The sequence below is a fragment of the Trichomycterus rosablanca genome, chromosome 3 (genome assembly GCF_030014385.1).
Source record: "Trichomycterus rosablanca isolate fTriRos1 chromosome 3, fTriRos1.hap1, whole genome shotgun sequence".
In the NCBI taxonomy this organism is placed as follows: Eukaryota; Metazoa; Chordata; class Actinopteri; order Siluriformes; family Trichomycteridae; genus Trichomycterus; species Trichomycterus rosablanca.
This window is the reverse complement of record NC_085990.1, coordinates 13074182-13189427: the sequence shown is the minus strand read 5'-3', so window position 1 is coordinate 13189427 and position 115246 is coordinate 13074182. Positions and strand designations below refer to the sequence as shown.

General features: G+C 40.9%; 4 protein-coding genes across 4 annotated transcripts; 3 read left to right on the top strand and 1 right to left on the bottom strand.

Annotated features, from left to right (window-relative positions):
* The first annotated feature begins 12512 nt into the window (after nt 1-12512).
* On the top strand, nt 12513-16651 carry LOC134310090 (C-X-C chemokine receptor type 3-2-like). Its single transcript, XM_062991607.1, has 2 exons — nt 12513-12539; nt 15551-16651. The coding sequence occupies exons 1-2, from the start codon at nt 12513-12515 to the stop codon at nt 16649-16651; spliced, it is 1128 nt and encodes a 375-aa protein (XP_062847677.1).
* Nucleotides 16652-30691: 14040 nt separating this feature from the next.
* On the top strand, nt 30692-36849 carry LOC134310089 (C-X-C chemokine receptor type 3-2-like). Its single transcript, XM_062991606.1, has 2 exons — nt 30692-30810; nt 35787-36849. The coding sequence occupies exons 1-2, from the start codon at nt 30692-30694 to the stop codon at nt 36847-36849; spliced, it is 1182 nt and encodes a 393-aa protein (XP_062847676.1).
* Nucleotides 36850-48642: 11793 nt separating this feature from the next.
* On the top strand, nt 48643-56555 carry LOC134310307 (C-X-C chemokine receptor type 3-like). Its single transcript, XM_062991861.1, has 2 exons — nt 48643-48984; nt 55641-56555. The coding sequence occupies exons 1-2, from the start codon at nt 48643-48645 to the stop codon at nt 56421-56423; spliced, it is 1125 nt and encodes a 374-aa protein (XP_062847931.1). The 3' UTR covers nt 56424-56555.
* An 11709-nt stretch (nt 56556-68264) lies between these two features.
* Nucleotides 68265-71011, bottom strand: cxcr3.1 (chemokine (C-X-C motif) receptor 3, tandem duplicate 1). Its single transcript, XM_062991860.1, has 2 exons — nt 70745-71011; nt 68265-69027 (listed from the first exon to the last, which is right to left on the bottom strand). Exons 1-2 carry the CDS (start codon nt 70994-70996, stop codon nt 68320-68322), a joined length of 960 nt encoding a protein of 319 aa, XP_062847930.1. The 5' UTR covers nt 70997-71011; the 3' UTR covers nt 68265-68319.
* Nucleotides 71012-115246: the final 44235 nt, after the last annotated feature.

Below are 115246 nucleotides of genomic sequence, written 5' to 3'. Positions count from 1 at the left end.
ATTCATAAGCTGCGAATCGTAAGTTTCTTTTCACAGTTATCTCTTTTACTGTTATAATGAATGTTGCGGTTTTAAATAAACACCAGCTACTGGAACATTTTGTGTGACTCGCTTACCTTATAAAGCTCAGGCTTAATTACACTGGCTATCACCACAGAGCGGTAACCAAGTCAGACCCGTTCTGCCTGTGAAGCTAAATGTTTAGTCAGTCGAAGCAGAGGATCCTGAACTAACCAACTTAGTCATTGATGAACTTTTGCCTCTGCTTGGCTCTGTAACGTTTTCTGCTCTTATCTACATCAAAAGCAAGAACCGCTTACGATTTACCAAAGTGAACCACGAATTTATACCATGTGTTCATAGAATCGGCTCAGATGGGATCGGAATGTATTATCTATATGAAGTAATACGTATTTTAATCATCAAAATTGCATCGTGTGTATAATGTGCACAACGTTAATTATTGTGGCTTGTCGGGAGCTTCGCAATGTTTTTTGTGCTATTGGTGTTGTCGGGGGGGCGGATGGCGAGTTTGAGCGTGCATGCATACGGGTGTGTGTACGTGTGTGTGCAAGTTCGCGGTCGGCAAACGGAGCAGGCCACATGTCCAAAAAGGATGAAAACCCCTGGTTTAGACCACGATATGGGCCAAATGTGTGTCTGTTGTTGAACCACATGGAGACTTTCAGAGTCGCAGACATTTTTTTCCCTCAAACCGGTGCGACCTCAGATTTTTTTTTGTCGCACCATTGAGAAATTAGGTCGCACATGCGACCAAATTGGTCGCACTCTAGAGCCCTGGGTGTGTCTGACCCATCAGAGCTGGCATCATTATTCTTGTTCTATGTATTTTTGTGGTAATCATGAAGCACCATGAAGGCTGTTATGAAAGTTTTGTTGAGAGAAATGGGATAAGATGTACAGTTGTAGTCAAGTTTAGTGTGTACATACCATAAACAAGTCTTTAATAAACAAAAAAACTATTACAGATTTATCATTTACATTTTCGGCAGTTAGCAGACACTTTTATCCAAAGCGACTTACAATATAGTGACAGTATACAGTCTAAACAATTGAGGCCTTGCTCAAGGGCCCAACAGCAGCAACCTGGCAGTGGTGGGTCTTGAACCAGCAACCTTCTACTTCTAAAGTTCTACTACTACTACCTTCTGATTACTAGGCCAGTACCTTAGTCGCTAGGCTACAACTGCCCCAATCGTTGATCCTTCAGACGGCACTACACCAAGAACCCCCACTCAACAATAGCTGATATAACCACATGGGTGAGGGATTACTTTGGCAAACCTTTGTCAAGCACTACAATACAGAGTCACATGCACAATGCCACTTAAAACTGTACTGTGCAAAAAAGAAGCCTTATGTTAACCATGTCCAGAAGCGGCGTCGACTTCTCTGGACTCGGAGGTGGGCCATCACACAGTAAAAACGTGTATTGTGGTCAGATGAATCAGCATTCCAGGTCTTTTTTGGAAAAAATGGACGTTGTGTGCTCCGGACCAAAGACGAAACCAAAAGCCAGGGTCTGTCATGGTATGGGGTTGTGTCAGTGCCCTTGGCAAAGGCCATTTACACGTTTGTGATGGCAGCATTAATGCAGAAAAGTACATTGAGCTCTTAGAGAAACATGCGCTGCCTTGAAGACGTCATCTTTTCCAGGGACGTCCGTGCATTTTTTAACAAGACGATGCAAAACCACATGCTGCACACATTACAAAGGCATGGCTGCAGAAAAAGAGGGTACGGGTACTGGACTGGCCTGCCTGCAGTCCTGACCTGTCCCCAGTCGAAAATGTGTGGAGAATTTAGAAACGAAAAATGTGACAATGACAACCCCGTACTGTTGAATGGGACAAAATAAAAGCTGAAACACTAAATCACTTGGTATCATCGGTGCCAAAGTGTCTTTTAAGTGTGGTGAAAAGGAATGGTAACATTACAAAGTGGTAAACGCTTTACTGTCCCAACTTCTTTGGAATGTGTTGCAGACCTGAAATTCAAGAATGGATGTTTATTAATAAATTAAATGAAGTTAAGCAGATAAAACATGGAATATCTCAGGTTCATCCTGTCTGCAATCAATTAGAAGTCAAAGTAAATGTAAGTAACAATGTGTTTACACTGCTTATACTGGGTATAGTCCACTTGCATCTACACAAATACTACATTGAATGTTATACACAGAAATGTTAAATATTTTAATGGCATGCCACTGATATTAACAAAGAAATGTACAAACCCAAACTAGGATTAGAACAGTTTTGTGAAAGAGTAGAAATAAATGCTGCTATCAGTAACATACATCTGTGGGAATGTTTAACTTCACAGTTGACTCACCAGGGCTTGGCTGTTACTAACGTCGTATATACCCAGCACTGTGTTAAGCACTCAGTATAACGGTGACTATGTCTTTCTGTTAATATTCATAAAGTAGTTTCATTCTCGTAAACTGTTTCAGAGCTAAAGCTTATATAAAATCCTTACAAGCATATTTAGTTCAATCTCAAAGAAGTGAAGAAACTATTAAACCAGGTCCACACTGCTTAGGTCAAAGTGTCCTTCTACACTTATGAATTCCAGACATCAAAAGTCACCATTTTAAATAGCTACTGCAAGACCAATCACACTACTTTGAGACCAATCCAAGGTGTGACATTAAAATGCCCTTGTTCACAAACTTTTTTTAAAAGATCTGTTGGCCATCTTGTAGTCTGATGAGACAAACTAAACAGCAAGTGTGAAATAAATATATCACACATCTTTGCTAAAAGCTACCCTGCTACCCTTTGTCAGATTATTCTTTCAGAAAATCATTGACTCAAAGCGTTTCTAGAGTGGGTTGAAATGAAAGAAATTGATGTCCAATGCCCCAGTAAGGTTTCCAGTTGAACTCCAAGTGGCCCTTGAGCAAGGTCATTAATCCTAAATCATTTGGACTGTATAACCCTTTAATGGTCTGCTCAACTAAAAACTTGTTTATAAATAAGCTGTATTTAAATAATCTTGTTTGGGCTGTATCTACTCCTTGGTTGACGTGTTAAACTCCAAAATATTGGTAGATGGTTTTAAAGAAACGTCCCTTAAAGCTAGCAGTTTAAAAATCATCCATGAAAATTGCATCATTTTTGTGATCATCTTAATCGTTTGGTAGAGGCTCATTAAAAAATACTGTGTGCACTAGTAAAATATTAATTGTTTGTTGTAAGTATAATCACAAGAAACTAAGAAATGCAAAGAAATCAACATTATTTTCTTGGTGAGACCATGTAAGGAATAAGGTCACAATCAGTGGCAGCTCCTGCCAAATCTCTCAGGGGGGCAATTGTTGCGATGATGGCCAAGGTGACCCATTCAATGGGTAAATTAAAGCTTAAATAATTAACATTTTAAGTCATCTGTCAGTTTGCCCTCACAAATAACTTTGAACATGGAGAGAGACCAGCTTTACCATTAATCATAAAATTAAGTAAAGCCTTCACATTAACAATTTAATTCAGTCTTCATCAGATAGCATTTTATTTTAGGTGCAGCAGATCCAGAATAAAGATTGGCATTGGGGCTGATGTGCAATGAATAAAGAAGTACAATTAAACAATTGGGGAGATACAATAAGTGCAATCACAATTCACAATTTAAAAATTACATTACTTACTTGTAATTTACTTGTAACTTATATGATTTCCCCCCTTTGTAGATACTTGATGTTTAAATTTGGTCTGGGTGGCCCTAATTCTTAAGTTGCTAATTTATCCTGATTACACGATGGAGTTGCTCCGAACTGAGGTGATGGTAGTCATGGTGACGATATCGCGACACCAGGTTACGTGTGACGCAAGCACATAAGTGCGAGCCCTCCCGGAACCCATTCAGAATGTATTGCAGCGCCTGCAGTTTGAAAAAAAGAGCCTTAACATGAAAGTCTATGAGAGCAATCCGGGCGATTTTCAGTCAGACTGAAATCGCCCCAAAAGGGGTGGTACTGTACGGAACACAACTTGACGCTGATTGGACTACGATATTCAGAGGCAAGACAGACTCCAGAACAGTCACGGCTGTGATAGAAAAATTTCTTCCCTTTGTGGTGAGTCGCCATTGTAAATTGCTTTGGATAAAAGCTTCTGCTAATGTTAGTCCTGATCAAACATCATGACCTGTAGTCAACTGTTCCACCTGGCAGTACTATGTACAGAATAACAACATACCAAAACTGGTCCATCATGTGCAAAATGAACATATCCACTTATCTAAAAAATACGCTTAGCTACCAAAGGTGGCTTAACCAAGAAATACACCAGGGTGATGAATACTTGTCAATCATTAACATTTTAGATTCTTTTTTAGAAGATATCTTTTCATTTTCTTTTATTCCTTAGAAAACGGTTCAATTCACTGTAAGTATCACATCATTACTAATTTATTAGCAGAACTACTACATTCTGTCTGGAGAATCTGTTCTGCTTTCACATCCCATTTGTCCTGTACCCTCTCATACTGGTTACAAAATATTTTCAGTAATGTTTCTGAAGAAGTTTTATTTCCATCCTGTGAGAAGTTTTGCTTCCATCATACTAAAGCTTTCAACAATATCAGTCATTGTACCTTTAGTATATACACCGATCAGCCATAACATTAAAACCACCTCCTTGTTTCTACACTCACTGCCCATTTTATCAGCCTCACTTACCATATAGAAGCACTTTGTAGTTCTACAATTACTGACTGTTGTCCATCTGTTTCTTTGCATGCTTTATTAGCCCCATTTCATGCTGTTCTTCAATGGTCAGGATCCCCACAGAACCACCACAGAGCAGGTATTATTTGAGTGGTGGATCGTGACATGGTGGTGGTGTGTTAGTGTGTGTTGTGCTGGTATGAGTGGATAAGACACAGCAGCGCTGATGGAGTTTTTAAACACTCACTGTCACTGCTGAACTGAGAATAGTCCACCAACCAAAAACATCCAGCCAACAGCGCCCTCGAGGGCAGTGTCCTGTTACCACTGATGAAGGTCTAGAAGATGACCAACTCAAACAGCAGCAATAGATGAGCGATCGTCTCTGACTTTACATCTACAAGGTGGACCAACTAGGTAGGAGTGTCTAATAGAGTGGACAGTGAGTGGACACAGTATTTAAAAACTCCAGCAGCACTGCTGTGTCTGATCCACTCATACTAGCACAACACACACTAACACACCACCACCATGTCATTGTCACTGCAGTGCTGAGAATGATCCACCTCCTAAATAATACCTGCTCTGTGGGGGTCCTGACCATTGAAGAACAGCATGAAAGGGGGCTAACAAAGCATGCAGAGAAACAGATGGACTACAGTCAGTAATTGTAGAACTTTAAAGTGATTCTATATGGTAAGTGGAGCTGATAAAATGGACAGTGAGTTATGTTATGACTGATCAGTGTTTAACTTTCAGATAACACCTTAAGGTTTTTCTAGGGTATTTATAAATTAAACGTGATTAAAAAAGTCTACTTTTTTCTTAATAAAACAAGAAAGGTAAAAGGCTTCACGCATTTCAACAGTATGGGTCAGTTGATTTAAAAAAATGTTAAGTTTCAAACATTTAAGTACCACCCATAAGTCTAAAACGTAAAGGAACAAATGCATTACCCGCACCATTTCACTGAGGCAGATGAGTTTATTTAAGATTAGGGTTTTAGATCTTCCCTTAGCCCAGTTTTACAGAACGTATTTAACTGCATTCTACCTTGTAGCAATACTATAGAACTTGTAAACACTAGCAGAGTAGTGCTATTTGTTTTGAGATTACTGTCAGATGTCACATGGTCATTTGACATGGATGTCACATTCATATTTTTACCAGGTGTATCTGAATTTTACTAGCTGCCATACTAGTTTACAGACATGACATTGTGAGATTTCAGTATAGCTCAACAGTGTGGATCATACAGAGATCTGGTTTTGCGGTATTTTTGCACTGGTTGTTTTAAGGTAGTTGTTAGGTTGTTGTAACAACGTATCATGAAAGTGTTCTTACCACGTGTCTGTCTTTACCTCTAAATCTATCACACATCAGAACAGCTTCACAGGACCACTACAGAGCAGGTATTATTTGGGTGGTGGATCATTCTCAGCACTGCAGTGACACTGACATGGTGGTGGTGTGTTAGTGTGTGTTGTGCTGGTATGAGTAGATCAGACACAGCAACGCTGATAGTTTTTTTAAACACATCACTGTCACTGCAAGACTGAGAATAGTCCACCAACCAAAAATATCCAGCCAACAGCTCCCTGTGGGCAGCGCCCTGTGACCACTGATGAAGGTCTAGAAGATGACCAACTCAAACAGCAGCAATAGATGAGCGATCGTCTCTGACTTTACATCTCCAAGGTGGACCAACTAGGTAGGAGTGTCTAATAGAGTGGACAGTGAGTGGACATGGTATTTAAAAACTCCAGCAGCGCTGCTATGTCTGATCCACTCATACCAGCTCAACACACACTAACACACCACCACCATGTCATTCTCACAGCAGTGCTGAGAATCATCCACCACCTAAATAATACCTGCTCTGTGGGGGTCCTGACCATTGAAGAACAGGGTGAAAGCAGGCTAAAACAGTATGTAGAGAAACAGATGGACTACAGTCAGTAATTGTAGAACTACAAAGTGCTTCTGTATGGTAAGTGGAGCTGATAAAATGGACAGTGAATGTAGAATCAAGGAGGTGGTTTTAATGTTATGGCTGATCAGTGTAAGGTAACAATTGTGAATCACTTTAGATAAAAGCGTCTGCGTTATGAAATAGTTTCTACCTCTGATCTGTCTGATTAGAAAGCCTTTAGATTTTTACATTTAATTTCAGGTGGAAATCATGTTAGTTGCATGCCTAATTCTTATTAAACTGGTAGCATTGTTTAATAAATTGTTGATTAAATGAATGAAATGATTGGAATGAAATTACTCCATTCAGAAATGGAAATGTTTTTGTGCTTTGGAATGCTGTTTTGCTGTATAACACAGCTTTGTGATCACTTCTGAGAAGACTGACCACATTCTCGTCAGATATAATGCCTCTATTAACCACTTGTCTTTGCTTCTCTATTCTTACATAATGACTCTTACTGTGGTTTTGTTGGAGTCTCAAAGCTTGTATACAAGCTGATACATTATGAAGCAAACTTCCTGTTTAATTTCTTCCAGAAATTACCAGAAGACATCAGGAAGTGGGCAAACGCTTTTTGATGTCACTGTATAATTTTGAACAATCAGCAATAAAGTGCACAGCAGTCTTCTCAGTTCACACACAAAATTTAAATGCTAAAAAGAAGCACAAGAATTTACATCTCATTTGCATGCAAGCATTTTTACAAATCAGACCAACAGTCAAACAACAAAAATAGAAAAATTTAAATAATTCAGCTCTTCATGTTTGAAGGGAAACTGGTGGGAAAGTATGAAGTTGGAACAGCCCCGGTTAAGCAAACGTTACTATGTGAAAGTGAGTTTAAACTCGAAGAAGTGTTTTAAATTGCCCTGATAATGTAATTGCCTCTCCTGTTCACACTGACAGAACCTGTCTGTGCTACAGAGCTGCTCGAAGCAGTCTGCCTGTTTTATATGACTCAAAGAGCCAATCAGAAATCAGCAAAGAAATAACTTCACACTTAACAGCAAAAGCCGGCCCTGAGGTGGAATAAAATGATACAGAGCTGCACCTATAAAAACGGTACTGAGGCATTACGTGTCATCAAAAAGAAACAAGAATAAATTAAACATAATGTGTACTAGGTCTTATTATAGAGGATTTTAATTTCATCAGTCAACAACACGAAAAATCCAACAAAAAACATAAAAGAACAATGTCAAGGCACGGTGGCTAGCACTGTCGCCTCACAGCAAGAAGGTTCTGGGTTCAAATCGCAGGTGGAGCAAACTGGGTTCATTCTGTTGTGAAGTTTGCATCTTCTCACTAGAGCTGGGTTAATGATTCGACCCGGGTTAATGATTTGAATCTTCGTACTGAATCAGGAATCACAAGTCCGAGGTCTCAATTAACCCGGATCCTATAAGTCCTCTGACTGGCTGCTGCCAAGGTCACAAGGCGAGTGAGCAGACTCACCGGAAACACCGTGCACTCAGATGATTTGGCTGAACCGACTTCACTCCAGTCTGTAAATCTAAGTAATAAGTTAAATATTCCAATAAACAAGCAGTTAAACACACTGGTGTTCGTTATGTGGCTGATTTTATACACATGCTATTATTATTATTATTAGTAGTAGTAGTGGTATGGATTAGTAATGTAGCATATTTTCTTGTAAGCAAAACAACAACCAAATATAGTTATATTATTATTAAAATGCAAATGCTTACAGGCTACTTTAGGACTGTACCAGTATCATAGCCCTTCCCCCATGGTAATTTATTGACTGTTTTGGTGCCACTGTGGCTGCCATGGCAATTTGTTGTTGACCATCCCCCTTGAACCCTTGACCCATTAATATACCCATCTGATTCGTAGGTAAGTCCACCCCCCTCTCCCCCCTTCTTGTCCCTATCCTCCATGATCAAGATTCCACTTGGAAAAAAGTGTCAACTTGTCACTGACAAGAGAAGTGTGAGGTGCCAAGAGAATTAAGAGAGAAGGATTTATTTACAGAAGATGAGTGCACAGAAGTGATATTTGGATGCATCTTCATTTAGTAAATCAATCGCAATCAAGATGTCAGTACAAGTGACTCAAGTGAACCAAATCAGATTACTGAGAGACACAGATTAACCCGAGTCCATAAAATGAACCAAATTTACCACCACTACTTCTCACCTTGTCTGTGTGGGTTTCCTCCAGATAATCCAGTTTCCTTGGACAGTCCAAAGACATTCAATCAGGCCAGTTTAAAGTACTAAATTGCTCTAGGTCTGTATGTGTGTGTGTGTGTGTGCTTGCCCTGTGATGGACTGATGACCTGTTCAGGGTGTTTCCTGCAAGAACAATTTCAATCTGGCTTATCATCCACAAGTAAGTAACCTTGGGAAATTGAAGACTACTTGCCAAGAGGATTCAGCCAAATTAAAACGCAGTGCTTCAAAAAAGATTTTGACATTACATTTATTACATTTAATTACAATTATATTTGACATTTACATTTTTATGCCTAAAATGCATACTTTTTTGTCTGCATTCATAAGTACATAGTAAAAAGCTTAATGTGTATACATTCATACACTAAATATCTAATATTAATACAGTGGTACCTTGTAACTCAACATCCCCTAAACTCAAAATCTTTGAAACTCAACGCCCTTCGTCGAGAAATTTGTACCCCTAGACTCAACGTTTCCCTTAAACTCAACATGTTCAGTTTGTCAGTTTGTGTCAAACAATCTCTTTGTTCAGCGCTCGGCTTGAGCAGTGTGGTAATATATCATCAAAGTGTGTATATGAGACGAAACTGCATTTGTGTGGAATAACCATCAGATTCACTCTGAAAGCGTCCACATGTATCTGTGTTTAGCTGAACTTTCCTCCTGTTTCACTTTTAAACTTGGGTTCTTAGAAATTGTAAGTATCAGCTTTGTATTTATATTTGTGTTATTTTCAGTGTATAAGTGTTAAAAACAACCCCATTATTTTACATAAGACTAAAGTATATGCAAGTCCACGGGACCATGGAACACATTAACAGGTTTCCCATACATCCTTATGGGAAAAAATACCCTGAAACTCAACGACTTTTAAACTTAACGCCACTCCCAGAACCAACTGACGTTGAGTTTCAGGGTATCACTGTACAATAAATATCTCCACTAAAAGTATTTCAATTAAGAAAACAAAAGTAGTTAAATTCTTTTTTTTCCACCACAGTAATAGTCTAATCTAGTAATCTCTTATTTCAATTTCTTATTGTAATTCCTCTGCCACTTGCAACATGGTTTTGTAGTTGAACTTTTATCCAAATATTTTTTAACATTTGTACATGAAAAAGGAAGTACTACACTTCTGAAATCTCTGGACATGGTATCCACACACCAGCAGAGAAAACCTGAAGTAAGAGTTCAGGAAGCACTGAAGTAATCCATTTTCTGGAACCATTTCATAATCAAGAGTGGAAGATCATCAAGACATTATATTAAAAATGTATATACATACAGGTTGCATACAATACAAATAAAGTTTCGGATATTAGATGTGCAAAATAGTTTAATTAAAACCTGGTTTCATTAATAAAAAATTATAAATGAATACAAAAAAGGTCTTACTATTGCTTGGAATAATTTCACACAAAGTTGCAACTGTGGTGAAGCTGAATAAGCTTCCTGTTCTCAAGGATAATATTTATTAACACAAATTTAAAAAAAACTACAAAGTATAATTAGTAAAATAATCTAAAGTCGCCAACCATTGCTAAAAAAGTTGCTGGACATCCTGAAAACAGCAGAAACTGCAGTTACAAAATAAAAAAGCAAATAAATGAACTGCAATTATAGCTGTTTTTACACCACAAGCAAAACGTCAATGCTAAACAAGAACCAGAAAGAAGCACTTCAAAATTTGCCCACAAGAACAAGACAAAACAGTTTGCTGAAGACAAGCAGTCCAAGAACATGGATTACTGGAATGCCCTGTGGTCTGACGAGACCAAGATAAACTTGTTTGGCTCAGATGGTGTCCAGCATGTGTGGCGGCGCCCTGGTGAGAAGTACCAAGACAACTGTATCTTGCCTACAGTCAAGTATGGTGGTGGTAGCATCATGGTCTTGGGCTGCATGAGTGTTGCTGGCACTGGGGAGCTGCAGTTCATTGAGGGAAACATTAATTCCAACATGTACTGTGACATTCTGAAACAGAGCATGATCCCCTCCCTTCGAAAACTGGGCCTCATGGCAGTTTTCCAACAGGATAACGACCCCAAACACAACCTCCAAGATGACAACTGCCTTGGTGAGGAAGCTGAAGGTAAAGGTGATGGACTAAACCTAATTGAGCACCTGTGGCGCATCCTCAAGTGGAAGGTGGAGGAGTTCAAGGTGTCTAACATCCACCAGCTCCGTGATGTCATCATTTAGGAGTGGAAGAGGATTCCAGTAGCAACCTGTGCAGCTCTGGTGAATTCCATGCCCAGGAGGGTTAAGGCAGTGCTGGATAATAATGGTGGTCACACAAAATATTGACACTTTGGGCACAATTTGGACATGTTCACTGTGGGGTGTACTCACTTATGTTGCCAGCCATTTAGAAATTAATGGCTGTGTGTTGAGTTATTTTCAGAAGACAGTAAATCTACACTGCTATACAAGTTGTACACTGACTACTCTAAGTTATATCCAAGTTTTATTTCTATAGTGTTGTGCCAAGAAAAGATATAATAAAATATTTGCAGAAATGTGAGGGGTGTACTCACTTTTGTGATACACTGTAGGAACACTTTGTAGTTCTACAATTACTGACTGTAGTTCATCTGTTTCTCTGCATGCTTTGTTAGCCCCCTTTCATGCTGTTCTTCAATGGTCAGGACTCTCCCAGGACCACTACAGAGCAGGTATTATTTGGGTGGTGGATCATTTTCAGCACTGCAGTGACACTGACATGGTGGTGGTGTGTTAGTGTGTGTTATGCTGGTATGAGTGGATCAGACACAGCAGTGCTGCTGGAGTTCACTGTCACTGCTGGACTGAGAATAGTCCACCAACCAAAAATATATCCAGCCAATAGCACCCCGTAGGCAGCGTCCTGTGACCACTTATGAAGGTCTAGAAGATGACCAACTCAAACAGCAGCAATAGATGAGCGATCGTCTCTGACTTTACATCTACAAGGTGGACCAACTAGGTAGAAGTGTGTAATAGAGTGGACAGTGAGTGGACACGGTATTTATAAACCCCAGCAGCATTGCTGTGTCTGATCCACTCATACCAGCTTCTTGTCATAACATCTTAACATTACACAATTATTACAATTTTTGGGAGATCTGAAATTGTATTTCTTCTTTATTGAGCTTTTCTTTGGGCTTTGTGGTTGATCTTTTTACAGCAGTTTTTAACTCACAAAAGCTGCTCAATTTGTTGGAGGTACCAAGTGCAGTTTTAGTTCACTGAATGTCAGACAGAATTTAAGTGTAGGTTAGAGTGGCAGATTTTTACTGCACCTTGGAACCTTCACACATCTAGTCCAGTATTTTAGAAAAGGTTACCTTGTACATTTAAAAAAAATACATTTGAATATGAGAATAGATGTTTTACAATTATTAAAATAGTTAATAAAAGTTACATTTGCTTTCCATTTGATCATTTTTTTGCCCAATTCTGTCCAAGTTCCTTTTAAACATAGTGACCACTTCCTGTAAAAATGTTTGTGCATGTTGCAGATTTCTAAAATTCTGTTTCTCTGGTTCTTACTTCACTTTTCTCTCAGCATTTTTCTTGTTCTCACTCTCTGTGGTCTGTTCTGTGCTAACAGTGAGAGACAGGTCTTGTGCTGACATTTTGATTTTGACCAGACTTCTTTGTAACGATGAGCTCTTACACGACTGCAGATTTTGTAAGTGTTAATTAATTTATTTAAGAAAAAATACATCCTTTTTGTTTTGCATTTGTTAGCATTGGTGAAAATACATAAACATAAATGTCATTAGTTTAAAACTGATATTTATGCTGTGGGGGAACTAGAGAGAATAATAAGCAGAATAGATTTCAAGCTGAATATTTCAAGTTCTTTTGTACAAAAGCATGACTTTTACTACATTAAAGTGTTAAAATGCATGTGTCTTTATCAAAAAGTGTTGCACAAATCAATTTTAGAATGTATATTTTATAAAAACACCAAATTTAGATAAAACATTTAACATTTCGTCTTTGGACAGTTTCTGTTTAAATAAAAGTAAACTTACAAATCACTGTTGTATTTGCATTTCACATGTTGTCCCAACTTTTATGAAATTGAGCTGAATAATACAGTTCACAAACTGAAAATATGCCGTATATATCCAAAAAAATATGCATATTGTTACACCTCCATCATCTAGGTAGAGATAGAGATAAACTTTATTGTCATTGTAGTTATACAACAAACTTTGTTTGGTAGCTCCTCAGTGAGACCAGCAGCTATAATAGAACAAAATAGGATACAAATATTAAAATATATATTTTTTGAAAGTACAAAAAAAGCTAAAATGATAAGAAATATGAGTATTTACATGGTGAAACAATATGGACATACACCGATCAGCCATAACATTAAAACCACCTCCTGGTTTCTACACTCACTGTCCATTTTCCAGCTCCACTTACAGTGGGGTCAAAAAGTATTTAGTCAGCCACTGATTGTGCAAGTTCTCCTACTTAGAAAGATGAGAGAGGTCTGTAATTTTCATCATAGGTACACTTCAACTATGAGAGACAAAATGAGAAAAAAAAATCCAGGAAATCACATTGTAGGATTTTTAAAGAATTTATTTGTAAATTATGGTGGAAAATAAGTATTTGGTCAATAACAAAAGTTCAACTCAATACTTTGTAACATAACCTTTGTTGGCAATGACAGAGGTCAAACGTTTCCTGTAAGTCTTCACCAGGTTTGCACACACTGTAGCTGGTATTTTGGCCCATTCCTCCATGCAGATCTCCTCTAGAGCAGTGATGTTTTGGGGCTGTCACTGGGCAACACGGACTCCACAAATTTTCTATGGGGTTGAGGTCTGGAGACTGGCTAGGCCACTCCAGGACCTTGAAATGCTTTTTACGGAGCCACTCCTTCGTTGCCCGAGCGGTGTGTTTGGGATCATTGTCATGCTGGAAGACCCAGCCACGTTCCATCTTCAATGCTCTCACTGATGGAAGGAGGTTTTGGCTTAAAATCTCACGATACATGGCCCCGTTCATTCTTCCCTTAACACGGATCAGTCGTCCTGTCCCCTTTGCAGAAAAACAGCCCCAAAGAATGATGTTTCCACCTTCATGCTTCACAGTAGGTATGGTCTTCTTGGGATGCAACTCAGCATTCTTCTTCCTCCAAACACGACGAGTTTAGTTTTTACCAAAAAGTTCCATTTTAGTTTCATCTGACCACATGATATTCTCCCAATCCTCTTCTGGATCATCCATATGCTCTCTGGCAAACTTCAGACGGGGCTGGACATGTACTGGCTTAAGCAGGGGGACACGCCTGGCACTGCAGGATTTGAGTCCCTCTCGGCGTAGTGTGTTACTGATGGTAGCCTTTGTTACTTTGGTCCCAGCTCTCTGCAGGTCATTCATCAGGTCCCTCCGTGTAGTTCTGGGATTTTTGCTCACCGTTCTCATGATTATTTTGACCCCACGGGATCAAGGGAGATTATCAATGGTCTTGTATGTCTTCCATTTTCTTACAATTGATTTATTCACACCAACCTGCTTGCCTATTGTAGATTCACTCTTCCCAGCCTGGTGCAGGTCTACAATTTTCTTCCTGGTGTCCTTCGACAGCTCTTTGGTCTTGGCCATGGTTGACTGTTTGAGGCTGTGGACAGGTGTCTTTTATACAGATAACGAGGTCAAACAGGTGCCATTAATACAGGTAATGAGTGGAGGACAGAAGAGCTTCTTAAAGAAGAAGTTACAGGTCTGTGAGAGCCAGAAATCTTGCTTGTTTGTGGGTGACCAAATACTTATTTTCCACCATAATTTACAAATAAATTCTTTAAAAATCCTACAATGTGATTTCCTGGATTTTTTTTCTCATTTTGTCTCTCATAGTTGAAGTGTACCTATGATGAAAATTACAGACCTCTCTCATCTTTCTAAGTAGGAGAACTTGCACAATGACTAAAATACTGGCTGACTAAATACTTTTTGGCCCCACTGTACCATACAGAATCTTTGTAGTTCTACAATTACTGACTGTAGTTCATCTGTTTCTCTACATACTTTTTTTTAGCCTGCTTTCACCCTGTTCTTCAGTGATCAGTACCCCCACAGGGCCACTACAGAGCAGGTATTATTTGGGTGGTGGGTCATTCTCAGCACTGCAGTGACAATGACAAGGTGGTGGTGTGTTAGTGTGTGTTGTGCTGGTATGAGTGGATAAGACACAGCAGGGCTGATGCAGTTTTTAAACACCTCACTGTCACCAACCAAAAATATCCAGCCAACAGCACCTCCTGTGACCACAGAAGATGTCTAGTCTAGAAGATGACCAAGTCAAACAGCAGCAATAGATGAGGGATCTTCTCTGACTTTACATCTACAAGGTGGACCAACACTAACACACCACCACCATGTCATTGTCACTTAAGTGCTGAGAATAATCCACCAACTAAATAATACCTGCCCTGTGGTGGTCCTGACCATTGAAGAACAGGGTCAAAGCAGGCTAAAACAGTATGCAGAGAAACAGATGGATTACAGTCAGTAATTGTAGAACTACAAAATGCTTCTATATGATAAGTGGAGCTGATAAAATGGACAGTGAGTGTAGAAACAAGGAGGTGGTTTTAATGTTATGGCTGATCAGTGTATGTTACTGTAGAAGATGGCACTAACCTTTTTTAATCTTTTCTAATCTTTTTCTCTTAGACCGACACAGCAAATTATTCCTACGAGGACGAACTAGATGGCAGTTACGCTTCCCCCTGCAATCTGGAGGATACTTTATCTTTTACCCACCGCTTTGCCCCCATAGCCTACATAATAGTCTTCATCCTGGCTCTGGTTGGAAACATTCTGGTTCTGTGTGTGGTGCGCCGCTACCGTAAGTCCTGTCACGGTCCCTGCTCCTTCTCTCTGACTGACACATTTCTGCTCCACTTGGCCATCTCTGACCTTCTGCTGGCCCTGACGTTACCCCTCTTTGCTGGCCAGTGGATTAATGGATGGGTATACGGCGTGGGTCTGTGTAAGATAGCGGGTGCGCTCTTCTCCCTGAATGTCTACTGCGGCGTGCTTTTCCTGGCATGCATCAGCTTCGACCGTTACTTGGCCATTGTTCATGCTGTCCACACCAGCTGGAGGCGTAACACATGCCTGGCTCAGCTGGCCTGCTCACTTATCTGGATCAGCTGCCTCGCCCTGGCCAGCTTCGACATATATTTCCGAAATGTGGAGCAATTAGAACAAGATAATAACCGGCTGGTGTGTCACTTAAAATTTACCGGTGACGGTGTTGAACATTGGCATCTTGCTCTGCAACTCCTCAGCATGCTGTTAGGCTTTGGACTCCCCCTGATGATGATGCTGTACTGTTACTTGTGCATCTTCCGTGCACTTTGCCACACAAGCACTAGCAGGCAGAAGCGCCGCTCACTCAGGCTCATTATTTCCCTGGTGGCAGCATTCGTAATTTGCTGGGCCCCGTACAATATTCTAAAGATGATCGACAGCCTGGTGGTACTAGATGTAATAAGCTCCAGCTGCACGTTGAACCACGCGCTTGACATCGGCATCCTGGTGACGGAAAGTCTAGGGCTGGCCCACTGCGCTCTCAACCCGCTGCTCTATGGCTTCGTAGGGGTGAGGTTTCGTCGCGAGCTGATCCGTATGTTTAAGGCAGTGTTGCATCCAGGTGGATGGCGTGGTGCGACTGGATGGGCACAAGGTCAAGGGTCAAGTCGCAGGCAAATGGGATCCCTTAGCTCTGCAGAGAGTGAAAATACCTCCTACTTTTCAGTTGTGGCCTGAGAAGATTGTTTTTGAGAACTGGGCAAGTACGACTGGATTAAATGATGATGTGTTGGACTAATAAGGCAGAATGATAAATGATAAAGGGTTAAATTACGATGTAAACAGAAGAGGTTGGCACATTTTTAAATAGTCTACTATCACTTTTAGCCATTTATTTGTATTCTGCATCCCATCGTTGCTTTGTGATGGTTGGCTGCACAGATGGGTCAGCTTTCTCCAATTCTTTCTGTCCCATGTAGCTTTCTGAGTCCACTTCACAGGTCCTTTCATAACACTGCCTTCAATGTTGCCATGTTGGTGCCTAATGACTTGCCCAAAGTAACATAACTTCATCTTCCGCCATGAGATTTTTTGCCGTTTTTAATGCACTTGTTCTCAAAAACCTGGATGCATCTTTCTTCCATTTTCCTGAATGTCCAGCCTTGACTTCTATATGTGACTACTGGCCAGACCAAGGCTTTCATCAATTGTAGCTTGGTGATGGACATAACTGACTTGACAATTTCACAATCACTGCCATGCCCAAAACACCTCTAGTTGTAAATAAATGAGTAAGTAGAATATGTTATGCTGCAATGGACTGATTCTGTCCAGGGTGTATTTCTGCCCTGCTCCTTCCTTTTAGACTAAACAACTAAAAATCGATACACCAATTGCAACCTCTCACAGAAGCATGTACATGTTCAAGGCAAATATAGACAATGTTTGAAATGTACTACTAAAACACAAGTATGTACTTTTTTTTTTTTTTTTACTGTAAACGGTTTGTAGACTATTTAAAAGTCTGAAGAGAATTCTATTACCTTAAAGAGGAACTGAAACTGTATTCAGACTGCACTTTTTCTTCTTTTTATGCAAAAACTTAGTAATCTGTTATGTGAAAAATACTTTTCTGTGATTTGATTTTCTGTGGTTTTTTTATTATATAAATGATGGCGTGCAAATGAATTAGATTAGATTTTTATTTCTGTGCTTTTTTTTGAGTATATTAGATTTGTATGGTGTGTAGAAACGCTTAAGGTGGTGTTCACTTGTTATATTTAATTTTGGTTTTTAACATAACATGGAAGTACAGTGCATCACAAAAGTGAGTACACCCCTCACATTTCTGCAGATATTTAAGTATATCTTTTCATGGGACAACACTGACAAAATGACACTTTGACACAATGAAAAGTAGTCTGTGTGCAGCTTATATAACAGTGTAAATTTATTCTTCCCTCAAAATAACTCAATATACAGCCATTAATGTCTAAACCACCAGCAACAAAAGTGAGTACACCCCTTAGTGAAAGTTCCTAAAGTGTCAATATTTTGTGTGGCCACCATTATTTCCCAGAACTGCCTTAACTCTCCTGGGCATGGAGTTTACCAGAGCTTCACAGGTTGCCACTGGAATGCTTTTCCACTCCTCCATGACGACATCACGGAGCTGGCGGATATTCGAGACTTTGCGCTCCTCCACCTTCCGCTTGAGGATGCCCCAAAGATGTTCTATTGGGTTTAGGTCTGGAGACATGCTTGGCCAGTCCATCACCTTTACCCTCAGCCTCTTCAGTAAAGCAGTGGTCGTCTTAGAGGTGTGTTTGGGGTCATTATCATGCTGGAACACTGCCCTGCGACCCAGTTTCCGGAGGGAGGGGATCATGCTCTGCTTCAGTATTTCACAGTACATATTGGAGTTCATGTGTCCCTCAATGAAATGTAACTCCCCAACACCTGCTGCACTCATGCAGCCCCAGACCATGGCATTCCCACCACCATGCTTGACTGTAGGCATGACACACTTATCTTTGTACTCCTCACCTGATTGCCGCCACACATGCTTGAGACCATCTGAACCAAACAAATTAATCTTGGTCTCATCAGACCATAGGACATGGTTCCAGTAATCCATGTCCTTTGTTGACATGTCTTCAGCAAACTGTTTGCAGGCTTTCTCGTGTAGAGACTTCAGAAGAGGCTTCCTTCTGGGGTGACAGCCATGCAGACCAATTTGATGTTGGATGTGACGCTGAGCACGTGCACTCAGCTTCTTTGGACGACCAATGCGAGGTCTGTTCTGAGTGGACCATGCTCGTTTAAAACGCTGGATGATCTTGGCCACTGTGCTGCAGCTCAGTTTCAGGGTGTTGGCAATCTTCTTGTAGCCTTGGCCATCTTCATGTAGCGCAACAATTCGTCTTTTAAGATCCTCAGAGAGTTCTTTGCCATGAGGTGCCATGTTGGAACTTTCAATGACCAGTATGAGAGAGTGTGAGAGCTGTACTACTAAATTGAACACACCTGCTCCCTATGCACACCTGAGACCTAGTAACACTAACAAATCACATGACATTTTGGAGGGAAAATGACAAGCAGTGCTCAATTTGGACATTTAGGGGTGTAGTCTCTTAGGGGTGTACTCACTTTTGTTGCCGGTGGTTTAGACATTAATGGCTGTATATTGAGTTATTTGAGGGAAGAATAAATTTACACTGTTATATAAGCTGCACACAGACTACTAAGTGTCATTTTGTCAGTGTTGTCCCATGAAAAGATATACTTAGGGGAGACACCCGTCCATCGCAAGACAGACACAGACACAGACACAGACACAGACACACGGCAATTCAGTATCTCCAGTTAACCTGACTGCATGTTTTTGGACTGTGGGAGGAAACCGGAGCTCCCGGAGGAAACCCACGCAGACACAGGGAGAACATGCAAACTCCGCACAGAAAGGACCTGGCCCAGGACCTTCTTGCTGTGAGTCAGCAGTGCTACCCACTAAGCCACCGTGTAAATAATACAAAATACAAATGTTGCCACTTATGTTCCAGTGATTTTTATAATAAAAATAAAATATCTGTATATTCTCATATGATTAGTTTGTACCAAGGGGCGGCACGGTGGCTTAGTGGGTAGCACTGTCGCCTCACAGCAAGAAGGTCCTGGGTTCGATCCCCAGGTGGAGGTGGGGCGTTCCGGGTCCTTTCTGTGCGGAGTTTGCATGTTCTCCCCGTGTCCGCGTGGGTTTCCTCCCACAGTCCAAAACATGCAGTCAGGTTAATTGGAAACACCTATAGGTACCTAGCCAGTCGATGCACAAACCAGTGCATTGTAGTGCTGGTCCCAAGCCCGGATAAAATAGGGAAGGTTCTTTTTATTAAGAGTGTAAGTCTTGCGTTACAGAGTAAATTTCATTGTATACACGAGGTAGCTTGGAGTTACTTCCCACAGCTGACAACAATGAGCAATGAGGAAAATGTATTTTCCTCAGAACTACACTCGAGTCTCACTCTGCTGGTCAAAGTAAGAACAGCGGACTGGGACGTTCTTAACGTCAGAAAAATAAGGGATGCAAACCAACAATCCTTTGAACGTTTTTCTCTAATCAAGGGACAAGCGCAACACAAGCAAAGGCTATTTTTTTTTTATTATCTCTGAACCTGTAACAGGACGAGTGGCTTTTGTTGCTACCGTGGGAATTAGAAAGCGTTTGGTTATTAATTTAAGTAGTATTCACTTTTAGTCTTAGTAAAATTGTGCTTTGGGCTATCAACTGGAAGACTGGCGGTTCAAATCCAGGCTCTGCTAAGCAGCCACTGTTGGGTCCTTGAGCAAGGCCCTTAACCCTGTCTGCTCCAGGGGCGCCATAAGTTGGCCGACACTGCGCTCTGACCCCAGCTTCCAAAAAAGCTGGGATACGTGAAGAAAGAATTTAATTGTACTGTACAACTGTATATGTATACATGACAAATAAAGTATATCTTGTTCTTCATAACAACCTGTTTAATACTCTGCTGTTTGTGTAGCGCAGGGGGCAGAGCTCGGCACGTGTATTTTTTCGCCCCAGGTTCGATCCGGCTTAGGGCGAAACTAAAGTAACACAAGCAGGGCCGATGCTATGGGGCGCTGGGATGGGCTCCACACCTGCATAAATCTGGCAGGTTTTATGTAAATGAACGTGAATTGGGATATGTGAGCTTTAAATGGTGTGTATGAGGCGGACTACTGTGGTATCACATAGTTGGTGTTCAAATCTTTGTTTACTTTTGAGCATCTTTGAATGATGAATGTGTAGAGTCTTTTAACTTGAATATGAACTAAAAAGATATGTATAAGCGTTAACAGAAAATTAATAAAGACAAAATATTAAGTCACTGTTTTTATATGTATATGTAAACGAGTCAAGTCAAATTTATTTGTATAGCACTTTTTACAATGGACATTGTCTTAAAGCAACTTTACAGAATCTACGACCAACAGACCAAAAACCCCTGTTGAGCAAGCCAAGGGCGAGACTAATAAGTTGTGTATATTAAACACAGCCGAATACAAGTGGTTTGGCAAATGCTAGTTTGGATTCTTTTTCAGCAAACAGACAACTATTTCATATACTTTTGGATAACTGTACAGATTATGTTTTAGACCTACAGTTGCATTGAAAGTGCCATTCCTGACCTACTGAAAATCTATGACCTGCTTTATGGAATCTGTATAAAACTTTGTAGACTTTTATACAGCAGTTATTGTGGCTTAGCCTAATAGGTTTAGGTAAACTTGCCCTTAAGGTTAAAATACATTAGCTTTTAAACCACCAAATAAATAATGTAAGTTCATTTGTCTTAACTTCAGAAAACCCTAAGTTGACATATAGCCTTAATTAACTCAAATTAAATACTTGGTCCAATTAATTAAACATTAAAATAACATGTAAAATGAATAATATGAACTAGGTGAAACTGGCTAGAAATTCTAGCTGTAGGTATGTACAGTATATACTGAGTGAATAGGTGAGTGTGTGTCGATCTGAGATGAGTCAGTGTCGATTTGCGATGAATATAAAGTAAAGGGGAATTGGGCTGATATTTAACTACAATGTTGCAGAAAGCTAACCACTTCTTTCGTGTTGACGCCTCAAAGCTGTAATTACCAGTAACAGCTTTGCAACAAAGTACACATACATTGTTATTCACATTTCATGTTTTAAAACATGTCGTTGTTTATGCTTATATAAGCCTTCTTTACATTCATCTTTTATATGTGTGTAAAAGGAAAGTAGATATGTGCATATATTTACAGTAAAGACCTTAATTTTATTTTTGCAAAGGTCTACAATTACTTCAGTTTTTTTTTTCTAGCCAAACAGAAGCTCTACCTGGTTACACCAATGTGCTGCTCATTGTTGTTAAATAACATTTGTTTTGTCTGACCAGAAATCCATCATCCAGCAAAGCTTTTTGTCCATGTGATTAACACCAAACTTTTTTTGAAACTTTATTGTGCCAAACTGGGAGCAGGAGCTTTTTTTGCAGGACAGTATTTAATTTGATGGCAACATAAAGCTAGTGGACAGTGACACCTGTGTTCCTGACACCTGTCTATTATGGGTGGTCAGATTAGCCCTTTTAATTTAGCCACAGAGACGACAAGCTGTAGTTAATCATAATTAGAAGGCCATGCCACGCAGATAAAAGACATTACAAAACTTTCCACACCACCAAATTAATGCACCAAGATGCTGTGTATGAATTTCTTACCCAGATTACAAAACACAGGACAAGATGTTACTATCCTTTGTGCAAGCACATGCAAGATTAAGTGAACAATGAATTGATGCTATGGGTTGGAAATTCTGGGATGCATCATCAGTAGTGTTCCTTTGGTTCATTGGGTGTTTCGGCCTTTCACACTATACACCCTCCCCAAAGGCGGCCAGCTACAGGGTGATCAGCCCTGAGCTTGCATCTCATGCCCAATTGATAAGGTTATGATGTTATTTTGGGGCCCAGCAGGGATCTTTCCTCTTCATCCAGAGCCACTGACTGCTCCTCTGTGCGACCTCGGGAGCTGCTTTGATGGCTGTTTTCGCTCACGTGCCTCTTCCATTAAATCCTCCAGGGTACAGTGAGCTCGATGATATACACCTTCTTGAGAGAGGGGGACCAGAGCACCATATCAGGTCTAAGGGTGGTGGTGGCAATCTCTAGGGGAAACACAAGCTGTCTGCCAATGTCCACCAGCAATTTCCGGTCGCTGGCTAAAGAGAACTGGCCTCTCTCCGATGTTGAAGTACTGTTCCTGTTTACTTTAGCCCCCTCACAGACAAAACAAGCCCATGGGGAGTTGGAAATTAGCAGTGGTACGGAATTGATGGCAACACGCTTGTTCTCCAATGAGGACGCAAGGCTCTTTAAAACTTGGTTATGACGCCAAGTATAACGACCTTGGTTGAGGCTGGTTTTGCACCCTGTGAGTATGTGCCAGAGGGAGGCTGGCCTGGAACAGAGGGCACACTCTGGATCTTTACCAAACCACTGATAGAGATTAGTTGGTGTTGACAGAGTATCATAAGTAGCTATAATTGTGAAGCTTAGGTGTCTTGTTTCCACAGTCCATAACTCCTTCCAGCTGTACTTCCTCTTCTCCACACTTTTCCACCGTATCCACTGTCCCTGTTTGCCAAGGGAAACTGCCTTGGCACACCTTGCAGCTTTCTCCTGACGGCACACCTCCTCCACTATCATCTTCCTTCGTTCTGGTGCAGTTGCCTTACACCAAGCCGGACGGACACCATCCCCATATAGGCCTATGTTGGTAAGGCATCGTGAAACCCCAAGCCACTTCTTGATGTATGCAGCGATTCCTCTCTCCAGCTTTTCCACTGTCGAGATTGACACCTCATACACTGCAAGGGGCCGCAACAGCCCAAACTGTAAGCACCAAGTCTAAGTTCCCAGGCAGTTGGGTTCTGTCAATGGATTGTAGGCTTTGTTGTATTTTCATATAGCAAAAAGCATCTGCTAAATGCCAAAAATGTAAATGTCATGTGACCATTTCTGAGAATACATAGAAAACTGTAAAACAAAAATCTATTACCACCCGCCTGTATATTGACTCCCATTAACAGACCTTATGTTACTTATATCTGGCGTCCTTCATCATGCAGGCAGTTACGTATTTAGAAAATAAAAATGAGTCCAAGGAACTCACTTCACCAACTCACTTTGCAAATTTTTCCAAAACAGTCAACCACAAAGTAACCCACTTTATTTACACTTAATGGTAAAAATTACAGTATACATGTGAACTCATTTTCTAACTAATAAGTTCAGGTGTTTTAGCAGCACCAATTACATACATTTGGAATGAATTGGAATGCTGATTGTGAGCCAGGCCTACTTGTTCAATACCAGCCTGTAAGGTGCTGATCTTACCAATCTTCTTTCCAGTGGTCCCCAACCACTGGAAAGAATGAATAATTAGAGATCACTAGAAAAGCAGTTTTCATTGCTTCTATTTCAGGTGCTATTGTCTTATAGCACCTGAAGCGTCTCATTGCAGCAAAAACGGCACATTTAACATAGTATGTGAGCAATATTATTAAATAATATTAAATCCTCCCTTCCCCACCGGTCCGTGAAATTATATCTTATATGAAACCGGTCCGCGGTGCAAAAAAGGTTGGGAAACGCTGCTCTATTCACTAAACGAGCACAGACATACTTCAGTCATGTGGAAAGCCTTTCTAAAAGAGGGGAGGCTGTTATAGCAGTAACCAACTATATATTGATGTCTATGGTTTTGAAATAGAATGTCCAACAATACTTTTGGCCATATCCTGAAAATGGCTTTTTGACATAACATCTTAACATCATTTTTTACAATTTTGGGAGACCTGAAAAGCAGCTCAATTTGTTGGAGGTACCAACTGCATATTTAGTTTACTGAATTTAGGTGTAGGAGTGGCAGTTTTTCACTACACCTTGGAATCTTCACACATCTAATCCCGAATTTTAGAAAGGGTTAGCTTATACATTTAAAAAATGCCAACATGTCCATGTTTAGTTTTCAAAATATTTAATAAAAAAGGTATGGTTGTTGCTTCACACATGTAATGTATCTGGCGAACCTTCTAATACCGTAGCGTAGCGCTGCCACCACCTTCGTTAACCCAGGAAGGTCTGGTAAATCACGATAATAACCAGGCGAATATATGGAATTATTCACACATTAAAAAATTTTATTAAGCCCAGAGATAAAAATGGAGTAAGAGGACAACCATCCAACACTAGACTTTACACTCTAACACCACAGTGAGCATAAAATTAATTTCAGAATACACGTATTAAAATAACACACTATCAGATCACTCATTAGCATATAATTCAACACGGCAAGAGAAACATGTAACACACTCTGAAGTGCACACAAACTTCATTGTACAGTCTAGCATTTCATGATTGATAATGTATTTCCGATCAAGTTATCCAAATATCTGGATTCTTAAAAGTTCGGAAGCCTTGGCACCGTAACCGCGACCAGCCTCAACACAGCGTCTCACGTGGTCCGGAAATCTCCCCGTGCCACCAACTCGCTCCGAGCAAGAGTTCTTCACCAGCGTCTCACAGTCTTTTCTTTTAACAGTTCTCACTGACCTGTCGTCAACACTGCGAATCTTCCTTCATCCAGCTCCGGCACTTTAAATCAGTCTTTTAGTCAGCCGCCATACCGCTCCAAACAAAGTCCCTTCATCCCCAAAGAGTCCGACCTTTTATAGTGTCCGTGTTGCTCACCTTCAATCAGCCCAGGTTCTGCCCCACCGTTCTACTCAGTCTCTTTTCATTTAATCAGTTCATTACACACATTTGCTTTCCATTTGATCTTTTTTTGCCCAATTCTGCCCAAGTTCCTTTTAAACATAGTGACCACTTCCTGTAAAAATGTTTGTGCATGTTGCAGATTTCAAAAATTCTGTTTCTCTGGTTCTTACTTCACTTTTCTCTCAGCATTTTTCTTGTTCTCACTCTCTATGTGGTCTGTCCTGCGCTAACAGTGAGAGACAGGTCTTGTGCTGACATTTCCATTTTGACCAGACATCTTTGTAAAACGATGAGCTCTTACACGACTGCAGATTTTGTAAGTGTTAATTACTTTATTTAGAAAAAAACAGATCCATTTTGTTTTTCATTTGTTGGCGTCGATGAAAATACATAAACATAAACGTCATTAGTTTAAGACTGATATTTAAACTGTGGAGGCACTAGAGTAAATTTCAAACTGAATATTTTTTATAATATAGTGTTCTATAATTTATTTCTGAATGCTTCTTTTGTTAAAGTGTTCAAATGTATGTCTTAATCAAAAAGTGTTGCAGGAATCAATTTTAGAATGTATACTTTAAAAAAAAAACCACCAAATTTATATGAAACATTTAACATTTCGTCTTTGGACAGTTTCTGTTTAAATAAAAATGACCAACTCAAACAGCAGCAATAGATGAGTGATCGTCTCTGACTTTACATCTACAAGGTGGACCAACTTGGTAGGAGTGTCTAATAGAGTGGACAGTGAGTGGACACGATATTTAAAAACTCCAGCAGCACTGCTGTGTCTGATCCACTCATACCAGCACAACACACACTAACACACCACCACCATGTCATTGTCACTTAAGTGCTGATCCACCACCCAAATAATACCTACTCTGTGGTGGTCCTCTGGAAGTCCTAACCATTGTAGAACAGGGTGAAAGCAGGCTAAAAAGAAGTATGTAGAGAAACAGATGGACTACAGTCAGTAATTGCAGAACTACAAAGTGCTTCTATATGATAAGTGGAGCTGATAAAATGGACAGTGAGTGTAGAAACAAGGAGGTGGTTTTAATGTTATGGCTGATCAGTGTATGTTACTGTAGAAGATGGCACTAACCTTTTTTAATCTTTTCTAATCTTTTTCTCTTAGACCGTGTTAGGTTTTTCGGAACATAAAAACGTACATTTAATATGGGAAGTATTACATCCAGACCACATGGTCTATTCAAAATGGCGGCTGCCATAATCTCTTGGCAGAAGGCGGAGCCCGGGGCTTTTTAGCACATTTCATTGGCTCCACCAGCAGTAAAGGAGGAGGAGCCTAGACTAGTTTAAAAACTGGCGGAAAGAGAGACGCGGTCTCTCTCTTACGTGGTGTGTCTAGACTGCAGGAGAAAAGGAGCGCCGGCCGGCTTAGCTCTGATATATATTCACAGATTATTTTTACACTTAATAAAGTGTTTTAAAGAGTACTTTCTGGACTTCCTTCGACTGCTTTCTTCAGGACCTTTTGAACAAAAGATTTATCCTAACAAATGGTAGCCAGAGGATGGTTCAAGAGGTCTGAGGATTGCATCAGAATTAATTCAGCTGACTGAGGTAAGACCAGGAATTCTGAAAATCTTTTGTGCTCAATACGAGGCGCGCGCCTACTACAAGGTAAACAGATGTTCTCTGAATATATTAGATGCATTTATTATTTAGCGTATTGAGTGTAAAATTGAATCTCAGAATCCGTAAGTGTCTGATTAAATTACTAAAGTATGTTAGATAGTTTAACACTGTGAATATATGCTGGAGCTAAAAATTGTGTGTTTCCTGATTGCTGAGTTCGAACCAGACCGGTTAAAATAAATGGTATTGTGTTCGGCTGCGGCTCCACCCGGAACATCATTGGGACGTAACGTGTCCGTTTGTTTGAAAAACAGGGGCGCGTGATTTGAATGATCTAAGTTTTAACGAGTCTGGGACTGGGTTAATTCTATAGATCCAAAAGTTTCGAGCGTTGGAGATCTAAGAGTTTGGCAGCTCATAGAGCGGAATTCTATGATTCGAGCGTTGGAAATAATAGGATCTGGCGGTTCAAAGAACGAGATTCTATATTCGAGCGTTGTAAAACTTAGGATCCGGCTGCTCATAGAGCGGGATTCTATGAATGAGCGAGCGTTGGAAATCTAGGAGTCTTGCGGTTCAAAGGACGGCACTCTATGATTTGAACGTGGAAATCTTAAGAAACTGGCAGTTCAAAGAACGAGGTTCTATAAATAAGATTATCCTGAAATTCTAACTTGTCTGTTAAGGAAGCGGAGTTCGGTTAATTAGACTAATTTAAATTCTATATTCGGTTCGTAAATAGCACATCAGGAGTTTGTGTGTCTGTGTTTCTGTGTGTATTCGTCTGCGAGCGGTTTTCTTTGTTTGTACCACGTGTGTTCTATCTATCCGCCATCTTGGCTCTATGAGTGCAGCATGGTTTCCTGTCTATCAGCCATTTTAATGTTGAGAAAACAGCGTGGTTTCCTTTTATGCGCCATCTTGGATCTGAGCACAGCGTGCGCTCTTGTCTCATCGGCCATTACGCATGGGGGGTGTGAGTAGCGGCAGATCATTCTATAATTTAATCTAATTTCATGATCTTAAGGATAACTATGAGTTGAGACGAAGTATATGATGGTACCTTATTAAGTGTGCTTTAAGGTAAGTAGCGTTTTTATACTATAAGGGTCGTAAACTAAGTGCCCCCGCACTTAGAGAATAATTCTTCCATGCGTGAAAAGTATTGTCCCTCTCAGCAGGGAAGAAAAGGGGAATTTTCACAAATAATTAAGGAAAATCTCCTTAATCAGGGTTGTTGTAGTGAATAAGATTAAATTTTTGAATAACACAACGCTTGTTTATCGTGATAGGAGCTGGGTTGTTGTGTGAGTACATGTTTGTTGAGAGATTGTTGTATTGTTTCTTTGCTTCAATGTGTGAGGTAGTGCTTGACAATATTTCAATATCGATATAACATAGCAGTGGAAAATGTTTCAATAACGGAGATATGAATTTTAAACGGATTTAACCGGTGCCCGGTGTTGCCGCTCGAATTACACTGATTACTGTAACAAAGTAGTTTTTTAAAGCTCATTTCACAGACTATAATTTTGCTTTTGCGAAAGTATGTTTTGTAGGGGTAGTTACTGCGTTTTGGATGATATAATAATCGCAAAATGAAAAAGCTGGGAGGCTGTTAAAGTGGGTTTTGCGACAGGGAGTCGAATCCTTTGTCTCGGTTCCCTTTGAAGAACCGTGTGTTTGCATGGCGACTCCCGGAAGAATCGATTCCTTTGTTCCAGTTTGGAGAGCCGTATCATGGATTCGAATCTTTTTGCGACACATCGCTAGTGGATACACAGTTCGGAAAAGTTTTATTTCATTTGAAATAACACGTTACACATACCTAACCGTTTTAAATGTTATATAAACATGTTTCTTCTACTACATTTGAATTAAAAACAACTATTGTGAGAATTATATCCACTCCTGCTTGCGTTACACCGAAGAGAACCCCTGCTGCTTACTGTGAGTACATTCTAAATTAAATACTCGCTACTTGAGTAGACTTTTAAAGTAATAACTTTACTCGTAGTTAAGTAAGGATTCATTAAAGTAATAGTACTTTTACTTCAATACAGTTTTTGATACTCTTTCCAACTATGATTAAGACCTATGTTAGTATATTGGATTATATTGTCAAGGCTTATGTTTATTTGGGAATGATGTATTTTTCTCTGTATGCAAATGCTGAATACAAGTAAAAGGTAAAAAAGCTAATTTATTATTACTGTTTCTAAGGTATTGTGTAGTTGTGAGGGGTGAGATTTCGTGGACTGTTGTAGGGTTCAGAGGTTTGCAGGTGAGGCCTTTCGGTGTTAATGTTTTTGGCAACTTTTCTGGGATTTGTGTTGTTCGTGTCGATGTCGGAGTTGTGTCGTGTCGACCGAAATTAGGAGTTGTATTGTGGTATGGATTTTGGCCGTGTCGTCCAGCCCTGGTGTGGGAGTTGTGGAGTTGGGAGACACGTGTCTGCGTGGTCCTGTGGGTGTGGGGCCTCCATTGTGGTGTTAATACTGTATGTGCTCCCCTCTGTAGTTGATAGTGAATTGGAGAAATCTCACTGGGGGTCCTGGACGACCCTCAAGGGGCGGAGTTAAAGGGACATCACGAGTGACTGACATTATCTGCGACCCCCAACTCTGTGTCTTTGAAAATGGGAAATCTAACAGCAGGAGAAATTAGATCAAGGGGGGCGACTGAAGGCATTGGCAAACAGGAGACAGCTGGTAAAGCTACAGGAAGAACTAGTTAGAACTAAGGTGGCTTTGCAACATATGAAAGTTGTAATAAACAAGACAGATAAAGAAATGAACAAAGGACTTGTGACTCCAGACGTTAACACACCACAACCCAAGTTACCAGTCCCTGATCCATCAGTTCATCCTTCTTCATATGGAAATGTAAGTAATATGTTGAAAGTTCTCCAGCAGAAGTCGCTAAGGGATGAGGAGCATTCAAATGCTACTAAACAGGAATGCTGAATTGGAAAGGACAATGCCAGAGTTGACACTACCGACAAAGCTGTGGAACACCATCCACTGCTCACTAACAACATTATTTGTTTACAGGTCCAGCTAACACCAGACTTTACTGGAACTAACTTTAAAATTCTGTCCTTTCTAACAGGATAAACACGTTTAGAAAGTTCTGATTGTGTGTCTCCTAATGCTTGGAGAGGTCCCGTGGGCAAACAATGCCTTCCTAAAATACCATACCATACCAAATTGACCCATGAGTAGAACTATATGTCAAACAGGGGGGACATAATAAAACAATCTATACAAAGCCAAGATAATAAAAACCTGCCAAATGCAACAAGGGCTCCTAGTGAAGGACATCCTGTCTCTTATAATCTTTTGAACTGAGACAACATTGTGTCTATTACCCAGCCACTGGAGGGGCTGTGAAGAGGGAAATTGGCACCAAGCACTGAAAATAAGACCCTTTTAATAATTCTCATACAGATGAGCATGAGAGAAACATCAAAAATTGCCTTTAGGTCGTTTGAAATTCCAATTGGACACAGGAAAAATGCAGATTTAATGCTTGGTTGCCGTCAATTTTTAAATTACTTTGTTTCAGTTGCCCACATCTGGTGGAAAGAGGTTAAGAGGAGTCGGTCTCTGCATATGTGGCGTCTCCACACTGATCTCATTTAGGTTTTATTTTCAAGATTTTATTGTAAAATTTGAAAACAGGGGGGAGTATATAAGATTTTTAATGGCAGGAATGAGATTTTGAGATTTTATGTTTAAATTGTGTTTATGTTCAATATTACTTAGTCAAGTAATATGCTGCTTTGTGCATTAAACCCTGTGATACATTGTGCTGGGGCAGCTGGACTGGCAGACCTATGGGTATGCATGCAGATCCAGGGACGCCTGGTGAAGGTAACCTTCAGCCTTACCTCCTGTTTAGAGAAAAGGGAGTTGTAGCAACCTGTAGTATCTCTCAGCGCTGCTGCTTGCACGGACTCAGGTGAGATTAACCTTTTGCGACCCTGCAGTCACATATGAGGACATTACATTTTGGTTTTGTTATGCCTTATTCCTTGACCTGCTAAACTTCGATCGATTGTCCCCATTAGTGGACACTTTTGTCTGCCAGCTAGTGGTAGCAAAAGTACTAGAACACTAATAAAGTTTGTTTGCTTCTTTATTGGGATTTTGACGTTATGTTTTGCACTTTGGTTACATTTATGACAGGAGCGGTGGTTGCTCATTGCACGGGATTCAGGTTGTATCGGGCACGGACATGGACGGTTCGGTGTCTCTGGTTCGCCTCGCTGGCATGTCTTTGGACTGTGGGAGGAAACCGGAGCACCCGGGGAAAACCCACATGCGGGCTCCGCGGAGGGGGGACCTTCTTGCTGTGACAGTGTGCGACGGTACTACCCACTGAGCCACCGTGTCGCCCAACTAAGGTTAAAAACATAAGGAATAGGAAAAATGCATTGAAAAAATCAAAGCTCGGGTCTCAGGAGATTAAATATAATTGCTTACACGAACTCCGGTAAGATTCAATTTAATTGGTAATATTTTTTGGAAATTGTTAATTGGCAATTGGTAATATTTGATGCTTGTGTTGTATCCGATGAATCTTTTCTAGCTAATTGATCAGGTCAACTCACTCATTTTATACTATATAGTTTATTGAAGAAGTTAGATTGGTTCAATGTGGTGCAGTAAACCTTGTGGCAATACTATGCATGATCATAGATGAGTGGCAGATGAGTGCAATTTAAAGATTGAGGAAACAGTGAAGAAAATAACTTGTTAGGAGAGAAGTACATGAAGGGGGGTGACTGGAGACCCAGGTCATAGGTTTCACAGACACACAGCAACCCAGCGGGGGGTTGAGGCCATAAAACTGCAGGCCCTGCATGAGTAAAGAGAAGTCTGATATTTAATCTACTGTGTATTGGCTGAGGATGGTGGACACTTATGCAGTACCAAAGATGATGTAAAAATTGTGAATACCAGATCTTGCAGATGTGTGTCAAGGCTGTTGTTGCATTCTGATGTTTGAGTAAAGCAGTGTTCAAGAGGCATATGGGGTGCTGAGGTACAGAATGCCAAAGTAATGACATCATCAGACAAGAGGAAGGGAAAGCTGATGTGAGGCTGGATGGAGACGTTATGCAGTGAAATCTCAAGACCGTGTGGGACAGTAGTGTGTTTTAATAGACATCCACCTGAAGATCTGGGTTCCATAATAAAAAGTGAGGGGTTCGGTAACATCTTATAGAGGTTTTGGATGTATTTTACAGTAAGGTATTAGAATAACAATAATACGTGTAGTAAGTTTAGATAATTCATATGAAGTGGATAAATTAGGTTTATGTATATTAATAATGAGATTTTGCAGACTAGAGAAAATATAAGTAGGCATATATTGCTGTTCTGTAGATTATGATGGAGAAACATGAGGAGTTTAATACAGAGAAGTGTCATGTGGTGGAAAGAGCAGATGCTCACAGAGTAGAGAGGGGTTTATTATTGTGATAGCAATAAACGCTAGTGAAGCATGAATGCTAGGTATGCAGACTAGGTTGGTAGTATTTTGCAGTGAGTTAACTAAATGGAACTGTTTAAGTAGAGTTTAATGTGATTCAAGATAGCCAAAGTGGATCAAAGTGCTGGTGATGATGAGCGTGAGGGATTGGCTGACTAGGAGCAGGAGATGGTCATGTGAGAGTGTTGGATTATGGGAAATGTAGTCTGTATTGTTAGAAGCAGGATGTGTGTTAGTACCAGTGACAAAGTTGGGGTAAAAATCTGAATGAATATATAATATAGGTCAGGGGTTTGTAGGACTGATGGAAGTTGATATAGCAGAGCTGTTGTTATTTTAAGTATGGCAGAGTAAATAATAAATAGTGGATTGGTGATTTGTATTGGGAAAAAGGTGATTTAGAAAATTTGAAGGCTCTCTAGCATGCGGCGATGATGAAGTAGAATAAGTGTAGAAAATGTTAGATGTAATGTGTATGCACCTTCTGCTCTGATCAGTTTGAACTGTTTGAAGGGGAATTTTATATAGCAGGAAGGGTTAATGCAGTATGAGAGACAAGTATTGAAGTATATGTTTGTTTCCATAGGGCCATTGTCGGTCGCTGTGAAGTAATTGTTTGTTTCCAGGGGATCACTGTCGATTGCCTTGAAGTATATGTTTGTTTCCATAGGACCATTGTCGGTCGCGGTGAAGTGATTGTTTGTTTCCATAGGGCCATTGTCGGTCGCGGTGAAGTAATTGTTTGTTTCCATAGGGCCATTGTCGGTCGCGGTGAAGTAATTGTTTGTTTCCAGGGGATCACTGTCGATTGCCCTGAACTATATGTTTGTTTCCATAGGGCCATTGTCGGTCGCGGTGAAGTAATTGTTTGTTTCCAGGGGATCACTGTCGATTGCCCTGAACTATATGTTTGTTTCCATAGGGCCATTGTCGGTCGCGGTGAAGTAATTGTTTGTTTCCAGTAGACACTGTTGTTGTACTGAGGTTTATGTTCTTTTGTCTGAGTTGTGTTTGGACAACCGAGTGAGTTGTGCCAGTGAATGTTAAAAGAATACTCGTATTCTTCGACTAGGCAGGAATCTTCTGTTCTAGGGTGTGTCTCGTTAAAACCAGTTTATCTTTGTCTTAATACGTGTTACAGATTTTGCTCGAAAGGTTGTTTAAAGCGGTCTAAAATGTCTAATTTAACACATAGAGAATTTATCCATGTCTCACCCACTAACTCAGGAACCAACCCCAACCAACATCAAAGCTTATGAAGACAATTACACCTGTTTCAGGAGCAACAAACCAGAACCGATAAACAGGGGACATTTTTCAGAAGGGATTTGTGTATGAATGGGTGTCTGTCGCTAAACACTGAATGAACTGCCAAAGGCAGCTCACTTGCGGCCCTGACGCTAACCTTCCTTACTCGCCGGCGCCACATTGGTGTCAGAAGTGGGATCGTGGTGTTTGGGTGGCTCTGATGGTTTGGTGAGCCAATATGCCCGGTCTGTGCGAGTGCGCTAGCCCAGGTGGCTGTAGGGGCAGGGTGCCCGGTCCAGCAGTGGGTGGAAGAGCGACTCGGCAGTTTAATGGGGTGCGGTCCAGACACAGAGCCACCCAGTGGACGCTGGTGAGTGGGTCACCGGGACGGTTGACCATTAGGGAGGAAACAGTGTAGCGTCGCCACTGGGTCTGGCACGGGCTTCATCCAGAAAGCCTTGCGACAGTGGTGTCTAAGCTCACCGTGGCCGTGTATCCTGTTGTTGGGAGTGGGGTGGCTACGGTGAGGGCTGGGTAAGTAGCTTATATGTTTGTCTGTTGTATGATTGTATGTGTGTATGAATGGGTTAAGTGGCTAGAAGGGATGTTTGGGCCATGGAAGGGAGTTATTGCAAATTTGGTGATGTCAGCATGCGTAGGATTGGTAATTTTAGTGATATGTTGTTGTTGTGGTATCCCGTGCATCAGGGTATTAATAGAAAGATTTTTAATAGATATAGTGAGTAGAGGAAGCAGAGGGGGGCAGGATCCACCAGTTATCCAGATGGTGTTGGCTGATTTGTCGAGATATCATGTAGATGATGATGAGGAGGATACCCTTGAAGGTGGGCCGGAAGACCCACTTCGAGCAGTATAAGTGCTACTAACTCTGCTTAATTAAAGGTAAAACCGACCAGACAAGATGAGGAGAGAGGACCAGCACTACTAATCACACACCGTGATGAAGGAAGGAGACTTGGAAGGACTGGCAGAGGCAGACACTGAGGGGACTGGAAGACCCACTCCAAGGGACAGAAGTGGCACTAACTGGACCTGCCTACAGGGAACAACCCACAGCAGAAAAGCCCGACAAAACCGACTATGTGGAAGAAGAGTCCAGCGGAATCAACGGAGCGGAACAAGACGAGGGGGGAGAATTTAGTTAGACTAGGAGGAAAAAAAAAAAAAACATAAACATATAGTTCGCAGACACATAGACCATCTTTGAAAACACTAGTTAAGTGCAACACACATAGTTTAGCTGCAAAACGCAAGGGGTTAGTTCAGGATTGTTTACAATGTATATATGTTTGGTACTCTGCTATTTTTAGGAAATGTTTGTGCTGCTGTGGAAACAGGTAAGGCCGACAGGGGAGAATCCATAAGACATTAGGAGTCATGCAGAGACACAGGAGCTATGGGCCCCTTCTGAATATCTGCAGCTCTGTCTGGTGGAGGACAACCTGAACGGACTTCCTGTAGAAGCCACGCACCCATTGTTTTTATTTTATTTTTCTTCTCTTTTTGATTTCCTATTTTTTAAATTACTTTATTTTGATTTCCTGTTTTTATTATTTTTTGTTTGTTTGTTTGTTTGTTTCAGGGTTAGGAGCTGTTGCGATAGGTACGGTTCCTTTAGTTTAACTGGTAGCCTTTTTATTTTTAGAAACGTTTTATTGTATAAAATTCAGCCCAGTGGCCATGTAGTCAGAAGGGGTTAAATTGGGGGGTTGCTGACGGCTATCCTTATCTCCTGGGATCTAGAAACACCTAACCTATAGTTAAAAGTTATTGTGAAAGCATTAAGATGCTTTCAAGGGGGGATTGTTAGGTTTTTCGGAACATAAAAACGTACATTTAATATGGGAAGTATTACATCCAGACCACATGGTCTATTCAAAATGGCGGCTGCCATAATCTCTTGGCAGAAGGCGGAGCCCGGGGCTTTTTAGCACATTTCATTGGCTCCACCAGCAGTAAAGGAGGAGGAGCCTAGACTAGTTTAAAAACTGGCGGAAAGAGAGACGCGGTCTCTCTCTTACGTGGTGTGTCTAGACTGCAGGAGAAAAGGAGCGCCGGCCGGCTTAGCTCTGATATATATTCACAGATTATTTTTACACTTAATAAAGTGTTTTAAAGAGTACTTTCTGGACTTCCTTCGACTGCTTTCTTCAGGACCTTTTGAACAAAAGATTTATCCTAACAACCGACACAGCAAATTATTCCTACGAGGACGAACTAGATGGCAGTTACGCTTCCCCCTGCAATCTGGAGGATACTTTATCTTTTACCCACCGCTTTGCCCCCATAGCCTACATAATAGTCTTCATCCTGGCTCTGGTTGGAAACATTCTGGTTCTGTGTGTGGTGCGCCGCTACCGTAAGTCCTGTCACGGTCCCTGCTCCTTCTCTCTGACTGACACATTTCTGCTCCACTTGGCCATCTCTGACCTTCTGCTGGCCCTGACGTTACCCTTCTTTGCTGGCCAGTGGATTAATGGATGGGTATACGGCATGGGTCTGTGTAAGATAGCGGGTGCGCTCTTCTCCCTGAATGTCTACTGCGGCGTGCTTTTCCTGGCATGCATCAGCTTCGACCGTTACTTGGCCATTGTTCATGCTGTCCACACCAGCTGGAGGCGCAACACATGCCTGGCTCAGCTGGCCTGCTTACTTATCTGGATCAGCTGCCTTGTCCTGACCAAAATCGACATTTATTTCCGAAATGTGGAGCAATTAGAACAAGATAATAACCGGCTGGTGTGTCACTTAAAATTTACCGGTGACGGTGTTGAACATTGGCATCTTGCTCTGCAACTCCTCAGCATGCTGTTAGGCTTTGGACTCCCCCTGATGATGATGCTGTACTGTTATTTGTGCATCTTCTGTGCACTTTGCCACACAAGCACTAGCAGGCAGAAGCGCCGCTCACTCAGGCTCATTATTTCCCTGGTGGCAGCATTCGTAATTTGCTGGGCACCGTACAATATTCTAAAGATGATCGACAGCCTGGTGGTACTAGGTTTAATAAGCTCCAGCTGCACGTTGAACCACGCGCTTGACATCGGCATCCTGGTGACGGAAAGTCTAGGGCTGGCCCACTGCGCTCTCAACCCACTGCTCTATGGCTTCGTGGGGGTGAGGTTTCGTCGCGAGCTGATCCGTATGTTTAAGTCAGTGTTGCATCCAGGTGAAATGGGATCCTTTAGCTCTGCAGAGAGTGAAAATACCTCCTACTTTTCAGTTGTGGCCTGAGAAGAGGGTTTTTGAGAACTGGGCAAGTACGACTGGATTAAATGATGTGTTGGACTAATAAGGCAGAATGATAAATGATAAAGGGTTAAATTACGATGTAAACAGAAGAGGTTGGCACATTTTTAAATAGTCTACTATCACTTTTAGCCATTTATTTGTATTCTGCATCCCATCGTTGCTTTGTGATGGTTGGCTGCACAGATGGGTCAGCTTTCTCCAATTCTTTCTGTCCAATGTAGCTTTCTGAGTCCACTTCACAGGTCCTTTCATAACACTGCCTTCAATGTTGCCATGTTGGTGCCTAATCACTTGCCCAAAGTAACATAACTTCATCTTCCGCCATGAGATTTTTAGCCGTTTTTAATGCACTTGTTCTCAAAAACCTGGATGCATCTTTCTTCCATTTTCCTGAATGTCCAGCCATGACATCTATATGTGACTACTGGCCAGACCAAGGCTTTCATCAATTGTAGCTTGGTGATGGACATAACTGACTTGTCAATTTCACAATCACTGCCATGCCCAAAACACCTCTAGTTGTAAATAAATGAGTAAGTAGAATATGTTAAGCTGCAATGGACTGATTCTGTCCAGTGTGTATTTCTGCCCTGCTCCTTCCTTTTAGACTAAACAACTAAAAATCGATACACCAATTGCAACCTCTCACAGAAGCATGTACATGTTCAAGGCAAATATAGACAATGTTTGAAATGTACTACTAAAACACAAGTATGTACTTTTTTTTTTTTACTGTAAACGGGTTGTAGACTATTTAAAAGTCTGAAGAAAATTCTATTACCTTAAAGAGGAACTGAAACTGTATTCAGACTGCACTTTTTTCTTCTTTTTATGCAAAAACTTAGTAATCTGTTATATGAAAAATACTTTTCTGTGATTAGATTTTCTGTGTTTTTTTTTTTATTATATAAATGATGGCGTGCAAATGGATTAGATTAGATTTTTATTTCTGTGCTTTTTTTGAGTATATTAGATTTGTGTGGTGTGTAGAAATGCTTAAGGTGGTGTTCACTTTTTATATTTAATTTTGTTTTTTAACATAACATGGAAGCATACTTTATTACATTTCTAAAAGATTAAAAACAAAAGTGGTTAAATATTTGTTTTGCCTTACTGCAACAATCCAATCTGTTTTTTAGCTCAGCATTGTTCAACCCTTTACAGTGGTTTCTATCTACATATAGCTTTGTATAGGTGATGACCCAAAGGAAAAGAGAAGCAGAGAACTTTTAATTTCTCATATGCACATTGTACATAAAAATATCTAAGCTTGGAGTGGAGTATACAATGTTAAATAAAAAGTGTAATTTTCTACACAGATAGCATCATTTGCTCAGCAAATACAAACACGGTTCACAGCCGCAGCAACACATTTTATTAATGCTACGTTACTTAAATTAATTGCCTTTATGTTAAGGTGACCAGCTTTATAAAATTAAAACTGGTGACATTTTATTTGGCAGGCATATATCATAAAAATAATTAATTTAAACATGTTAAGGGGGGTATAAAATTATTAGGTAGCAACAAAAACGATTAGCCTCACATTGAAGATTTAAGCTATGTACATTAGAGCTGGGTGGTTCCTGAATCACCCGGGTTAATAATTCAAATCTTTATACTGAATCAGGAATCACAAGTCTGAAATCTCAATTAATCCGGATCCTGTGAGTCCTCTGACTGGCTGCTGCTAAGTACATAGGGCGAGTGAGCAGACTCACTGGAAACACCAGGGACTCGGATGATTTGGCTGAACCGGCTTCACTCCAGTCCATGTATCTAATATGTTAAATATTCCAATAAACAAGTGGTTAAACACACTGGTGTTCGTTATGTGGCTGATTTTATGCACATTGTTATTATTATTAGTAGTAGTAGGGGTATAGATTAGTAATGTAGCATATTTTCTTGTAAGCAAAACAACAACAAAATATAGTTATATTATTATTAAAATGCAAATGCTTACAGGCTACTTTAGTACTGTACCGCTTAAGGAGTATCATAGATCTTCCCTCATTGTAATTTATTGACTGTTTGTTTTGGTGCCACTGGTGCCACTGTGGCTGCCTGACCGGGTCAAGATACTGTGGCAATTTGTTGTTGACCATCCCTTGAACCTTTGACCCATTAATATACCCATCTGATTGGTAGGTGGGTCCACCGATGATCAAGATTCCACAAGTGCCAACTTGTCCCCTTCATCACACCCATCATCAACAACTCCATGACATCAAGTGTTGTCCCTACTGCTTTTAAGAAGGCTCAAGTCATTCCCCTTCTTAAGAAACATACACTAGACACTACAGACATTAACAACTACAGACCTGTCTCACTCCTCTCTTTTCTATCCAAAATTCTTGAACGTGCTGTCTATAACCAACTATCTGCCTTTCTTACTCAGAATGACCTCCACGATCCGTACCAGTCTGGCTTCAAGGCAGCACATTCTACGGAAACAGTAGCTGTTACTGAGAAGCTTCATGCAGCCAAAGCAGCCAAACTGTCATCGGTCGTTATTCTTCTTTACCTCTCTGCAGCCTTTGACACAGTGAATCACAGCATTCTCCTGACCACTCTCTCCAACCTTGGAGTAACAGGTTCAGCATGGCAATGGATGGCCTCCTACCTCGAAGGACACTCCTACCAAGTGTCATGGAGGGGATCCATAACTCCCCCATGCACTTTCTCAACCGGTGTTCCTCAGGGCTCTGTACTTGGCCCACTTCATTTCTCTATCTACACCCGCTCTCTGGGTAAGGTCATAGCCTCCCATGGCTTCTCTTACCACTCCTATGCAGATGACACTCAGCTCGTTCTGTCATTTCCTCCTTCAGACACACAAGTCTCAGCTCGCATATCAGCTTGTCTGCGAGATATCTCACAATGGATGTCAGCTCATCATCTAAAATTCAATCCCAGCAAGACAGAGATGTTGCTCATTCCCGGAGATCAGTCTCCAACTCAGGACCTAGTCATTTTTCTTGATGACTCCCAGATCAGACCATCTGATAAGGTAAGAAGCCTTGGTGTTGTCCTGGATAACCAGCTGACCTTCTCTTCTTATATAGCCAACATGACAAGATCGTGCCGGTTCCTCCTGTACAACATCAGGAAGATTCGGCCATTTCTCTCCAGGGAAGCTACCCAGATTCTGGTCCAATTACTTGTAATCTCACGGTTGGACTACTGCAACTCCCTCCTGGCAGGAGCTCCCATGTCCACTATTAAACCGTTGCAGCTCATTCAAAATGTCTGTTTTTTAACCAGTCCAAACACTGCCACATCACCCCACTGCTTCGTTCTCTTCACTGGCTTCCTGTAGCTGCACGCATTCCGTTTTAAACACTGATGCTCGCCGACAAAGCCAAAAATGGACCAGCCCCAAGCTACATTCGTGGTCTAATCAAACCCCGCTCTGTACCACGCAACCTCCGAGCCACTAGTCTCGCTCGACTTGAGCCGCCACCCAGAACTAAAGGAAGACAAGCATCAAGGCTCTTCTCTGTGCTAGCACCCCAAGTGGTGGGATGAACTTTATCTGTCTGTCCAAACATCTGAGTCTCTTGCTGTCTTTAAAAAACGATTAAAAACCCACCTTTTTACTAAGCACTTAAGCTGACTTGTACTTATTTACTGAAAAAAATTTTCCATTTACAAAAAAAAAAAAAAACTGGTTCTAACAGGTTTCAGCATATTTGTGTTCTTCGACTGTTGTTTACTAAAACTTGAGAAATGAAATGTTCATTATGTAAGCACTTCTGTAAGTTGCTCTGGATAAGAGCGTCTGCTAAATGCAGAAAATGTAAATGTCACTGATAAGAGAGGTGTGAGGTGCCAAGAGAATTAAGAGAGAAGGATTTATTTAAAGAAGATAAGTGCACGGAAGACAAGTGATATTTGGATGCATTTTTATGCAGTAAATCAGTCACAATCAAAATGTCAGTACAAGTGACTCAAGTGAACCGGATCACATTACTGACTCAGATTAACCCATAAAATGAACCGAATTTACCACCACTAAAGATCATTGTTCTTCTATAGCGAACAGCTCCCTCTGTTGGATAAAGTGTTAATGACACCAAGGTGCGCGTCAACCTGAAAGCTCGGAAAACAAAAGCGCAAACGGAAGCGCAGCAGGGCGTACAAAAGTGCACAAAGGCGCATAAAGCCGCATAGAGACGCACCCAGTACGCACCGGGGCACTGTGTTTGTATTTTCATAGCTTAACCAAAAGAAAAACCAGCAAAAACATTGTTAACTGCAATTATTATTACGAACAGGTAACTGAAACTAAAGACATCACATTCAAGTGATCACACACAGTGCTAAATTGAGTTCGTTTCGTGCGTCTGTGTTTCATCTTTTTGCAACTCATCTTTTTTCATGTGCTTATTGTAATATATGAGTTTAAATGTTTTCCTATTAATAATAAAAAAAATACACAATTCTTTAATTTCGACCATTCCTTGTTGTCTGGCCCATCTTGTGTATACTCTAAAAAGACATGTGTTAAAAATGACACACACTGTGTGGAATTTCAACACATGTGATGAGTGTGCTCAGGGATGACACATACTGTGTTGATTTAAACACAGTAAATGTGTCATTCTGTTTTTGCACACCCACCGTGTCAGGATAATTAACACACACAATGTGTTGTTCAGCACACAATGTGTGTTGATTATGTGTAATCAAGAAAATGGGTAAAATAAAGACTAATACAAATGGAAACAGGTGTAAAAATTTGTAGCCATTTTATTTTACTGTATAATATTACAAATGTTGAAATAAAATTTTTTTGTGATAAGTAATACATTAAAACAAGATTACAAACAGTTTAACAGTAAAGGTACAAAAACGTATAAAAGTATTCAGTATTTTGTAATGAATTGATTAAGAATGTATTGAAAGTACAAATGGCTAAATAGTAAAGGCCCAAACACACTTTTAAATATTCAAATACAGTTTCTTGTGTTCTTTCCTATTCTTGAAGATGGTTGCAAGAACTCGTAAAACGTCTGTTTCTCTGTCCTAAAAGAAAGACAAAAAATGTCATTACAAGGTGCTGTGATTCTCTCTCAATCTTGTGTACACAATACAAAATATTAACTGAATTAAACATTTACAACATTTAATATTTTGAATAACATTCCGATTATTCAACCCACCAATGAGTAATCAGCTAACTACTAATATTCCTCCAAATTTGTCATCAGCTGTCTAATTATTCACTTAGGCTGTTTAACAAATTATTAAACAAGTCACCTGAAAACTACAGTTACAGCATACAAGCTAAAATGTTTCCTTTACCAGAATAAAGTAAATCGGATGATGAATTTTGGAGGAGTTTTATTATTTAATTAGTTGCTTTACCCTGAAATATATCCACCACTACCAGCTTTAATGCTAATGATGTTAGGCAATGTTGCTAACGATTCGATTCGATTTAAAGAACCGATTCTTCCGAACAACTCGTTTCAGTGAATACCTTTGCTTCCAGGGTGGATAAATAATAAAAATAACATTAGTTCTCTGAATTCATGCAAGTTATGACTGTGATATTTGAGTCAACTAATTATTTGAAGTTTTCGTTCCACCCAGGCATCCACTGTTGTACTGTTTAAGGGAGAATGTGAGCCAAATAAGCAGCTGTGATTAAGGAGTCAAACTTTCGATTCTTATGAATGCACTCAGCCTCTTATTCGTTTCGGATGATTTAAGAGAACCGATTCAGTAAAACGAACTGAGCTAAACCAAGCTAAAAATATTAAAATTATTAAAATTCGCTTCTCATAATGAGATTTAACTTAAATAATGTTACTTAATCACACAGTCTCAATAGGTCAGTTAAGTAAGTTACCTTAGAAGAACTGAAAACATAGAGGGTTGCTATGGTAACCTCATCCACAGTCATTCTGTTTTGACGCCATTTTGAGCAAACTAAAAGTCCAATTAACGGTTAGCCAGTTGGCTAACGATAAATAATACCAATAAAAAGAAAGACTAGTCAGGTTTAACAGAACATTTATTACTGAATAGGAACAGAAAAGCAAACTTAGGTTTATATTAATGTAATTCAGTGCCTCCTTTTTTACTTAACTAAGTCAATTGTCAATTAAAGTCGATTGTTAAAACAGGTCACAGGGTTAAAACCTACTTTTTATAGCTTTGCTTGACTTCATAAAACACACAACAAAACACTGATAAACATGAGCTACATAAACATTAATAAAACAAAGTCAATACTAGTTCCTTTTGCAACTTACCAGTAAGGTTATAAGGACGGATCCTGCTGCTCCTTTCCTTGCATGGTCCAGAAAGAGGGAATCAACCGTGAAACACAGATATACTTGATAGGAGAAATGTGATTGGTTAACGCATATTTTTATTTATTTATTTATTTTTAATCTTACATGTGAAATAATCTATGTTTTTAGTCATGAATCCAACAAATTTAAGTAAAATTGAATAAATATATATTTTTAAACAATGTATTTTCTCACAGTTCTACACATAAATGTGTAGACTAACTATTGGAGTTACTTTACACGTGTCTGTGTAAAAAGGGGCCAGAAATGACACAAAGTGTGTTACAGACCGCAGGACACAGTAGCTGTGTAGAAAAAATGACACATTACTTCTTAGAGTGTACAGATTATGTTTTAGACCTACAGTTGCATTGAAAGTGCTGCAAGTGCCATTCTGACCTACTAAAAATCTATGACCTGCTTTCTGGAATCTGTATAAAGCTTTGTAGACTTTTATACAGCAGTTATTGTGGCTTAGTTTAATAGGTTTAGTCAAACTTGCCCTTAAAGTTAAAATACATTAGCTTTTCCACCACCAAATTAATAATGTAAGTTCATTTGTCTTAACTTCAGAATACCCTAAGTTGACATATAGCCTTAATTAACTCTAATTAAATACGTGTTCCAATTAATTAGACATTAAAATAAAATAAAAATCCCAACTCATAAACTAGGTGAAACTGGCTACATCCAAATTCTAGCTGTAGGTATAAAGGCGAGTGAATGGGTGAGTCAGTGTCGATCTGCGATGAGTCAGTGTCAATTTTCGATGAGTCAGTATCGAACTTCCGAGTGCACCAGGACCCACTGCGACTGTAATTAGAATACGACGGTTAGTGGACATTAACGTATAAATGGTTAAACACCTAAATAAATGAATAAGTAATGTAACAACGTGTAGAGCCATTTTAGATCCAAAGTGTCGACTCTTAATGATGAGTCGGTTGGTTTAGTCTTTGTCAAAAACGACTCACACCGCTTGCGCAGTCGCAGTTCATTCTCCGCGCTGAACTGAGTGTGTAAGACGGGTTTGAGGATGGTCTCGAATGTTTTGCTTGTCGGATTTACATGAGTGAAAGAAAAAGCAAACGTCTATATAACGCCGTGACAGAAAACAAAAACATGGCGAATAAGGTGAGTTTCGTCCTCTTTTCTCACACAGCTGGTCAAACTTGTTTCTGAATCGCTCGCGCTTTGACGCGGCTTGTGTTTCGGTCTGGAGCTTCTTCATAGACTACAATACAACACAGAGCAAAACAATACAGTAGCTGGGCTTTGTTATTATACAACTACATTTGGTTAAAAAAAACTGTATTCAGTGATTGGAATAAAATAACTGAATTAGCACTAAAATCAGTTGTATAATTGCTTAAAGTTTTGTAAAAACAAGATACCCCTGGTAAACAGTTTGTAACAGCCCTGTTGTTAAGTATTTGATGAATGGTATGCACTTGTATTGTAGACTTTAAGTATGTGGACACCTGAACATAAACTGTTGGACATTTCAATTAAAATCCATAGTCAGTAATATAGAGTTGCCCAAATAACGTTCACTCTTGAGGCTTTACACAAAAGAAATTTCTGTCCTCGTTTAGTTTTGAGCACTACTGTATTCTCCTCCCAGCACTGACAGTGAGGTGTGTAAAAATCCCAACACTACTGCACCTGCAACACACTCTGCTATGTTATACAACACACACTGTCATGACATTTGTCATGACAAAATAATATCTAGTTTGTGGTGGTACTATGGGGAACTTTTCTGTTAATGAACAGGGTGAAGTGGGGTGACAAGTTGTACAGATCAACAGATGGACTACAGTCTGTAACTGTATACCCACACATTGCATCTACTTGGCAAAAAACGTTCACGCTTTTGGTAAGACTTTAGGCAAGGCAAGGCAATTTGTATAGCATCTTTCATACACATTGGCAATTCAAAGTGCTTTACGTAAGGGAAAAAAAAAATAATTAAAAGCATTAAACCATTCCTGAGATCTAGAACCTCAGAAAGACTTCTTGCAAACATTTAGTTACAATTAAGAGAACATGAAATTCAAACGAGATAAAAAATTAAGAACATGAAAAACTAAAAGAAAATATAGTAAAATATACCCTACAATTTAGAGAATATGAAATTAAAACAAGAGAGATACAAAAAGATAAAGGAATTTCTGTCCTCGTTTAGTTTTAGTTTCTTTGTTTCTTCTTGCGTCCTTGATGGAAGGAGCTAGAAATCAGGAATATGAATCAAGAAAAGAAAACTGGATGAACTCTACATGTGTGTCATTCGACCCCCAGCATTGGTTGTGCTATCAAGTGTTGTGTTAGCAATACAAATAATTTATTTACTAGGATTTTACATCATGTTTTACACACTTTGGTTACATTGATGGCAGAAACGGTAGTTACTCGTTACACAAGATTAACCAGTTCACAAGTTTAGTGTAAAACACAGTCATGGACAATTTTGTATGTCCAATTCACCTCACTTGCATGTCTTTGGACTGTGGGAGGAAACCGGATCTCCTGGAGGAACCCCCCACCTGGGGATCGAACCCAAGACCTTCTGGCGACAGTGATACTCACTGAGCCACCGTGCCGCCCTAAATACTAAGAAAAAAGAATAATGCATCATTCCCTACTGGCAGGAGTAATGAGTAAGTAAGAACGTAAAGCATGCTTTCATTCCTAGAGATCCAAATTGTGATTCATGAGCGAATCATTCATAAATAGCAACTACAGTCCATTTTTTTTACATAATATAAATCAAACTGTAATGTATTTGTCACATTGTGCAGTTATTCAGTAGACATTATTGCATCATACTGTTTGTGCGTTCATTTTCATTTCAACACCCATTTCAACATGGTTTAAAAGAAACAAAAACAAAACACATTTAGTGGGTGGAACAGCAGCATGGGTCCTTTCTTGCCTCTGGTCACACTCTGTTTGGTCATTTCTATGTAGACTTTGCAGCAGTTTATTAGGAACACCTGTATATACACACTCAGCACTTTATTAGGAGCGCCTGTGACAAACATAAATTCTTTGGCTAGTTTATGAGCTACACCTGCCAAGTAGATGCACTGTGTGGGTATACAGTTACAGACTGTGGTCCATCTGTTGATCTGTACAATTTGTTACCCCTCTCCACCCCGTCCATCAGTAGAAAAGTTCCCCACCACAAACCAGATATTATTTTGGTGATGCAATGATGCTGTTTATCCAGAGCTACTTACAGTAGTGAGACAGCATACTGTCTAAGCAATTGAGGGTTAAGGGCCTTGCTCATAGGCCCAACAGTAGCAACCTGGCAGTGGTGGGGCTTGAACCAGTGACCTTTTGATTACTAGTCCAGTACCGTAACCACTAGGCTATAACTGCCCTTATAGAAGGTATACAAGTATGCTAACATAGAAATGTCATGACAGTGTGTGTTGCACGTGCAGTAGTGCTGGGATTTTCTATACACCTTACTGTCAGTGCTGGGAGGAGAATACAGTAGTGCTTTAACCAAAAACAAAGTGTCATTTGCTGTCAGCATCAGTGTGTCCACTGATTAAAAGCTGGATGGAGAATAACACACATTGTGAATATCAACAAACAGTTTTAGTCTCTACCTGAGCACCCACAACAAGTTATGTTTTCATACTAAAGAAACCAATAAGTGTAAACAGTATTTGAAAATCCCAACAACGCTGCTGCCCTGATACATTTTTTTTCACTGCAACACACTCTACCAAATAACCCTGTTGATGTCATTGCTGTGGTGAGATTCGTCTTTCAAGCAAATACTATATGGTCTGTGGGGGCCCTTTCAGTTTATAGCTGCGGTTGACGTCTAGGTCTGCAGAGCAACAGATAGACTATAATCAATACTTGTACACTCACGCAATGTATCTATTTGGTAGGTGTAGCTCATAAAATGGCTAGAGAATATAGTACATTCAAGACAGGTGTTCCTAATAAAGTGCTCAGTACGTGTAGAATATTGCTATTGAAGGCAATTCTGACCATTACAATAGCAATATTTCTTCCATATTTGAGAGTTGGTGTCACACACTAAACTCAGAGGTGTACAAAACCCTGAGGGATGAACTGTAGATTTCAGTTTGGTCCCTGTTCTAGTTATCAGTAGTACATTTATTGTTTTGTTTTTTTTGTATTTAATTTCATCAATCACTGGTCAGGGTCGAGTGGAATCGGTTTCACCAGGAAACACTAGGCACCTGACAAAAACACCCTGGACAGGGTGGCAATACATTGCAAGGCTTTGGGCATCAATTTCCCCCTCAAAAACCCCTTCCTCCAATACACCCAATCATGTTAATGGCCAACTAGCCAATATTCCATCCCAGATTAAACAAAATGCAAATAAAATTCTGTATTATGATGAAGATCCAGCTGTAAAGTTATTCAATTATTAAATGTAATATTTTCAAGCTTGCCATGTAATATACTAAGTGTAGACTAGTGTCTTAATTAATTAGTTATTAATTAGTGATTAATTCATTTTTGGGGCGGCACAGTAACTAAGTGGGTAGCACTGTCGCCTCACAGCAAGAAGGTCCTCGGTTAGATCCCCAGATGGGGCGGTCCGGGTCCTTTCTTTGTGGGGTTTTCATGTTCTCCCCGTGTCCACGTGGGTTTCCTCCGGGTGCTCCAGTTTCCTCCCACAGTCCAAAGACATGCAAGTGAGGTGAACTGGAGACACTGAATTGTCCATGACTGTTTTCGATATAACCTTGTGATGAACCTTGTGTAATGAATAACTACCGTTCATGTCATGAATGTAACCGAAGTGTAAAACATGAAGTTAAAATCCTAATAAATAACCAAACATAATTAATTTTTGAAGTGTTAGGAGTTATGGGCCAATTTAAAAAAGTTATTTTAGCGGAGTTAGTATTAAATGGTTAAATGTTTAGCATAATATAGAATTAGTCGATACTTGTAGATCAGGTATAGCTCTCAGTGTCTCAAGAAATATTGATGGTATTGGTGTAGCCCTTATTAAAATAATGGAAATTATAATAATGATTAGTTTATTATGCAGTTTTAGATTTCAGTGTTGCACAAAATAATTTCAGTTTAAAGAAAGTGAAACGAACATTAACTTGTTTTAGTTTTGCAACAGTGCAGCTGCTAGCCAAAAATTCCTGTTAGACAAGCACAGTCTGTTTACTTTAGATATCATAAACACACTGTAGGATTCTTCCACGGTTATGCACATCAGCTGGAAGTGTGTCCACATGTACAGTATACTCTCATGCACACGTCTGATCTATGTACATAAGCGTGTTGTGGGTTTTTTTGACCATTCACCTCAGTGTTGCATCATAGTGGGGAAACCCGACCATGTGACCATGTGGTTCTTATTAAAGCACTCATCCTCATCCTATGACATTCTACAGAATCAGTTCTCTTGCTTGCACTTACAGCTGTGTTGTATTTTCAGACTAATATGCTACTGGAACTGCATGGAGTATTTGAAACCAACAGCACTTTTGAATATGAAGACTATGAGTATAAGGAAGATTGCATCACAAGAAGTTCCTCTCGCTCCATCGCTGTCTTCCTTTCAATCCTGTACGCTGTCGAACTGGTGCTGGGGCTGCTTGGTAACGTGTTGGTGCTGGTGGTTCTGGTCCAGAAAAGGAGGACATGGAGTGTATTGGAAAACTTTATGCTGCACCTGAGCTTGGCCAATTTGCTTCTTCTCATTACTGTGCCACTATGGGCTTTGGATGCTGTGAACAGCTGGAGGTTAACTGGACTTTGCAAGCTGGCTGGAGCGATATTTAAGGTAGGAAGTGTCTGTTTGAAGAGAGACTATAGAAATAGCTTCTGTACATAAAGTCTTAATATGGATATTAATACATACATTTGTAAGGGGCATGTACAGTATATTATTACAGTATATTATCTTGAGATTTCAGTTGTTTCAATGTTTTTGCGTGATTAAATGATGGTAGAGGAAAAGCAGTTTCCTCCCCAGTTTTTTATTAAAATTTTTTAAATTTCTTTTTTTTTTTTTGGTAAAAAATAAAAAAATCAAACTGTGTCAGAAATTAAAATATATTGAGATTATATTTCTCACTGCAAACCAACCACCACCATGCTTACCAGCAGGTAAAGTGGTTTGAATGCTCAGCGAATGTTATCAGTGTATATCTGCAAAACCGCAAAACTGTACAGCAACAAAATGTATTTCAAGCTTTTAGGTGACTATTTTGGAGCAGAAGTGTCTTATTTAGCAGTACATAGCAGTATCAAAGCTCAGGCTGATTTAAAGCATACTTGATTGTGGACAGTGACACTTGTGTTTCCAAAGCATATAATAAAGGTCACTGTTTTTGATGGATCTAAAAGTACAGCATTGAATTAAAACACCAAAACTGCCACGACTGACATGGATTTTTTATTTATGGCATTTAGCAGACGCCTTTATCCAAAAGGGCTTATAGTTGTGATTGTATACAATCCAAGCAATTGTTCAAGGGTCTATCAGTGGACACCCAGCAGATGTGGACCTTGAGCCAGGGACCTTCCAATCACTAGTCCAGTACCTTTACAGCTGAGCTACCACTGTAGTAGACATTTGACTTGAACACTGAACATGAAGATTTAAACAGATGCATTTTTACAAGGCTGTACTTCTGTTACATACTGTTTAATAGTGGCAGTCAGGTAGCGCAGCGGTCCATAATGCTAGATCGACCGGGTTTGAATCTCAGTAGTGCTATGGACTGGCTGGGAGTCAACACAGACATGATTGACTATGTTTTGCTAGAGTGGTTGAAGTCCTGTGATGGATTTGTGCCCTATCCACGATATTGCTGGAACCAGATCCACTAAGATACTGACCAGGACGAAGCAGTTAGTAGTGAAAATGAAATGAAAAATGTCAAATTGCAAAGTAATGAGGTAACTCCAAGCTGAAATCTGACCATGGGCCAAACTTTAGGCATATCTGGTTTATCTCATATACACCTGTATGCTGCTGTTCCACGTAAAGTTAAAATCAGCAGATAGATATTTTATCATACTTACTGGAAACTGGTCACACCTTGTACCGTGACCAGGCATGACATGACCACTAACAGGTGAAGTGAATAACACTGATTATCTCTTTATCACGGCACCTGTTAGTGGATGGGATATATTAGGCAGCAAGTGAACATTTCATCCTCAAAGCAGGAAATATGGGCAAGCGTAAGGATTTGAGCAGTTTGACAAGGGCCAAATTGTGATGGCTAGATGAGTGGGTCAGAGCATCTCCAAAACTGCAGCTCTTGTGGAGTGTTCCCGGTAGGGCTGGGCGATTTTGCAACAAAAAAAAATCTCGATTATTTTAAAATTATAACCAATTGTCGATTACGATTTCGATTTTTTTTTTTGTTCTTGTATAATGCAATTGAAATAAGACTCAAATTCCTTTTTTTTTGTGTTGTAATTTAAAAGAAAATAGTAACACCACCACCTATAATTATCCTTTCAAGGGACTCAAACGTTATAACAATAACAATATCACAATAATTAACAATAATTAAAACAAAATAGAAATCTGAATTATCTACATCCTTTATAAGAATAGCTCTTATTTTAAATATTGTGCAGCAGAACCACCTTACATTAGAAAAAGAACTACAAAAAGTTCTTTACAGGTTTCTTAAAAAGAACACGAGCCTGTACTGTGCTGTTTCCACCACTGAGTGAGTCTGTATCAGTATCTACACTGGGGGGGGGGTAATCACTCAGCTCAGCTTTGATTTTGTCCTCTTGTGATTGGGGGGTCGATGGAGGGGGCACGTTCTGCTTCTAACTATATGGACTACAAATCCCATGCTCTCACGGACTGTCACATGATCAGCCAATCCTGATCGCGCTCACCGGCTCCGGAGTTTTGATTCAGTTCGGCGGTGTTCGATTCTGTGAATCTTAATTAAACTCTTCTGTTTGTGTCTCGTTTTGCCGATTGTGTTTGCGCTCCTTATTTCTGAATCGAACCGTTACCGTGTATAATCCTTGTTGTCTTCCGTTTACTGTTTAGTTTATCCGCTGGTTTTGTACACTGTTTTGCCCTTTTGATATTAAACGTTCCCTGATTTATATTCAGCGAGCGTCTGGTCAGTTTCTGCCTCATGACATGTTGGTATTTTAATGAAAATATAAAGTATGTAAACAATCGCGATTGTCACATTTCTAACATCGGGTTAAAACGTTCATGCGAATTAACCGAATTAATCGTGAAAATCGCCCAGCCCTAGTTCCCGGTCTTCAGTGGTCAGTATCTATCAAAAGTGGTCCAAGGAAGGAAAAGTGGTAAACCGGCGACAGGGTCATGGGCGGCCAAGGCTCATTGATGCACAAGGGGAGCGAAGGCTGGCCCGTGTGGTCCCATCCAACAGATGAGAAGAAGTTAATGCTGGTTCTGATAGAAAGGTGTATCACTTTAGCAAAACTAAAGAACACCATAATGCTTGCTCCTGTTTTTTTGCCTAGTTTTTATGCAGTCTTGTATATATTTGATTTGCCTGGGTTGTCTACAATTGTGGAAATTCTAAGTGGCTTAGCATTAAGCTTTTTCTGCAAGCATGTTGAAAACGGAAATGTTCACTAGCTTATTTCCTCTTTGACTTCCTGTAAGGCAGTGTGACAAACACCTAAATAGTTATTGCCCAATTTTAACAAATACAGTCGAAGTCAAAAGGTTAACACTCACTTGTAAGAGACTTGTATTTCATGGCAGTCTTGGAATTAAAAATGCTATCATACAATTTTTTGTTTTCCTTTTTTAATGTGGTAAACCTGCTGGTCTAAAAATACACTGGTCAGCCATACCATTAAAACCACTTCCTTGTTTCTACACTCACTGTCCATTTTATCACCTCCACTTACCATATAGGAGCACTTTGTAGTTCTACAATTACTGACTGTAGTCCATCTATTTCTCTACATACTTTTTTAGCCTGCTTTCACCCTGTTCTTCAATGGTCAGGACCCCCACAGAGCAGGTATTATTTAGGTGGTGGATCATTCTCAGCACTGCAGTGACACTGACATGGTGGTGGTGTGTTAGTGTGTGTTGTGCTGGTATGAGTGGATCAGACACAGCAGCGCTGCTGGAGTTTTTAAATACCGTGTCCAATCACTGTCCACTCTGTTAGACACTCCTACCTAGTTGGTCACTCATCTATTTGCTGCTGTTTGAGTTGGTTATCTTCTAGACTTTCATCAGTGGTCACAGGACACTGCCCATTCCCCTGCTGTTGGCTGGATATTTTTGGTTAGTGAACTATTCTCAGTCCAGCAGTGACAGTGAAGTGTTTAAAAACTTTATCAGTGCTGCTGTGTCTTATCCACTCATACCAGCACAACACACACTAACACACCACCACCATGTCAAGAATGATCCACCACCCAAATAATACCTGCTCTGTGGTGGTCCTGATCATTGAAGAACAGCATGAAAGGGGGCTAACAAAGCTTGCAGAGAAACAGATTGACTACAGTCAGTAATTGTAGAACTACACAGTCAAGTCAAGTCAACTTTATTTATATAGCGCTTTTTACAATATACATTGTCTCAAAGCAACTTTACAAAATCCAGGACCAACAGATACAAAAACCCCTTCTACACAGTGCTTCTACATGGTAAGTGGAGCTGATAAAATGGACAGTGAGTGTAGAAACAAGGAGGTGGTTTTAATGTAATGGGCTGATCAGTGTATACATACAATATCTATGATTATTTTGTGGTTAAGATTGTTTTAAAATGTCAAATAAATTTGCAGCATGGCCACCTAGTTCCTTATTATTATTAGTGACAATAGCCAGTGACCTCTCTATGCCTGTATGAATAGAACTGGTTTGGCTGCGTCTGTTTAAAACCTGTACATAGAAGAACAGCCTTTTTGCCATGGTCAGAAACAAACAACTTGTCACTTGCAGAAACATGGCTCATATACAGATAAATACTTAAATATATGATTTTTCATCAGTGTTAAAGGGAGGATAAAAACCTAGTAATTTCCCAGTTGTTATTATTATAGTAACAGTATCATACCAATCCTTCTTAAAGTAAAACTTGAGAGTGCACATTAAGAGAGTAATCTATTATTATTATTATTATTTTATTTTTTTATGCATTTTCTCCCCTTGTTCTCCAGATTTTAGCACGTCCAATTTTTACCCAATTGCGTTATGCTTCCTTTCTACTGGAGCTGACCCCCGGCCCGATTGAGGAGAGCGAGACTGTCACACGCCCACTCCGACATGTGCGCAGTAGCCGACTGCATTTTTTTACCGGATGGCAGAGCTGAGATTTGATACGGTGTATTCGAAATCCCAGCTCTGGTGTGCTAGCGTGTTTTACCGCTGCGCCACCTGAGCAGCTTAGTAATCAATTATTTAATGAGGTGAATTTACAGAGATGAATAATTAATGTTTCTAAATAGTTTTACTTGTATCCACAAAGTTGAATCAGTTCATCTGGACACAAGTTTGTTGTAGAGATATGTTTCGTCACTCAATGAGAAGTCATTCGGATTGAGTGACGAAACGTATCTCTACAACAAACTTGTGTCCAGATGAACTGATTCAACTTTGTGGATTTGTGTACCTGGATTGTTGAGCATGCATCAACAGTTTTACTTGTAATTGATTCACAGCATCACTAGCCTAATTAGTAGGAACCAAATGTTGCATACACAACACACTGGGGGTCAGTTTCCAAACATACAGCACTAATTTACATTCAGCTATTTGACAGAGGTGTTTATTTAAAGTCACTTACAGTTAAGGAAAATGTGGTGTTTTAGGCCATGCTCCAAGGTCCAACAGAGGTGGTTTGGTAGTGGTGGGACTTAAACCCGTAGTTTTCTGGTAAATTGAGCTGTACCATTACCACTGTGCTATTACTACAGTCTGAGGCATTAGTACACTAATGTACACACATTTCACACTGTTTAATACAAAAGCATTTATTTACTTAATATATTAACTTAATATATTACAGAAGGGAATTCTACAATACTGTACTGTAGATATCTCTTTATCTAACCTGTCCTTGTACTCATGGCATTAAAGCAACACCTTGCTTAACAAGTTGTATTTGTTCATAGATTGTGCCTGTGGTAAGTGGTTGTTTTGTGGGTAATTCACTAAGAATAATATCAAATAACGATATGTGCAACGAACATGCAAAAACTATGCAAACAAAGATTTCCCCTCTTTATAAATTGCTCCTCATATCCAGGCCAAGTTGCAGCAGTACAGAGGGATCATATGCCACAAAAACCCAAATTGAATATGAATACTGTCAATTTGTTTTCTTAATTGTTACATTTATAAATACAGCAACTGTCAGTCATATTGTAAAGAAGAACAAAAAAAAAAATATAGGGAATCTTGCACACCAACACAGTCTCTAAATTCCTCGGTTCGAAACTTGGCGTTGCCACCGGTCGGCTGGGCGCCATATAACGGGCATAATTGGCATTGCCTGCAGGGAGGGATAACCAGATTATGTGGGTGGGGTCTTCAAACGCAGTGTAAGGACCCTGATTAGCAGATAGAGAGGCGCCTGTGCAGAATGCTAAGAGCTGCACGTGGGTCGGAGGAGGCTTGAGCAGCAATATACCCACCTCGACTGCAATCAGGGCAGGGATCCCCCAGCAGCGGAAGACAAATTCCGCCGCTAAAATTGGGAGAAAATGCATAAATAAAAATAGGGAAAAAAATATAGGAAATGTACTAGTTTTCAGTTACCTGAAGTTTTCCTGTTATTTTAAAGATCTGTTTCCATTATCATTTAAATAGACCTTTACAATAAAATATATATACTGTATATAAAAGTGTATTTCTTTAAAGAACTAAATTATAAAGTGAAGTTTGTGTAGTTTGTAGTGGAACTTTTTGGTCAGACAGCAAATGCAGACATAAGAGATTCTTCTTTATTAAAAGCACAATTGTGGATTCATACATGAGGCACAAGAGGCATAACGCAGTTAAAACACCTAAGCAAATCCACATAGGTCTTTTATAGCTCTCCCAGCCACAAATCACCAATCCCCCTCCCTTACTCATATTTTTTTATGATGCTAGTTACACAAGCATCCTGTGAGTTAACATCAGTGACCCTGGGTTTTTAATTTAACCACAAACATTGTATTAAGTATGTAGTTTGTGTAAATTCGCAGACATTACATTGTAAATATTCTTACAATAAAACTTACGAACATTAATGCAATTTTTATTTCTAGGAATTTATTAAATTACAAGAGACAACTTTTTTTTAATAAATAAAACTTTTTTTAAAGGTTACAATTACTCTGTATGGTAAATATGCAACATAAAGACAATCAGAAAGGGAACAGTTACTGTTTCAAAGCACATTTTTCTTTGCACTTAATGTAAATGAAGTCTTAGACTGAGATCTTTCTCATCTTTTCTTCACAGATTAGCCTCTACTCCAGCATTTTTCTGCTGGCCTGCTTCAGTCTGAATCTCTACCTTTCTGTCATTCACAACATAAAGATGTACTCACGACAGAAACTCAACCTGGTTAACCTCAGCATCCTGGCTGTCTGGACCCTCTCTCTTCTTCTCTCAGTCCCTGACTGGCTCTACCTGCAAGCTACAATCAACTCTGCTGGGGATAATACAGAATGTGTACACATGTATCCATCTGCAGCATCACGTGTGGCGTCGCGTGTGATTTATCACCTGCTGGGCTTTTTACTTCCAACCATCGTGCTGCTTTATAGCCACTCGTGCATACTGCTACATAGTGAGTCTGAGGGGGTCCAGAAGCAAAGGCGTGTTCAAAAAGGGAGGTTCATGTGCTTCATCCGCATCCTACTACTGGTCTTCTGTATCAGCTGGATACCCTACAATGTTGCTTTACTGGTGAACACCATCAGAGTGTCACCAAGTGATTCTACCAGTGATTGTGTGGAAGGCGTGTGGACTGCAGTAAAAATCACAGGGATTATGGGATGCCTCCACTCTTGTATTAACCCACTGATCTACTTCAGCTTTTCTGATAAATTTCGGCACTCTGTGTTGACCATTATAAGGTGTGGTGGTTGTGCTGTGGATAGTGAGGATTTGTTTCCATGTGAATCTAGAGAGATGAACAAAGATACTTCTGCACCAAAGGAAGAGAAAGAATCTCTGAATATCTGTCTGACTGACATTAACCAGACTGTTACAACACAGCAGAAAGATGAAGTTATCTGATCACGGAATACTGAAGTGGAATTGTAGGTCAAATGTAGGACAAATGATGCACTTTAAAAAATCCATTTTAGGATTGCAAATATTTTTGAACCCCGTTATGACTGGTTTAAAGCCGAACATTCACGTTATTGTGAAACAGAGAGCTTATTGTTACACATTTCTATTAATCTTTTTGGAGATCCCGAGTGGATTGTGGGAGCAGTCAAAGCAGGCAGTGAGCATGGAAAACGTTAGAACCTCTAAGCAAATAAAAAGCAGTGGTGTAATGTAACAAAGTCATAATACTTCCATTTTACTTGGGTTTTTACATTTTATCAACTTTCACTTTTACTCCACTACATTTCCTAAAGAAAATGTAAAATTTTACTTGGATGCATTTGCCCTATGTAGATTCGATACTCGTTATTACAAAATAAAACTACAAGAAATTTGATAGCTAAATGATGTAAGATGTGTGACAGACTGCAAGTAAGCAGGTGTGACAAATCTGCACTTGTAAGTTAGATCAGTGGTTAAACATATTAATGTGCAAGGCCGCGCCTGCTACTCTGGCAACTAGGGATGTAATGATACACTCTACCCACGACGCGATACGATTCACGATACTGGGACACGATACGATTTTTTTCCCGATTTGTTTTAAACAAAATGAAATTGAAGACAAATTATGACAAAGTTTCCTTTTATTATTTCTCTTTAAAAAAAAAAAAATATATATATATATATATATATATATATTTTATTTATCTAAATAATGAATGCCCTTTTATTTCTGAGGTAGGTACAAACTATGCCAAATAATGCTCATTGTGTTTAAAAAAACTGAAATGAAATTTTAAAACAAATCCAACATTATATAGATAAATGAATAGTACAAATAAATAAAGTATCCTTGCATAAATAAATTTGGCTGGAAAATCCCTTACCTGGCGACTTTGTAAAGTGCCGTCAACCAGGCGAGGTAAATAGCGCCAGTGCCCTCTGCTTTTTAAAGTGCATATCCATTCATCTTAAATGAATAACCGATTCGAATCGTGGCACATGTGCATCGATTTTTAACTGTTTTGTGGTGCATCGTTACATCCCTACCGGCAACTGAAACAAAGGTTTAGCTGTGAAGTAGGCTCCATCGTACTTCCACAGTACTTTTAATACTTAAGCACATAAAACATCAGATACTTTAAGACTTTTACTCAAGTAATATTCTAAGAGGTGACTAACATTTATCAAAGTAAATTTCTGCTAAGATATTTGTACTTTTACTCAAGTATGGCTTTCAGGTACTTTATCCACCACTGATAAAAAACATTTTTTAATTGCTAGTTAAAAGCAAATTAGATTTTAACACAGTAAGGTCTCTTATCATCTGTTACAACTATGGCCAAGAAGTGTGCTAAAATCAGAATAGTACAGGGCTACATTTTAAACCTACATACTACTGTACTGAATATAACGTTAAATAAGTTCACTATCAATAATAACAATAATATTTTAGCGTATTCTTTAGTTTAACTGTAAGGAATTTTGCTGCTCCTTATTTTGTTAACTAAACTACCAAAATGTATCAACCTTTAATAAACTATCACACAAAGATTATACAAACAAAAAACAATAAAAGTACATAATAAAATTAAAAAATTAGCATGAATTTATTTTCATTATAGTTTTTAACTGTAGTTTGGCTTGACATGAGAAATCTCTGGTGCCAAATTTATGTAAATAATTTAATTACTGTATTTTTATTTATTTTCACCCACAACTTTCTTTTTAGTTATCAAAAGTTATCAAAAAATAAAAAGGTAAAACGTATGTTTTTTATGAAATTTTTTTATGAATTTTGCATTAAAGTCTCGTCTTAAATATTTAGTTGGTATGATAGTGTAAAGCATGTAGCAGTTAAGGATTAACAATACATTTAACCTGTACTTTTGCTGGAGCTAAAACCAAACAACTAAATATGCACTTTATCCTGAGCAGCAAAACTCTCCTGCATATTATCTACATCACCCCACGGCAGCCAGCTGTTAGCAAATAAATCAATACTTTCTGCTGCACTGTGAACGTTCTGTAAACATCCTGAAATTCCAAAACCTCTCCCTGTGGGATTCTGGAGGAGCGCATGTGGTTTCTGCCTCACAGGAGAAAGGAGTTTCTTAATTATGTGTGCTAGGATGTATAACACAATAAGCTAGAAGTCTACTAGTTTTTAATCTGTTTTAATGCAAGATTTTATATTGTATTATATATTTTACCAGTGTAATAATGACAGCACAGACAACTATTGTTACAACTATTATTACACATTGTTCCACCCAGAAACTTGTGAATGTGTGACTTACATAGGGCTATTGTTTTGTCCTTACACTATTTCACTAGAGAATGTCTTTAGAAATGGTGCTAGTTTGTAGCAAAGCAATAAACAATGCAAAGAATATGTCATATTTGCCAATTAATATTACAAAAGCAGAACAAAGCCATTCTAGTTCCTAGAATGGCTTGTGATATCATCAGGCCTTAAACTCATGACTTTTCAATAATAGGTCAAGTGCTGTTCTGTTGTACCCCTTAGGAGCCAATATTGCAAAGCCCTTACCCCCCAGAAAGTGCCAAAAATATCTGAAGAACAAGGGCTGGTGGATCTTGAGAACACAGACTGGCACAGACAGAACAAATAGCTGTACATTTTATTTATGTAGCATAAACCCTGAAAGCGATGGATGGATGGATGGATGGATGGATTGGTTGGACAGGATGGGGTTGGATGAACTTTATTAATCCAGAGGGGAAATTGTTTTGGGAAATTGTTTTGTTAATTGTTTGTAACACATTTTTAAGTTCCTTAAGTTCCATCTAAGTTATGTAGAATGTGTAAAAAGCTATCTAATAACTCATTGTAACTTATTGTTATTACATTTTATTTCACTGTAAAATGTAACAGCATCTAACTCATGCTTATGATGACATCTTACTTCTGTAAAAGTGAAGCTGTGCTGTGCATGGACTTTGTTTGCATCTGGCCCAAACAGCATTTGTTGTGTGAGATCTGTGTGAGGCATATTTTTACATGTTTTAATATACACCTTAATGTTCTGTTTATGTGACAACAGTGTAACTGTGTATTTTGTGTCATATTAAAGGTTGCATATTTGTAAGGGGCATGTACAGTATGTCATGGCATACCATATGCAATATTTTTGCAAATCTGTGACTAAAAGATTAAAACATAATTATTTATACAAAACAAACTTTGAATAATTGTGTATCATTTCCTCAACTTTAATATAGGTTTTCTAAAAATATAGCAAAAGCTTCTTGGTTAGGAAATACACCGATGAGGCATAACATTAAAACCACCTCCTTGTTTCTACTTTCGCTGTCCATTTTATCAGCTCCACTTACCATATAGAAGCACTTTGTAGTTCTACGATTACTGACTGTAGTCCATCTGTTTCTCTACATACTTTTTAGCCTGCTTTCACTCTGTTCTTCAATGATCAGGACCACCACAGAGTAGGTATTATTTGGGTGGTGGGTCATCAGTGACAATGACATGGTGGTGGTGTGTTAGTGTGTGTTGTGCTGGTATGAGTGGATAAGACACAGCAGCGCTGCTGGAGTTTTTAAACACCTCATTCTCGCTGTCACTGCTGGACTGAGAATAGTCCACCAATCAAAATTATCCAGCCAACAGCGCCCCGTGGGCGGCGTCCTGTGACCACTGATGAAGGTCTAGAAGATGACCAACTCAAACAGCAGCAATAGATGAGCAATCGTCTCTGACTTTACATCTACAAGGTGGACCAACTAGGTAGGAGTGTCTAATAGAGTGGACAGTGAGTGGACACAGTATTTAAAAACACCAGCAGCGCTGCTGTGTCTGATCCACTCATACCAGCACAACACACACTAACACACCACCACCACCATGTCAGTGTCACTGCAGTGCCGAGAATGATCCACCACCTAAATAATACCTGCTCTGTGGTCCGTCCAGTGGGAGTCCTGACCATTGAAGAACAGGGAGAAAGCAGGCTAAAAAGGTATGTAGAGAAATACTGTAGATGGACTACAGTCAGTAATTGTACAACTACAAAGTGCTTCTCTATGGTAAGTGGAGCTGATAAAATGGACAGTAAGTGTAGAAACAAGGAGGTGGTTTTAATGTTATGGCTGATCGGTGTATATTGCATATCTAAAACACTATATGGCCAACTGAGCCAACTGGTATAAAAATAGAGTGACCTCTATGTGATCCTACAGCTATAACAACAGCCACTCTTCTGAGTAGGCTTCTCACCAGACTTTGATCTATATGTGTGGGAAATTGTAGCCATTCAGTCAAAAGAGTATTTGTATGGCTGGACACTGTTGTGACTCAAATGATGTTCCAGTTTATTCCAAAGCTGTTGAGTGGGGATGAGGTCAGGACACTAGAGAGAACAAAAACAAAGCTCTTCTGTGTCTTCATGTGGCACAGTCATCCTGGAACTGGAAGGGACCTTCCTTTAATTGTTGTTGCAAAGTGGGAAGCATATAATTACCTTTATACAACTGATTTATTACACATGTTAGCAATTGTTGTGGCTAAAATATGAATTTAATGATTATTAAGGGAGTCCCAATACTTTTGCCCATATAGTGTATGATCAATGCTTTTTGATAGACATCAGCAAGCTCCTGGCACAGTTCTGACATAATCTTTGGCGACTTTCTTTGCAGGAATTCATTTAGATTTGTTGGCTTTCTGAAATGAATGTGACTGACCCATACAGACCATATACTGTGTTCTCTATAGGGTTAAGGGTTAGGGGGTTAGGGAGCGCTCCAACCAAAAATATGAAGTGCCCTCTGATTAAATCCCAATAACACTGCTGTAGCTGATACACGGATGCCACAGCAACACACTACCATGTAATTACTGTAAGATACCTGGTCAGTGGGGGTCCCATTTTGTGGAATGGAGGCTTTTTCGACAGCGGGGTACAAATGGGGTACCATCAGTAATAGTATACACAGAGTTTATCTGTATGGTAGGTGTAGCTTATAAAGTAAACAATGAATGTATGTACCAGACAGGTGTTCCTAATAAAGTGCTCGGTGAGGGTATGTTCCAATCAGTCAGTAATACACAAAAATCTCAAGCCTGTCATGACTTGCATGTCCCTTACAAGTGTATGTAAGCTTAAAATAGGAAAGCATTGTGTATCATGTCATTATTTTAGACGTTTACCAAATTCATATACTTCCTCTCCAAGATCATGAGATTACACTGTTGCTTCTAAGTCATGTGCTTTCCAGTGTTGCGCAATCTGTACTTTCCTAAAAGGAGAATGTTTCTGTTCTGAAAAGAGGCTCATCAAAAAAATTCCATGAAAATTTGGGAAAATATTAAAACTATTTAGTGCCTCGAGACAGACCAGATAATTTTCCCAGCTTTTACTAATCCTCAAAGAACACATGAACAGTAAGATTGTGTTACTCAGAGTTTGTGTGTAAAATGTCTCTCCAAGAGCTGTTGTAAAGAGAAAAGAGAAATAAAAAATTACACATAGTATGAATAAGCAATAAAATGTGATGACACATTGATGAGTCAGAGTCACTTGAGTCGTTATTTAACATTAGATCACCAGTTCGAACTAGTGGTGAATAGAAAATACACCTGACAACACAACTGACCCTCAGGAAAGCTGGGTGGCCTACCAAAATTCCTCCAAAAGTACATTAATGGATTATCCAGGGAGTCACAAGTGAACCCAGAAAACCATCTAAAAAACTGTATGATTCACTTGCCCTAGAAAAGTTCAGCATTTATGAGACCATCATTACAAATACAAATGGCAAAATGACAAACAATAGCATTCATGGGAGAGCTGCAACACTGTAACCACTGGTAATTATGAGAAACAAAAAGACTCGTCTCACATTTGCCAAGAAGCACCTTGCTGATCCCTAAGCCTTTCGGAAGTTCTGTGGACTGATAGATCACTAGTCGAATCATGATTAAAAAAACAAGGGTCTAACAATGATAAAGGTTATGCCTATTTCACACTACACAATTTGTGCCCTGATTTTCGCTCGCCGACAGAGATGCCAGCTCAGAGGCAATTCAGCATTTGCTCAGGGGTCGAAAATCGGCTCTCAGTTGCTATGTGTGAACTGTTCAACAACTCAAAAAAAATATATAGCATGTTAAATATCTGAACCTATCAGCGACTCAAAATCATGTAGTGTGCGATCAGGTTGTGATTGGCAGTGAGTGCTGTGTCGAACTACAGCCAATAAGAACGTAAGATATAAGGTGAGGGGAAACCTTGGGAAGAGTGTGGGGCAGGGGCATAATATACGTAGTTTCTCTCAGTATACATCAGCACACACTCACAATCTTTACAGTATTTGTGACCTTATCGTCCATGCCAAACCATAATACCAACGATGCATTATAAAAATATTTATTTGTCTTCTAACTCTCTCTGCAGAACAGACGATCCCCGCTGGCCGCGTAGACAAATCCACTTCTTCAATCCATTCTTTTCGTTTTCCTCCTTGCTTGGATTACTCACACACATTTTTTGCTGATGTCGTAAAAACCTTAGATGGAAGGGGTGAGAAATAACAATAATAATGCAGTTTTAATTGGAAAAGGAAAACTAGCCTGTAACTTTTAACCATGCTTCTGTTTTAATATAAAAAGTGCAAACAGATGCTATACTGCAAAAACTGAAAGCATGTATTAATGATCAAAACAGACTTTTATTTAAATCTACAGGCACACAGACTGTACACATAAAAGAACCCTTTACACAACCAACATTGTTTACTTTACATAATTTTATTTACTTTTACAGTAATTTAGAAGTACAAAAACAGAAGAAGTACAGGAGTAAAGTGAGCACAGTGTAAAAACATTCATTCATCCATTATAAGCTCATTACTTGTGACCTATGCGCTGTACAATGTATAGACTAATAACTACAGGCTGTCAAAGTTACTTCAACTAATGCAGTAACAACAAAATCACACCAATATACATTAAATAACCCTTAACATTACATATCAAAGTAGCAGATATTAAAATCTTAAAATATGCACCTAATGGCCAAAAGTATAATGCAACTTTAACAGCCTCCACTGTTTTGGGAGGGCTTTCCACAAGATTTTTAACTGTCTCTGTGGGAATCTGTGTCTACTTAATAAAAAAAATAAAAAAAAGCATTTGTAAGGTCAGACTATCTCGCAATCAATGTTCCAGTTCAATACAAAAATGTTGAATGTCTATGTGCATGCCAGTGGATTTTCTCTACACCAAGGTCATTAAACCTCGAATATAAATATAAAATAGAACAGGACCATTCCCAAACATTTGCCAAAGATTTATTTCATTTAACTGATGCCAACCTGTTAGTAATGGGTGTTGCTGAAACATTTAAAATCAATTAGTGGTGTCCACATACTTTTGGCTTATATTAATTATTAAAATAATCTGTCATTTGTTAATTCTTTTACATTTTAATTGAACTAACCAAGGTAGAGAGAAGAGATTTACAATGTTTTTACTGATCATTGTATTCTGGCAATCAATAACAAATTCCTAATGCAAGATGTCAGATAATTTAGTCTTTCACCATCTACTGTTCATAATATTGTGGAAAGATTCAGGTAATCTGGAGAGATCTCAGAATGTATAAGGCAAAGTCGTAATCCACTGTTGAATGTGTGTGACCTTTGAGCTCTTAAACAGCATTGCATGAGAAACTATCATGATTCTGTGATAAATGTAGCAACATGGGCTTGGGAGAACTTCAATAATCCATTGTCACTTAACACAGTCTACCGCCTTATCAAGAAATGTAGAGAGAAGCCGTATATCAATTATATGCAAAAACGCCTTTGAGTTTTCCGAGCCCAAGCTAATCTCAGATGGTCCAAAAGACAGCGAAAATGTGTTGGGGTCATACTGTTCAGCTTGTTTTTAGGTTAAATGGACACCAAGTTCACCAAGTGCTGAAGATGAAAGTGCAAATAAAAGGTTACTGAAAGTATATGCAAAGTGAAAATGCATCAGTGCCCACAGCATGGGTGACTTGCATAGGCATTGATGTAAACGTGTATACTGGGATTTTGAAGCAGGAATGGACAAAAATATCACTTGCAAAACTGCAACAATTAATGTCCTCAGTTCTCATATCATTAAAAAGTCTCATTAATAGGAAAGTTGTTGGAACACACGTGTAAACACGCCTCTGTCCCAACTATTTTGAAGTGTGTTGCACACATCAAATTTTTAATATGTGCATAATTACAAAATACAATGAAGTTGATGGTCCCAGCTTTTCTGGAAATGGGGTACACCCCTGTATAAAATACTTTAACTTGACTTGACTTGATCTTGACTGTAGGTGGAGCTGCATCCTTACTGTCCTATTGTTTTGATTATTGAATACAGTAGAATAAATAGTATTACTGTTCAGTCTTCTCTTTCTTCGATGGTGCAGCAGGTAGTTAGACTGAAGCACAGCTTCATGGTCGTGATGTTTTATACTATATAGTTTTCTCTGGGTACCCTGTTTTCCTCCCATCGACTAAAACTAATTCTGTGCTACTCTATTTTGCCTCTGAGATAGTAAGTAAATAGATGCCCTGTAATGGACAGGCTCCTGTCCAGAGAATATCCAGAGTCTGGGTCCAGGGTTCACCCCAGACACTGTGGACACAAGATGGAAAAACTCACTGACGTACCCAAAGAAAACCTACCCACCTCATTGTGAGAACAGGTTAAAAATCTTTACAAACAAGGTTTGGCAAAAGTACTTTTCTTTAGACTTTACTCTTTTAGAAAGTCTAACTTATTAAATGCATCCTATAAGATTTCCTACATATTTAAAGTCCACCAAGCTCAGTGGTTAAGGTACTGGACTGGTAATCGAAAGGTCACCGGTTCAAGCCCCACCACTGCCACGTTGTCACTGTTGGGCCCTTGTGCAAGGTCCCTTAACCCTTAACTGCTTAGACAGTATACTGTCAAAGTACTGTAAGTCACTTTGGATAAAAGCATCTGTTAAGTGCTGAAAATGTAATGCAATGGGCTAGTAATCAAAAGGTTGCTGGTTCAAGCCCCACCACCACCAAATTGCCACTGTTGGGCCCCTAAACGAGGCCTTTAACCCTCAATTGCTCTAACTGTGTTCAGTTATAACTGTAAGTTTGCTGTAGGCTTATGTGGTGCTGCACTGCCATGTAAACCCAAAGTATAATCCCCTGATAAACAGTATTTGTGCTGACTTTACTTCCATAGGCAGTTTGGAATTCAGCAGTAAATGTTGCAACTGAGAACACTATTTGCTTGTAAATTTTTACAATAAAAAACACTCATAGCTCATCAGGGCAACTCTAGCAGGGCAAAAATTATAAAAATTATTTGCTGGATAGTTGACAGGGATTTACTAAAACTCACTGAAATTACTTTAGTATGATCTATTTTACTGCAATTCTACGTACTGCCAAGATTGCATGTCTTTATAAAGGGGTGTTCACGCAGTTGGACTCAACAGTTCCCATACACTTGTGTAAGATACTTATGTCAGTTTCTGGTTTTCAATTATTTTTATTACTGTTATTTTTTTTTTGGGCCTTGTTAAAAAAACTAAAGCTTTTAGCTTCTAGACTTTCTTAAAAGTATTGCATCAGAAATATATACAATGACATTTTTAATGCCCTTTAACGTTGTGGCATGACTTAGTTTCTTGCTTGTGGTCTGACCACAGCCGGTTTCCAAGTAAATTGGGCTAGTATGACTGAACCTTTAACAAAGTAGGCAAATCAGAGGGTTTTTTTTCTTCAGTAAGGTAAACATCTCCTAAATCGTAAGAGACTGTTTTTGTGGTTGGGTTTCTTTCCCTTGATTTAGTACGAAAAGAAGCATCAACAAAAGGTTTAGTCATTTACAAGCAAGGATGGGTTGAGGTTTGTCAAACAACTGCATGAGTGAATAGAAAAGCAATTTAAGAATGATGTTTGTCAATGTACCATCTACAGTCCATAGTTGTATTAAAAGGTTTAGATAATCTGGAGAAATATTTGGAGAAAAGTCAATAATAAATGCATGTGACACTTGATTTTACAAACACAACTGCATTAAAAGCAAACAAGCTTCTGTAATAAACACACAGGCTCAAGAATACTCAGTAAAACAGGTAATTGCTGCATTTGCATGTGTTACAGCCATCTGCAAATTCATTTCTATTCTACTACTCAAAAGAAAAAAAGCCATATAACCACAATGACATCTAGAAACGCTGTCGACTTATCTGGATGGACTGACGCAAAGTGGAAATGTGCGCTGTTGTCTCATTAATCAACCTGTCAAATTGGTTTTGAAATAATGGACATTGTATTCTCCTGGCCAGATTGTTACCTAGCCAAATATCTGTCATAGTATGAGAGTGTGTTAGTATCAGTGTCACTAATAACTTCACCTCTGTATGTGTTACTACAGTTTGGCTTGAAGAATTCAGATGTTAGACTGGCCTGCCTGCAGAACAGACCTGTCCCCTTTAAAAAAGTACATTATAACAATGGACAGTGCTATATTAAGCAAAAATGGGAAAAATCTCCACTTCAAACAACTACAACAATTGGTGTCATTAGCTCCATTACGATTATGAATGTTGTAAAAAGGAAAGGTGAAGTAACACTATGGTGAACTTTTTTTGTACCGTGTTACAGCCATTAAACATAGAATAAGCCAAATAATTAAAACATTACAGATATGGCTTTGTATGAATACAGGTCAATCAAGATTTGCATATTATTGTTTTCTGTTTTTAAGCACACTATCTGATTACTACACTGATTGTAGTCCATTTGTTTCTCTGCATGCTTTGTTAGCCCCCTTTCATGCTGTTATTCAATGGTCAGGACTCTCCCAGGACCACTACAGACCAGGTATTATTTAGGTGGTGGATCATTCTCAGCACTGCAGTGACGCTGACATGGTGGTGGTGTGTTAGTGTGTGTTGTGCTGGTATGAGTGAATAAGACACAGCAGCACTGATGGAGTTTTTAAACACCTCACTGTCACTGCTGGACTGAGAAAAGTCCAACAACCAAAAACATCCAGCCAGCAGCATTCTGGGCAGCGTCCTGTGACCACTGATGAAGGTCTAGAAGATGAACAACTCAAACAGCAGCAATAGATGAGCGATCGTCCCTGACTTTACATCTACAAGTGTGTCTGATCCACTCATACCAGCACAACACACACTAACACTCCACCACCATGTAATTGTCACTGCAGGGCTGAGAATGATCCACCACCTAAATAAGACCTACTCTGTGGTGGTCCTGTGGGTGAAAGCAGGTCCAGGGTGAAAGCAGGCTAAACAAGTGTGTAGAGAAATAGATGGACTACAGTCAGAACTTAAAAGTGCTTCTATATGGTAAGTGGAGCTGATAAAATGGACAGTGAGTGTAGAAACAAGGAGGTGGTTTTAATATTATGGCTGATCGGTGTATATGGGCAGTAAGACATTTACATTATTGGCATTTAGCAGACACCTTTATCCAAGTGACTTACATTACAGTTACAGCATACAGTCTGAGCAAATGAGGGTTAGACATTATTTTACCTGAGACAAACTGGCAAACTGAGATGATAAATGAAACCATAAGGCTGAGAACATGATAGGCTAGTCAGATTCCTGGACTACAAACAATCTTCACTTTACTTAAAAGGCAGAAAGTTGACGATTTTAATAGCTTTCTGTGCTATTATTGTAAGCAAAAAGCTAACTTGCTAACAACCAGAAATTTTCAAACAGCCAATCCTTCATATTTTGTGTCTTTCAAACCTTTAGCTGCATAAACTGGCATATGCACAAGCAGAGCATCTATTGCGCTCTCAGAAAGCTGAAGTTTGGGAAGTATCCACAGACATTAAAGAGCTCTTGCGAGATGTGATGTCTGCGCGGCGCTTTAGCCTGTGTCTAAGTGGCTTTATTAAATCCAACAGATGGCGCCGGAATTTCACCCCAACAAAAGCATAAAGCACTGGGTTCACACAGCAGTGCAGGTAGCCCCAAGTGGAGGTGACTGTAATGGCAATGTCCAGCAGAGTGGTGGTACCGCACGTTGTGCTGTTGCCGGTTTGATTGGTGTAGATTGTGTCTGCCAGAAGGACGATGTTGTAGGGCGTCCAGCTGAGAAAGAAGGCTATCACAAGGACGAGGATGACTCTTACAGCCCTTTGCTTCTGGGCGCCCTGAGAGCCGAGTTGTAAACGGAGCAGGATGCGAGTGTAGCAGTAGAGCATGACGACCGCAGGGAGGAAAAAGCCCAGCACATGATAGAGCGTACGTAAGGCCAGACGCCATTCAGGCAAATATGTAGGTGTACATTCAGATTTTCCCCCTCGTCTGGAGTCTTTTGAGACTTGCAGGTGGATCCAGTCAGGGATGGATAGAAGAAGACAGAAGATCCAGACAGCCAGGCAGCTGAGGTGCACAAGCCATGGCCTCCTACGTGAGTACATCTGCACGGCATGCACAACGGAAAAGTAGCGATCTAGACTGATGCACGCCAGCAGGAAGATGCCACAGTAGAAGTTGACCTGAAAAGTAATAGAGCCTGTGAGGTAAGATGTCCAGATCATGGATGGCACCAAAAATACATATACAGTAGAGGTTACACACTTTTGTCAACAATAATTTATTACTCTATGATTTATAGAATACAGTAGGTCAAGCAACCATAACATGTGACAGTATCTGTTTATATCTGCAGGTTCAAACAACAGAAAACTATCCATTGGTTTCCAGTAGACTCGTTGGTAAAACCCAAAACTCAAATCTAGCACCTATTTTCTGAGTGTGTTTTTACCTAAAGCACAAAGACACACAATTGTTTCGTCAATGAACGTCAGCTTGAATTCAATCATTCATTCATTCTTTCATAACCACCTGTTTGCAATGAATCTGGAGCCTATCTCAAAACAACCTAGACAGAGCACGAGCCTATTGCAGAGCATAACATTAAAACAACCTCCTTGTTTCTACACTCATTTTATTAGCTCCACTTACCATATAGAAGCACTTTGTAGTTCTACAATTACTGACTGTAGTCCATCTGTTTCTTTGCATGCTTTGTTAGCCCCCTTTCATGCTGTTCCTCAGTGGTCAGGACTTTCCCAGGACCAATACAGAGCAGGTATTATTTAGCTGGTGGATCATTCTCAGCACTGCAGTGACACTGACATGGTGGTGGTGTGTTAGTGTGTGTTGTGCTGGTATGAATGGATCAGACACAGCAATGCTGATGGAGTTTTTAAACACCACACTGTCACTGCTGGACTTAGAATAGTACACCAACCAAAAATATCCAGCCAACAGCGCCCCATGGGCAGTGTCCTGTGACCACTGATGAAGAGAAGATGACCTAGAAGATGACCAACTCAAACAGCAGCAATAGATGAGCGATCGTCTCTGACTTTACATCTACAAGGTGGACCAACTAAGTAGGAGTGTCTAATAGAGTGGACAGTGAGTGGACATGGTATTTAAAAACTCCAGCAGCGCTGCTGTGTCCTATCCACTCATACCAGCACAACACACACTAACACACCACCACCATGTCATTGTCACTGCAGTGCTGAGAATGATGAACCACCCAAATAATACCTGCTCTGCGGTGGTCCTGTGGGGGTCCTGATCATTTAAGAACAGGGTGAAATTAGGCTAAAAAGTGTGTAGAGAAACAGATGGACTAGTCAGTAATTGTAGAACTACAAAGTGCTTCTGTATTTTAAGTGGAACTGATCAAATGGACAGTGAGTAAAAACATGGAGTGTTCAGAATCTCGGTGCTGGTGTACTAGTGCAATATCTAGGCACCTCTTAGTAGACTACACTCAAGGGCGGCACGGTGGTTCGGTGGGTAGCAATGTTGCCTCACAGCAAGAAGGTCCTGGGTTCGATACCCAGGCGGGGTGGTCCGGGTCCTTTCTGTGCGGAGTTTGCATGTTCTCCCCGTGTCTGCGTGGGTTTCCTCCGGGAGCTCCGGTTTCCTCCCACAGTCCAAAAGTTAATTGGAGACACTGAATTGCCCTATAGGTAAATGTGTGTGTGTGTGTGTGTGTGTGTGTGTGTGTGTGTGTGTCTGCCCTGCGATGGACTGGCGCCCCGTCCAGGGTGTTACTGTGTGCCTTGCGCCCATTGAAAAGCTGGGATAGCTAATTGGATAAGCGGTTAAGACAGTGAGTGAGTGAGTGAGTACACTTAAGGCAAAACCATCCCCTCTTTATCTCAGTGTGTTTTAAGATATATACCCTACCCTAAACGTTGCTCCAGCCAGCTTGCACAATCCATCGCTGAAATTCCACCCAACAGCAGCATCCACTGCCCACAGGGGCAACGTGATTAGAAGCAGGAGGTCGGCCACACTCAGGTTCAGTATGAAGACATCCGTCACGCTCCAGGTCCGTCTTTTCTGTATCAGCACCACCAGCACTAGGCCATTTCCCAGCAGCCCGAACACCAGTGCCAAAGAGTAGAGGATGGGAATAAAAATTTTTTCAAAGTCCATGCTCGTTTTCTGATCGCACACCACCCCACAGCATGTGTCATTGTCATATTCATAGGTATCATTATAGTCATCAGGAAGTAAAGATAAGTCTTCAGCAGACAGAGTGATTCTTTCCATTTTCTGTAAAAAACAAAAACAAATCGTAATCAACAATCAAAGTATCTAAAAAAAGAGTTACATGGCAATTCCTAAGGTTCTGGAATTCCAGAAAACCTCAGTGTGAGCCATTATGGTAAAAAAGCAAAGACTAGGAGAACGGAAATAAGAACCCACATAAACATCATACAGAATTGTAGGCCTTGCTCTCCGTTAGAAAAGGTCTGTGTTTATGATTGCACCAAAAAAAATGCTGCTGCAAGGTGCCAACAATTGCAAACCAAGATAAATTTAAAGGCTTGTCTTACATTTGCCAAAAACACCTTGATGACAGTTAAGATACACTTTAGAAGACATAATTCTTGCTACATCTGGTGCAAAGCTACAATAACATTTCACAATAAGCACATTTTAACACCAATCAAATATTGTATTAGTAGTGTGATAGAGTTAAATGCTCTGCTGCTCCAGTACCTGGATGACTTGCCATTACTGGCAATGTATGAATTTTGCTTTCCACTAAAAAATTCTAAAGAATAATTCAATAATTAAATGGTAACCAGGTGGCGCAGCGGGATATTCCACTAGCACTGTTAGGAGTCGGTCTGGTTCCCAGACGGCCACCAGGGGGGGCCGACCCGCGATTCACACAGTTAACCCCAGTGCTCGCACTGAAAGAGGCCGATCAACTCCCTCTGCGCCCACCAGAGGGAGCCAAACCCGTGAGCTTCCGCCGGCTGCCACCAGAGGGCGCACAGCCCGTAGTTCGACCAGGGGGAGAAGAACTACAAATCCCAAGGCACCCTCAGGCAATCAGCAGCGACGAGGAACACCTGGCTGAGTTGGTATTTAAAGCAGCGCTCAGCCAGGTGTCCTCGTCACACCCTTGTTCTTTTGTGCTCTCTTGCACGTTAGGTTAGGGACACAGGTAACGCGAGGCCTCATAGAGGGTTTGCGGTAGGCCCAGGGGCCGAGGTAATAAAAGGAACTCAGGGAAAGATTAGGTTTTGGTGTGACTCCTTTGCACTCTCCTAACTTTACCAGGAGAATTGCGTACTCCGTATCTCTTCCTCTTTCCATTGTTTTGGCTGCCTGGTGAACCAGCAGTGCTCACGAGCTCCACCCCGCGCCTTGGGTTCGAGCTCGCACAGGCTCCTCCTCCGATCAGTACTCTGAGAAGGAGAGGCTCGCCTCACGCATATTTCTCGCTATCTCTCGCATCTAGCTCCGGACCCGCGGGGTCGGAACACTCGCGCCGAGCGCTCAAGCGGATCTCGGTGTTGGCTGGCCACGGCGGTGTTCGCTACCAGCACCCATCCCCGCTCCGCCTTGAGTGTCGCGTTGGTAAAGCTTAAGCACCTCTGTTCGCTTACGCGAATATTGACCCACTAGTCTCGAGGGAGACTAAACTTGATATAAACCCGAGTCGCGGAGAACTAACCGGATCGGGTACGATCACAAAAAATAACTATATATATATATATATCTATTACCTTTTTTGTTGTTATCCGCTCGAAGGATTTCCTGGGTTCTTATACCTAGAATAACTCCTTAGTTTGATATCGCTATAGATTCTCATTATTATTAATACAAGTAGAACAAATAAAAGCGATCCTTAGTTTGCCCTTCAATTTGCCCACCGGCGCTAGCAACGTCAGCGGCGCTGTGGCTCGCTCGGTTGCGTCATAGCGTGTGTGTGTCTGAGTTCGCCGGTTCGAATCTCGCTAGCGGGGTTGCCGTGAGCGCGGTGAAAGTAATTTATTGTGCAGTGCACACGAGATCCTTTTGGATCTTTCTTTTGTTTAAACACTTTGGAGGACTGCGATCTACTCGTTGTGTTACGTTTGGGGTTTTATTTATATTTAGATATTTCAGTTGGCTTGGGCTCGCCCGGCCCCTCCTCTTTCATTCGGTGGAGATAGTCACCTTATTTGTGTACTCTAAACCGGCCGCTCTCTCCTCCGGCCGGCGTGCCCGCGATTGAGTCCTCACCTTACATATATCATAACAGAAGGGTGTGACCAACAATGGACTCAGCGGGTCACACAACCCTGCAGCAGGCAGTCAAGCTGCAGGAGGTAGCTATCCATCGTCATGAAACTATGCTTAACCAGCTGGCCGAACGCTTCAGCACGCTAGCCGTTTCCCAGCCATCGCCCAGTGCGTCTCCAAATACCCCTGAACCCCCAATTGTCCCTCCCGAACGCTTTTCGGGGGAGCTCCACCGGTGCAGAGGCTTTATCTTGCAGTGCTCTTTGGTTTTTGAGCTGCAGGCCTCCCGCTTTCCCACAGAAAAGTCCCAAGTGGCGTATATGATTTCACTTCTTTCGGACCGTGCCTTGCTGTGGGCCACGGCACTGTGGGAGCAGAAGGCACCGGAGTGTAACTCCAGGGAGGCGTTCTCCAAGGCCTTGATGGACACTTTTCATGCTCCCCAGGGAGGCAAGGAAGCAGGTCCTCGGCTCTTGGAGCTGAGTCAGGGGTCACGTTCCGTCACCGATTATATAATTGAGTTTAAGACCCTGGCCGCTGAGTGCGGGTGGGATCAGGCCGCCCTCAGAGCCATTTTTCTTCGGGGTCTCAGTGAACGGCTCAAAGATGAATTAGCCACCCGAGACCTTCCCTCCTCGTTGACGCAGCTATACGAGGTGGCCAGCCGTCTCGACCTCCGCCTGAAGCAACGCGCTCGCGAACGGGCGGAAATGGGCCGGAATACAGGTGCACGGGGGTCCTGGTCCCAGCCCTCCTACCTCCCTGGGGCTCCCCCGAGCGGGGAGGAACCTATGCAAATAGGCACCTCCCACAATACGCGCTTCGAAGGATCGGGACAACGACGCAGGCAGCCTCATTCGGGAAACATGCCGGCTCGTCCCTAAATGGGAGCTCGGGGCGAGGCCGGCTCACTGCTCCCGACTTAGGTCTGGCATTAACTGCCACTTTGGAATGGGAAGGGGGGTCATCGGACAGTTTGGCGGTCTGGGTAGATTCGGGGGCTGCCAACAACTTCATAGACCACCAACTGGTCAGACAACTAGGTCTCACTCCACAGCCGTTGGCTACTCCACTCCCAATAGTGGCCATCGACGGTCACCCATTGGGAGAGGGGTCCGTACGGCTCAAGACTCCTCCCATCACAATGAGGCTGGGGGATCATTTAGAGACCCTGTTCTTTTTTATCACTCGCTCCCCTAAAATGCAAGTCATCCTGGGCTACCCATGGCTTAGGCTCCACAATCCGGTCATTGACTGGAAGGCGGGCTCGGTCTACTCATGGAGCCTCCGGTGCCAGGAATCGTGCCTGATCCAGCCTCGATTACCGAGTAAACTGTCGGTGCCCGTCCTAGACCTCACCACCGTCCCTTCTGTTTACCATGATGTAGCAGAGGTGTTTAGCAAAGAGAAGGCCCAGCAATTGCCCCCTCACCGCGCCTTTGACTGCGCCATCAACTTGCTTCCGGGTACTTCACCCCCTCGCGGTCACCTCTTTGCGCTTGCCGCCCCTGAACGAAGGGCCATGGAGGAATACATCCGTGAGGCCCTAGCGTTAGGGTTTATACGGCCTTCAAGCTCACCAGCGGGCGCAGGGTTCTTCTTCGTGAGTAAGAAGGATGGAACCCTGCGTCCCTGCATCGACTACCGGTGCCTCAACGCGATTACGGTCAAAGACCGATACCCACTGCCCCTTATGCAAACTGCATTCGAGGCACTGCAGAAGGCCCAAATCTTTACGAAGTTGGACCTCCGCAGTGCCTATAACCTTATCCGCATCCGAAAAGGGGACGAGTGGAAGACCGCTTTCATCACTCCCGCGGGGCACTATGAGTATAGGGTGATGCCCTTTGGCCTTACTAACGCCCCAGCGGTCTTCCAGCGGTTTATTAACGAGGCACTTCGCGATACTCTAGACCGTTTTGCCTTTGTTTATTTGGACGACATCCTGATTTACAGCCGCTCGTTAAAGGAACATATCACCCACGTTAGGAGGGTTCTCCAACTGTTGCTCCAGCACAACCTTTTTGTTAGGTTGGAGAAATCTTCGTTTCACGTCCCCTCGGTCTCGTTCTTGGGATTCATAGTTTCCCATGGAGAACTTAGGATGGACCCCGCCAAAAATCAGGCGGTTAAAGACTGGCCGGTACCATCTTCACTACGCTCAGTCCAGCGGTTCCTGGGGTTCGCCAATTTTTTCCGGCGATTTATCCGGAATTTTAGCTCCATAGCCGCCCCCCTTATTGAGCTCACTAGACGGTCGACAGGTCGATTTAAATGGACCCACTCGGCTCAAGAGGCCTTTGAGGCTCTCAAGGAGCTTTTGATCTCTCCTCCCGTGCTCTGCCTTCCGGACCCAGAGCTGATGTTTATTGTAGAGGTGGATGCATCGGACGTGGGTGTGGGGGCGGTCCTCTCCCAACGTTCAGGGGAGGACCAGAAGCTGCACCCCTGCGCCTACTACTCGCATCGGCTTACCCCAGCCGAGCGTAATTACCCGATTGGGGACAAAGAACTCCTGGCGGTCAAACTTGCCTTAGAGGAGTGGCGCCATTGGCTGGAGGGTGCCCCGCATCCATTTTTGGTCTGGACAGACCATAAGAACCTGGCTTACATTCAGCAGGCCAAGAGGTTGAACTCCCGGCAGGCCCGGTGGTCCCTGTTCTTTGGGAGATTCAACTTTACCCTTTCATACCGTCCAGGTTCTAAAAATGTCAAGCCAGACGCTCTCTCCCGCCAGTGGGACCCTCCAGAACCCGACCCAGAGCCCAAGTCCATCCTCCCGAATACCCTAATAGTAGCTCCACTCCTCTGGGATATTGAACGTAAGGTCCTTGCAGCCCAGCGTAGGGAACCTGATCCCGGTGGCGGGCCAGAAGGTAAGCTGTTTGTACCGTCCAGCATGCGCCGCCAGGTCCTCACCTGGGGGCACGCCTCTAACCTCACCGGCCATCCGGGAGTCACACGTACCCTGGACTTCCTCAAACGTCGCTTTTGGTGGCCCACCATGATAAAAGAGGTTCGCTCCTTCATAGCAGCCTGTGAAGTCTGCTCAAAAAATAAGGAGTCCAGGGCTCGACCCCAGGGACTCCTCCAGCCCCTACCTGTCCCCTCCAGGCCCTGGTCTCACATCGCAATGGACTTTGTTACGGGCTTCCCACTGTCAAATGGTCTGTCTGCGATATTGGTGTTTGTGGACCGATTTTCTAAGGCTTGCAAATTTATACCCCTCCCAGGACTCCCCTCGGCCAGACAAACCGCCCAGATCCTCCTCCAGCACGTCGTCAGACCCCATGGCATTCCCACCGACATAGTGTCAGATCGAGGTCCGCAATTCGTCAGCAGATTCTGGCGGTCCTTTTGTCTCTTAATGGGGGTTACGGTTAGCCTGTCCTCCGGATACCATCCAGAGTCTAACGGCCAGTCCGAGAGGGTCATTCAGGACCTTATACGGTCACTTAGGTGCCTGACTTCCGGGTGCCCACGCTCATGGCCCGACAAGCTGCCTTGGGCCGAGTATGCCCACAACACCCTCCGACACTCGGCCATCGGCATGTCGCCCTTTGAGTGCCAGTTTGGGTTCCCTCCCCCTCTCTTCCCGACTCAGGAAAGAGAGGTGGGGGCCCCGGCTGCCCAGCAATTCGTCCTCCAGTGCAGAAGAGCTTGGCGTAGGGCTAGGTCTGCTTTAGAAGCCAGCACCGCCACTATGCGACACACAGCCAACCGGAGAAGGCGAGCAGCACCCCGATTTCGAGTGGGTCAGCGAGTATTGCTATCCACCCGGGACCTGCCTCTCAGGGGCGAGTCGGGGAAGTTGGCGCCTCGATACGTGGGTCCCTTTAGGGTCATCAGAAGGATAAACCCTGTTACGTATCGCTTGGAACTGCCGCCAGCGATAAGGATCCACCCTACGTTCCACGTATCGCGGCTCAGGCCCTACCTATGCCGAACCATCCAGCAGCAGAAACCGCCGCCACCGCCCAGGGTGGTGGATGGGGCTCCGGCCTACACTGTCCGTCAGCTGCTAGACTCACGACAGGTCCAAGGGTCCACACAGTACCTGGTCGACTGGGAAGGTTATGGTCCCGAACATAGATCCTGGGTTCCGGCGCGTCATATCCTAGACCCGACGCTGATCCGGGAGTTCCGGGAGAACAGAGCAGCGGGCATGGGAACGTCGGGAGCCGTTCCTAGACGGGGGGGTACTGTTAGGAGTCGGTCTGGTTCCCAGACGGCCACCAGGGGGGGCCGACCCGCGATTCACACAGTTAACCCCAGTGCTCGCACTGAAAGAGGCCGATCAACTCCCTCTGCGCCCACCAGAGGGAGCCAAACCCGTGAGCTTCCGCCGGCTGCCACCAGAGGGCGCACAGCCCGTAGTTCGACCAGGGGGAGAAGAACTACAAATCCCAAGGCACCCTCAGGCAATCAGCAGCGACGAGGAACACCTGGCTGAGTTGGTATTTAAAGCAGCGCTCAGCCAGGTGTCCTCGTCACACCCTTGTTCTTTTGTGCTCTCTTGCACGTTAGGTTAGGGACACAGGTAACGCGAGGCCTCATAGAGGGTTTGCGGTAGGCCCAGGGGCCGAGGTAATAAAAGGAACTCAGGGAAAGATTAGGTTTTGGTGTGACTCCTTTGCACTCTCCTAACTTTACCAGGAGAATTGCGTACTCCGTATCTCTTCCTCTTTCCATTGTTTTGGCTGCCTGGTGAACCAGCAGTGCTCACGAGCTCCACCCCGCGCCTTGGGTTCGAGCTCGCACAGGCTCCTCCTCCGATCAGTACTCTGAGAAGGAGAGGCTCGCCTCACGCATCTTTCTCGCTATCTCTCGCATCTAGCTCCGGACCCGCGGGGTCGGAACACTCGCGCCGAGCGCTCAAGCGGATCTCGGTGTTGGCTGGCCACGGCGGTGTTCGCTACCAGCACCCATCCCCGCTCCGCCTTGAGTGTCGCGTTGGTAAAGCTTAAGCACCTCTGTTCGCTTACGCGAATATTGACCCACTAGTCTCGAGGGAGACTAAACTTGATATAAACCCGAGTCGCGGAGAACTAACCGGATCGGGTACGATCACAAAAAATAACTATATATATATATATATCTATTACCTTTTTTGTTGTTATCCGCTCGAAGGATTTCCTGGGTTCTTATACCTAGAATAACTCCTTAGTTTGATATCGCTATAGATTCTCATTATTATTAATACAAGTAGAACAAATAAAAGCGATCCTTAGTTTGCCCTTCAATTTGCCCACCGGCGCTAGCAACGTCAGCGGCGCTGTGGCTCGCTCGGTTGCGTCATAGCGTGTGTGTGTCTGAGTTCGCCGGTTCGAATCTCGCTAGCGGGGTTGCCGTGAGCGCGGTGAAAGTAATTTATTGTGCAGTGCACACGAGATCCTTTTGGATCTTTCTTTTGTTTAAACACTTTGGAGGACTGCGATCTACTCGTTGTGTTACGTTTGGGGTTTTATTTATATTTAGATATTTCAGTTGGCTTGGGCTCGCCCGGCCCCTCCTCTTTCATTCGGTGGAGATAGTCACCTTATTTGTGTACTCTAAACCGGCCGCTCTCTCCTCCGGCCGGCGTGCCCGCGATTGAGTCCTCACCTTACATATATCATAACAGAAGGGTGTGACCAACAATGGACTCAGCGGGTCACACAACCCTGCAGCAGGCAGTCAAGCTGCAGGAGGTAGCTATCCATCGTCATGAAACTATGCTTAACCAGCTGGCCGAACGCTTCAGCACGCTAGCCGTTTCCCAGCCATCGCCCAGTGCGTCTCCAAATACCCCTGAACCCCCAATTGTCCCTCCCGAACGCTTTTCGGGGGAGCTCCACCGGTGCAGAGGCTTTATCTTGCAGTGCTCTTTGGTTTTTGAGCTGCAGGCCTCCCGCTTTCCCACAGAAAAGTCCCAAGTGGCGTATATGATTTCACTTCTTTCGGACCGTGCCTTGCTGTGGGCCACGGCACTGTGGGAGCAGAAGGCACCGGAGTGTAACTCCAGGGAGGCGTTCTCCAAGGCCTTGATGGACACTTTTCATGCTCCCCAGGGAGGCAAGGAAGCAGGTCCTCGGCTCTTGGAGCTGAGTCAGGGGTCACGTTCCGTCACCGATTATATAATTGAGTTTAAGACCCTGGCCGCTGAGTGCGGGTGGGATCAGGCCGCCCTCAGAGCCATTTTTCTTCGGGGTCTCAGTGAACGGCTCAAAGATGAATTAGCCACCCGAGACCTTCCCTCCTCGTTGACGCAGCTATACGAGGTGGCCAGCCGTCTCGACCTCCGCCTGAAGCAACGCGCTCGCGAACGGGCGGAAATGGGCCGGAATACAGGTGCACGGGGGTCCTGGTCCCAGCCCTCCTACCTCCCTGGGGCTCCCCCGAGCGGGGAGGAACCTATGCAAATAGGCACCTCCCACAATACGCGCTTCGAAGGATCGGGACGACGACGCAGGCAGCCTCATTCGGGAAACATGCCGGCCCGTCCCTAAATGGGAGCTCGGGGCGAGGCCGGCTCACTGCTCCCGACTTAGGTCTGGCATTAACTGCCACTTTGGAATGGGAAGGGGGGTCATCGGACAGTTTGGCGGTCTGGGTAGATTCGGGGGCTGCCAACAACTTCATAGACCACCAACTGGTCAGACAACTAGGTCTCACTCCACAGCCGTTGGCTACTCCACTCCCAATAGTGGCCATCGACGGTCACCCATTGGGAGAGGGGTCCGTACGGCTCAAGACTCCTCCCATCACAATGAGGCTGGGGGATCATTTAGAGACCCTGTTCTTTTTTATCACTCGCTCCCCTAAAATGCAAGTCATCCTGGGCTACCCATGGCTTAGGCTCCACAATCCGGTCATTGACTGGAAGGCGGGCTCGGTCTACTCATGGAGCCTCCGGTGCCAGGAATCGTGCCTGATCCAGCCTCGATTACCGAGTAAACTGTCGGTGCCCGTCCTAGACCTCACCACCGTCCCTTCTGTTTACCATGATGTAGCAGAGGTGTTTAGCAAAGAGAAGGCCCAGCAATTGCCCCCTCACCGCGCCTTTGACTGCGCCATCAACTTGCTTCCGGGTACTTCACCCCCTCGCGGTCACCTCTTTGCGCTTGCCGCCCCTGAACGAAGGGCCATGGAGGAATACATCCGTGAGGCCCTAGCGTTAGGGTTTATACGGCCTTCAAGCTCACCAGCGGGTGCAGGGTTCTTCTTCGTGAGTAAGAAGGATGGAACCCTGCGTCCCTGCATCGACTACCGGTGCCTCAACGCGATTACGGTCAAAGACCGATACCCACTGCCCCTTATGCAAACTGCATTCGAGGCACTGCAGAAGGCCCAAATCTTTACGAAGTTGGACCTCCGCAGTGCCTATAACCTTATCCGCATCCGAAAAGGGGACGAGTGGAAGACCGCTTTCATCACTCCCGCGGGGCACTATGAGTATAGGGTGATGCCCTTTGGCCTTACTAACGCCCCAGCGGTCTTCCAGCGGTTTATTAACGAGGCACTTCGCGATACTCTAGACCGTTTTGCCTTTGTTTATTTGGACGACATCCTGATTTACAGCCGCTCGTTAAAGGAACATATCACCCACGTTAGGAGGGTTCTCCAACTGTTGCTCCAGCACAACCTTTTTGTTAAGTTGGAGAAATCTTCGTTTCACGTCCCCTCGGTCTCGTTCTTGGGATTCATAGTTTCCCATGGAGAACTTAGGATGGACCCCGCCAAAAATCAGGCGGTTAAAGACTGGCCGGTACCATCTTCACTACGCTCAGTCCAGCGGTTCCTGGGGTTCGCCAATTTTTTCCGGCGATTTATCCGGAATTTTAGCTCCATAGCCGCCCCCCTTATTGAGCTCACTAGACGGTCGACAGGTCGATTTAAATGGACCCACTCGGCTCAAGAGGCCTTTGAGGCTCTCAAGGAGCTTTTGATCTCTCCTCCCGTGCTCTGCCTTCCGGACCCAGAGCTGATGTTTATTGTAGAGGTGGATGCATCGGACGTGGGTGTGGGGGCGGTCCTCTCCCAACGTTCAGGGGAGGACCAGAAGCTGCACCCCTGCGCCTACTACTCGCATCGGCTTACCCCAGCCGAGCGTAATTACCCGATTGGGGACAAAGAACTCCTGGCGGTCAAACTTGCCTTAGAGGAGTGGCGCCATTGGCTGGAGGGTGCCCCGCATCCATTTTTGGTCTGGACAGACCATAAGAACCTGGCTTACATTCAGCAGGCCAAGAGGTTGAACTCCCGGCAGGCCCGGTGGTCCCTGTTCTTTGGGAGATTCAACTTTACCCTTTCATACCGTCCAGGTTCTAAAAATGTCAAGCCAGACGCTCTCTCCCGCCAGTGGGACCCTCCAGAACCCGACCCAGAGCCCAAGTCCATCCTCCCGAATACCCTAATAGTAGCTCCACTCCTCTGGGATATTGAACGTAAGGTCCTTGCAGCCCAGCGTAGGGAACCTGATCCCGGTGGCGGGCCAGAAGGTAAGCTGTTTGTACCGTCCAGCATGCGCCGCCAGGTCCTCACCTGGGGGCACGCCTCTAACCTCACCGGCCATCCGGGAGTCACACGTACCCTGGACTTCCTCAAACGTCGCTTTTGGTGGCCCACCATGATAAAAGAGGTTCGCTCCTTCATAGCAGCCTGTGAAGTCTGCTCAAAAAATAAGGAGTCCAGGGCTCGACCCCAGGGACTCCTCCAGCCCCTACCTGTCCCCTCCAGGCCCTGGTCTCACATCGCAATGGACTTTGTTACGGGCTTCCCACCGTCAAATGGTCTGTCTGCGATATTGGTGTTTGTGGACCGATTTTCTAAGGCTTGCAAATTTATACCCCTCCCAGGACTCCCCTCGGCCAGACAAACCGCCCAGATCCTCCTCCAGCACGTCGTCAGACCCCATGGCATTCCCACCGACATAGTGTCAGATCGAGGTCCGCAATTCGTCAGCAGATTCTGGCGGTCCTTTTGTCTCTTAATGGGGGTTACGGTTAGCCTGTCCTCCGGATACCATCCAGAGTCTAACGGCCAGTCCGAGAGGGTCATTCAGGACCTTATACGGTCACTTAGGTGCCTGACTTCCGGGTGCCCACGCTCATGGCCCGACAAGCTGCCTTGGGCCGAGTATGCCCACAACACCCTCCGACACTCGGCCATCGGCATGTCGCCCTTTGAGTGCCAGTTTGGGTTCCCTCCCCCTCTCTTCCCGACTCAGGAAAGAGAGGTGGGGGCCCCGGCTGCCCAGCAATTCGTCCTCCAGTGCAGAAGAGCTTGGCGTAGGGCTAGGTCTGCTTTAGAAGCCAGCACCGCCACTATGCGACACACAGCCAACCGGAGAAGGCGAGCAGCACCCCGATTTCGAGTGGGTCAGCGAGTATTGCTATCCACCCGGGACCTGCCTCTCAGGGGCGAGTCGGGGAAGTTGGCGCCTCGATACGTGGGTCCCTTTAGGGTCATCAGAAGGATAAACCCTGTTACGTATCGCTTGGAACTGCCGCCAGCGATAAGGATCCACCCTACGTTCCACGTATCGCGGCTCAGGCCCTACCTATGCCGAACCATCCAGCAGCAGAAACCGCCGCCACCGCCCAGGGTGGTGGATGGGGCTCCGGCCTACACTGTCCGTCAGCTGCTAGACTCACGACAGGTCCAAGGGTCCACACAGTACCTGGTCGACTGGGAAGGTTATGGTCCCGAACATAGATCCTGGGTTCCGGCGCGTCATATCCTAGACCCGACGCTGATCCGGGAGTTCCGGGAGAACAGAGCAGCGGGCATGGGAACGTCGGGAGCCGTTCCTAGACGGGGGGGTACTGTTAGGAGTCGGTCTGGTTCCCAGACGGCCACCAGGGGGGGCCGACCCGCGATTCACACAGTTAACCCCAGTGCTCGCACTGAAAGAGGCCGATCAACTCCCTCTGCGCCCACCAGAGGGAGCCAAACCCGTGAGCTTCCGCCGGCTGCCACCAGAGGGCGCACAGCCCGTAGTTCGACCAGGGGGAGAAGAACTACAAATCCCAAGGCACCCTCAGGCAATCAGCAGCGACGAGGAACACCTGGCTGAGTTGGTATTTAAAGCAGCGCTCAGCCAGGTGTCCTCGTCACACCCTTGTTCTTTTGTGCTCTCTTGCACGTTAGGTTAGGGACACAGGTAACGCGAGGCCTCATAGAGGGTTTGCGGTAGGCCCAGGGGCCGAGGTAATAAAAGGAACTCAGGGAAAGATTAGGTTTTGGTGTGACTCCTTTGCACTCTCCTAACTTTACCAGGAGAATTGCGTACTCCGTATCTCTTCCTCTTTCCATTGTTTTGGCTGCCTGGTGAACCAGCAGTGCTCACGAGCTCCACCCCGCGCCTTGGGTTCGAGCTCGCACAGGCTCCTCCTCCGATCAGTACTCTGAGAAGGAGAGGCTCGCCTCACGCATCTTTCTCGCTATCTCTCGCATCTAGCTCCGGACCCGCGGGGTCGGAACACTCGCGCCGAGCGCTCAAGCGGATCTCGGTGTTGGCTGGCCACGGCGGTGTTCGCTACCAGCACCCATCCCCGCTCCGCCTTGAGTGTCGCGTTGGTAAAGCTTAAGCACCTCTGTTCGCTTACGCGAATATTGACCCACTAGTCTCGAGGGAGACTAAACTTGATATAAACCCGAGTCGCGGAGAACTAACCGGATCGGGTACGATCACAAAAAATAACTATATATATATATATATCTATTACCTTTTTTGTTGTTATCCGCTCGAAGGATTTCCTGGGTTCTTATACCTAGAATAACTCCTTAGTTTGATATCGCTATAGATTCTCATTATTATTAATACAAGTAGAACAAATAAAAGCGATCCTTAGTTTGCCCTTCAATTTGCCCACCGGCGCTAGCAACGTCAGCGGCGCTGTGGCTCGCTCGGTTGCGTCATAGCGTGTGTGTGTCTGAGTTCGCCGGTTCGAATCTCGCTAGCGGGGTTGCCGTGAGCGCGGTGAAAGTAATTTATTGTGCAGTGCACAAGAGATCCTTTTGGATCTTTCTTTTGTTTAAACACTTTGGAGGACTGCGATCTACTCGTTGTGTTACGTTTGGGGTTTTATTTATATTTAGATATTTCAGTTGGCTTGGGCTCGCCCGGCCCCTCCTCTTTCATTCGGTGGAGATAGTCACCTTATTTGTGTACTCTAAACCGGCCGCTCTCTCCTCCGGCCGGCGTGCCCGCGATTGAGTCCTCACCTTACATATATCATAACAGCACACCAGTGCTGGGATTCTGAACTCTCTTGCTACCAGTCAGCTGGGCGCCCCCTGGCAGTGCCTGCAGCAGACAATATTGGCCACTAGTCTGGGAGGTAAAAGACCAGACTAAAAAAGGGTGGGGTCTTCGACGCTGTGTAAGGACCCTGGTTAGTAGCCCAAGTGCAGACCAAATACAGAATTGGAGAAATGTGACCTGTGAATCCACCAAAGTACAGGCGAATAGGAAGGAATCAGAGGACAGCATATGCGTCAGAGGGAGCATGTGTCAGCCAAATATACCCTTCTTGGTCGTGATTAGGGACCCCAGTAGAAGAAGACTATTTGGCTATGCTTAATTGAAGAAAATCAGAAGGAGGCAAATAGGTTTTAATCCACAGTTTTATACTGATTCTTTCTCTTCAGTAAAGCAGACTGCAGTGGGGAATTTGGCAAGACTTATATACCCTATCCAGGGTTCTAGATTGTCACAGAGCACAATACTGATACCTTGTAATGTGATGTTTTAGTGCAGAAGTATTTCTTTTATATTAAACTGGGCTTACTAAGACAACATTTACATATACTTAGAAAGTCAGTCATGCTGAGATTTTTATGATTTCTACAATGACCCTCCACAACCAAGCAAGCTTTACTTTGCCTATATCAGCAACAACAAGGTTCCCTTTGCATGGCATGCATGTTATCCTTTATGCTTATGCCATAATAGAAATGGCTTTTTGTGGCTCTTGAATTACATCTGACCATCTGGACAAATGCTTTGCTGAAGCATAGGAATACATTGTTTTCTGACTTTGGTAAGAGGGTTCGGTCAGACTGGCCTTATTTATATGGAAAAAGTCAATTACAATTACTCACAAGGAATTAAAAGGTGAAGCATTACAACTATATGTAATTTTTAATAGTTGCATTTTCAGTAGCCAATAGCAGTAGTGATAGAATCATGAAAGATCTACTTCCTCATTTTGCCAGGTGACAATGTTTTGCACTGTTAGGATGTGGTTTTATTTAGTGGGGAGACTGAACACATTTTCGTCACATCAGCACCTACTTTATCCTGTGCTTGTGCCGTTTTTTATTTTTTTAGGTCCTAATTTGCCAGTGATTAAAAAAAAAGATAAGAAAATAAGTCTGACAGTCTGCAAGCTAACCCATTTAAGGACTCAAAAATGTTCACAACCCAACCACAACCCCACATTGTGGGCTAAAGCACTCCAGTAATGCAACAGGTGCATATTATACAGATTGTTAGCTTACTCATTTTCATATTCAGGGTTTTAAAAATCCAAACAAATATGAATCAATTTTATTATTGCTTGCACCTGAACATGCAAGGGCAGCAAAACAGGCAAACGTCGCAGATACATTTTTATTTGTTGGTTTATTTGTTGCTGTTTAAATCAGTTGAAAGTTTGAACCTCATAATCTTGCTATCAGCAACCAAAGAAAATGTTAAGTGGACATGTACTGTTAGTCATGGTGCAATTAACAGAGCTGAAGCCACGTTATCATAATTGTCCAAAGCCAATTAATAGACTTAGCTTGTGGTATTATAAAATAATGTACATTTTCAAAAATTCCATTAGTTAGACCCGTCTGCCTAGAATTCCCTACTAAAAGTTTTGTACAAATCTACTGTCACCACTTACATCTCAGACGCGTAGGCAAGTAATTTATGAATAAAACGAACATGTTTTTTCCAAAGAAAAATCTGACAGTGGAGAGAAGCAGGTTAATTTATTGTAAATGGAAACTGAAATTGCTGGGGATTATATAACTGACGGTGAGGTTTTCTCCCTGATGAATTATCACATTGAAATGAGTAATGCTGAACTTTTGTTCTCTCGTCTACAGCGAAGATTTGACATCAATATTGCCTTTCAATAATGGTGGAAAATCACATTTTCATTTTTATGTTTAACCATTTCACAAATGCTCTTGTTCCAAGCGTACAAAGTGCAAACTGCTAATGTCAAGTAAATGAAGAATCTCCAGGTTGTTATAACCTTTTGAAATAAAAACAATGCAGCCTTGTGTGGTCTGCTTTATACACTGTAAAAATTACATCTCCACAATAGATTTCAATTCCTCGTAATTTGCCCCTAAAACTGTGCACCCCATAAAGGCTGACCATTCTTCATTGTCAGTGTTATTACAAGTTGTGAAATTAAGAGGTTAGCGACAGTTGACAACCACCAAGTGTGAAACTTACCCAAGACCTCACACTACTACAGAAGTTCGGATCATTGATAAGTCAGTAAATATTATTAAAAATTATTTAAAAATTTGAATACAGGAAAACACAATCAATACATGAACAAAAAAGTAAAGGTGATATATTAGGTATTATTTAGCAAGATTTCTGTTTAAACTTTAACGTTTTTGAGTTACAGTATGTGTGGTTTTGTTGGTCAGAGTTTCAAAATAATCTTAAATTTAAAAATAATATAAAGGTTTGTGATTTTCTATCTATTGGAATTTGTTCCATAATTGATATCTGTTCAATAGCTCATTATTATTATTAATTATTATTATTGTTGTTGTTATTATTATTATTATTATTATTATTATTAATAATAATAATAATAATAAACAGAACAATCAGTTTTACCAACCAGAAATTGTTTGGTGGCAATTTTAGTGGTATTTGGTTATATTCTTATTATTCATACTCTTATTATTATTGTTGTTGTTGTTAAGAATAATAATAATAATAATAATAATAATAATAATAAACAGTACAGTCATTTTAACCAACCAGAAATTGTTTGGTGGCAATTTTAGTGGTATTTGGTTGTATTCTTATTCTTATTCTTATTCTTATTCTTATTCTTATTCTTATTCTTATTCTTATTATTATTATTATTATTATAGTCAAACGTTGTAATACATATCTGCAACTGAGCTTTTTCTGTCGCTACATAATAACATACACCACACTTCTTTATATTCACTAATTTAAGTTCTTTTTATCCAGATGCCTCTAAGCTCACAATAGCTTAGATAGATAGATAGTTAGATAGATAGATAGATAGATAGTTAGATAGATAGATAGATAGATAGATAGATAGATAGATAGATAGATAGATAGATAGATAGATAGATAGATAGATAGATAGATAGTTAGATAGATAGATAGATAGATAGTTAGATAGATAGATAGATAGATAGTTAGATAGATAGATAGATAGATAGATAGATAGATAGATAGATAGATAGATAGATAGATAGATAGATAGATAGATAGACAGACAATTATTACATTAGATTAGTAATTTAGTTATTACAGCAGCCCAATATACATTAAAGCAAAACATATTAAAGTACACAAGTATTACTGTACAACACTATGTAATTAATAAAATAAAATAAGAAATGTAGTATGTAATATAAAAAACTTTTAAAAAGTGTCATTGCAGTAAATATTATTAGATGATATATGTAATATGTAATATACTGTAAGGTTGTAAGGTGTTCTTTGCAGTGAATATTAACAGGAGTTTAATGTAATGTAGGCTCCATGAACAGAGAGCCAAAACATGCTCCATGATTCTATCCTGATAGTGCCTCAGTCTTCAATGATGTCCTGACACAGTGAAGTGTTATACAGTGTGAACACTGCAGGTACACTTGATCTCCTGTACCGTTAGGCAAAGCTTGCGTGACTGTGAACAGTAACATATGTTCCATGAGTTTTGGTGGTCTTTAAATGAGCTTAAAGTAACAATTGAGTTTTCTCTCCGACCCTGCAAACACTTCACTGTGACTGAATGTTTATGCTTGCTAAGAAAATGTACAATCTACTTTATAATCTGTAATGGACTTCCCAACTTTCATATAAAGATGAACTTGCTCAACAAGCCATTTCTGCTACTCGTTAGATGTTTTGCAATATGCTGTGTATGCTTGAGACTGTTTAAAAACTCAAACCCAACCCATCATGGAACAACAACCAGACCACAACAATCATGGTTAAATGTACTCAGATCATTTTTTCTTGATTCTAATATTTGAATGTTTTAACTTAATTTCTTATTTTATTCTTATTTCAGCTGGATTACCAAATATTATTAATGACTACACATTTAAAGCTATTTTGAAATGGTATGGCTTAAGAAGATAAAATATCAAGTATTTCATTTACAGTTTTAGAAGGTTGTTGCCAGATATCCTCAAGTTAAAGGTGACCATGTAATGCATTACACTAATTTAAAACTGTTTAATTCTTATCAATGCATTAAATACTATGTATATATTTTAAACTGTAAAATACATTTTTATTACAATTGAAAACTCTTTAAGGATTCAGAAAACGAGCTTCTGTAACATAAGTTACAGGCTCTGCAGATATATGTGACCTGATGGCAGCACCATGACATTTTTGGGAATAAAAAAATTAAAACTGTTTTTAATTAAACTGCTTTAATGACAAGTGTTTTGGTATAAAGATTGTTTTGTCGAATAATGTAACATATTTTTTTACAATGTATTAACAGAAAATTACGGAATTAGACACAAAAGTTGTTTACCACGTTATTAAGCCATATGCACTTACAAATTACAACAAAATGCAAATTTAAATGTCATCCACTCTGCTTTTTAAAGAAATGCATTTAAAATTCAATAAAATCATTAACTTTATTCACTTACCTTTATTTATCATAAACATCATTAATAACAGTAAACAGTATGGTATGAGTTGTTTCAAATCCTCAGTGGAAGAAGCATAATCACAATTTTAACCTAAATATCAATATTATTGTACTTTTATTTGGAAATTTGATTTCTTATAAAGATATCACACACTCGCCCATTCACTAGAGTAACTATTCCACCTTCTGTATTTAAGAAGGGCAATAACACGGATGTAGGGAAACGCCTCACAGAAAGTGACTGAGTATATTATTATGTATTATTTATATTGTAATCTATATTATATTTCATATAATTTATTTAAAATAAATATTTTTATAATATATATATTCTATTACACTATTTACTATCTACTATTTTTTTGCAATTTACAGCGGGCAATCTGTATAAAACCAAAGAAAACCAAACGGTAACAAAGAAAACATACCAAACTCTATAGACAGTGACCAGTGGTGAAGTTTGACCTAGTTTCCCTTGTCTCTGGTGCCTCCCCTTACTCAGTCAGAAAAAAGCTTTCACATTTTAGCAAAACATATTTCTATAGTTAGCTCAACTAAAACCATCAGAGTTTGGGTTGGTCAATGGATTGTCCTTTAACGACTGGCAACGTGAAGCTTTTTTGACTGTAAACAGTGATATCTGTTTTCCAGCAGCTTTTAATTAATGGTAGACCTGTTTCTTGCATACATTGCATACAGATATTTCTGCTTCCATTAAATTAATTATTATTTTTTACCTCAGCAATGGGTTTTTATTTAGACATACAAAGGCTGCCCCTGCGCTCTGACCTCAGCCTTTAAAGAAGCTAGGATATGCGAATAAAGAATTTCATTGTACTGTACACGTTTATATGAGATGAAGGCATTCCATCTGCCCTAGTTTATCTTTATATTATATCTTTATTATAAAGATATTATAAAGATAGATCTTCATCATGCTAATAAGTAGAGTTCAAACATGATGCAAACAAGACTGTCAGAATGTGCATGGTATATATATATATTAGCAAAGACAAGAGCATGATTTACAAAGAAATATAACTTCAGCTGGAGAAAAAATCAAGCAGTTATAACAAATGATATAACAAAGTTATAACAAAAGTAAATGAATAAAGAACTTACATATTAGATTGTAATCTGCTAGTGAACAGTTCCTGAACGTATACGCTTTAAACCTGTGTCTTTCTGGATTGATTGGTGTAAGAATAAACTCTCAGAGAGAGACAGAGAAATAGTACTAGGAAGAGAAAGTGACTGAGTGTGTGTGTGAGAGAGAGAGAGAGAAAAAAAGGAAATAGAGACAACCACAAATATAAGATAACATCTTTTATTCACAATATTTCTGAGATTTATGTTTAATCAATATTTCGATATATTGTCAAATAATTAAAAATTAATCTGACTGATTTATTGGTATTTCATTATTATTATTAATTACAATGCTAATTGTTAAATAAAACACATGACCTGTAAAGTGTGAAAATTATGTTGAATATAAACCAGAATCTTTGGTTTGTTTATTTGAACTGAACTATTACTTGGCTGATAGAGCCATGTTAAACCACTCTGTTACATCACTTATAGGGTGGCACGGTGGCTATATGGGTAGCACTGTCGCCTCACAGCAAGAAGGTCCTGGGTTCAATCCCCAGGTGGGGCGGTCTGGGTCCTTTCTGTGGGGAGTTTGCATGTCCGTGTGGGTTTCCCCCGGGAGCTCCGGTTTCCTCCCACAGTCCAAATACGTGCAAGTGAGGTGAATTGGAGACACGAAATTGTCCATGACTGTGTTTGATATAATCTTGTGAACTGATGAACCTTGTGTAATGAGTAACTACCATTTCTGTCATGAATGTAACCAAAGTGTAAAACATGACGTTAAAATCCTAATAAACAAACAAACAAACATTTAGTTTTTTCTATTCATTTTATTTTCATCAGCAGCTTTATCCTGGTCAGGGTATCGGCGGCCCTGGTTCCACCTAGAGACACTGGGTGCTTCAACCACCCTCACCCACCTCTGACACAGCCAATCTTGTCTGTGTAGACTCCTACTCGGCCGATAGCAGCTAATTTAAACCTAGATCTCAGCAGTGGTGGACTAGTGTAATAGACCACTGTACCACCCGTGTGCTTGCTTGTTTTTTTACATTAAAACATAATGAAAGCAGCAAGATCTGGTGAAAGAGTGGTGATTAGATTGTGAGTGGATTCACTGTGAATCTCAAGTCCTTCAGCTTGAAGTGTTTTTAATTCCTTTAAATAGACGATTGCTTACAAGGTGCAATGACTTTCATTTTTTTTTATAAGATTTTAATATATAATTTCGTCCACAATGACTAAAACAGATACTTATATTCATTTTTATTATAGTATTATTAAAACAACTTTTATTTCATATTTTATTGTTAAAATATGTGTAATGTGATTAAAATAAAAGCTAATCTGACTGATACTGTTTAAAAAAAATTATTTTTTTTTACACTTAACATTAGTTCTCCATAAATTACAATGCATGATGCAAAAAGTGTTATGACAAACTGGAAAAAGCCCCGATAATGTCCCACCACCACATATTACTCTGGGTGTAAGGTGCAGCCCTCTAACAGCGTTCATGGTACATGGATGGCAAAGTGTGATTTTGCACACATCTGACCACAATACAATCACACAATGCAACTGTGGTATCTACTGTTATCAAAGAGTCTAAAAATACATGTCCACTTGAAATTGGCCTTACCCTTTCCTATCCAGTACAGAGAGCCTACTTGGTGCCAGTTGGTGCGTCCATCCCAGCGTGTCCTACATTTAGGGGGATTTTTGATTTGTCATAACCAAAATAGAGAAATGTCCAACTGCAAGAGAACTAGAAATACACACAGTGGTATGAGGTGAGAAATAAATGATTGTACATTTTGTGTGTAGTAATAAAATTGCAGTAGGTCCAATTCACTGGGTGAAAAGTCAGGAAACACCCCGGACAGATCACCAGCCTATCTCACATACACACACAAACAACTAGGCGGGCTTACATTTGGACTGTGGAGGGAAATCGTAGCACCCGAAAGAAACCCAGGCAGACTTGGCAAGAACATGCAAACTCCACATCGAAAGAATCTGGACCAGTCCACTTTGGAAACAAACCTAGGACCATTTTGCTGTGAGACAACAGTGCTACCCACAGAGCCACCATGCCACCCTTATTCCACATTAATAATTTCTTATTCCTTGAACACCAAAGCTGTATTATTTGTGCCTGCTATCACCTAAACCAGACAGAAAGAGTCCACAGTGCAGATTCAAGTTGTTGATTTTCATTTCTCAAACACAGCCAAATGTGTCTACTGAACGCCTGTCCAGACTGTGATCTTAAAGCTGCTCAGTTGACACAGTAGTTCACAAACCCAGAAACAAGTGTCTAAGATTGTGGGCTAAAGCATTAGACGCATTAGCTAAAGCATTTATATTAAAGAACCAGCCAACAGCAGCAGAATGGCAGAGGTGATGCGGTGATAATTTATGAGAATATAAGACTGCAATACTGAAACTGATCTCATTTGCATCACTGTTTCTCTTATTATGAGTTGGGGTCATGTACTCATACATCATCTTCCTGGAAATAAAAACGGTTTTGGACTTTTTCCTGTTTAATGAAACTTTTTATTGATTAGAGGTGCATGAGGTGAACAGAAGCAGTTCATGTTTTTCCATGTTGAACCTTCAAGTTCAAGATACAAAGTCTGCGATGTTCCATCTGCCTTGTTATCGCTTGTGAGCAATGAATGTGGGTCTGGAAATGTCTGACTAGAATCAGGAATCAAACAATGCACTGTGTGTCACACAGTTCTGTTGCACTGTGTTCTCCAGATATTTTAATATAAAAACCAGAAAACATTGACCATTTATCCTTTAACTGACTTACGTCCTGACACTACACCATCATCGCTTTGATGGTTGGCTGTACAGATTGGTCAGCTTTCTCCTATGCTATCTGTCTCATGTCGCTTGTAGCAGAGTAGCCCCCAATAATGCAATATAGGCTGTAACGTTGGTCTGCCTCATCTTCTGAGTCCTTCCGCAAGTCCTGTCATAACACTGCCTTCAATGTTGTCATGTTAGTGCCTCATCACACGCCCAAAATAACGTAACTTGTGGGACTTAATATGGTTCAGTTACTCCTTTTCTGTTCTGGGCATCTTGTACACTTGCTCAGTGGTGATCATCTTCGTCCATGAGATTTTCTGCATTTTTCTTCCTCTTTTATCAGTGTCCAGGCTTTACATCAGTGTTCCATGCACGTAAACCAATGACTGTTTCTTTTATTTTGGGTTTTGGTGTTTTTACCTGTATGCAACCACATATTTATATTCGGTGCAAACAGGAAATGGGCAAATGTAACAGTAGAGTTCCTGGAAATGAAGAATATTTAACCCAGCTGAGAACAGTGTTAAACGTGATTTTTTGCAAACTTTATTGTGTGGTGTATATATTATGAATGCATATAACTGCTATGTTTACTAATCAGTCTACACATAATCTCTCTGAAGTGTTTTAATGTTTTTTGAAAATAAATCATAAAAAAAAAACTAAAATCTCTTAGTCAAAAATTATCCAGACCTTTCAGTGTTGTACTCCTAACTATGCTTGAGGTGTGTCTAGTAGTGTGTTGGAGTGCACCTGTTAAATGGATTGGACAATCTAAAATTCCAGTGCAGAGTTGGGAAAACCAGTTCGACAAAAGCCACGACTGAACTTTTGAGTTTGGCAACATGAGGAAAGATGATCTGGTCTGATGAGACTATTTGAGTAAAATAGTAAGTACCATGGGTCTGTCTGAAAACCTAGTGAGCTCTCTACATAGACGCATTTTACGTCATCCTATGCATGCTCCTGAGGGGAAGGCTATCTGAATTCTTAGCTACCTTAAAACGCAAGCCGCTCAGGTGGCGCAGCGGTAAAAACATAAGCTAGCACACCAGAGCTGGGATCTCGAATACATCGTATCGAGTCTCAGCTTTGCCATCTGGCTGGGCTGAGCGGCCACATGAACAACAATCAGCCTGTTGTTCATATAGGGGTGGAGAATTAAACCGGATGGGGACTCCTCGTAACTGATGCACTACGACCTCTGCTGGCTGGTTAATAACGCCTGCACATAGGCGGGGAAAGAGTGCGTTGATCAGGGTGTGTCTCTGTACACAAGGCTGATTCGCATATATGCACTCACCTAGTGTGGGTGACAAAATGCATATGGCTGCAGCCCATGTGTCAGAGGGGGCGTGGGTTAGCTTCGTTCACCTCAAACCAAAGTGATAGCAGTTTTGTGATAGTCCAGAGGGGACCTTATATTTAACATTGTTAGTATCATTGTTTCAGAAGCCTTTTTAGCTGCTGGTACTGGTGACCTGCTTCAATGTTAAGTCAATTACATTTAAAGGAAAAAGCAATCGTATACTCAAGTGACTTTATTTGTTCAGTTCTTGATCATTTTACTAATAATTTGTTAAGACCATTAAAAGATTAATGTTTTGCAATTTTGGGCTCAGTCCATTGCACATGTGTGTTACACAGGTGTGTATACACTGTACTATTAATTGGCACACTGTGTTGCATGAACAAGTGTGTTTATGTAAATGGAAAGCTTCTTATTTTTCTCACAGTGTTTATACTTTACTTAAGGTAAGGTGTTAAAGCTAAGTCATTTCAGTAATGTGATTAATTCTACCCACTGCTGATGAAGGAGACAGGAGATGTGTTGTGGTTTTGAGGCTTTTGGCTGATGTGAAACAGTAAAATAATGAAGTTCACAATAACTGGTTTGGATTCTTCAAAATAGAAACCACTGCTAAGCTTCTTTTACAGTATTTACAATTTAATAATGGTTTTACATATAAAGATGATATAAAATTTAGAATGTAGTATAGATCTTTTTATTCACAATATTAATGAACTGTAAAAAAAAAAGATGGTTGATCTGAATAATTATTAGTAATTATAGTATTACCATGTGTTTTACCTGCACATTTGCAGTGAAATTTTGTGAAAGATACAAAAGCAAACTGAACGAACGTTATTTTTCGACCCCGCTGACATGACAGGTTGTTTTTTCACACCTTTATTCCACGTCCTGTTCTACTGTGGTCATATACCTATTAAGCATGCTTGCAAAAGTTTTTTCTGTGTGTGTGCATGTGCATGAGCATGTACTCGGTGTCAAACTGAACATAAAATCAAAGTTAGAACATTGTGAAGCAATATAATACAACTTTAAATATAAGCACCTGTTTGTTCCACACTGTTTAATATGGTTCCTGTAAATACTATACTGTACATACTGTATTACACTGAACTGTACCATGCACTGTAGCACTTATATTCTTTTATCTTTTATAGGATATCTGTACACCTATTGGCTGCATATCAACTATGAGGTTTGAATCCATTGTGTATATGTTAGTTCTTCTGATTTATTTCATAATGAAATACATAGGATACTTAGAATACATAGCAAGTACCAATTATTTGTTTGTTTATTAGGATTTTAATGTTCACATGGACATGGAGAGAACATGCAAACTCCACACAGAAAGGACTCTTACCGCCCCACCTGGGGATCGAACTCAGGACCTTCTTGCTGTGAGGCGACAGTGCTACCCACTTAGCCACCGTGCCGCCCCAAAGACCAATTATCTACAATCTTAATCACATACCATTATAATGTTTGAATAGTGGCAGGAAACTAAACAATCATGCCACTTCAGCATTATGGTCAGAGTTAAAGGGATGTGTTTACACATGAATACATTAAGTATTATCTGTATGATAAACTACTAATATGGTAAAGTTGGGACAGTAGATAAAATGAAACTACAAACTGCAAATTAGAAAGCAGTGATTTGTAATCTGTCTTTTACAGGTCTCAAATAAAAAACAGCACAAAGAATAGATATTTAATGTTTTACCTTATCCACTTTATACAGTTTTGTAAATATATGCTAATTAATCATTGCTGGACTGAGAATAGTCAACCAACCAAAAACATCCAGCCAACAGCGCCCCGTAGGCAGCGTCCTGTGACCACTGATGAAAGTCTAAAAGATGAACAACTCAAACAGCAGCAATAGATGAACGATTGTCTCTGACTTTACATCTACAAGGTGGATCAGCTAGGTAGGAGTGTCAGTGAGTGGACACAGTATTTGAAAACTCCAGCAGCGCTGCTGAGTCTGATCCGCTCACACCAGCACAATTCACACTAACACACCACCACCATGTCAGTGTCACTGCAGTGCTGAGAATGATCCACCACCCAAATAATACCTACTCTGTAGTGGTCCTGTGGGGGTCCTGACCATTGAAGAACAGGCTGAAAGCAGGCTAAAAAAGCATGTGGAGAAATAGATGGACTACAGTCAGTAATTGTAGAACTACAAAGTGCTTCAATATGGTAAGTGGAGCTGATAAAATGGACAGTGAGTGTAGAAACAAGGAGGTGGTTTTAATGTTATGGCTGATCAGTGTATGATGTTTGTTTATGAGCAAAATGAGTAAAGGCATGCCATTTTGTCAAAAAAAAGTGAGTGATTGTCCAGTTTAAGAATAATGTTCTCCTGTACATAACATTATTAAAAGATTCAGAGAATCCAAAAAAATCACTTTGTGTAAGGGGCAAGGTCAAAAACCAAAAATGACATATAACAATAACAATAATGACAATAACAACACTGCATTAAAATCTGTACATGCAAAAGAAAACTTATTTTATAGCTCAGCACAGTAGTGTCAGTTACAAGGTAAATTACTTGTAAATAAATCAAGTTCATTAAACATGACTGTATTAGTAAGGGCAAAATGTATTGCTGTTCCTTCAATGTTTAGAGAAAACAAAGAAAGGTAAATGTTGGTAGGGAAACAAAGGCTGAAAACTGCTAAAACAGAAATGAAAACAAGAACTAACATATAAAATGGTTAAAAATACTTCTGTGTGGAAAAAATGTGTAATCCTTCATGAGCTACTGTGGCATATGTGGTATAAAATATTAACACTCTAATTCCACATGAAATAACATCACACCACACCACACCATTATTTATTATTGTCCAAGAATGTTCTGTCAGGTGACAGTACTTATTGGCTTTATTAATACTTATTGACTTATTGGCCACAGAAAATTCTAGTTTTTTTTTTTTTTTTATTGATGACTCAACAGCAAAAACAACATACATTTCAAATAGTCATACAAATCATCTATTTTCATAGGGAGATTAGAAACACAAATACGTACATAAATATGAATGTACATACAATAAAACATTTAAATAAAAAAAGTAAATTAAAATTAAATAATAAATTAAAATAAAAGTAAAAAAAAAACTCGGGAAGATTTCTAAAGTAAGTAATGAAGGGCTGCCAAATCTCATAAAATTTATTTGCCTTAGGCTCACCAAAGATGGCCCACAAAGGGTCTTGGTCAAGTTTATAATTAAATGCTGAAAATTCTAGTTTTTAATTGGCTGGACAATATTATGTGTAATAATCCCTTATAACAGGATAGCTCTAAAGTCAATTCAGTCAAAAATGTAAGCACAATTTTAAATACATTTAATTAAACCTATTATTTATTGAAATAAAACATTTCAATTTCACAGAGAGTAATCACAGATAGTAGTTTCACAGATAGTTTCACAGATAGTAGTTTCACAGATAGTTTCACAGATAGTAGTTTCACAGATAGTCAGAGATATAAGGTATTTACAACTTTTTGATTATTTGAAATACAACCCCAAATCAGAAAAAAGTTGTGACAAAATATTTAAAAAATTACACAGTGGAAAACTGTGGTCAGACAAATTAGAATTTGAAATGGACATGTGTGCTCCAGACCACAGCTCCAGATTCAGACTGTAACCAGTCAACAAGTCCAAAAGCCAGTCTGTCATGGTATGTTACACTTCTGTGCTTGCAGCAGTAATACAGAAATTAAGAATACATTTGGATTTTAGAGCAACATATGCTGCCTTCAAGACAACATATCTTCCAGAGACGTCCATGCATTTTTCAACAAGACAATGCAAAACCACATGCTGCACACATGACAAAGGTGTGGCTGCAGAAAAAGAGGGTATGGCAACATTACAAATGGCAACATTACAAAGTGATAAATGCTTTACTGTCCCAACTTTTTTGGAATTTGTTGCAGGCCTGAAATGCAGGAATTGATGTTTATTAGAAGTTGACCAGACAAAACATGAAATATCTCAGGTTCAAACTGTCTGCAGTGAAATAAGGTCAAGTACATGTAAGAAACTCTGTGTTCATTTTATTATTTGCATTTTCCATACTGTCCCAACTTGAATCCAACTCTGATTTGGGTTTGTATATTAACAGCTGAAATGAAGTTGACTAGGGGGTGTACTTTCATTCCAATTTCAGTGATGTCTGACATTAAAGACATAAATTTAAATAAAAAGGTGTGCATTAAAAGAATAATAAAAAATATTAGGAGAGCGCTTCTTCTTCTTTTTGGCACCCTTTTGCAATGTCAAGCTTGCTTGACTGTGAACAGTGTCATTTATGTTCCAAGAACAGACCTGTTTTTGGTAGTTTTGAATTACAAATGGCCATCACCTCAGTATACGGTCACAGTTTGGGTTGTTTTCCCTTCCATGACAAAATCATGTATACAGTCAAATTAGCTGTATTTACATGGACACATAAAAGTCACCAGATGCAGTCATTAAAAAAAGAGGAATTATATTTACGGATGTATGTAAACTTTTGACTTAACATATTTCGCCGGGTGAGTTTGCCAGATGTTTGTAGTTGCCATGTAAGCCTTGAAGTTCCACATATTAATAATGAGGAACTGAGAACATGAACCTTTAAGTTTCCTTTTAGATCTAATCATGCACACACTTCTAAATATAATGTTTTATTACACCTGGTTGTCATAGGCACATAATCTCATTTATATTTTTACTTTGCTATGATATGATTGTTTTCAGATGGTTTAAAATGAGGTTCCGTTATGCTTTGGATTGAAAAAAAATGGTGGCCACAATACCACTTTATGAAAACACATGAAGTAACGTGCAATTTAATTACAATTTGCCGAATGTAATCAGCCAAAACTGAACCAGAATTCTGCTGAAGGTAACTCCAAGCTGTTACTTTTATTAAAGCATACATTTTGCTTATAAGGACCATGTTTAAAGACATTATGTGTGTAAATTTAAACTGGACTGTATGTAGACTAGAAGTATATTAAGTTACAAAATACAAAAACAAAAGCGGTTGAATACTATTTTTCTGTATACCACCACCCATGACCCCCCAAAGGATGTGCAAGATGAGTTTGAGATTTAGTATTGTAGTGTATCCCTGTATAAGGGGAAGTGTGCAACGAATTCTCTGAAGATTACACATGTGTATGAAAATGACTGTCTTCTGCACCTCTGCGGTTTTAAATGCAGGCACACCACTGCAGACAGGCAAAGGTTTCAGATACCTGAAAACTCTACCAGGCCTCTTTGAGAGGAAATGGAAATGTTTCACTTTAACTCCTGAGTGACGGGATACTTCTGAGGCCCAGTAGGTGTATGTTAAACTCACAAACAGTTGAGGATTGTAATGATCTGGCTGAAGAGCTAGCTGCAGTGACATGAAAATGTATTTTTAGCTTAGAAATCAGAGTCAGAGAAAAGTAAATATAGCTCCTAGCTTGCATGCTAATCAAGGGAATAACTGATCTGTAATTAAAGAGGGGGGCTCTGTTATTTAATTCTATTTTTTTTTTATATTTGATTGAGTTAAAAAAAATCAAAATAAATCTTGTAAGCTACTAAAGATAAAAATAATAATAATGAATGAAAAAAATACTTCATAAAGAACCAACACGAGTAAACCAGGGGTTTCTAATAAATAGCATTTTGTTTAAATTGTACTGGGCCACAGAGCAGTCAAGCTGCTAGTGTGGTGCCACAATCCACATCTCTACTGATATGAAGAGGTTTCTTCACACCCCATTTTCAGAAACTTGGGACAATTTTTGTAAAAAAAAAAAATTGCTGATTTTGGCTGATTAACATCATTTTATTTTGTAAATCTAAACAAATTTTCCGGCCGCTCAGGTGGTGCAGCGGTAAAAACACCTGCAGCAACCAGAGCTGGGATCTCAAATACATCTTATTGAATCTCAGCTGAGGCTGAGGCTGAGCGGTCACATGAACAACGATTAACCTGTTGTTCAGATGGGCGACACTAAGCCGGATATGGGTCTCGCTCTGTCAGAATGGTGCAATTACGACCTCTGCTGGCTGATTAGGGGCGCCTACACAGAGATGAGGAAAGAGTGCTCTTAGGGTGTGTCTTTCCATACACAACGCTAGGTGGCACAACACTTGTCAATGTGTGGGTGATAAGATGTATACGGCTTGCTGCCCACGTGTCGGAGGGGGTGTGGGTTAGCTTCAATTTCCTCGGTCAGAGCAGGGATCGGCATAGGCTAAGAGGAAGCACGATGCAATTGGGCAATTAGTTGCACTAAAGGGGGAGAAAAAGGGAGAAATGCATAAAAAATAATAATTTAAAAAAATAAAATAAAATTTTGCAACAAACTACAAAAAAAGTTGAGACAGAGGCAAAATATTAGTGAAATTATAATTTATAGAATATCTATAGAATATTTAAGTTACAATGTTTTGAAGCATTCCACAATAAGAGGGTGAATTGCCAACAGGTGAGAGAATCATGATTGGGTGAATCCACCAAAAGCTTAGTCTTGTCTTCCACCCCTTGTGCCAAATTGCACCAAAAAGGAGCCTTTCGAAGTGCATGTCTACAAATATTTTAGATCTTTTACAGTGTATCATCCGTAATGTTGAGAAAAGATCAGACAGCAGAGTAGACATCACTGCACGAGAGACCATCATGCTACTGTAATAGATATATTAACTTGGGAGCTTGGGAGTACTTCAAACAACAGATGTTACTTAACACAGTCTACCACTGCTTTAAGAAATGCATCCTAAAACCTGGGCTGTATCTCATTTCAGATGGACTAAAATACAGTATCTAGAAACATGTGCTATGGTCAGATGGGAACACATTTCAGCTTAGTTTGGAATTTTGAATTTACATTTATTTATTTATCTTCCAGAGTATTATCTTCCTGAAAATAGTGTGTGTATCGGTTCAGTTTTAGTCCTTAAATTAATAAAGTTATACTTTTTTTAATATAACATTTGTTGTTACTTAAGTACTATTTGTGTAATATTGTTGTGTTTAATGATTTCTGTGACAAATATGCAAATACAGGCAATCAAAAAGAGGCAATAACATTTGAACTTTCTGTTTAATTAAACTTGTTTCTATAAAACACGTACAGAACTTTTTGTTCAGAAACCAAACAACCATTTCCCAGTTTCACTATTCACACTTGAAAGAGGCTAAACCTCACATACATCAAGTGAGACTGTGCAAAGTAACAGCTCTGAAGTGTTGAACACAGCAAAACTTCAGTAATAAAAGGTCATGTTTCCCAAGTCATTCAGCTAAATTTATCACATGACTAAGAAAATATAATCAGTGGAAACAAAACTTTAGTTTTTTGTTAATTTAGCACCAGAGCATTTTTACATACATAATGTAATTTGTCTTGGTACTTATCTGAATATACTTCAATTTTTATACATAAATATACAAATTCTGCATTTATAAGCATAAAAACGTGTTTATATAACACATGCAAATTGTCTTGCTTTTTAGAAAAGTAATTAAAGGAAGTTCACATACTGTTGGACATATACAACCCCAAATCAGAAAAATTTGGGACAGTTGGGAAAGCTGGGAGTATTTATTACCCAAGATATTTCATGCATTTTTGTCTAGTCCACTTCACTTCATTTCAGTTGTTAATAAACAGCCATTTCTGTATTTCAGACCTGCAACACATTCCGTAAAAGTTGGGACATTAAAGCTTTTACCACTTTGTAATGTTGCCATTCCTTTTCACCTCACTTAAACGAGGTTTTTGGCACAGAGGATACCAAGTGATTTGGTGTTTCAGCTTTTATTTTGTCCCATTTTTACTGTAAACACGTCTTAAGGTATGCAACAGTACGGGGTCGTCGTAGTCTTCTTCAGCAGCCTCGTCTTTGGAATGTGTGCAGCATGTGGTTTTGCATTCTCTTGTTGAAAAATGCATGGACATCCCTGGAAAAGATGACATCTTGAAGGCAGCATATGTTGCTCTAAGATCTCAATGTACTTTTCTGCATTAATGCAGCCATTAAGTGTAAATTACCTTTGGCAAAGGCACTGACACAACCCCATACCATGACAGACCCTGACTTTTGGACTTGTTCAGTCTGGAGCACGTGTCCATTTCTTCAAAAAAAAAAGTGGAATACTGATTTGTCTGACCACAATACACATTACCACTGTGTAATGGTCCATCCCAGATGCCTGCGAGCCCAGAGACCTTGAGTTAAATGGACAAAACATTAAATATCTTGAGTTCATACTGTCTGAAATGAAATTAAAGTCAACGTAAATGTAAAACACACTGCATTTTATATGCATTTTCCATACTGTCCCAACGATTTCTGATTTGGGGTTGTACAGTAGTATATGCTGAATAGTCTTTCTAACTACATTTACTTCAACATTTATAGCATATAGCAGATGCCTTTATCCAAAAGTGTGGTAAGTCCAGCAACTGTTAAATCACTAGTCCAGTAAGTGACTTAGGTAGTACTGTCCTAGGTTACAACTAGCCAGTCCACAACATGTCATTTAGACACTTTCATTTTTAGTACAATAGTATGTGTTTTAGAAGGCAGCTGAAATATTGTTGTAAAACACAATGTTCAAAGCAATTGGTTGGCACAGTGGCCTGCTACACTATCTCACCATGGCTCAAGGTTCAAGTCTTGGCTGTGCCAATGGCCTGGCTGGGTGCTAAGCAGATACAAATAATAATGTCTGAAAGAGGGGAGGCAAGATGGGGATTTACCGTCTTGCCGCAGTGACTTTTGTTGTCTGATTGAGTAGCATGATTCTACATATGAGATCCTCTGGTTAAAATCTAGCAACATCTGCCACTGGTTGGTTTAAAGATGAGACTAGTGGCTTCACACGTTTTCAGCCCTCTTCACTCAGTGTGGGTGGTAGGTGGCAGGCAGAGATTGCCAGAGTGCAAAGGGAAATCAAGACCTAGAACATAATTCGTGAAGTGTCTCAACCTTAGTCTCATACTCTTGTCTAGGTTTCGATCGTTAAATGTCTTGGCTCCGCAATAACACAGCTAAATGTGCAACAGCTTCGTCAATGGTGGAAAACATGTGGCTGAGATTTCTCAAAATTAAATTACACCTATTATCACCTAGTCTTGTGGGGCTTTACCTAATTCTACTGAAATACTCAGAGTCTTGTAAGGAAATTTGACTTAAAAGTGGATGGGAATGAAGTCTCTTTTATTACCTTTATTAGAACTTTATAGGTCAATTTTACCTCATGAAGGTGGAACCTAAAATAATAATGAAGTTGGGTCTCAAATCGTACAGTGCTGTACTAAATGGTATGCTCAATCAAAGTACTACTAATGGTATAGTTACACACGTAGCACACAGGATGAGAATTATGACACAGCCAGGAAATCAATGTAAACATTGTCCACATGTGTGCAAATCATCAAATGTCAGTTAAGTGTGAAGACGTATATTGCAGTAAAATACTTAAGAACTGAAGACTGCTGTGTGTGTAGCGTTCTGAGAAATCTCTGTACAGAAGGTACAGAAGAGAATTCTGGTGCATTGGAGCCTAACAGTGTACTATTTCCAATGAAAAAGGAAACAAAAACTACAACCGTGCGTCAAAACATCACCTAAAGAGCCGCTCAGGTGGCGCAGCGTTAAAGTACGCTAGCTCACCAGAGTTGGGGTTTCGAATACATCGTATTGAATCTCAGCTTTGCCTCTCCGACTGGGCTGGGCGGCCCATGTATGAACAACGATTGGCTGTTGTTCAGGGTTAGAGGGTAAGAAAGTCGGATCATAGGTCCCCATAACTGGTGCGACTGCGGCCCCTGCTGGCTGACTGATGGCGCCTGCACAGGGCTGAGGAATAATGCTGATGGGGGTGTGGCCCTCCATACACACAGTGCCCGTCAAGTGTATGAACTCGACTCGTGCAGGTGAAAAATGCATCTGTACTGACAGTGCGTACCGGAGGGGGGAGCAAGTCAGTTGAGAGGCGTCCTTGTCAGCTTGTCAAAGCCTGACAGAGCTGACCCAGTCAACTGTGGTATTGTAATGTGAAAACATCTAGGCCACCACAGCTCAACCACAAAAACTCACAAAATTAGACTGCCACAGGCTGAAGATCAAGGTCTCAACAAATACCCCCTCGTTTCAAAGTGCCTCAAAGCAACATCACTGCTTATTGAAAACTTTTCTGATTTGGAATTCTATGGCACACAAGCCTTCAGCGTTGACTAAAAGGTAGAATGCACACCAGAGTTGGACTCTGGAGCAGGAAAACACATACTTTTTAAATTATAAAACTCATAAAAATAGATTTACAGAAATGTATGAAATATAGTTATAAGTTTAACAAGTGGCAGAACAATACATATGGTGTTGTCCTTGATATGTGCTAATACTCCGTGTATGAATCTGAGTACAGATCCAGGGTAAAGATGCAGCCAGTGTCTGTCTTGGTATATACATCTGTGCCCTTCTTGGTATGTTTGAATAAGGTGTGAAGAGGGAATAATCATGATACTTTAATACTGAAACAGTTGTAGCCTTTTGGGTAGAGCTTTGGGCTATCAGTCAGAAGACTGTCAGTTCAAAACCAGGCTCTGCTATGCAACCACTGTTGGGCCCTTGTGCAGGGTCCTTAACTCTGTCTGTCCAGGCATGCTGTACAATAGCTGACCCAGCGCTTTGACTCCATCTTCCAAACAAGCTGGGATATGCGGAAGAAGAATGTCATTGTACTGTACACCTGTATATGTAAAAATGACAAATAAATTCTTCTTCTTCTTCTACATGACATAATTGAATCTTATTAGATGATGTATTTCAATACTAGAGATGCTAAATGTAGTAATGATACTTTTAAATGCAACATGTAGTTTTCTAAACACGCTTTTCAATACAAAATTCATTTTGGACCTGCCTAAACAATTGTGGCTCATAAGATATAAGAATTTTATTTACCCACCTACTGTAATAAATCCAAGCTAAATGTTTACATGAGGGGCTACTAAACTGAACACTGTTAACACAAGATGTAGTGCTAGGTTTTAAATGATTACTTCAGAGATTAATTGTAGCTGCGCCACCGCCGAGCGTAAAGATCTGCATCGGGTGTTGAACAACACCTGGACGTGTTGTATGCTAGGCGACTGAGGAAGAAGGCTAGCAGCATCATCAAGGACACCACACACTAGGGTTGCCAACTTTCAGAACTGGAAATACGGAACACCCTGGGCTGGCGGGTTGGCGGAAGGCATAGGGTGCGGGGTGGGATGCTGGGTCATAGGAACACCGTCATAGGAACATTATCAAAATGTTTTATTTAGGCTGTTTAACATTTATTATTTCTATTCTTTATAATAATGAATCAGAACCATATTTTAGGCAAAACAACATGCATGAAGAACATCATGTAATATTTTTTCTGAACAGTGTAAACAACATTTGTACATCATCCATCTTCACACTGACATACAGCCCCGGTTCTGGACTGCATTGCTTAGGGGGGCAGTGAGAAGATTTTAGGGGGATTGCCCACATAGCTTCGGCCCTGCTTGAGTTACTCAAGTTTCTCCCTAAGCCGGATTCAAAACTAGGAAGGAGAAATATACGCGATGCGCTCTGCCCACTGCACTACTAAAACAGCGGAGTAATGAACAGGTTGTTATGCTGATATGCCTGCGCACACACGGCGTTACTAAGACTAAAAATGAACACTACTTAAAATAATAACCAAACGCTTTCTAATTCCCACGGTAGCAGCAGTTTCCTTCTGTTTCATACATATCGGCCTCTCTCAGTATAATCTGCAGCATTTCTCTCCCATTGATAAAAATACGGAACAAAGCGCATCCCGTATCAGTTCAATACGGAACACCACGTTTAGTTTCCAAATAAGGAACGATTCCGTATTTTACGGGACGGTTGGCAATGGTACCACACACCCTGGACACACACTGTTCCAGCTACTACCCTCAGGCAAACGATTCAGGACAATAAAAGCACACACAAATAGACTTTTTTCCCAGAGCTGTGGCCTCCATTACACACCACAGGACTGAAAAAGACAGAGCACGCACACAAACATGGGACTATGGGTCAGACACGGACTATGCAGCATTTGCACACATTTAATATTTAAAGCTACAAATGTGAATTTACTTAAGAGTGTACAATTTTTATTTTAATCTTATTAGATTAGATCTTTAGAATGTAAATAATTGTTGTGATTTTACTACTACTGTCTTTTTTTCTCTACTGCTGACACTATTGGAGAGATGCCATTCGAAATTTCATTGTACCTGTGTATAGTGACAATAAAGATTCTATTCTATTCTAATGTTTGATGCTAATTTTGCATTATTTTTTGTTTGTTTTTATTTTATTTATTACAACCCCAATTCCAATGAAGTTGGGACGTTGTGTAAAACATGAATAAAAACAGAATACGATGATTTGCAAATCCTTTTCAACCCATATTCAATTAAATACACTACAAAGAAAAGATATTTAATGTTCAAACGGATAAACTTCATTGTTTTTTGCAAATATTCATTTTGCATACTCATTTTGAATTTAATGCCTGCAACACGTTCCAAAAAAGTTGGGACAGGGGCATGTTTACCACTGTGTTACATCACCTTTCCTTTTAACAACACTCAATAAGCATTTGGGAACTGAGGACACTAATTGTTGAAGCTTTGTAGGTGGAATTCTTTCCCATTCTTGCTTGATGTACTGTACAACTTCAGTTGCTCAACAGTCCGTTGTCTCCGTTGTCGCATTTTGCGCTTCATAATGTGCCACACATTTTCAATGGGAGACAGGTCTGGACTGCAGGCAGGCCAGTCTAGTGCCCGCACTCTTTTACTACGAAGCCACACTGTTGTAACACGTGCAGAAGGTGGCTTGGCATTGTCTTGCTGAAATAAGCAGGGACGTCCCTGAAAAAGACATTGCTTGGATGGCAGCATATGTTGCTCCAAAACCTGTATGTACCTTTCAGCATTAATGGTGCCTTCACAGATGTGCAAGTTACCCATGCCATGGCTTTCGCTTTGCATGGTAGAGTTTTAACTTGCACTTGTAGATGGAGCGACGAACTGTGTTCACTGACAATGGTTTTCTGAAGTGTTCCTGAGCCCATGTGGTAATATCCGTTACAGAATGATGTCGGTTTTTATTGCAGTGCTGCCTGAGGGATCGAAGGTCACGGGCATTCAATGTTGGTTTTCGGCCTTGCCGCCTACTTGCACAGATTTCTCCAGATTCTCTGAATCTTTTGATGATATTATGGACTGTAGATGATGAAATCCCTAAATTGCACGTTGAGAAACGTTGTTCTTAAACTGCTGGACTATTTGCTCATGCAGTTGTTCACAAAGTGGTGAACCTCGCCCCATCCTTGCTTGTGAACGACTGAGCCTTTCGGGGATGCTCCCTTTATACCCAATCATGACATTTACCTGTTTCCAATTAACCTGTTCACCTGTGGAATGTTCCCAACAGGTGTTTTTTTAACATTCCTCAACCTTACCAGTCTTTTGTTGCCCCGTCCCAACTTCTTTGGAACGTGTTGCAGGCATCAAATTCAAAATGAGTGAATATTTGCAAAAAAACTATAAAGTTTATCCGTTTGAACATTAAATATCTTGTCTTTGTAAAGGATTTGCAAATCATCGTATTCTGTTTTTATTTGTGTTTTACACAATGTCCCAACTTCATTGGAATTGGGGTTGTATTTGTTAGCAGGACCACATTGGGCTAGATAAGTGAATCTATGGTAAAGTGCATTCAGCTTTGCAAAAGCATTATACTGATTATGTTTCACTGATCTTTGTGTTATAACGCCTTCGTCAAAATTAACAGTTTTACAGTGTTCAAAGTGTATGCTCTTGGTAGGAGGTCACAAGCTAAAATAAAAGTTTCGAAATGAAGTGTACTTAACACCTCTGTGGTAAAACTATTACTGGCTGGGCATAACACATATTTGTTACAAAGCTAAGACGCGACGTTTATGCAGTTCATAAATAATGCAATTGATAAATTGCACTACTTGAACTCAACCACCCACCTCACTGCCCCCCCATTTTATGCATGTATTATGCCAAACAGGAAATATGTAGCAAACACTAATATATATGTATGGAATAAAACTGATATATATATATATACACTGCCTGGCCAAAAAAAAGGTCACACACTATAATATTTGGTTGGACCGCCTTTAGCTTCGATTACGGCACGTATTCGCTGTGGCATCGTTTCCACAAGCTTCTGCAATGTCACAACATTTATTTCTGTCCAGAGTTGCATTAATTTTTCCCAAGATCTTGTATTGATGATGGGAGATTTGGACCACTGCGCAAAGTCTTCTCCAGCATATCCCAAAGATTCTCAATGGGGTTCAGGTCTGGACTGTCATCTTGGAATATGCCCGTGCCATCAGGGAAGAAAAAATCCATTAATGGAATAACCTGGGCGTTCAGTATATTCAGGTAGTCAGCTGACCTCATTCTTTGGGCACATAACATTGCTGAACCTAGACCTGACCAACTGCAGCAACCCAAGATCATAGCACTGCCCCCACAGGCTTGTACGGTAGGCACTAGGCATGATGGGTGCATCACTTCAGCCGCCTCTGTTCTTACCCTGATGCGCCCATCACTCTGGAACAGGGTAAATCTGGACTCATCAGACCACATGACCTTCTTCCATTGCTCCAGAGTCCACTCACTGACAAGTGGTTTTCTACACAGGCTACACAGCTGTTTAGTCCCAATCCCTTGAGTTCCCTTCGCATTGTGTGTGTGGAAATGCTCTTACTGTCACTATTAAACATATCCCCGAGTTCTACTGTAGTTTTTCTACCATTTGATTTCACCAAACGTTTAAGTGATCGCTGATCTCAGAGATTCAGCAATCTCCTTAGATATTCTCTCTGCTTGATGCATGCCAATAATTTGACCCCTCTGTAACAGATTAAAATTTTTTCCACGACCACAGGATGTGTCTTTCGACATGGTTGTTTAACAAATGAGAAGCTACTCACTGCATCAGTTAGGGTTAAATAACTTGTCGCCAGCTGAAACATAATCACCCATGCAGTACCCATGCAATTATCCAGTAGGAGGCTCTTACCTATTTGCTTAGTTAAATCCAGGTGGTGACCTTTTTTTGGCCAGGCAGTATATATATATATATATATATATACAGTGTATCACAAAAGTGAGTACACCCCTCACATTTCTGCAAATATTTCATTATATCTTTTCATGGGACAACACTATAGACATGAAACTTGGATATAACTTAGAGTAGTCAGTGTACAGCTTGTATAGCAGTGTAGATTTACTGTCTTCTGAAAATAACTCAACACACAGCCATTAATGTCTAAATAGCTGGCAACATAAGTGAGTACACCCCACAGTGAACATGTCCAAATTGTGCCCAAATGTGTCGTTGTCCCTCCCTGGTGTCATGTGTCAAGGTCCCAGGTGTAAATGGGGAGCAGGGCTGTTAAATTTGGTGTTTTGGGTACAATTCTCTCATACTGGCCACTGGATATTCAACATGGCACCTCATGGCAAAGAACTCTCTGAGGATGTGAGAAATAGAATTGTTGCTGTCCACAAAGATGGCCTGGGCTATAAGAAGATTGCTAACACCCTGAAACTGAGGTGGCCAAGGTCATACAGCGGTTTTCCAGGACAGGTTCCACTCGGAACAGGCTTCGCCAGGGTCGACCAAAGAAGTTGAGTCCACGTGTTCGGCGTCATATCCAGAGGTTGGCTTTAAAAAATAGACACATGAGTGCTGCCAGCATTGCTGCAGAGGTTGAAGACGTGGGAGGTCAGCCTGTCAGTGCTCAGACCATACGCCGCACACTGCATCAACTCGGTCTGCATGGTCGTCATCCCAGAAGGAAGCTGACGCACAAGAAAGCCCGCAAACAGTTTGCTGAAGACAAGCAGTCCAAGAACATGGATTACTGGAATGCCCTGTGGTCTGACGAGACCAAGATAAACTTGTTTGGCTCAGATGGTGTCCAGCATGTGTGGCGGCGCCCTGGTGAGAAGTACCAAGACAAATGTATCTTGCCTACAGTCAAGCATGGTGGTGGTAGCATCATGGTCTTGGGCTGCATGAGTGTTGCTGGCACTGGGGAGCTGCAGTTCATTGAGGGAAACATGAATTCCAACATGTACTGTGACATTCTGAAACAGAGCATGATCCCCTCCCTTCGAAAACTGGGCCTCATGGCAGTTTTCCAACAGGATAACGACCCCAAACACAACCTCCAAGATGACAACTGCCTTGCTGAGGAAGCTGAAGGTAAAGGTGATGGACTAAACCCAATTGAGCACCTGTGGCGCATCCTCAAGTGGAAGGTGGAGGAGTTCAAGGTGTCTAACATCCACCAGCTCCGTGATGTCATCATGGAGGAGTGGAAGAGGATTCCAGTAGCAACCTGTGCAGCTCTGGTGAATTCCATTCCCAGGAGGGTTAAGGCAGTGCTGGATAATAATGGTGGTCACACAAAATATTGACACTTTGGGCACAATTTGGACATGTTCACTTTGGGGTGTACTCACTTATGTTGCCAGCCATTTAGACATTAATGGCTGTGTGTTGAGTTATTTTCAGAAGACAGTAAATCTACACTGCTATACAAGCTGTACACTGACTACTCTAAGTTATATCCAAGTTTTATTTCTATAGTGTTGTCCCATGAAAAGATATAATGAAATATTTGCAGAAATGTGAGGGGTGTACTCACTTTTGTGATACACTGTATATATATATATATATATATATATACATATATATATATATACTGTATATATATATATATATATATATACGTATGTGTATATACAGTGTATCACAAAAGTGAGTACACCCCTCACATTTCTACAAATATTTCATTATATCTTTTCATGGGACAACACTATAGACATGAAACTTGGATATAACTTAGAGTAGTCAGTGTACAACTTGTATAGCAGTGTAGATTTACTGTCTTCTGAAAATAACTCAACACACAGCCATTAATGTCTAAATGGCTGGCAACATAAGTGAGTACACCCCACAGTGAACATGTCCAAATTGTGCCCAAAGTGTCAATATTTTGTGTTACCACCATTATTATCCAGCACTGCCTTAACCCTCCTGGGCATGGAATTCACCAGAGCTGCACAGGTTGCTACTGGAATCCTCTTCCACTCCTCCATGATGACATCACGGAGCTGGTGGATGTTAGACACCTTGAACTCCTCCACCTTTCACTTGAGGATGCGCCACAGGTGCTCAATTGGGTTTAGTCCATCACCTTTACCTTCAGCTTCCTCAGCAAGGCAGTTATCATCTTGGAGGTTGTGTTTGGGGTCGTTATCCTGTTGGAAAACTGCCATGAGGCCCAGTTTTCGAAGGGAGGGGATCATGCTCTGTTTCAGAATGTCACAGTACATGTTGGAATTCATGTTTCCCTCAATGAACTGCAGCTCCCCAGTGCCAGCAACACTCATGCAGCCCAAGACCATGATGCTACCACCACCATGCTTGACTGTAGGCAAGATACAGTTGTCTTGGTACTTCTCACCAGGGCACCGCCACACATGCTGGACACCATCTGAGCCAAACGAGTTTATCTTGGTCTCGTCAGACCACAGGGCATTCCAGTAATCCATGTTCTTGGACTGCTTGTCTTCAGCAAACTGTTTGCTGGCTTTCTTGTGCGTCAGCTTCCTTCTGGGATGACGACCATGCAGACCGAGTTGATGCAGTGTACGGCGTATGGTCTGAGCACTGACAGGCTGACCTCCCACGTCTTCAACCTCTGCAGCAATGCTGGCAGCACTCATGTGTCTATTTTTTAAAGCCAACCTCTGGATATGACGCCGAACACGTGGACTCAACTTCTTTGGTCGACCCTGGCGAAGCCTGTTCCGAGTGGAACCTGTCCTGGAAAACCACTGTATGACCTTGGCCACCATGCTAAAGCTCAGTTTCAGGGTGTTAGCAATCTTCTTATAGCCCAGGCCATCTTTGTGGAGAGCAACAATTCTATTTCTCACATCCTCAGAGAGTTCTTTGCCATGAGGTGCCATGTTGAATATCCAGTGGCCAGTATGAGAGAATTGTACCCAAAACACCAAATTTAAAAGCCCTGCTCCCCATTTACACCTGGGACCTTGACACATGACACCAGGGAGGGACAACGACACATTTGGGCACAATTTGGACATGTTCACTGTGGGGTGTACTCACTTATGTTGCCAGCTATTTAGACATTAATGGCTGTGTGTTGAGTTATTTTCAGAAGACAGTAAATCTACACTGCTATACAAGTTGTACACTGACTACTCTAAGTTATATCCAAGTTTCATGTCTATAGTGTTGTCCCATGAAAAGATATAATGAAATATTTGCAGAAATGTGAGGGGTGTACTCACTTTTGTGATACACTGTATATGGGCCCCAGTGCAAACTCCTAGTTACGCCACTGGTAGGGTGGGCTGCTGAATATTTCTGATAGCAACCGAACTTCTCTTACAAACGTATGTAAACTCTGAAGTCGTGGTTCTAAAACTGCAACGATACTGGACTCTAGTGGACAAAAGTAACACTGCATGTAGACTAGAATTTACTTGACGTTGAAACACAGTATCCATTCCTTTAAGATCCATGTTAACGTCGTCCATAATTTATTAGTCAGTTTTTTCAAACATTGTATTTATACGTTAGATAAAGAAACGGAAAGAAAACAGACAGACTGGGCAGTTCATATAGAGAGAGGTAAAAATGAAACAAATACTACAAATCCAGCTTCTTGTGTCTGTTTATTAGGATTTTAACGTCATGTTTTACACTTTGGTTACATTCATGACAGGAACAGTAGTTACTCATTACACAAGGTTCATCAGTTCACAAGGTTATATCAAACACAGTCATGGACAATTTTGTATCTCCAATTCACCTCACTTGAATGTCTTTGGACTGTGGGAGGAAACCGGAGCACCCGGAGTAAACCTACGCAGACACGTGGAGAACATGCAAACTCCACACAGAAAGGACCCGGACCGCCCCACCTGGGGATTGAACCCAGGACCTTCTTGCTGTGAGGTGACAGTGCTACCCACTTAGCCACCGTGGCTTCTCATGTAAAAGTAACCCAAAAACAGGACAAATAATCAAGTTTAAATGATTAAGAAATAGTCCCCTGAGAAGACATCATGAGCAATAGCTCAGAGGCTTAGGAACCAGGCAGTTCAGGTACATTTGAATTCATTTCACTTACAGTGGTACCTTGAAACTCAACGTCAAATGGTTCTGGGAGTGGCGTTGAGTTTAAAAGGTGTTTAAGGTATTTTTTGCCATAAGGATGTTTGAGAAACCTGTTAATGCATTCCATGGTTCCGTGGAACTGCATATATTTCATCATATGAATGTTATACACTGTATGTAATAATAATATTGTAATAATACATTTCATGATCAACAATTTATTCCTGTGGCAAATGTCGTTTACAATCACCATACCAAATTTTTAGCTTCTAACTAATTCTAATCTGGAGTTTTTGAAGTTGGAGTAAAAAGAGTCCAGGTTGGTAATTATTTATTTGTACTTTATAGTGTCATTATTTAATACATTTGTGCCTTTTTGGCTCTAAAGTTCTGTCAGACTCTGTCCATACACATGAAATTTACCTCCATTTCTCCACATCAGTCTGTGAGATAAAGGTGGGCGGATTGATCCAAATATCAATATTATCGATACCAACGTTGGTATTGGAATCGGATCGATACTAGTGTGATGGGATCGATACTTTAGTTTTACCTTTTCTCCGCAACATTCAGTAGGTTTCTCCCATTTTATCAGAAAATAAACACCATAGCTGCGTCCGAAATTGCATACTTCCATACTCAATAGTACGCGAAAGCAGTACACGAGAGCGGTTAGTATGTCCGAACACATAGTATACATAAAAAGGTACGCGAGAAGTACCCGGATGACCTACTTCTTGGGCAGCCATGTTTGAGTATGCAAACGATGCACACTCTCGGTCCGCTAATGCAGCCTTTCTCAACCGGGGTGCCGCGGCACCCTGGGGTGCCGTCTGGCTTCGTCAGAGGTGCCGTCAAAAATATTCTAAAAGTGATGAGTCGTTCGCGAACGATCCGATTCTATTGAACGGCTCTTTAAAATGAACAAAAGGAACCGAGTCGCGCCTCTGGAAACCGCTATATATGTATATCTTTTTATTTGTGCGCAATTCTTATCGACTGTAATCCACCCATTCCGCTTCCATCAGTGAAGGGAATTAATCAGTCATAATAAGAGCTGTTTATTGTCGAAATTCAAATCCGAAAACGGAAAGCGGAGAGCGAGCGAGACACACACACACACACACACACACACAAACAAAAACTCAAAAGAAGCTTTATTGGCATGGCAAATAAGGACATTCGTATTGCCAAAGCAAGTTACAGAGAAATAATAAAAATAACAATAAAAAAGAACAAATATATACAAAACAGATACATGTGCAAAAATATAAAATAGAATAAAATAATAATAAAATATTAACAATAAAAATTATAATATTTACATTAATGAGGTAGTAATAACAATCAGTTAATGTGCGCACACACAGAGAGAGAGAGAGAGAGAGAGAGAGAGAGAGAGAGAGAGACTGATCGTTATTACTACCTCATTACTGTAAATATTATAATTTTGTTATTATTTTGCACTGTTTTTATTAATATAATATTTTTTTGCACTTGTAACTGTTTTAGTAAGTAAGTAATTTATTTATAAAGCACATTTACATCCAAAGTGCTGTTTTGTATATATTTGTTCTTTCTTACTGTTATTTTTATTATTTCTCTCTAACTTGCTTTGGCAATACGAATGTCCTTATTTGTCATGCCAATGAAGCTTCTTTTGAGTTTGAGTTGAGAGAGCCGTAACCGAGCTACAGAGAGAACATGCAAAAAAGAAGCAGTGCTCTTAGTATAA

Excerpts from the sequence above, each read along its gene's own strand:
- LOC134310090 (XM_062991607.1), top strand. The coding sequence starts at position 12,513 with ATGAGCTCTTACACGACTGCAGATTTT. Across the intron at positions 12,540-15,550 it reads CTTACACGACTGCAGATTTT|ACCGACACAGCAAATTATTC; the intron begins GTAAGTGTTAAT and ends TTTTTCTCTTAG.
- LOC134310089 (XM_062991606.1), top strand. The coding sequence starts at position 30,692 with ATGCATGCAGATCCAGGGACGCCTGGTGAAGGTAACCTTCAGCCTTAC. Across the intron at positions 30,811-35,786 it reads TGCTGCTTGCACGGACTCAG|ATTTATCCTAACAACCGACA; the intron begins GTGAGATTAACC and ends TTTGAACAAAAG.
- LOC134310307 (XM_062991861.1), top strand. The coding sequence starts at position 48,643 with ATGCTACTGGAACTGCATGGAGTATTTGAAACCAACAGCACTTTTGAA. Across the intron at positions 48,985-55,640 it reads TGGCTGGAGCGATATTTAAG|ATTAGCCTCTACTCCAGCAT; the intron begins GTAGGAAGTGTC and ends TTTTCTTCACAG.
- cxcr3.1 (XM_062991860.1), bottom strand. The coding sequence starts at position 70,996 with ATGGACTTTGAAAAAATTTTTATTCCCATCCTCTACTCTTTGGCACTG. Across the intron at positions 69,028-70,744 it reads TGGCTGGAGCAACGTTTAGG|GTCAACTTCTACTGTGGCAT; the intron begins GTAGGGTATATA and ends ATTACTTTTCAG.